Genomic DNA, 144,179 nt, shown 5'->3' with positions numbered 1-144,179 from the left:
CAGCAGGACAGCTTCGGAACAGAGCTAGTAGGCTCCGAGGGCAATGTCGACTTTTCCCCACCCCGCGCAGCGTGTGCAATGAGGAGCTGCGGGGGTGGGCTGTGAGCGAAAAGTGGAGCTGAACGCCGCTGGCGCTGACACAAATATGCCCCCACCTGCCAGAATAATGAAACGCCTATAAGCGGCCAGCACTGCTGAAATCAACTATAACTGTGCCCAAGGACACTGGCTGCCACGCACAGACCCTCCTGCCTCCCAGGAACAATGACACTCCTGCAAGCGGCCATGCCCTCCTGCCCCCAAAGGTAAACGAATACAGGAACCGGACTCACCAGGAAGATAGCTTGAAGTCCTGTTCCCAGCAGCTCCAGCCCCCTGTGCACTGAGAGAAAGACAGTAGAGTGCACGTCAGGGGAAGACAAGAGACACAAGACAGGCTGCTACTAGAATCCAGCATCACTGCCACCCAGTGGCCAAAAGCAAGAGTGCACCTGCATCCATAAGGAAATAAGCATTGCACAACCCAAGAGAAATCAGCAGCAGCAAGGGGCAACAGACTGAATAGCGCCCCCAGGGAGAATCTACTTACAAGCAGCAAGTAAGTGCGCAACAGCGCAGGTGACACCCACACACACCAGCAAGGAGTCGGCGGCTGCCACTCCCAACGCGACGTGGGAAGAGGCGCGAACGCCCCACTTAACGTCCAAGCACTGACGTCTGGAGGAAACGACTGCCAAGCACTGGAAGAACATCCAGGGAAAAGACTGCCGCGATCAAAGGACGGAGAGAGCAGCGACGCCTTGTCGCCACAGGCGCTCACCGCAGCATCAACTACTCCCGCCAACGGTCCAAAGCATCAAGTACCTGACAGCCAAAGCAGCAAGTACCCAACGTCACGCAACAGGCATCCCAGAACCCTGAACAGTAAGTGCGCAAACAACGCGCCACGTGGCGATGCACAGCCACCGCAAGCAGAAAGAAGAGTGCATGCAGCGCCATCGCGCAGAAAAACTATCGCGGACGACCACACGACATAGCGCCTCCCAGGAGCCGATCCGCAGAATGATCGCCCATCAAGTGCCGACCCGCGACAGGTCCATGGCGCCTCCCAGGAGCCGATCCGCAGCAGGATCGCCCATCAAGTGCTGACCCACGACGGGTCCCCAAAACTGTTGTAGCGCAAAGTCCGACAGGACGACCGAAGGCAACCTGCCAGGCATCGGCAGAAGTGGACCGCCAAACGGTCCAGGACGTTCAACCATGAAAAGGTCTACGGACGTGGACCCACGAACGTCACCAACAAGCATCAAGAAAAGAAAGCATCAAGAAAAGAAAGTTCACGACACCAACTCTGGCTGCTGAGGAAGAAGGAGAAAGTGTCCCCGACGGGGACAAGACCAGGAGTACACATGCAGAATGCGCGCACTGCATGAAGGACCCAGGTCAGGAGAGAAGACACAAGATCGGTCCAAGTGATGTCGCGATGCAGGAGGAAGAAAAGGAGAGGTCCGAATGGCACGTCTGCCACCGCGAAAAGGAAGGAAGTATATCCATGTTGCCTGTTGCCACAGTTAAGAGTGGAAGGAGAAGTCAGTGCGAAGCAACGTCCCCACAGTGAACCAACCAAGGAAAGAGAGAGGAGTGCAGGAAGACCACTCACACTCCCGAAGAGAAGGAAGGCGACAAGTGCCAGGACAACGGTGCGAGGAACACGAGGCCGGAAGAACACCCGTGGCAAAGAAGACCAGCTGATAGACGATGTTTCCGCACACCCAAGATCTGCGGAGAGGAGCAAGCGAGACCGTTTGTGACATCCACCTTTGGGGTCACACGGACACTGGACAAATGCCAGCCGTGGTGACTCATGGGCAGAGGCCTCCGGGACGCAGTCCCCACGACGAGAGACGGTCCTCCGACGCCCATCCGAAAGGTCCGGGGAGGGCGAAGACATCGCAAGCAAAGACAGAAACCAACAGCTACCTCGGGACGAGGCCACGGAATCTGAGGTGAGGCACATCGTCTCCTCCATACCCCCACTGACGGCGGCGTAGGAACAACCTGATGTGGCACATCCAGCCCAGCGCAAATCCGAGAAAGAGGACATCAAGGATATCCCGTGGCAGGGGAACACCGATGAGAGGGGTCATCCTGGTGAGAGGGATGCCTTGCAACGGATCTGCCTTTTGCCAAGTAGGACACAGACTACAAGTGAAGCTAAGGCCGAGACCGGAAATCGTGCATCATTCCCCGGTGAACGACAAGAACTCTAACTGCACCCATCGCCAGGGAAGTTAGCAAAAGAAGGACTGTGAGGACAAATTCTGTCGCAGAGTCGTCAATAGACTGGTTCCATCGAGCACCCCCAAACCGGTGCCACTGTGAACTGACGTTCCCCGCAGCAGATTGAACATCATCTGTGATTCCAAGCAGCGGCGGATAAAAGGACTCAGCGGAAGTTGAACACTTTACTGCATCCTGATACCGTTTGTTTTCCCACAGGTTGATTTCTGTATGTGGGTTTTTGCGATAAAAAAATGGGAGGGATGTAGAGTCCTAGCATGAACACGGTCTAGTGTTCAGGAGTGATGTAACACACTTTACACCCACCCACCACAGACGTCATGGTGTCACATGACGCTGCCAATAAAAGGGGCCGAGCGCACGTGCTCGTGGCCATTCCCACTACCCCTAACTGGTGTCCGTGTGCACGTCATTGCTGCTGTCCACCATGCGGGCCTAGGGCCCTTCCCAATTCTACAGTGGGGACCTGGGTTCGAGTCTCGGTAACGACGCCAAAACCTCCTGTGATTCTGGGCAAATCACTTAATCTCCCCGTGCCTAAAAATGAATGTGTCTCCGTCCTCATGTAACGTAACTGGTGCAATGTAAAGCGCTCTGATACCAGATGCGGTTGGGGTCTAGTTCGCGCTATAAAAAACTCTGCAAAAAAAAAATATATATGTATGCAGATATGAGAAGACAATGGACCACCATCGATGTTGACTCATGTGGCATATGCGTGAAAAGGCATGAATGCATACACTTCATCTTGCCCTATTTGCCACTACTTCACACATTTTAAGAACACCAGGGTTCTATGTAGGAACAACACTTCAATAGTAATAGCAATTGGTGTAAACAACTTAAAACAATACTTTTGCTAATCAAGCAATATAAATACATTTATCAGAACATGGAGTTGCTGTGGATAGGGAATCAAATGTGACATGCAGAAGTGTTCAGGTGAAAAAACATGATACACGTGACTTAAAATTGCGATATTTGTATCACAAATAATTCGTTAGAATACAGCCCCTCGGCTTTATCATAAATTAATGCATAGAAATGTAAGTCTATATTGTATAGGGCAATTCGATCCTTTCCTCATAATAGGATCTTCATCATGGCAAGTTTAAATATGGACCTGAGTAGTTACTTTACATATAAAAAAATAACTATAACAAACAAACATAGACGAGGAACCAACACAGAGCACTAGGCATCAATATAAACAAACTGCAGGGAATACATGCATACATTATTTTGACAAATCTCCCAAGTCCCCGCAAAAGGTGGATGTTTTTGCTAATAAAGTTGCTTACCATTTTGTCAAAATACTGGCAAATGGAGTCACATTTGCAACCGGGAGTGAATGAGCCCATCTAATCCGTAGATAATTAGGAACAGAACAGTTATGAAGTAGTTCTAAAGAAAACATAATAGGAAAGCTGAAGTTCTTGGAAAGAGGTGCTGATAGGTATATAGTCAACTGGTGGCCGGTCCGAGGCAACCTCTATGAAAAGGAGGAGCCAATGAGTCACAAAATAAGGAAAGTACAGCAATCAGAGGAAAACTCTGGGGTTTATAGGGATCTGGGTTGAATGATGTTTTAAGAACAACAGGGGTCCCGATGCGAACAGAAATTCAACAGTAATGGGAATCAATCAATCAATCAATCAATCAATCACAGCATTTATAGAGCGCGCTACTCACCCGGGAGGGTCTCAAGGCGCTGGGGGAGGCGGTATGTTACTGCTCGAAAAGCAAGGTCTTGAGCTGCTTCCTGAAGGAGAGATAATTTACAACAAGGGGTGAGGATGGACAGAGTCTCTGAATTAAGCAGAGTACTCTCACCCAGTCAAGAGATCAGGGCTAGATCCAACACCGTTTTTTAGCTCATTGCACCATCCCAGTTTCAGAACCTGGCTGTATGCAAATTAGTCTGTCCCTGGCCCAGTGCATCATGGGAACAGGGCAGACCAGACTACAAAAGCCAATTCTTACACTGGGAAGGAAACAAGCTTCCGGGGACCGGTTTCTGCCATTTCAGGCGTCTTCGGCCCGGCTTGCTTGAATCCTGATGGTGCAATGAGCAAGGGACTCACATCTGAGTATACCCTTCCACGCTTAGGGTGGACAAAATAATTTACAACAAGGGGTGGTGATGGACAGAGTCTCTGAATTAAGCAGAGTACTCTCACCCAGTCAAGAGATCAGGGCTAGATCCAACACCGTTTTTTAGCTCATTGCACCATCCCAGTTTCAGAACCTGGCTGTATGCAAATTAGTCTGTCCCTGGCCCAGTGCATCATGGGAACAGGGCAGACCAGACTACAAAAGCCAATTCTTACACTGGGAAGGAAACAAGCTTCCGGGGACCGGTTTCTGCCATTTCAGGCGTCTTCGGCCCGGCTTGCTTGAATCCTGATGGTGCAATGAGCAAGGGACTCACATCTGAGTATACCCTTCCACGCTTAGGGTGGACAAAATAATTTACAACAAGGGGTGGTGATGGACAGAGTCTCTGAATTAAGCAGAGTACTCTCACCCAGTCAAGAGATCAGGGCTAGATCCAACACCGTTTTTTAGCTCATTGCACCATCCCAGTTTCAGAACCTGGCTGTATGCAAATTAGTCTGTCCCTGGCCCAGTGCATCATGGGAACAGGGCAGACCAGACTACAAAAGCCAATTCTTACACTGGGAAGGAAACAAGCTTCCGGGGACCGGTTTCTGCCATTTCAGGCGTCTTCGGCCCGGCTTGCTTGAATCCTGATGGTGCAATGAGCAAGGGACTCACATCTGAGTATACCCTTCCACGCTTAGGGTGGACAAAATAATTTACAACAAGGGGTGGTGATGGACAGAGTCTCTGAATTAAGCAGAGTACTCTCACCCAGTCAAGAGATCAGGGCTAGATCCAACACCGTTTTTTAGCTCATTGCACCATCCCAGTTTCAGAACCTGGCTGTATGCAAATTAGTCTGTCCCTGGCCCAGTGCATCATGGGAACAGGGCAGACCAGACTACAAAAGCCAATTCTTACACTGGGAAGGAAACAAGCTTCCGGGGACCGGTTTCTGCCATTTCAGGCGTCTTCGGCCCGGCTTGCTTGAATCCTGATGGTGCAATGAGCCAGGGACTCACATCTGAGTATACCCTTCCACGCTTAGGGTGGACAAAATAATTTACAACAAGGGGTGGTGATGGACAGAGTCTCTGAATTAAGCAGAGTACTCTCACCCAGTCAAGAGATCAGGGCTAGATCCAACACCGTTTTTTAGCTCATTGCACCATCCCAGTTTCAGAACCTGGCTGTATGCAAATTAGTCTGTCCCTGGCCCAGTGCATCATGGGAACAGGGCAGACCAGACTACAAAAGCCAATTCTTACACTGGGAAGGAAACAAGCTTCCGGGGACCGGTTTCTGCCATTTCAGGCGTCTTCGGCCCGGCTTGCTTGAATCCTGATGGTGCAATGAGCAAGGGACTCACATCTGAGTATACCCTTCCACGCTTAGGGTGGACAAAATAATTTACAACAAGGGGTGGTGATGGACAGAGTCTCTGAATTAAGCAGAGTACTCTCACCCAGTCAAGAGATCAGGGCTAGATCCAACACCGTTTTTTAGCTCATTGCACCATCCCAGTTTCAGAACCTGGCTGTATGCAAATTAGTCTGTCCCTGGCCCAGTGCATCATGGGAACAGGGCAGACCAGACTACAAAAGCCAATTCTTACACTGGGAAGGAAACAAGCTTCCGGGGACCGGTTTCTGCCATTTCAGGCGTCTTCGGCCCGGCTTGCTTGAATCCTGATGGTGCAATGAGCAAGGGACTCACATCTGAGTATACCCTTCCACGCTTAGGGTGGACAAAATAATTTACAACAAGGGATGGTGATGGACAGAGTCTCTGAATTAAGCAGAGTACTCTCACCCAGTCAAGAGATCAGGGCTAGATCCAACACCGTTTTTTAGCTCATTGCACCATCCCAGTTTCAGAACCTGGCTGTATGCAAATTAGTCTGTCCCTGGCCCAGTGCATCATGGGAACAGGGCAGACCAGACTACAAAAGCCAATTCTTACACTGGGAAGGAAACAAGCTTCCGGGGACCGGTTTCTGCCATTTCAGGCGTCTTCGGCCCGGCTTGCTTGAATCCTGATGGTGCAATGAGCAAGGGACTCACATCTGAGTATACCCTTCCACGCTTAGGGTGGACAAAATAATTTACAACAAGGGGTGGTGATGGACAGAGTCTCTGAATTAAGCAGAGTACTCTCACCCAGTCAAGAGATCAGGGCTAGATCCAACACCGTTTTTTAGCTCATTGCACCATCCCAGTTTCAGAACCTGGCTGTATGCAAATTAGTCTGTCCCTGGCCCAGTGCATCATGGGAACAGGGCAGACCAGACTACAAAAGCCAATTCTTACACTGGGAAGGAAACAAGCTTCCGGGGACCGGTTTCTGCCATTTCAGGCATCTTCGGCCCGGCTTGCTTGAATCCTGATGGTGCAATGAGCAAGGGACTCACATCTGAGTATACCCTTCCACGCTTAGGGTGGACAAAATAATTTACAACAAGGGGTGGTGATGGACAGAGTCTCTGAATTAAGCAGAGTACTCTCACCCAGTCAAGAGATCAGGGCTAGATCCAACACCGTTTTTTAGCTCATTGCACCATCCCAGTTTCAGAACCTGGCTGTATGCAAATTAGTCTGTCCCTGGCCCAGTGCATCATGGGAACAGGGCAGACCAGACTACAAAAGCCAATTCTTACACTGGGAAGGAAACAAGCTTCCGGGGACCGGTTTCTGCCATTTCAGGCGTCTTCGGCCCGGCTTGCTTGAATCCTGATGGTGCAATGAGCAAGGGACTCACATCTGAGTATACCCTTCCACGCTTAGGGTGGACAAAATAATTTACAACAAGGGGTGGTGATGGACAGAGTCTCTGAATTAAGCAGAGTACTCTCACCCAGTCAAGAGATCAGGGCTAGATCCAACACCGTTTTTTAGCTCATTGCACCATCCCAGTTTCAGAACCTGGCTGTATGCAAATTAGTCTGTCCCTGGCCCAGTGCATCATGGGAACAGGGCAGACCAGACTACAAAAGCCAATTCTTACACTGGGAAGGAAACAAGCTTCCGGGGACCGGTTTCTGCCATTTCAGGCGTCTTCGGCCCGGCTTGCTTGAATCCTGATGGTGCAATGAGCAAGGGACTCACATCTGAGTATACCCTTCCACGCTTAGGGTGGACAAAATAATTTACAACAAGGGGTGGTGATGGACAGAGTCTCTGAATTAAGCAGAGTACTCTCACCCAGTCAAGAGATCAGGGCTAGATCCAACACCGTTTTTTAGCTCATTGCACCATCCCAGTTTCAGAACCTGGCTGTATGCAAATTAGTCTGTCCCTGGCCCAGTGCATCATGGGAACAGGGCAGACCAGACTACAAAAGCCAATTCTTACACTGGGAAGGAAACAAGCTTCCGGGGACCGGTTTCTGCCATTTCAGGCGTCTTCGGCCCGGCTTGCTTGAATCCTGATGGTGCAATGAGCAAGGGACTCACATCTGAGTATACCCTTCCACGCTTAGGGTGGACAAAATAATTTACAACAAGGGGTGGTGATGGACAGAGTCTCTGAATTAAGCAGAGTACTCTCACCCAGTCAAGAGATCAGGGCTAGATCCAACACCGTTTTTTAGCTCATTGCACCATCCCAGTTTCAGAACCTGGCTGTATGCAAATTAGTCTGTCCCTGGCCCAGTGCATCATGGGAACAGGGCAGACCAGACTACAAAAGCCAATTCTTACACTGGGAAGGAAACAAGCTTCCGGGGACCGGTTTCTGCCATTTCAGGCGTCTTCGGCCCGGCTTGCTTGAATCCTGATGGTGCAATGAGCCAGGGACTCACATCTGAGTATACCCTTCCACGCTTAGGGTGGACAAAATAATTTACAACAAGGGGTGGTGATGGACAGAGTCTCTGAATTAAGCAGAGTACTCTCACCCAGTCAAGAGATCAGGGCTAGATCCAACACCGTTTTTTAGCTCATTGCACCATCCCAGTTTCAGAACCTGGCTGTATGCAAATTAGTCTGTCCCTGGCCCAGTGCATCATGGGAACAGGGCAGACCAGACTACAAAAGCCAATTCTTACACTGGGAAGGAAACAAGCTTCCGGGGACCGGTTTCTGCCATTTCAGGCGTCTTCGGCCCGGCTTGCTTGAATCCTGATGGTGCAATGAGCAAGGGACTCACATCTGAGTATACCCTTCCACGCTTAGGGTGGACAAAATAATTTACAACAAGGGGTGGTGATGGACAGAGTCTCTGAATTAAGCAGAGTACTCTCACCCAGTCAAGAGATCAGGGCTAGATCCAACACCGTTTTTTAGCTCATTGCACCATCCCAGTTTCAGAACCTGGCTGTATGCAAATTAGTCTGTCCCTGGCCCAGTGCATCATGGGAACAGGGCAGACCAGACTACAAAAGCCAATTCTTACACTGGGAAGGAAACAAGCTTCCGGGGACCGGTTTCTGCCATTTCAGGCGTCTTCGGCCCGGCTTGCTTGAATCCTGATGGTGCAATGAGCAAGGGACTCACATCTGAGTATACCCTTCCACGCTTAGGGTGGACAAAATAATTTACAACAAGGGGTGGTGATGGACAGAGTCTCTGAATTAAGCAGAGTACTCTCACCCAGTCAAGAGATCAGGGCTAGATCCAACACCGTTTTTTAGCTCATTGCACCATCCCAGTTTCAGAACCTGGCTGTATGCAAATTAGTCTGTCCCTGGCCCAGTGCATCATGGGAACAGGGCAGACCAGACTACAAAAGCCAATTCTTACACTGGGAAGGAAACAAGCTTCCGGGGACCGGTTTCTGCCATTTCAGGCGTCTTCGGCCCGGCTTGCTTGAATCCTGATGGTGCAATGAGCAAGGGACTCACATCTGAGTATACCCTTCCACGCTTAGGGTGGACAAAATAATTTACAACAAGGGGTGGTGATGGACAGAGTCTCTGAATTAAGCAGAGTACTCTCACCCAGTCAAGAGATCAGGGCTAGATCCAACACCGTTTTTTAGCTCATTGCACCATCCCAGTTTCAGAACCTGGCTGTATGCAAATTAGTCTGTCCCTGGCCCAGTGCATCATGGGAACAGGGCAGACCAGACTACAAAAGCCAATTCTTACACTGGGAATGAGCAAGGGACTCACATCTGAGTATACCCTTCCACGCTCATTGCACCATCAGGATTCAAGCAAGCCGGGCCGAAGACGGCTGAAATGCCAGAAACCGGTCCCCGGAAGCTTGTTTCCTTCCCAGTGTAAGAATTGGCTTTTGTAGTCTGGTCTGCCCTGTTCCCATGATGCACTGGGCCAGGGACAGACTAATTTGCATACAGCCGGGTTCTGAAACTGGGATGGTGCAATGAGCTAAAAAACGGTGTTGGATCTAGCCCTGATCTTTTGACTGGGTGAGAGTATTCTGCTTAATTCAGAGACTCTGTCCCTCACCACCCCTTGTTGTAAATATCCTGAAGGAGAGATGGTCCTGGGTTCGCCGAAGGTGGGTGGGGAGGGAGTTCCAGGTCTTGGCTGCCAGGTAGGAGAAGGATCTTCCTCCGGCGGTGGCTCTGTGGATGCGTGGTACGGTGGCGAGGGCGCGGCTGGTTGATCGTAGCTGGCGGGTGGGCGTGTAGAAGGTCATGCGGTCGTTGAGGTAATTGGGGCCCAGGTCGTGGAGAGCCTTGTGTGCGTGGGTGAGGAGTCTGAACGTGATTCTCTTGCTGACAGAGAGCCAGTGCAGGTCTTTCAGGTGTCCGGTGATGTGGTTGTGTCGGGGGAGGTCCAGGATGAGTCGTACGGAGGTGTTCTGGATGCGCTGGAGTCTTTTTTGAAGTTTGGCTGTGGTTCCGGCGTAGAGGGTGTTCCCATAGTCCAGTCGGCTGGTGACGAGTGCCTGGGTGACGGTCTTCCTGGTTTCAGTGGGGATCCATCTGAAGATCTTGCGGAGCATGCGCAGGGTGTTGAAGCACGAAGATGAGACGGCGTTGACTTGTCTGGTCATCGACAGGGAGGAGTCCAGGATGAAGCCCAGGTTGCGTGCGTGGTCCGTTGGCTTGGGAGCGGTGCCCAGGGCCGGGGGCCACCATGAGTCGTCCCAGGCAGAGGGTGATGATCCCAGGATGAGGACTTCCTTCTTGTCTGAGTTCAGTTTAAGGCGGATGTTCCTCATCCAGTCGGCGACGTCTTTCATCCCGTCGTGTAGGTTGGCTCTGGCGGTGGTGGAGTCGTTGGTGAGGGAGACGATCAGCTGGGTGTCGTCGGCGTAGGAGATGATGTTGAGGTTGTGTTGGCGTGCGATGGCTGCGAGGGGGCTCATGTAGACGTTGAAGAGGGTTGGACTGAGTGAAGATCCTTGTGGAACGCCGCAGATGACTTCGGTGGCCTCGGATCTGAACGGGGGGAGGCGGACTCTCTGGGTTCTTCCGGCGAGGAACGAGATGATCCATTCCAGTGCTTTCTCTCGGATTCCGATGTTGCTGAGGCGCTTCACTAGGGTGCAGTGGCAGCCGGTGTCGAACGCCGCAGAGAGGTCCAAGAGGATGAGGGCTGCTGTTTCCCCGTTGTCGGTTAGGGTTCTGATGTCGTCGGTGGCTGCGATTAGGGCGGTCTCGGTGCTGTGGTTGGCCTGAAACCCGGACTGCGAGGGGTCCATTCGTCTCGAGGAAGGCGGCAAGCTGTCTGTTGACGGTCTTCTCGATGTTCTAGAGGTCGGTGGGGTCCGCCGTTGGTTTCTTCAGGAGGGTGGTAAGCTCGGCGTGCTTCCAGCTCTCCGGGAAGGGGGCGGTGTGGAAGGAGGAGTTGATGATGTCCCGGAGATGGGGTGCGATGATGGCGTTGGCTTTGTTGAAGACGTGGTGTGGACAGGGGTCGGTTGGTGATCCGGAGTGGATGGAGTTCATCGTGCGGGTGGTGTCTTCGGTGTGGATCGGGGTCCAGTTGCAGAGGGTGCTGGTGGCGGGCGTTGGTTCGGCGGTAGGGTGCGTGGTCTGTGCGTCGAAGCTGTTATGTATGTCGGTGATCTTGCGGTGGAAGAACGTGGCGAGTGAATTGTAGAGGTCTTGCGAGGGGGTGATGTCGTTGTTTCCGGCGCTGGGGTTGGAGAACTCTTTGACGATGCTGAAAAGTTCCTTGCTGTCGCGGGCGTTATTGTCCAGTCGTTCTTTGAGTGCCGACTTCTTGGTGGCGCGGATCAGCTGGTGGTGTTTGCGGGTGGCGTGCTTGAGGGCGGTCCTGTTGTCTGTGGTCTGGTCGAGCCGCCAGGCTTTTCTCGAGAGTGCGGCAGTTCTTCTTGGATTCCTTGAGTTCATTGGTGAACCAAGGGGTTTTCTTGCTGCCGGGTCTGCTAGGAGGGTTTTTTAGTGGTGCGAGGTCATCGGCGCAGGCGGTCAGCCACTTGGCGAGGTTGCTGGCTGCTTCGTTTGGGTCGATTGTGTTGGTGGGTGTGTTCTGGCTGAGGGAGGCGGTGAGCTGCTCGGCGGTGAGCTTGCTCCAGCTCCGGCGGGGAACCTGTTGCGGGTGGTGGTGGGTCGCAGTCTTTCTGAAGCTGAAGTGGACGCAGCTGTGGTCGGTCCAGTGGAGTCCGGTGGCGTGGCTGAAGGAGATGTGCTTGCTGGAAGAAGACCGGGTCTTGCGCGTGGCCGGCGTAGTGGGTGGGAGTGTTCACCAGTTGCTTGAGTCCGAGGTTGGCGAGGTTGTCCAGCAGGGCGGTGGTGTTTCTGTCGTTGTTGTTCTCCAGGTGGAAGTTGAGGTCCCTTAGGAGGATGTAGTCGGCGGAGGACAGGGCGTGCGGGCTGATGAAGTCTGCGATGTCTTCGCTGAATAGTGTGCGGGGTCCCGGGGGTCTGTAGATGAGGGTGCCTCGGAGGGTGGTCTTGGGGTCAGTGTGTATCTGGAAGTGTAGGTGTTCAGCGGCGGTGAAGGTATCGTCGGAGTTAGTCGAGATGCGGATGGTGTTCTTGTGTACAATGGCGATGCCTCCTCCCGTCTGGTTGACGCGGTCCTTCCGGGTGATCTTGTATCCGTCCGGGATGGCTATGGCGATGTCGGGCGCTGAGGAGGCGTTCAACCAGGTTTCGGTGAGGAAGGCGACGTCCGGTGCTGTTGCGTCGAGCAGGTCCCAGAGTTCCAGGGCGTGCCTATGGACAGAGCGGGTGTTCAACAGGATGCACTTCAGGTGGTTGCTGCTGGTGCTCGACTTGGCAGGGGTGGTGCAGGTCCGGGGGCATGTGAATTGGCAGGCTTGGCAGGTGAAGGGTCCGTGGGTGCGTCTCGGGGTGGCTCAGGAGCAGGCAGGGTTCCGGCCGGCATTGAGTGCGGTGAGGGCGGCGGCGTCGTAGATCCGTCTGTCGTGTATTTCTATAGGTTCTGAATCAGTCCCCCTATTCCTGACCCTATTCTGGTTAAACTAACTATCAAGTTAACTAACAGTCAGCCCATGAGGCAAGAAATCCCCCATGATGCAGATACCGTTATCTGACGCAGTCACACTACGGCACAGGAACGTGTTATCTGATTAGGTCATAACGCTTGAGATCTAATTAGACAAGCGACATTCCTCCAGCCCCTGATAAGGCATACGACGTTCTCATAACAAATCAAACCTATGACAACCTGGATAATCCGTGCGGCCATTGTTTTGATTTCACAGAGAACTTTTGCAAAAGAATGTGCTAACGAGCAAGTCGTATGACATCTTTATTGACGTACCTATGTCCATCCTTACGTCAATCTCGGCACCTTTAAGGTATAAATATTGCCGACCTTGCCCTATGCAAACACACGCGTGGTGACAAGACGGAGCAGCCATACTTGCCGAAGCCGAGAGCAGAAGCAGACCCCGCTGGCAGCAGCCCCGCCTTCCTGACGCGCTGAGAGACGCGCTGCTATCTCAAGCCGAGAGACCCAGCACCGGCGCTTCCGGGTAGCCCTCGCAGGCAGCCTGGAATATCGAGAGCAGAGAAAGAGATACCATTCCTCATTCATCCTAACTTCCAGGTACAGAACTGAATAACCCCTCACAGAGAATTCTTTAGTTATTCACTTGGCAAAAACAAACTTAACTTAAACTGTAACTTTCTATTCCCGCCCACGCATTAGACTTAGGTCAGGTACACGGGGTAGGCGTATTTAGAAACACCAGTTGAGTACGTTTAGTCAAATGTATATGTGTATGTAAATATATTTTAATCATTTTAAACATCATATGGCTCAGAAACCATATCAATGTTTTTACAGTATTATTTTATACTATTGCTTCTAATGTATGCACTTTACTTAACTATAAGTATTGCAATAATATCGATCCATTTCTCTTGTACGAGAAAAGAGACTGATCAATAAATAACATCTTTTATTGAACACGCCCGTCTCTTCCTTTTCTCTACATTCTGATGAGACTAAGAATGCACGTACTGACTGAGTAAAATAATTGCCTTGTGCTCACACGACTCTCGAGATTGACTCTTGATTAGGGGAGAGCAAAGTTGTCATGTTCTATGGTTGTCAGAAACTAAATCCCTTCTTGTCTAATCAGGGGAGTTAATCCCTTCCTTGAACATTCGAGAAAGTTTCTAGCGAACTCTGAGCTTAGCTGGCAAACCCAAAAATTAAGTCTAGTATCGACAGTAGTAGACCTAGTTAACGTCTGGCCTAGGCCTTTACTGCTGTAGGTACTATTCCAATGCGCAGAGCCTATTGGGAAAATAGGAGCTACACTACATGGCGCCCAACGCGTTTGGAAAGGGCGATAAAACTAACGTAAGACATTTAGAGTAACTCAGTCGTGCTTTCTCACTCAGACCCCTTTTCCCGAATACTCCAAAGACGTCTGGAGTGGGTGAAAGGTTATATCCTCCAAAACCTCGCAGGAGGGAACTCCTATGTATGGTTCTTGGTCTAGTCAACATTGAAGGATAAAAACAGTTCCATAATATTGTGCATCTAATCTTTGTTCCATAAAGAAACCTGATCTGCAAACAAACATAATACCATCCTGTCGGTAAAATGGGAGACAGTGATGAAGAAAGAGAGGCAGTTAGATTAGCAGCTGAAATAGTAGCAGCTGATACTGCAGCACTAGATGCAGACGGGGATATAATACTCATCCCGGTCGCCAAAAGGAAATCTATAACCTTAAAACTTATAGAAAATGGACTGACACCTAGAGGTGGCACAGTCATATTCGTAATTGAGGCACACGAATATCGGCAGACAGAGGTATACTATACATGGATACATTTTCCAGCAGCAAATGCTGTAACAAAGTACTTCCACTATTACAAAATAGAGGTACCACCTGACATTTACACTCCTTTCGAGGAGGTGGAAGTACCACTCAAATTCCAAGAGCATTTGCTCTTATTTGATGGCGCCCTAATACATAACAATCACATTACAAGGCTCGGTCCTTTAGGTAGACCAGGAGCAACGTGGCCGGTCTTAGCCGGATACACACCACATCCAGACATCGAAAGAATGCCTGCAGCAGAGCTATTAATACAGCTAAAACAACTACTAAAAATTCATAGACAATTAGTTCAGTATGTAATGCGGACTTCAACAATTCAGCCAGCGATTAAACTTCCACAGCTGACCCCTCACCAGGGGAACACAAATAAAATTACACCACAGAACATCCAATCCTGCCTAGGTAAAGTTCCAGTTAAACGGGAACAGATACCATTCTGGTTGGCACAGAAAATTACCCAAATAGAGGCGGTGTTTCCTGACACCAGCCCGCTGGAAAAACACAGGATTCTGACTAAATGTCTCCCAATGGGAATCGCACCACACATTGAGGACTGTGACACTTGGGGTACAGTCTTTGCTTCCATCTACACAAAAACGCACGGTGTTCCATCCATTTCGGTAATACCAGATGTGCTAAAACAAATTCAAGATGAATACGGTCCAGAACCTGCTTTAACTCTTGGTATGAAATTACTAAAAGACTTCAAGCAGGTCTCGGCTATATTATTAGCCAACATAAAAGGTGAAGCAGCAAACGTGGCGATCCGCCAGAGGTTAAAAGAGACAGATATAGCAGACCAACCAGCTGAAATTGCCAGAATCATAGAAAAATCCTATGAAGAACTAGGCAGAGATAGTCTAGGTGGAATACCAGTAAAACCGCAACTGACTACAAGTCCAGAAAAAATATTTTTTAATAATAATAATTCACCAAAAAAGAACTGGGATGGAAATAAACAATCCAATCCTAAAGAAAAGAAATTCCAGTCCAGAGGAAGGTCTCCTAGGCGAAGAGAGAAATCTCCAAACCAAAGACAGAGGTCACCACAGAGTGACCCCTCTGGGAATAGATATAACCTTAGAAATAGGGATAATATTAAAAAACCTGATAGATATCAAGACATTGATACACGTCCCTCTCAATCTTTTCAGAATTCCTCGCAGAAATCGGAAAGAAGAGGACGATCAGAAGAGCACGCCAAGTCCAAAGACAAGGAACCTGCTCAACTAAAAAAGAAATTACAATTTCCAAAAAAGAAGGTAGCCAGTATCAAGGTAGTTAACAATGCCGAGAATACTGAGGACACAACTGAAAAACGGAGAGTGGGCTCAGACAATGCTAGACAGCGCAGCAGAGGTGAGCATAGCTCGCAAAGTCCTCATGAATCATCTGGAGACAGTGGACACGAATGAATACCTTCAAGTGGAAACTGAAGATACCAGAGTTAGCAAGCCCCACAAGATATACGAGATAACATTACGTATAGAGGGAGATAAAACTAGGAAAATAAGGGGACTATTTTGGGATAACCTCTCCAAAGGCTATGACATCCTTCTAGCTGAAAAAGACTGGCCACCAGAGTTTGTCAGGGAGTGCCCTCATGGCGAAGAAGTAATTATGCCTGCCTTCTCGAATCAAATCCAGATTCATAAAAAATACACACTTGCTAGAAAGTGGGCAGTGGCCTTAGCACCTGCTTTATATAAAAATCACGTAGGATGGGATGAGGATTCTCCTCCTCACAAAATCCAGTTAAAATCACAACCTACTGCACAAAGGCAGTACCCAATTAAGAAGCTAAAAAACAAGTAAATGAAATACTAGATCAGCTAGAATACCAGGGGGTGATTGAAACTTGCACCTCACAAATGAACAATCCTTTGTTTCCGGTCTCCAAACCAGACAATTCATACCGTCTAGTTTTGGATTACCGACACCTTAACACATGTTGCAAAACTTTTGCAGTGCAAAACTCACACAGTGCTGCACTAATGAATAACATAGTGCGCAAAAAATACAAAACAACCTTGGACATCTCCAATGGATTCTTTTGTCAAAATATAGCACCAGAGAGCAGATATTTAACTGCATTCTCAGTAAATGGCACTCAAAAACAATTCTGTCGGTTAGCCCAGGGGTACAAGAACAGCCCAGGGGTATTCTCAGCGAGAGTAACAGAATTACTACAACTATATGATGATGAAGCATTATCTTATGTTGATGACATTTACTTAACAGATGATGACTTGGAGACTCACTTGAAAAGGGTGAACACCATAATACTTGGTTTCGCTGCAGAGGGTTACAAATTCAACTTCAAAAAATCCAGAATTGCCCATCTAACAGTTCTATACGAAGGATATGAATTATCAAGTATAGCCTGGTTGACAATTTTTTGAGAACTAGAAGAATTGAAAAATCTAAAATATGAAAAGACGTATCCTCTGCCAATCGACATTCTGCCTCTACGACATTACGCCTGTGTAATCTATACAGACGGACATGCTCAACCCTCCGTTTGGGGAGAACAAGCATACAACCCCACATGTGAGATTACAAAAGAAGTGTGACGCGGAGGTAAATTAAAACCTCTATTAACAAAATCACACTCAGTAGAAACTAATTCAGAAAAACAAACTGAAATAATCGCATTGAAAATGGCGCTAGATAATGCGGATCGCGAATTCCCGACACTTATAGTGTCAGATTCATATTACTGCGTCAAATCATATAACAGCGATTTGCAGACATGGATTCAGAACGGTTACAAAGATGACACAGATGCACCAATAAAGCAGAGACTGCTCTGGGAACAAGTAGCTCTTTTGAAAAAAGAACTACCAAAGACTCACGTGACACACTCACTGAGTCATCAACGTGATGGCGTTCACGTTGTAGGGAATTCATTGGCTGAAACAGCCGCAGCGGCAGCCACTAAATCGGCTCCCGTAGATCGAAAAAAGCGTACATTAAAATACATTGACGGTGAAACATTGCTGGCGGTGAAAACGTCATCAAAAGGCGACTGCTCAGCGTTACCGATCAACTATCCACTCAATTACACATACATAATCGATGCAAACTCCGTCCCTTTTGCTCGAATCCCTGGAGTGGGGGATAGAGTGATTCCAAACATGGACAGGAGAAACTTGTTAATCGCAGACGCACACATGGGCGAGGGTCTCAGACACCTTAAATTAAAAGATTCTCTGGAAGAATTACAATCAAGGTACTGGTGGCCAGGCATGAGCCTGCACTACACCATGTTTGTAAAAAACTGCCCAAACTGCAACAGAGATCGCAGTGGGGAGAGAAGCAGTTTAATACCTCGTCGTATCAAGGCAGATAATATTACCAGCAAAAAGAATGGCTTGCGATTAACATATACAGGCTAGTTTCCACTTATAATGTAGATCACCAGCACTCGGCTGACGTCCGGACTATTATACAAGATTTGCGAGTCTAAATGGCATATACGCTAAGAGCATGCTACGTTCGACCATTTCTTTCACTCAGGCAATCCAGCCTGGGGGGGAAACATGGCCAAATGAGCACAGCCCAGCGGGAATCTTCTCACTTCCTTCCTGAGGGTATGGGATGGTGTAAAGAAAAAACCAAGGCAGAAAGCAATCTATAATAGAAAGGATATTAGGTTCGGGAGCTGGGTGGGTCAAACATCTAATAAGTGTCCAACGTAGTCTAAATAACTTGCCAAGAAATTCTCTGAAGGGATTCAGTCCGTACGAATTATTATTCGGAACTAGGATGTTGATCTCTGACCTTGATAGTCAGACTTCAGTGGTAATAGAAAAAACCTTTGATGTCAAAGACCGTTTGGCTATTTTGCAGGACTTAAACAAAACAAGAAAAGACCTGAGCAACATACAGTTGAAACAACAGCCAACGACCACTGAAGAATCACCACCTGTCCCAGCAAGACCTGTCTGGATTCCAAAAGTCAGGGATCTAGTCAGGGAGAAGATCGCGGTAAAGAAGGAATTTGGGCCTTCTTACAGAAAAGCAGTTCCTGTCTTGTCTGTCAACGGGACAAGATCAGTTGTACTACCGCCACTTGCTGGAAAAAAGGAGAACCGAGTTGTATCCATCGACCTGGTAAAACCACAACATGTGGCCGATAACAAACGGTAGGCCAAGTGGACTCCCAATAAGTAGCAGAACACCAAGGTTTGCTACCAGTACAGAGGTCCTAACAAAGAGGCTCATCACATTCGAAACGCCTACAGAAGAACAACAAGGACTATGCAACAATGCAATAGAACTAAGACCTCTGAAAACCCAAATAAAAACATTTAGCAGAGACACACCAATCTATACTGAAGTACCAAGTGACAATGCAAAAAACAAAAATCCTGAACCAATTGGAACAATTGACAGAACTGCATCTGGTTACTTCATCAACTTCGATGATTCCTCTGAAGGCTTCAGTGAACCAAAGACACAGCCATCATCAAAATCCTTTAAAGACAAAGCTAAGGAACTTTTGAAACAACTGAAAGAAACATATCTGGTTTCTCCATGGATTGAATTTTGGGTGGGTTTTGGTGCATTTATCCTCATACTTTGGCTCATCATGGTATTTACTTTGGGACGCTTCATTGAGGGAAAATATGCTAAAATGGACACAGCAAGTCAGAACATCAACTTGGTCCTCAAACCACACACATCTTCACACGTCGAGAAAAGAGAACTTTCTTCAGCCAACTTCACAGCAATTCCAATACCTGGTGGGGTAGCCTGGGACAACACTGACTATGAAATTTATGGTCCGGTCGAGATCCTGAAATATCCACACCAAATCAAGATCTCCTTGAGTGACTTTGCAAAACCAAACTCATTTGCTGATGATTGGGACTTTGAAAGTATTAACAATATGATGTGGGACTTAGTAATGTCTGCTAAATTTACAAAACATGATTATTTGCAAGGTTCTACAAATTATGATAGTATGTATTGCTATAACCAATATGGTAACCATTTTTTGCATAAATCTGCACAACCTAGAAATGTTTTAAATTATAATCAATGGGAACATTGTGCAACACCTCCAAAAGGGAGTTCAAGAACCGTTTATGACAAATATTCATATTTTTCAGGTTTTAACATAACTAATGCTGAAACATTTTATTACAAATTGTCAAACAAGACAGGGATGAAAACCATGATAACCAACACAAAATTGATATATTCAGATTCATTCTTTGAAAAAATGAATACTTTTGGATTTGATTATTGGGACAAAAATGTTGATTTGAAAAGTGTTTGGGGTACAAAAGAATGGCAAGTACAGGGTTTAGAAGCTTTGTTTAGAGCCTGCATAATCCCAGAACAAATGATATTTTTAAATGACACTGTTCAACAAACCACCTGTCTTGGCTTAGCCAAAATCAAAGATTTAAATAACCCGTCTATTCCAAAGCCAACAATGTTTAGCAACAGCTCTGATACAGATGAAGAAATAGACGTAAACCATATACTTAACCAAAACAGAACACATCCTGATTGGAAACAATGGTTGATCTGGCCCACAGATACAAATAACTGTCAAAAAAGATTCCTGAATAAAACACAGGGTTTTAAAATGACCAGGCCAGACCCAAGATATCCCCAAAGACATCACCCAGGGATAATAACAACCTACAGTGTGGGCAAATTATGCCTTCAATGGCTACAGTCTTCCACACTGCCTGAAATTAAGCAACACCTAACTTTACTTACTGATGGTGCTGACTTGCGTGATTTCATACTGGGACCACGCAAACAGCGTCAAAAGCGTTTCATAGCAGCCTCTGTATATGCAGCATACAATGAGGCCTGAAGGTTACTCAAATTGAAACAGCAGAAAGAATACGGGAAATTGACCGTATTAATTTGGAAAAATCACTTTCTGTGGTGGATAATGGGTTAATGACTCTGTCCTCCAGAATTTTTTCATTGGGCAGCATTGTGTCTTCAGCAATCGATATATTATCGCAAGACTTACTGTTATTACAACATGGTCAGTCACAATTGCGTTCCATTGTACAGCTTGGCTGGACGTTACAAAATCTGCGTTCAGGCTATGTGCCTTGGCGTTTAATCAACACAACGTCACTATTCCAAATCTTTAACCTTACTGATAGACAAATCGGTATGGCGCAAAAGGGTGCTGATTATACAATCTTGAGCATTGAAAAACTAGAAAGATTACCGTTGACAATGTCAGAACGACCTGTCAGTGAATGGATAATCCACGGAATCATAAATATTCCAATCTCAACCTTCAGGTTTCAATACTGCCAAAAATATATACAGGCTGGCATGTACGAGAAATTGGGAAAGGGGTACCTTAAAACAACTTGGAACCTGCCCTATTCACATGCATGTGTCAGTAATAAAGGACAGAAAGTGTTTCTTAGTGGCAACAATTGTGCTATGTCACTAAGCGGCACGCTTCTGTGTAACGGAATTAGTTTGCATGGAGCCTGTGAAGAGAATTCATACAACCTTTCATGTCACCAGCAAGGCGCACCTGCAACTGAAATAGAACCATTCTTTCAAAGACTCTATAATGGGAGTTACATTCTTATTGTAGACCGCAGATGTTGCAGTCTTATGCCCGGGACTCCTTATCTAGTAACTACAACGGCGAAGGTCAAGTGCTGTGGACGTTCTTTATTCCCCAGCTCCTTTCCAGACAGGGAGGCAAGGGCATGGCCCGGTTTGAAAATTACTTCTATTCGAATAGACACTTTAAGCAGAATGAAAACAGTGCTTCTACAGACGCCTACAAGGCTCACGTCATCAAAAGAAACATATGATCTACAAGTCGCAAGGACGACTGCAGAGATACATACATTATTATCAACTAATTCCCCCGTACATTTCGCGGAAATCCTAAGCGAAATCTTAAATATTTCTGATACCACTGGGGTCTCAAAGGTATTTAAGACAGTATTTTCGATGGCATTAACACCATTCAAAGCCATACTGGGTATTTTTCCAGATTTTGTCCATTCGATTTTTGGCGGACTTCCCCTGATCCTAGGACTAATTGCGGGAATCCTATTCCTAGTCCTTATTTTTCGTTATGGCAACCCATGTCACAGATCAAACTCTCGCGACAATGGAAGATACGATCCTAGCCATTGGATACCGGGACCGGATATCAAAAATCCTGGGACTCTCCCGGCTTAGAGACCTAAACATGACTTGGTTTCTATCATTTCGACCAATGTGGCAAAGGTGTGTTTTACCTGTACTAAGGTGTCTGCTATGCGGAGAAGAATGCGTGTTAGACACCTGTCTGACGCTACAATCGGATGCGCCGGTGGATGCAGATACACTGTTGGTTCCTACCAAGGTTCACGCTTTGTGCTGCCCTCAAAGGCTGCCAATCCTGATGACGGCATTCCTGGAATCTTCACCACTACGATTGAAGAGTAGTGAAGTTCAAGATGAAAGCAACATCGAACAGGTACGACCTTCTGTCAGCAATGCAAATCAGAATGTCAATGGAGACAATCATGCGCATGAATGCATGGTTACCCCTATTTCCGACTTAGTGGAACTTTCCCATGAAGCTGTTGACAGTTTTTTCGAAAGCCTGAATGATATGATGTTCTCTCCGGAACAGAAATAGAGACTTTTGAGTAAACTCGCACACGGCGTTCCCTGAATTCGGCCTTCAACTTTAAAAATAAAGTCACATGAACAATTACCATCCAGTTCACGGACAGCAATTTTTTCAGCATGCCCCTTAAAAAAAATTTCTACATATTTTTTCCCGGGACACTGATCTTCTGCTTAAAGTAAGAAACTATTCCTAGAGAACTAAGATTTCTATTTTTAGATACTTTATATAGACTTTAGCTGCCCGCTGGTAGGTTCACAAATATTTTATTATGTGATGAAATGGTCTCGGACTTCCTTTCTGTATAGCCATATTAAGAGCCATTTCATGTGTATTTCTCATATACCAAAAAGCAATAATGCATAACAATGCGTGTTTACTTTTGCATTTAATTCATAGCTTAAGTGCATACAATATATATGACTGCAATTTTTCAGTATATTTGAAAATTTCGAAATGCATTTATGTATTTTGGGGTGGTAAGGTATACACTATACTCTATAGTATGTTGTACTATGTTATACTATGCATAGATTAGTAGATATGACCATAGTTAGCGTGGAGTGGGTGTCGTGTATTTCTATAGGTTCTGAATCAGTCCCCCTATTCCTGACCCTATTCTGGTTAAACTAACTATCAAGTTAACTAACAGTCAGCCCATGAGGCAAGAAATCCCCCATGATGCAGATACCGTTATCTGACGCAGTCACACTACGGCACAGGAACGTGTTATCTGATTAGGTCATAACGCTTGAGATCTAATTAGACAAGCGACATTCCTCCAGCCCCTGATAAGGCATACGACGTTCTCATAACAAATCAAACCTATGACAACCTGGATAATCCGTGCGGCCATTGTTTTGATTTCACAGAGAACTTTTGCAAAAGAATGTGCTAACGAGCAAGTCGTATGACATCTTTATTGACGTACCTATGTCCATCCTTACGTCAATCTCGGCACCTTTAAGGTATAAATATTGCCGACCTTGCCCTATGCAAACACACGCGTGGTGACAAGACGGAGCAGCCATACTTGCCGAAGCCGAGAGCAGAAGCAGACCCCGCTGGCAGCAGCCCCGCCTTCCTGACGCGCTGAGAGACGCGCTGCTATCTCAAGCCGAGAGACCCAGCACCGGCGCTTCCGGGTAGCCCTCGCAGGCAGCCTGGAATATCGAGAGCAGAGAAAGAGATACCATTCCTCATTCATCCTAACTTCCAGGTACAGAACTGAATAACCCCTCACAGAGAATTCTTTAGTTATTCACTTGGCAAAAACAAACTTAACTTAAACTGTAACTTTCTATTCCCGCCCACGCATTAGACTTAGGTCAGGTACACGGGGTAGGCGTATTTAGAAACACCAGTTGAGTACGTTTAGTCAAATGTATATGTGTATGTAAATATATTTTAATCATTTTAAACATCATATGGCTCAGAAACCATATCAATGTTTTTACAGTATTATTTTATACTATTGCTTCTAATGTATGCACTTTACTTAACTATAAGTATTGCAATAATATCGATCCATTTCTCTTGTACGCGAAAAGAGACTGATCAATAAATAACATCTTTTATTGAACACGCCCGTCTCTTCCTTTTCTCTACATTCTGATGAGACTAAGAATGCACGTACTGACTGAGTAAAATAATTGCCTTGTGCTCACACGACTCTCGAGATTGACTCTTGATTAGGGGAGAGCAAAGTTGTCATGTTCTATGGTTGTCAGAAACTAAATCCCTTCTTGTCTAATCAGGGGAGTTAATCCCTTCCTTGAACATTCGAGAAAGTTTCTAGCGAACTCTGAGCTTAGCTGGCAAACCCAAAAATTAAGTCTAGTATCGACAGTAGTAGACCTAGTTAACGTCTGGCCTAGGCCTTTACTGCTGTAGGTACTATTCCAATGCGCAGAGCCTATTGGGAAAATAGGAGCTACACTACACGTCGAGTAGTCTTGCATCGGTGGGAGCCAGGGGTCCTGGCGCTGGGCGCGGTCCAGGCGCGGACGGGCACAGACGGGCTTACCTTTGGCGCACCTTCGGCGCTCCGTCGGTGCTCCCGCTGCGCGCGGCCGCTGCGCGGTTGCTCCGGGGTCGTCATAAGTAAGGAGCCGGGAGGGAGGAGTAGCTGAGTGGCGAGAGCGGGGAGGCGAATGGAATCACGGGGGGGCGGGCCGCAGGGAGGCAGCGGGGGGAAATCCAAGAAGCAGCAGGCAGCGGGAAAGTCCCAGGAGCAGCGGGCAGCGAGCGAAGGAATCTGCAGGCAGGAGGCAACAAGGCAGGCAGGAGCGGCAGCAGTGAGTGGGGCGACCAAGCCCTGTGGAGGGCTGAGCGGTCACACTCTGTGGTCCCCTACGGTCCCCTTAAGTAAGGAACTGGGAGGGAGGAGCAGCTGGGTGGCGGGAGCGGGCGGTGAATGGAATCACGGGGGGCGGGGCTGCAGGAAGGCAGCGGCGGGAAATCCAAGAAGCAGCGGGCAGCCGGAAAGTCCCAGGAGCAGCGGGCAGCGAGCGAAGGAATCTGCAGGCAGGAGGCGACAAGGCAGGCAGGAGCGGCAGCAGTGAGTGGGGCGACCAAGCCCTGTGGAGGGCTGAGCGGTCACACTCTGTGGTCCCCTTAAGTAAGGAGCCGGGAGGGAGAGGCAGCAGTGAGTGGGGCGACCAAGCCCTGTGGAGGGCTGAGCGGTCAATCAATGTTGAAAATTCTAAACAATGTTTTCAGTAATCAGACAATATGAATACATTTCTCAAAATATAGAGTTGCTGTGGTTATTGACGTGCAGATGTGCTCAGGCGAAAAAAGTGATACATGTGGCTTAAAGTGAATTTTTCTTTCTACAGGAACCCCATTTGTTCTTAAAATAACACTGCAGGGCCTCATATTACAGATAGGCCGCACCTTAGGCAGGTGCGCCATGTGTAAACATTGAAAGTGTGCTCCGTCTGGAAAAATGCACTACCCTCAGGGTAGCCACAAACTTGCGCTGGCCCACAGAGCAGTGCATTCAAGAGAAATAAGGAGCAGCTGTTTTAAAGCTGCACTGTGTTTCTCTGTACAGGTGGCAACCTGCCTGCACTTTTAAAAAGGGATTAGAGATCCCCTTGCAGGCAAGTGCAGTTAGTGACTGCACCCACCTGCAAAGGAATGTCTTGGAGTCCATGGGACCGTGTTGGTCCCTTCAGAGGGCCGCATTTAGAAAGCACACTGAAAGTGTGCCCACTTTTTTGGGGCACACCATCAGTGAACTTTTGTCTCAGCGCCCATAACGTTAATATGGCCCACAAAGCCCAATGCAAATGAAGGAACACCCTCGTATGATAGTATTGGCGCTGTATGTGCTCCAGCACTATCTGTAATACCAAAGTGCCTCTGGGGGCACAGAACCGGGCTTAAACGCACTTTGTGCACCCATGGCACTATTGTAAAATGGCTCTAGGTCTCTATAAAACCCAGGGTTATCCTTGTTTTTTTTAAACACTGCTGCACAAAATGGGCAAAAAAAGTACTGGCACAGCCAATCGGCCTCCAGGTAAGACCTATTGGCTTTGCCAGTTCTTTTGTGCCTCTACCCACCTCTACCCAGCCCAACTATTCTTTATTTAGCCACAGCAGTTTGTGATTCAAATTCACCTTCTAGTCGAACTTCCTAAAATGCCAAAAATACTTGGGACATATAGCTTTGTGCATAAAGTCAATTAGCCTGCAATATTGTTAGTGTCAGATGAATCTTTGCTAAAGAAGTCTAATCTGTTTGTAGCTCAATATGTACATTAATTTTGTGATTTTGTTTTAGGACAGATGGGCCACCTCACACACAATCACCCAACTAGTTCCGTACACCTTCGATAGCAAATAGGGCAAACCTATTGGCTTTACAATTCCTTGTTTTAAATTGAAACACTTTAATTGAAGTCGTATGAATACCTGTAAGGTATGCTAGAACTAGAAGTCAGCGCTTATCTGCTTCATGGGAAAATGGCACTTTGGATCAAAGGCACTTAAAATTGAAAGAAGGACATGGATTAGGCAACCAGTCAAGCAAGCCCATCTCACAGGCACTCTCTTACTTGCCCAGAGATAGTCCTACTACTTAATTATCCAAGAGTTCATAATATCCTATGGGGCTGTTGGGTGTCATACATCAAATATTTCAAAAACATAGGGGCCCATTAGCATGTCGGGCAGATCGCCACCGCCGGCATGGCGGAGGCCATCCGCCCGACATTTGTGCCCACCCGAATGCCAATTCCCCCCGCCATATTACTGTGGCAGCGGGGACCCCGCGGATGGGCGGATTGCCTACCGGTAGACACCGCCATCCATATTAGTATGCATGTGGGAACAACGCCACCACGGAAAGGCATGCAGTCTTCAACATTGTGGGGGTGAGGGTTGCACATGGGGGGTACCTATGGTACCCCCCTGCTTTTCAATGTACAACGTGGCAGGCACCGTGCGGTGCCTGTCACGCTGTGCATTGAATGGAACAACTTGCTTTTGTGGCATTGTGGCGGCTGCAATGTTACAAATGTGGGATGCGCCCGCCAGTGTGGCGGGCACATCCTAATGAGATGCGCAGGACCGCTGCACTCTTAGCGGGCGGTCCCGTTTCTCGGGGGTACGTCTGCCCGCCATACTAATGAACCCCATAGTATCATAAAAAAGAAATGCTTAAAATGAAGTCTGAACCTCCACAGATCTCAGGTAACACAAGAAAATAATATTATACATTACTGCGTTGTAATGACCATTGGATTACAATACTGAAAATTTGATAAAAATCTATAATCCAAAAATGGCATATTAACGAAAAATGCAGAAAAGTCAATGGCTTTATTGGCTGTTCCGATTAGCCTCTAATCAGTGGTTTAATACCTTTGGAGTGCTTTAATTGAGGTGATGGGCATGTAAATAAGTCCTGTTACCAATTTTGACAGAGGGAGCACAGTTTTTCAATTTCATTCTGCCTAATCCATATTCCTCATTCATTCGCTAAAGGAAAGCTGCCAGATCAAGATTAGATTGAAATGTAAATATTTTTTCTCATTGGACCTCATATAGAACTAGGGGATGCCTGGGTGGGGTATATAGCACCTTTACTGAGGTGTTACATTGTTTTGCAGTTCAAAGCCTGCAGGATTTGTAACTGCAAAACTACTCTTTATAATATTTCATTCTCTTTTACGAGTTGAAAGTCTTCCTAACTTGTAAAAGGGCTTTTGGGAACTATTATCAATTGCAAGTTGGAGGGGCTTGAAAGCACCCCAACTTTTCAATGTTGTGCTTGCAAGTCATTTATCAGTTCTCAACCACTGATTTTCTGCTAGACGTTTGATAGTCATGTTTGCTGACACAAGCTCGGAACGGGGTGAGGGGGAGTCGGGTGGGGGTGGATTAAAAAAACAATTACAAAATGAACCTACCTTGTCCCCCACGCTGCTGCACGCCTCTCCCGGCGCAGCATGCCTCTCGTCTTCTTCTGGTAGTACCGGAAGCTCCCCGGTTTGCAGACTCTCCCAGCAAATCAATATGCTGCAAGAGCAGCGTCGTGATTGGTCTGAGCATCTAGTTTGGACGACAAGGCAGTGCTTGGGGAGGCTGGGATTGTTCTCCACAAGGCTGTGCAACACCGCCCAATGAAGAACATGCCAAACTGTCATGCGCCGTTAGAGGAGTTCAAACCGCTCCTCCTCTGCTCCGGTAACAAGGAGCCAGCCCCGCCTCGATTACCGCACAGAAAAAGGATATGCTAGTATAATCATGTTATTATAATTTTCTTTTTGTTATGCACTGCTGAAATATCAGTGGTGTGTGCTCCTCCACCTTAGAGGAGAAGCCGCCACTGATAGGAAGCAGTGATCAGGAGGATAGCACTGCCTGACCATATGTTTAAAAGCTTATGTCCCCCAAATGGGCACAAGCTGGTTTATAAAAATGTATCTTGTTTGGGAATGTGAATGCTAGGACCAACGTTTGCAGTCCCATACAGGCATTTTCTTTGAATTTAAACAAATCACAGGGGGTGCAAAACTGTGAATGGATAATGTGTAATGCGACCTATAAACACATATGTCGTTTCACAAAATGTATTCCTATTCATAAATCAGTTGAGGAGCATATTGTGCATCTCTGATGTGTGCATAGGAATAGTTCAGTTCAGTACTTTATTTTGGCAATATGCCATAAAAATTAAAATAAAAGAATCACATTAAACCATACATTCATTATGGATAAAATATTAAATAATAAAATAACAATTAAAGACCTCATTCAGTACCTAGTAAATTGTCAATTGCAAAATCAAAACACCCAGTTTCCCTCCATCGAGAAAAACAATAATTTGATGGTGAATACCACCCAAAACTTAAAATATTAAAATGCCAATATCAACCATTTACTGGCATGCCCTTTATTTAATCCTCCACATAGATATAAAAAAACTGCACTTTTCCTGCCCTTTGAATATGCCAGACGAACAAACAAAGCCTGCCCTTCTGTTTCCTTGTCTGACATACTAACCCATTTGGCATTAAAGGAGGTATGGGAAGGGCACATCAGGGGCCCTATTATTTATAGGGCACACTTTCCCTGTTTGCATAGGGCACAACTTTAAAACAGGTGCATCTGGTGCAAACAAGGAAAGTGCGCCTTATTACGAAGAATGAGCTGCCGCAAGGGCAGCTGCGAACTCGTGCTGCCCTGGGGAAGCACATTCAAGTGAAAAACTGAGCGGCTTTGAAGCAGCCACTCTGTGTTTCACTGTGCAGGCGGCAACCCACCTGCACTTTTTTTTTTTTAAAACATCTTTTTATTATAGCGAAGTCACAGAGAAGAAAGGCACAGAGCATAACGGTATTCGCACCAGCAATATACGATCAATAATAGTATGCAATACCAACGGCACTATACAGCCATATACGGCCCACATCCCGGAGGCTGGGCGGCGTCGGATCAGATCGTGGTCATAAGCAGGGGATATTGCGGTCATGCTCCAAGGATAGAAAACCCAGCAGTGGCTTCGCAATTATCGTTATTACACTTAATTATAATACCAAACAATTCAAGAACAACTAGTAACCCCTCGAATGGCATCGACAGTACTAATTCAGTAGTGTAGGACATTTGCGTGAGGGCCAGGTATGGTCCATTCAATTGACGACGGTATCCACCTATGGGAATCAGATCAATATACATACATACATATCAAGGTCTCGTAACGTGGCAACGTGGGACACCTACACCGTCTCACAGCCCTCCCCTCCAGCCCCCTCCCCTCCACATTCAGACTCCGAGGCATCAGAGGAAAACAACTCAGCACTCGTGGCATCAGAGTAATCCTCCGCCAACCCCTCCATACACAGCATCCTCCAGGTAAGTAAATCATCTTGCAACTTGGCGTCCCTGCGGGTGCGCTGCATATGAGTCTCCTCCGCCAAGGCCCACTCTCTCTCATCCCTCAACAACATAAGAATGTCAGGGGCCCTCTGACCCATCCAAGTGATAGCCACTCGTCTCCTCGCCAAGACTAGTAGGAGTTGCAGGAACTTATACGATAGTTTCTTTTTTTTAGGTCTGGGCACCAATGCAAGGAGGCATTGGAGTGGGTCCAGCAGAAGCCTGAGGTGCGTAGCCCGAACGACGTATCGCACCACCTGTTGCCAAACATCCTGAACAAGAGGACACTCCCATGCCAAATGCAGGAAGCCCGCCCTCCCCATTCCACATCTAGGACAGTTGTGACTTCTATCCGCTGATATGCGGTGGAGGGAGACCGGTGTCATGTATGTGCGATGGACGAAATTAAAGTGGATAAGTTTAAATCGAGCATTACAGGAGACCTTATGGGTCAACAGACCCGCCAGCACTTTTAAAGGGGATTGGAGATTCTCTTGCAGGCGGGTGCAGTGAGTGACTGCATCCGCATGAAAGGGGATATCTGGGGAGTCCTTAGGACCCCTTTCTACCCTCCAGAGGGCTGCTATCAGGAGACGCACTGACAGTGTGCCACCTTTTAGGTGGCGCAATGTTAGTGGGCCTCCTGACAGCATCTTTGCCCGCGTCTATAATATGTTGAGGGTGCAGATTTCCTCATTTGCATGGAGCCCGCCCCTATGCAAATCAGGGAATGCCCTTTTCAGAAAACACGGGCGCTGTATGTGTGCCAGCACTTTCCGTATTACAGCAGGGGCTGCACAGCCCATAGCGCCCTGGGGCACTTTGTGTAATACGGTCCCTGGACCTTAATTCCCTCAATGTATCAGATCAGGGTGGAAACTCTGCTCTGTACGACCCATGCTTATTTTTTAATTGACCTGCTAAAGTGCTACCCAAGTCATTTTGCCAAAATAATCTTTAGCTTTTTCAGTATTCAGGGGACTAAGCATGTAAAATCCCTCTGGTCTCCTTTAGGCTCTTGAAATATCAAATTAAACAGGAAACCAACAGTTGGAACAGGAATCTAAGGGTTTGGGCAAAAGTACTAAAACCCACCCTCAGAAAGCCTAAACCAAACATGTGGAGACAGGAAGCAGGGGTGGAGGTTTCAGTTCAACCACCCTTATTTCGGTCATTTTTCTCCTACCATCCTTTTATGCTTGAGTAATAAATAGGCTTCTGGTCATGGAACTTATTAAAATAATTTCTGTATTCAATTGAGCAGTCTTGGATAGATCACTTGTGAACAGCAACAGCAAGTATTTATACTGGTTCACATAATCTACAGCAACCTGTTTAGTCACAGGCTACATTTTCACTCCACTCTGTGATTAGAAAAAATGATAACATTGCTTTTGGCAGTTTTGATCCAAAGTTGATTGGTACTAGCATACTTTAAAAAGTGAACCTGCACAGGGTGGCAAGAGGCATAACTAAGCAGCATCCAACCCTTGATGAAAGTGTGACAGCAGGTGAATGCTCCCTCATGCACTCAAGTTTCAGTGATTAAAACAATACAACTTGATGATCAGTGTTTACACAGAAAGTGAAAAGTAAGGTCATTATATAACATTTTTTTTAATATATTTAAATTGCATGGTGAGACCTCGGACCCTGCTCGCAGGCAGGTCGCTCCCCACGCTGCTACACGGCTTGCCTGCATTGTGTTTGCCTAATCTTGTATTTTTCCCCTGTGCCTAACTTGCTTTCTTGCCCAGACTTGTTTTTATTCCTCTGTGCCTGTACTTGCTTTCTTGCCCAGACTTGTTTTTATTCCTCTGTGCCTGTACTTGTTTTCTTGCCTAGACTTGTTTTTATTCCTCTTTGCCTGTACTTGCTTTCCTGCCCAGACTTGTTTTTATTCCTCTGTGCCTGTACTTACTTTCTTGCCCAGACTTGTTTTCATTCCTCCCAACTGCTCCTCCATCCCACATTCCCTCATATGGATGCCACGCAGTGGACGTGCCGCTGGCGCGCCGAAGGTGTGCCTAAGGCAAGCCCATCTGCGCCCGTCCTCACCAGGACCACGCCCAGCACCAGTACCCCTAGACCCCACGAACTCCACCATGCCCGACACAGCTATGATGCCAGAACCCTCCACGCACTCAACACCGGACAATCACACACCTGTTTCCTGGCCGCCCTGAAGCGCACCCACGGAGCTTTCACCTCCTGGAACTGCAGCTTCACAAGCATCTGCCCCACCATGCTGCTGACCAGGAAAGAACCCAACCACCTCAGATGCATCCTTCTCAACACCCGCTCCCCCGCAAACACACCGTTGAACTCTGCGACCTACTCGACTCAACCTCCCCAAACGTCGCCTTCCTGACAGATAGCCGTCCCGTAAGGCTACAAGATCACCCTGCAGGGACCACGCCAACGGAGCATGAGGAGGAATCACCATCGTCCACAGGAACACTTTCCTGGTCTCGACCAACACCGACGACACCCTGAGCACCGCCAAACACCTGCACTTCCAGATCTACACCGACCCAACACCACCCTCAGTGGAACCCTCATCTACAGACCCCTCAGACCCTGACCACAGTTCAACGACTCCAAGCCGACTTCGTCAGCACACACGCCCTCACCTCCAAAGACTACATCCTGCTCGGGGACCTGAACTTCCACCTCGAGAACAACAACGACACCAACTCCACCACCCTGATCGACAACCTATCCAACCTCGGACTCAGACAACTCATCACAACACCCACCCACTCCGCCGTTCATATGCTTGACCGCATCTTCTCCGCATGCCCACACGTCTCCTTCAAACACACCACCGAACTCCACTGGACCGACCATCGCTGCATCCACTTCACCTTCAAAAAACCCACCACGCACCACTGCACCCAACAGATGCCTCGCCGTTGCTGGAGTAAAGTCACCGAAGACCAGCTAACCACCACCCTCGCCCAAAGCCCACCCGCCGACCCCACTGACCCCGACACCGCCGCCCGCAACCTCAGACATTCGATCAAGGACTGCGTCAACACCCTCGCCCGGTTCAAGAAACCCTCCAATAGTCACACCAACAAGAAAGCCAGATGGTTCACTGAAGACCTCTGGGCCTCCAAGCAAACCTGCGAAAACTGGAGAAGATCTGGCTCCGTGAACGAACACCGGACAGCCACGCAGCACACAAGAACGTCAACCGCAGACGCCATCACCTCATCAGATCTGTCAAAAGGGCCTCTTTTAAAGACCACCTAGACTACAACACACACAACAGCAACGAGCTCTTCAATATCGTGAAGGAATTCTCCAACCCCAGCTCCAACACCAACGACGTCCCACCCTCGCAAGACCTGTGCGACTCACTGGCCACCTTCTTCCACCGCAAGATCGCAGACATCCACAACAGCTTCAACTCCACGACCGCCCGACAGCCACTGAGACCTCCGCCCCCACGACCACCATCCACACCAACCGCCAGCTCTCCTGGAACAACATCAACGGAAAGTCATCAACACCTCCTTGAGAGAGCAACCTTCACGGAAAGCTGGAAGCACGCCGAGATCAATGCCTTACTCACGAAACCCAAGGCGGACCCAAGGCGGACCCCAAGAACTTCCGGCCCATCTCCCTGCTCCCGTTCCCGGCAAAGGTTATTGAGAAGACCATCAACGAACAACTGACCCGCTACCTCGAGGAGAACAACATCCTGGACCCTTCCCAGTCTCGGTTCCACAGCAGCTACAGCACCGAGACTGCCCTCATCGCCACCACCGATGACATCACACACTACGAACACACCTCCACAACACCGGGATCCAAGAGAAGGCCCTGGACTGGACCACCACCTTCCTCTCCGGCAGAACACAGAGCGTCCGCCTTCCCCCCTTCCGCTTCGAAGCCACTGAGATCATCTGCGGCGTACCCCAGGGCTCATCCCCCAACCCAACTCTGTTTAACATCTACATAGCACCGCTCACCCACGTCGCCCGTCGGCGTGACCTCAACATCATCTCATACGCCGATGACACTCAGCTGATCCTCTCCCTCACCAAGGACCCTCACACTGCCAAAAACAACCTTCACGAAGGAAGGAAGGCCATCGCTGAATAGATGAGGAACAGCTGACTGAAGCTGAATTCAGACAAGATGGAGGTCCTCATCCTCGGATCCACCCCTTTGGCCTGGGATGGCTCCTGGTGGTTGCCCGCACTGGGAACTGCCCCAACACCTACCGACCACGCACGCAACCTAGGGGGTCATCCTCGACTCCACCCTCTCCATGACTAAACAAATTAACGCCATCTCCTCCTCCTACTTCAACACCCTCCACATGCTCCGCAGGATCTACAAGTGGATGCCACTGAAACGAGAAGAATGGCCACCCAGGCCCTCGTCAGCAGCAGGTTGGACTATGGAAACGCCCTCTTCTCAAGAGCCTCAGTCAAACACATGAGACACTCCAACGCATCCAAAACGCCTCTGCACGCCTGATCCTTGACATCCCTTGCCGCAGCCACATCACACCACACCTGAAACCTGCAATGGCTCCCAGTCAACAAGAGGATAACCTTCAAGCACCTCACCCACGCACACAAGGCAGTCCACAACACCGGACCAACATACCTCAACAGACGACTCAGCTTCTACACCCCCAACCGCCAGCTCCGCTCCGCCGACCTCACCCTCTCAACAATCCCCCGCTTCCGAAGAGCGACCTCCAGCGGCAGATCGTTCTCCCACCTCACTGCCAAGACCTGGAACACCCTCCCCATCCGTCTATGGTAGACCCAAGACCTTCAGAAAACTCCTCAAGACCTGGCATTTCGAACAGAAGCAGCATTCCCCACCCCAGAGCCTTGAGACCCTCACAGGTGAGTAGTTCGATTTACAAATGATATGATTGATTGATTGATTGATTGATTGATTGATTGATTGATTGAGGGGATTTATGAGAATTGGATAACTAGTTCTGAGGAAGGACAGATGACCCTGTGGGCAATAAAATGGCCAAAACATGTCGAAATTAATAGCAGTAAGGAGAGAAAAAGGGGTCCTAATTACCCCCAGACCATTTCCATTTATTTCCATTTTGAATCTTATCCAGGAAACCCATGATAAAGACTTAGAAGGATGTCTGCCTTTGTGATAACATCTTAGGATATTTTGCAAAAGACTGTGGAAAGTAACATCATAACACAGTTAAAGTGTACAGACGGTCCACATTAAAACATAAAAAAACATTTAAGTTATGGTTAGTATCCAAATCCAAGACTCACACGATAACAATGCAAACCCTAGTTCACCCACCATATGCAATACATATGATCTCAACATATTTATACCAATAATAATATTTAAAAAATGTAATTAAAAACAAAACATCATTTATACAAAAAATTACAGTAGTCATTGTCTTCCTTGTCAAAATGGTAAGGGGTGTGGGATATGTAATGTCATCTGTAAAATGATTTATGTTAGACATGGCATTCTTGCTGTGGTTTACCCAAAGTTTTTGCCTTCAGAGCTTGTATTTTGGCTGGCTTTTAGAATTTGGGTACTTTACCACAGCTAAAGTGTCGTCTTGTACCAATGAGAAAAGTTTAGAAAACATTAGAAAAAGAAGATAAACAATTAACTTTGGCTAAACTGAGGATCAGAATCGCCCCCCCACCCCATTACATCACATCCTCTGGATAATTATGGACAATATACAAAGATTAAACAATTGACTTGCTTTCCCCTGTATGAGGGAATCGGGGAACTCTACTGTGGGTAGGTTAATACCTCTATAATCCGCCCATCATTGCCATAACCTTAGGTGTTCCTGTGGGCAACCCCGTGCCTGGAACACAGCCAATTCTATTTCCATGCACCAATCTAAGGCTTTTTTCCACTTCCCAAAAGGTGGTGAAGTGTTACTCTTCCAATGTTGGGAATTATCCAGTTTTGCAAGCGTTAGCCCGAGGAATAATAAGTGTTTTTTACACCTACTGCCACTTATTGCATTTGTGCTTGGAAGCAAAATTATGTTGGCATTGGATAGAATAATCCATAGGAGTATCCTACCAAGGCAGGCAATATTGGAATAAGGTGCCAGTTTCTTGATTGCGCCTCAGGCACATCGGCGAAGGTATAATGCCCATAGGCAGTGTCTAGTATAATAGGCTAGGTGAAGAAATTTAAACTGGATCAGATCAGTATCGGGACTCTATAGGGGCACCACAAGGACTCGCAAGTAATCTTCATCTCAAAGATCAGGTATGTCACTTTCCCAACTCTGCTGGAGTGCATCCAGCGTTGTATTGTTGTATGTGACAATGGTTTGGTATGCTTGTCTAATCTTATGTGCACCGATATCCCCCATTAACAGTTTCCCTTCTAGTTGATGGAATTCTGGGAGTTGCAGATATTTATAGAATTTGTTACGGTGGAACTCTTCCTGTAGTTGTTGGAAGGATTTGAGAACTGTTTGCTTCATTATATCTCCTAGTGTAGATATGCCGATGAGATCCCATTCACGGAACCCAGATAGTGTCCCCACCTGTCAAAGACAAGATCCCCACCAAAGCGCAGTCGTCTGCGTCAATCGCCCCCACATCCCATCTGCCAGACCACGCGTCTCCACAACTGAATCACTACTCTGGTGTCAGGGGGAAACCGGCCCAGGCAACTGTGGCTATATAGCAAGTCCAGGAACAACTGGTCCTCTTTCAACATTCTATCCACTGCAATGCAAGGTCTGTCTGAGGATTGTACCACCATTCATTAATGTTGAGGAGGTGGGAAGATGCGTAATAAGCAAAAATGTCAGTTTCCGCTATCCCGCCACAGTAGGAGGATTGAGTACATGTTCCCAGTGCGACAAGCATAGCCCCACTGCCCCACAAGAATTTATCAAGAAGTGTGTTTATTTGCGTAAACCACAATTGAGGGACACTCTATGGGTAATTCTGAAGCTTACATAAGATCCGCTGTAATTAGACCTCTTAAAGATGGCAGACATGCCGTAAAGGGACAAGGGAAGAGGGGACCAGGCCTGCACCCTGTCTCTGATATTGGGTATTAGATGATTTATGTTGTGTGCCCAGGACACCGCCTGATCAGTGGACACAAAAACACCCAAATATGTAAAACCATCTGATGCATGTGTCAACTGCGTCACCCACATGCCCCACCCCTCATTACCACAGACAGGAAAAATTATGGACTTGGATGGATATGTGCATATACCCGATGTTTCCCCAAACACTCTTAGGATCTGCAAGATCTGTGGGCCCGTAAACCCTGGGTCTGTAAGTAGAAACAAGACGATGTCTGCATACAGTGCGATCCTGTCTGACACTTCTTCAGACCGTTTAAAGCCCAGGACTAAGGGATCTCATCACACTCAGTTTGCCAATGGTTCTATAGCAAGTGCGAAAAGGAGAGGGGATAGGGGTCACCCCTGTCGCCTGCCCGTACTAATGGGAAAAGGGCCGACATGTCCCGGCAACTCGCACAGAAGCAGAGAGATCCGTGTATAAGAAGCGAGTGTAGGATATCAATCGCAGGCCGTGGTTTAGGGACTGTAAGAGGAGGAATAAGTACTACCTGTCCAGCGAGTCGAAGGCTTCATCGATATCCAGAGCAGGACTGCCGCAGGATGTCCCAGCCTCGGTACCTGAGCCAGGGCATTGTGTACTTGCCTGATGTTGTGGTCCATGGACTGTTATGACATGAAGCCAGATTGGTTTGTGTGGACTAGTTCCGCAATATGCAGAAGGAGATGGTTGGCAAGGATCTTACCTAAGAGTTTTCCCTCACATGTTTAATAACAAGATGTGACAGTAGGAAGATGGATCATCAGGGGGGGCGCCCTGGTTTAAAGAATGCTACAGTTGTGGCATGCCACCTATTGGGTGGAAGAATCCCAAGCTCAAGAGACCCCTGTAGTGCTCCAAGTAGATGAGGACCCGTGTGAGAGATACATCATCGAAAAAACTTGATAGGGAACCCATTAGGGCCTGGAGCCCGGCTAAGGCTTATGGCGTAGAGGGCGGTGTTGAACTCTTCTAGCTTGATGGGGCGTCCATTTAATCTTATATACTATCTGAGAGTTATTTCGGTGGTATGTCACGTAGGAGTTTTCAAATTGAATCTGGTACAGGTCGGTGTAGTATATGGCAAATGCATGGGCCAACACATGGGGATTAGTGCAGAGAGTGCCATATATTGGTATGAGGGCCTGTACTTGTATTGCTTGACACAGACAATGCAGTGTCCAGCTCGACTTGTCGACCCACTGATATATTCAATATTGCGTCGCCTGCGAGCTTCATTCGTGAGAAATTGGTGCATCTGAGAAAAATTGAGTTGCCAGGCCTGTTCCTCACCCCCAGCGAACATCCCATCCTCTAGAGCTTGTAGATGGGGCTCCAAATCCGAAATCTCTGAAAGGTGTCCCCACCTTTCCCATGCATGGTAACTGTTTTCGACACCACGTTTAGTGGGTTTGAGGGTCTCTCATAGCACTATAGTTGAGGGCTTGGAGTCTGTGTTTAATGCAAAGTACTCTGCGACAGCCTGCTGGAAGGCTGCAGTGTATTTGGGGTCCCTTAAATGCCATGATGACATTTGCCAGCGGAGTTGGGATAGCTAAGGTCCTATGTGTAGTGTAAGGTCATGGTGCTCTGAGAGGAGTTCGACTCCAGCCGAGGCAGAGTGTTCGGTCTGAGTGAGTTCATTTCATCCGTCCTTCTTTGGTGTCAAAGAATATAGTTTTGGACTTATATATGAGTCGCATCTGTGTGAGGAACAGCAGCATGTATTGGATGTTGAGGTCTCTCAATTTGCGCTTGGCTGCCACAAAGGATTGCCGTTGCTTTTGCAAGAGACATGTGTAGTATGGAAATATCATAACATTCTGCGAGTCCTGCATCAGTTTATCAGTATTGCCCCGAGCAAACTGTAAGACCGCATCTCTGTCTGCATAGTTCAGGAGCTTGGCGATGATCGGACAAGGCAGCGCTCCAGGGGGAGGCCTCCTAACCAGGGCTCTATGGGCACATTCTACAACAAAAGATGAAGAGAGGGACCCCTCTGGCATGAATGAGCGCAGATATGGCATTATGAATTTCGTCACGTAGGTCCCTTCACAATCCTCGGGGAAGCACAGCTCTCTGAGTCTTCAACTCTAGTAGCAAGTTCTTGAGTGATGAAAGTTAGGCGGTTTACTTTTTATTGTAAAGTTGTAACTGTGTCTTCCACGGTCGACACTCGAATCTCCACTTCTGTAATCCGGTTACTCCTTGGCACACTGCACCAATTTTCAAATGAACCAACAAAGACTTGAGTCCTGTCACTAACTGGCCTAGACCACTATAACATGAGTAACAAGAAAATGACCAGATAGGTTGTTCAACAATTATTTAACAATACCTAGACAATGAATTCTAAGTATGAATAATTTATTTCACATTAATTTTCAGTTTCAAAACTTTGTACATGAAAGCATTTCATCATGTCCTCCACAGAGACACAAATATAATACATTTACCACCAAAGTGCCAGTGAATCTTAAAGCAAAATAAATAATAAACACATAGGGTGACACTATAAGTATACAAAGCTCTGAGGGATGTAATACGTGAATTAATCTCAGCCATTGGTAATCACTTGAGGCGGCATCACAATCATTCATTGTTTTGCATACCATGTCACCTTAGTTGGGACCTAGCTAGATGCAAATCAGTCCTGACCCTGCTCCAGTAGAACCGGCCAGCCCAAACTGACAACCCATTTGGTGGCCCTCAAGACTCCCAGGAACCCTTTCATAGTTCCTTCATGTCAATTGACTCAAGTACCACTTTCAGAAGTCTAAGCTTACCATGCTCCTGGTCAGTGATGATGGAGTAGAGGTGGAAAGTGAGCCTCTCTCTGACCTCCTTTCTTCTAAGGAGCAGGATGGGTCAGAAGAGGGTGTCAGCCTCTCTCCTACAATGACCATAGACTAACAGATAGATGGCCACCAGATGGTGGGGCAGTGTGTCTCTTTGTTCTAACGTACCCCAGGACTCACTACATGGTGTATCCATGATATTGAAACTGGGGAAAGCACACCTGTGAAAAACAAAATATACAGGTTGTCTGACAAGTTGAGACTCAGCATTGAGGAGAAGGGATCCAAGATGCTGGCATTAGGGGTTATCGATAGGCCTGGGTGGAAAACTCCACACCCATCATGGAGTTTGTGGACTACAGGCAGCCCGCGCTTAACGGAGGAGTGTGGAGTTCCTGACTTCCATCTTCCTAAACGCGGAGCAGAGTTTTTTTCTGTTCATTGGCTTCAGATTTGTTTTGCCAATCATGAGCGAGCGGCACAATAAACTAGGGCCACTAGCGAGCTCATGCGATGCTTAACCCTCACTTGCACATATTCCAGAATTGACGGTGCCCAATGTAGCATGGATCATGATCGTGAATGCACCGCTCGAGTCGCTTTTGTACTTGAGAAGCCGCTGAGAGGCATTTTAGTGGATTTTCTTCTCCAGTTGTTTTTCTTGGCGAGAAGACTTTTTTTTAAACTCTTTTTTCCAACAGGAAGGAAGTGACGCAGAGATTCCAACTCCCACGGTGAACCTGTGAGTTCATTTCCCAATCGGCTAGATCCAGGAATGCTTGTTGGAAAAAACTCACCCTATAGACCCTGGGATACAAGCATTCCCTCCCTTTGGGTATACCAAAGCACCCGAGGTAATTTTGACATTGTCAATTCTCGAGATCCTCAATTTTCCCCTGCAGAAAGTCTCTTGTGTTTTTATTGATTTCATGACTGAGGTATTAACCTCTTCTGCTGCTACAACTCACTGTTGCAGGTCCAAGACCTCTTAGGAAAGTGAGGCAACTTTGGTAGTGACATCTGCTAATGCTTGCTACATCTCCCGGCTATCGGCTTTAGCTTGTGCATAGTATTCTTGGGACTCTATTCCTTGAGTGGTCAACACCTGCAATATTGTAGACAGAGATGGCTAATCTAGTTCAATAGATTTCAGGCTTCCTGCTTCTGACACCTCCAAAGTGTCAGATTGATCCGTTGGTAATAGTGGGTGGACAGGCGAGTCGAGAATCCCTTCCAGATTGTCCATTTGTTCCGAGCTAAAAATGTTATTGTCCCGGATAGAATGCCAACTTTTAATGACTACCTCCCACAGGAGAGTGCTCCGAGAGCCCTGCTTTGCAGGTGTTAGACAGCTAAGAAATCTTAGCTTTGACCTATCCTTTAGATGTCACTCTCTACATAAAGGGCTAGCATCACATCCGGCCTTAGAGTAAGTCAAGACAGAGTTTTAAAACCACTCCTCAGAGTCGACCGAGGGGGTTGTCCCTCCTTTAGCTCTAGATAACTTATTGCCCAGAGAGGTGCTGCCCGTAGTGGCATTGGGCCTCAAGACCTCCACCAGTTCTGTTGATTCCATTCTCTGCAGGATAGTTCCCCAGATAGTTTCAACTGAGACATCCGATACAGAGCTAGGAGCTACCGAAGCTACGGGGAGCGCCGTAGTTGAATCTAATTCTGGAGTAGCTGAGGCTTCCACACCCCACAAATTCAATGGCTCTGGGATGACCAAGGAGTCATCTTGCAGGTTAGAGTCTACATTATCAGATAGTATTGCTCTCCCATTGCCACAAACCACTTGCTGATATAAGGGTGAAAGAGAGGGGGAAACCGAGAGTCATAATTAATTTTGGACAAATCTCCATTACAGATTCAAGTTGTCCCAGATCATGTTGCAAAACATTAATGGTGCTGAGACTAACTGTGGCAGAACCCCCTGTAAGTCAAGCTCCCAGTTAGCCACTCCCGTAGCAGCAGGGGGTTTGGAAGTAGACTTAGTTCCCCAACCCTCCTGCACCACAGCCAGCAGGGTGTCTGCTATCTTGGAGACCGAAGAGGAGGTCTCCGAGCAGCAGGAGTGGAGCAAGCTGCTTGCTCTCCCAGAACGCAGCAGTGGCACGATCGGTTTCCCTAGTAGTGATCCTAGGGCAGCCTCAGATACTCGAACAGTCCAAGTCTGAAGGGGCAGAGCCGACTCCCTCGTTGACTTTGCAGAGCCTGCAGCCGCTGGGAACGCCTGTCTCAATACTGCTGCTTTGTCCATGCGGCCACATCTCTTCTGAGCTGCTGGACACTGTGGGGCCATGCCGGGACCAGCGAAAACCTGCTGTTACAGCAGAGCTATGCCAGCACATCCATGCCTCAGGTAAAATCACGAGCAGTCATTAGCTTTTCACCTCTTTAGCTATTCAGTTGCATTCCAATATGTTCGCATTTCCTTATGTTCTGTAATCCTCAAAGATAGTTTGGAGGTAGGTTTGGGGGGCGATGGCAGAGCTGAGAAAAGCTACAGGAGGCGCTCTCTTGGCGGAGTCAATTCGCCATCTTCCCTTCCCTATTGTCTTGGAAATCCTAGGAGACAATAGTGTCACACTATTTCCAACTTAATAATTGTGTCAGTCGATATTACTGACTAGATATTTTATCTGACTATCTCTGTGGCTAAGCAGCAATCAAACTAATTCTATTGTATTGACATGTATTTTTTATTAAATATCCAGCATGCAGCAGGCTTCCTGGGCCTCGCATAAGTCATGGGTGTCCGGGGCAGGACTGGTATAAATATATATATTCACTGAAAAAAGCATAGGTTTCAGACACATTATAGTAAGGAATTAGCATTTAAAAAACCTTAGAAATTCACTGAAAAAAACCATAGGTTTCACACATGTTATAGTTAGCTGGACATTTCACTCATACGAAACCATTGAAATTTCCCTCGTTGTAGTTAGTTCAGCTAACTATAACTCTTTCGCCCGCAATGCACTGCTGACGATGTCACATATTACATCACTCATGACATGGTCAGTGACATCACTCATGACATCACTCATGACATCTCAAATGTGATCATGTGCAGTGAGAATATATACATATTATTATTCTCACCGTCATGATCTCAAAGGAGTTTATGACACGTCACCACGAAGATCAAACTTTTTCACCTCCCGGAGAAAAGAAGTTCAGTAATAATTACCGCCCGAAAGTATTTCATCATGGATGTTCTGTTAAATACATACCTTTATTTTCCTTTTCTTTTTACTGTAACAATGGTATCAATTGTTATATTATAACAGATTGTCCTATTGCTACATAAGAGGAATGGGGGATTTTTCAGCGCCATCTGTAATATAACTTTAAAATATTAAAAAGTACTTGATCAGATATTTTTTTCAAGAACCATAGTTTACAAAACAGCACAACAAAAATATAGCTATCATGCATACTTTGTTACTTTAAATATTTAATAAACCCAACATTTCTGAATGTTATTTTCTAATTTCTATTCTTATTTGCGGTTCCTATTCACCTTCTCCCTAAAGAATATATAGGACCTGTACTTTATATTATAAGAGTACCATCCTATATATTCTTTAGTGAACTTGCTCACGCTTTACTCTTCCCCTACCCACTCCATCCCCACACCCTCTCCACTTCCCACTCTCCCTCCCTTCCACCTCATCCCCTTCCTTCTCCTATCTTTAAAACCTCATCTTCCCCTTTAATTCTATCTTTGTTTTTCTTTGCTCTCATTGCTCTCCTGAAGGCATTTCTACATCCCCTGTAAACTCGCTGCACATTGTCTAATTGTTTGTTATTTGCTATTATTATGTGTTACCTTCCCTGTAAAGCGCTCTGATACCCTCGGGTCCAGCAGCGCTATATAAAACCTTTGAAATAAATAAATAAATATGTGATTTATTAGCAGAACAGTCTGCAGCCTCTAAGCACTACGACAGCACGTTCCTGAATTGTACAGAATACAAATTTGAAAAATAATAATGCATGCATTTCTATGTAATATGAAATCATTTGTATTTAAGTGTTTTTTACTTGTTCTCTTGATCTGAGATGATGTAGTGCGGGAGTGTTTGTTGTAGCTCTTCTATTCTACTTTATCTAAAAGTAACTGATGCCCTCTTACATTATCAAGAATGTTGGGCAACACTATTACAAACTATGGCAGAAAAAAGGAGGGTATGGCCACGCTTAACTGATATTTTATGAAATTCCATTTTTAATTGTCACCCCTTTCATATATACAGCGACGGTTTCAGAAATAAGTTTATTAAATAATAAAAACTTAATAAAAACTGTTTCAAACCTAGACTGATTTTTTTTGCTGCGCAACCACACCTCCCCATCAGGAAAGTAAAACCACATTATGAGTAAATAGTACTCCTAAGAAGTATGTCACCTACAAACTTGATAAAAAACAAACAGCGCAAGACACTATAATTTTTCCGCCGTGATTTATACACCACATGGCAATTATATAAATGGCCCTTGAAACATATAAAAAAAATTGTTTCCCTCATACTTCCTCTCCACCACCTTATGGGCACTGTACAGAGTTAATAGTGTTCCTAACCTGCCCTCTACTACTTTCTTTCCCCATACTCCTTTGGAAAATGCATCACAATATCACTGACAACAGTGAACCGTTCCCACCCAATAAAGAGCAAACTTGTGCTCGGAACACTTTAGCCAATAAAATGTCCATGTTGCTCCACACAGGAGGAAGGAATGACTGCCAAAACTTATACTTTTAATACTTCACAGCCAATGAACATTAAGCTTCGTAAAGTCCCGCTTGGAGCACGTTACCCTAATACTCCCCGAACAGGAAGGAATCGCTTACAAAACTTTACCACTGACTGACTGATGAAAAAAATAAATAAATCTCCAGCACAGTAACTATTTCAATTAGCAACATATTGTGGTGAACTTCGAACCTCTGTACTCACGCAAGTGATCCATGAACTGTTACAAAAAAACGTTATATTTACACTGGATCCTCTACAAGACAGAAATGATAGTAAAATACCACATTGTTATGTTATGTTATGTTATTGGTTCATTTTTATAGCGCACGGCTACTCAAAAAGAGTGTCCCGGCGCTTTTATTGGAGAAGGCGAAGAAGCTGTAACATAATAACATAACACCAAAAGAAAGACTAAAAGAGCAGTAAGCCAAAAATTCAAGTAAGAACGGCTACTGAGTAAAAAGCCACGTTTTAAGGCCTTTCCTAAAAACCAGCAAACTAGTGGCTCCCCGCAGGGCCAGCGGCAAAGAGTTCCATAGCCGAGATGCCAGCAGTCCAAAAGAGCGCCCCCCAAGGCGCGCTTTCTTTACCCGAGGGACAACAGCAAGGTGCAGGGATTCTGACCTCAGAGATCTGGTCGGATGATAAAAGACCAGTCTCTTTTGAAGGTACTTAGCTCCCCCCTTGTGGAGAGCTTTAAAGACCAAGGTCAGAGCCTTAAAGGCGATCCTCTTGCGGATGGGCAACCAATGTAAAGTTACCAGCAGGCCTGAGGCACTAGCGCGCCTACTAAGGCCGAAAATTGCCCTAGCCGCGGCATTCTGCACCACTTGAAGGCGCTGCAGCAGGTACTCTGGAAGGCCCAGGTAGAGAACGTTGGAATAATCCAACCTGGACCCAATCAGAGCCTGGACTGTCAGCGTCCTATGTTCCACGGATAACAGGGGAAGAAACCTCCGCAGCATCCTAAGGATGCCAAAGCACATGCCCGACACCCCCAGGACCTGGGATTTCAAAGTTAACCTGTTATCCAGCTTCACCCCTAGATTCTTTGCAACCTGAGAGGAACAGGATGGAGGGAACATATCCCGAGGCCACCAAGTCTGCCAAACGGGTTCGGTGTCACACCCGAAGAACAGTACTTCGGACTTATCGGAATTGCACTTGAGGCTGTTTAGATGGAACCAATGAAAAACAGCCCCAAGGCAATCCCGAATACTCTCCCCATCAAAGTCACCTCCTCTCGTACACGAGAAGAGGAGCTGGGTGTCATCCGCATAGGATACGATCTGGGCACCATGCGACTCCACCAGTGCCGCCAACGGGGTCATAATGATGTTAAAGAGGGTCGGGCTCAGAACCGAGCCCTGAGGGACCCCGACTCCCAGAGGCGGCATCACGGCGGAATCAGGCGGGGCCCAGATCGTCTGCCGGCGGCCGGCAAGAAAGGAAGAAAACCAGTCGAACACCGTCCCCTGTATGCCTATCTCGCGAAGTCTTGCGAGAAGACCATCATGGGGAACGGTGTCGAAAGCCGCCGACAGGTCTAACATCACCAGCATGACTTTGCCCCCAGAGTCCAGAACCCCTTTAATGGTTTCCGAAACCTCCAGGAGCGCAGTCTCCGTGCTAAGATGGGGACGAAATCCCGATTGGGTGGCGTGCAAGATCTCATTAGATTCCAAAAAGTTGGAAAGCACGCCTTGAACGTGCTTTTCCAGAATCTTGGTGAGAGCCGGCAGCAGGGAGATGGGCCTGTAGTTAACTGGGGCCTTCGGGTCTAGGCCAGATTTTTTAAGCAAGGGTATCACCATCGCCTGTTTCCAGGTTTGCGGGACCACACCTAGCCTCAATGAAAGATTCAGAAGCGGATTAGCCAACGGGTTGATCACCTCCGCGACTTTCGCTAGAAATTTAGCCGGGCATGGGTCCAGGGGAGAACCCGATTTTAATTTGCCCATTAAAGCCAGGGAGTCCGAGGCAGAGATTGGAGGGAACACACTCAGCGTCACCCTAGGCCCAGCCTGTGGCAATATGTTGATGTCACGTTCAATTTGGCCCACAGACATTGGTACCAGGAATGACTCCTGGATGCGTTGGATCTTGCTCGTAAAGAAATCAGCAAGATCCGCAGCCCAGGTACCAGATGGTTTTTGGTCCGAGGTGTTCGACCAAGGTGAGGTAAATTCTCTCACGATGGAGAATATCTCCTTGCAAGAATTGGAAGCAGCATCAATTCTCCTGGCTAAATACGCTTTTTTTTCCAGGCGAATGTCCCGGTGATAAGCCTTGACCACCGTTTTATAGGTCAACTTGGCAACAGTGTCATATTGTGCCCGCCAGGCTCTTTCGGCTACCTTGCACTGCTGCCGCGTAGCCGACAGTGCAGCGGTAAACCAAGGCGCGGAGACCCGTTTCGGTGTCGGGCGAGATGTTACTTCCGGGGCAAGATCGTTTAACCTATCCAGAAACCAGTCCTGCATGGCCTGCAAGTCCCTGCCTAAATCGCCTGAAAAGAGGCAGGGATGGGCCACAACTGCTTGCGCCAGCATCTCTGGGGTTACTCGATGGAATGCCCTGTGGACACGACCCTGTTGATGTACCGGGGTAGGCACTGACTTACCTATGCCCTTGATCACAAATTTGGCAAGGAAGTGGTCGGACCAAAGGACCGGAGTAACCTCTATACCCTCAAGAGGGACAGACGAGAAAACTTGGTCAAGGGTATGCCCCTTCTCATGCGTAGACTCCCGAAGGTAAGGGATAAGTCCCAAAGGGGTTAGCGCCTCAGAAAGTTTGGTGGCAGCCGGATCGGATGGATCATCCAACCGAAAATTAAAATCGCCAGCCACGATAAGATGTTCAGCTTTCAGGGCCAGCTCAATCAGCACCAAATCCAGATCTTCAAAGAAGGTGCCGGGTGCACCAGGTGGCCTGTATACAAGCAGTCCCTTAAAGGATTGATGGGGCGATAGAGTGATAGAGAAGGCTAGGGTCTCAGAGCCTCGGATGTCGATCGCTGGCAGGATCGCACATGGCGTTCCTTTCCGGACCACTAACGCCACTCCACCTCCCCTTCCCTTGGCTCTATCCCTTCTGAAGATATTATAATCAGAAGGGATTGCCATGGCGACATCAGGGTTAGAAGAGTCAGTCCACCATGTCTCAGTAAGCATGAGGCATAGTGGCTTCTCTGTGTCTAAAAGCTCATAAATATCCTGCGCATGTTTGCATGCTGACCTGGTGTTTAATAGCATGCACCCGAAGCCCCTCCTAAAGGTGTCATTGCTCGACCGTAAGGTGAGCGAGCGGGTCGGGTACCAGCCACAACCCGGGCAACGGGATTTCCCATGATATCGACCGGGAAAAACAGTGCGGCAACCAGATACCTGAGGATAGAACAAACGGAGTTCGCCAGAGGAATAGCGCAAAACGGGGGTCCCAGGGGGACACATCCCTGATGATAGAGTCCCACCCGCCGCTCCGCCCGCCTCCGGGACGCTGACGGGCGCAGACGGGCAGGACTCTGGCGAGACTCAGGCGTAGCGAAGGCGCGACCGCTACGCTAGACCGCTACGTCAAAAGCGAGCATTAAGTAGGCGGTCGGCGGACCAAGCGCTAGCGCGCTAACCCCCAGGAAGCAGGAAGGAACCAGCCTTCCCAAGATGGCGTCGTCGTGACGAGATGGTCACGTGACCTACAAGAGACCCGGGAGCCCGGACCCGCTAAGTAGCGGTGTTTGAATTATTTTTATAGTGCTGTGAGGGCCAGGGTGGGTCGCAGCAATGACGCAAATAAAATCAAGACCAAAGGAGAAATCAACAGAAAAGTAAACAGGTAATTATTTTAAAACAGCGAGCGCGAACCACAACGCAGCGCAGTAAATCGCTCTAAGCACACACGCGGTGGTCACCTTCTCCAGGCAGACCCCGCAGTAAAGCTCACCTTAAGTAGGCGGTCGGCGGACCAAGCGCTAGCGCGCTAACCCCCAGGAAGCAGGAAGGAACCAGCCTTCCCAAGATGGCGTCGTCGTGACGAGATGGTCACGTGACCTACAAGAGACCCGGGAGCCCGGACCCGCTAAGTAGCGGTGTTTGAATTATTTTTATAGTGCTGTGAGGGCCAGGGTGGGTCGCAGCAATGACGCAAATAAAATCAAGACCAAAGGAGAAATCAACAGAAAAGTAAACAGGTAATTATTTTAAAACAGCGAGCGCGAACCACAACGCAGCGCAGTAAATCGCTCTAAGCACACACGCGGTGGTCACCTTCTCCAGGCAGACCCCGCAGTAAAGCTCACCTTAAGTAGGCGGTCGGCGGACCAAGCGCTAGCGCGCTAACCCCCAGGAAGCAGGAAGGAACCAGCCTTCCCAAGATGGCGTCGTCGTGACGAGATGGTCACGTGACCTACAAGAGACCCGGGAGCCCGGACCCGCTAAGTAGCGGTGTTTGAATTATTTTTATAGTGCTGTGAGGGCCAGGGTGGGTCGCAGCAATGACGCAAATAAAATCAAGACCAAAGGAGAAATCAACAGAAAAGTAAACAGGTAATTATTTTAAAACAGCGAGCGCGAACCACAACGCAGCGCAGTAAATCGCTCTAAGCACACACGCGGTGGTCACCTTCTCCAGGCAGACCCCGCAGTAAAGCTCACCTTAAGTAGGCGGTCGGCGGACCAAGCGCTAGCGCGCTAACCCCCAGGAAGCAGGAAGGAACCAGCCTTCCCAAGATGGCGTCGTCGTGACGAGATGGTCACGTGACCTACAAGAGACCCGGGAGCCCGGACCCGCTAAGTAGCGGTGTTTGAATTATTTTTATAGTGCTGTGAGGGCCAGGGTGGGTCGCAGCAATGACGCAAATAAAATCAAGACCAAAGGAGAAATCAACAGAAAAGTAAACAGGTAATTATTTTAAAACAGCGAGCGCGAACCACAACGCAGCGCAGTAAATCGCTCTAAGCACACACGCGGTGGTCACCTTCTCCAGGCAGACCCCGCAGTAAAGCTCACCTTAAGTAGGCGGTCGGCGGACCAAGCGCTAGCGCGCTAACCCCCAGGAAGCAGGAAGGAACCAGCCTTCCCAAGATGGCGTCGTCGTGACGAGATGGTCACGTGACCTACAAGAGACCCGGGAGCCCGGACCCGCTAAGTAGCGGTGTTTGAATTATTTTTATAGTGCTGTGAGGGCCAGGGTGGGTCGCAGCAATGACGCAAATAAAATCAAGACCAAAGGAGAAATCAACAGAAAAGTAAACAGGTAATTATTTTAAAACAGCGAGCGCGAACCACAACGCAGCGCAGTAAATCGCTCTAAGCACACACGCGGTGGTCACCTTCTCTTTACAACCCCCCTTGCACAGTTTTTTAATAAAAAGAGGCCCTGGGGGAGGCCTGGGGGGGGGGAGGCGGTCCCCGGTCCCCTATGAGCCCCCCACATACTTATATTTAAAGACTCAGGGGTAGTGATCCCCGCGCAGGGGGGACCCTCTGGGCCCCCCATTATGAAAAAAAAATTGCCCCCGGGATTTGGCCTCCCTGGAGACTAATTAACAAGAAAGAGGGCTTCGCGTTTTTTTTTCTGTTGCGCCCAAAACGCGTACCCCACATTTTAAAAAAACATAAAAATTAAAAAATCCCGCGCGACGTCATGTACCGCGCACCGTACACATATGGTGCAAAAGATTCTAATTGTTCAAAAACATATATTTATGTATTTAATGTAGATATTAAGGGAAGACATTATCTGGGATAATCATGAAAATAGTTTTTAACAACTTTAAATAAGCGTATATTACTTTTAAAAGCAATTACCAAAATAGCTGCCGTACGTCGTTAGAGCAAAGATGGTTTGAAGAGTTATACATTTTATAAAACAATATAGTACTGCACGCTAAAGGAGAAAAGTCAGCAAAATTATTGACCCCTCTCCCAACATTTAAAAGCCCCTGGGGGAGGTGGTAAATTAATCAAGACTTAATACGTCAGTACACCCTACTGTGCTTACGCTACCAGGAAAACACAACAGTACAAGGCCCAGATTTCCATTGTAGTGATTTCTTAGTTGCAGGTCTAGTTGTCAGATCGACACACACACTCCCTCATGGCTGGTTTACACCCACACTACATCCATCCAGCACATTTGTCACTACACACGTGACCCTATGTATAAAAAAGACGCAGGGCACGTGTTGTACGCCATTTTAGAGTTGTTCCCAAAGTACCGAACAAGGGGCCCACTACTACATGCGTGGCCTCTTTGGACACTGAGTTAGTGGTGCCCGAAGCACTGAGCGCGTGAAGAACCTGCGATGATAATGATGGGAGCAGGACTATGTCGTTAGCCATAGAGATATCAAGAATCAGCACAATATATGAGACTTCTTTGCTGGAGATCGGGACTACATCATGCAGAAGGTGTCTTTTCCACGAAAAGGTGAGCAGTGAGACTTGGGTACGCATCGGAGGGAGGTAAAGGGTTGTAGCAAACAAGATACAAAAACGCGACTTAGCGTTTTAGACAAACGCACTCCTATATACTGTATTAATTTACATGTATAATTTTTTTTCCCAATAGCGGGAACGTTTTTATAATCGCTGAAATGTCCGGAATATTCCCAATACAAACAGTTCATAGAAATGTGAGAAGGAACGTGTATAAAAGCGCGATGTTATCTAACTCCAAATTAATATAGTAACTATTACCAATCATAACATCTTTCTTTTAATATCTTTTATATGTTTGGCTTCACGATGCATTATGTAACAATATTTTAGACTGTGGTTGCACCTCTGGCTTCAGGCACCCCCCCCTCCTGTCGTGTGTGTCTCTCCCACGTTTTAATGTCCTTTTTTTTTTCTTTCTTACTCTCTCACATCGTTTCTCTGTCTTTTTTAAAGTTTTGGACGCTGCTATCTCTAGTCTGCTATATACAACGTTATCTGAGATGAAGTGGTGAACTCTCTTGATTACTGTGAAGGCTTCTTCAACACATAGAGCACCCTCTTTCAATCACGCAAATGGCAGTAAGGGGAGCACAGAATTTTGTTTCCGAAACAACAACAAATTATTTGTGAAAGGAGAGAGTGGGTAGTGTGCAGCAGCTTCACTGTGTAGAAATGTATAATTACCTCCGAGCAGTGACAACAGATAGGTTACAACAGTCTGAGAAACAGATCTACAAGCTTATTGTGCCACTTCTGTGTCACTTTTAACATGGGAAAAGTGGCGCAAGGAGCTTGCAAATCTGCATCTCACTTTTCAAGAAAAAATCTCAACTCTAGACTCTGCGAGACAGTTTTAATGTTGTTTTCTCTCTCTCACTCTCTGTGACATCATTTCTCTTTCTCTTTTAAAGTTATAGACACTGCTGTCTACTTTGACGTGTAGAAGCAGAGTTGAATTGAAGTTGTGAACTCCAGTGGTCGCAGTGTTTGGCCGCAGTCTTTCTAGAAGGTAAGCACAGCGGCCTGGATATACAATGCCTCCATTTCAATGCATTAGAAATAAGTCGGCGTATTTACAATCCTGTTGTGCCACTTTTGTCAGTAATGCAGTAGGCACTTCCATATAGACACCACTTGAACGCGGGACTCTAACAGAAGTGAAATGTACTAGGCACACTGCACACGTAAAATCGTAGTGTTACCTTCACTTGTCATGCTTCACCTTATTTAGTCACATCTACATAACTTTAAACTCTTTTTTTTCTTTTTTGTTTTGCAGATTACCTACCCAACGTCTTTTGGAGTCCACATCAAAATTTGTTTAGAATACTGTTTTATTAAAGTTATTTTTCTAGTTGTGTATTACTTTATCTTTAAGTTAAGTTTACAGTTATTGTTGTTTTAATAAAAGTTAATAAAAAAAACTATATACTTGTTTATTTTGGGGGGGAGGGGACGGTCCACAACAAAAATAATATTTATAATTTGAAATACTATAGTAAGATGTTTGACAGTAGGGTTGAAAAGTACTGGCTGTACAATATGTTATATTTTCTCTGGATGGACTACAACATAGAAAGGAAATCAAAGTAAAACAATGTGTACCACATTTACAAACCTCTTGCGACATTTTCGCATGCAAACCTACCCTCCGACAAAATTAACTCTGTGGGCCTCAATGGCACCCCTCAAACCATGAAAATGACCACCCCCCGGAGATTTCTATATAGTGTGAGAGAGGCTGCGTGGCCCACCGCCTGATGCCCTGGAGTCCGCCACACCCAGACCCGGTTCCTGCAGTGTCCTGGGGAAAACAGTTGTTACAACATGGTCATAACCACGTGTGATCGTCACCACAAATTAATTAGCCCGCATATGGCTTTACCACGCATGCCTTTACCATGCATGCTTTTACAACTAGTATACATTTACCACGCATGTTAAAGGCCTAAGCATGATAATGGCTTTGTGGTGATGGACACCAGTTGTAATGACTGTGGCTTAGGTGCTTTAAATTAGTTTTTAGGTATGCGTGTGACCAAGTCTAATAACATCAGAGGCCAAGGACAAACACTGTGGTCTCTGAGGCAGGAAATCTCATCGATCACAGAGAAGATAGCCGGAGGGTAAAATTAAAGTAACAGGTATAATAAAAATAACGGAGGAAAACCACTAAAATGGTGGTCACGGAGTATGTAATCAACGCTTGGCGCCTCGGCAAAACGTTTCAAATAAATATAGATAGAATATGATAATTAATATATTACAAAAGTATAGCAGCGGATTGCACACACGGCCCGGGAAAAGAAAGCGGCAAATTTAATACCTGAAATGAGGACAGCTTTGCTTGGCGAACTTGAAGAAAAAGAAAGAAACATGGGCTTTGAAACGAGGCTGCGCATGTGTAGAGAGTACAACTGGTGCACAAAAAAACCGGGAAAGTTTTACATACTATCATAGAAATATAGGCACCCTGAGACACTACAGGAGCTGGCCCTGCGAGGTGGGTGGTCCCGAGGGCACATCAAGGGCTCCAGAAGGGGGGATGCGTGACCCCCTCCCAACATTAAAAGCCCCAGAGGGTGCAGGTCCCCGGGGCTGGAAGGTCATTTGACCTATTACTGCCCCAGGAAGGTGGCGGTATTCTGGACGTTTACGGTGGAAGAGGGAGGAAGCTGAAAACATTATTTAAAAAAAATATATTTTAAAAAAATCCCTGAGGGCGTGCCAGTCCCCGGGGCTGTGGGGAAGGGGGGCCGTGCGCCCCCCGCATACTTCAAAATAAAACCCCAGGGTTGGCCCCCAGGCTAATTAAGAATAAAACAGACTACTAGTTTTGTTTTACTTTTCCACCGCATACGCGTACGATACACGTACCCCGTGATCTCTTTTGTTTAAAAAAAGTTATAATTGGGGGCCTAAAGATCCATGTTGGACCCCCTGAGGAGGCATAGAGGGTCAGGATGTTTCTACCCTGCCCCCTTTCCTTATTTTTCAACTTTGATTTACTGTTTTCTTGTGACTCGGTTCTACCAAGGCACAAGATGGCTGCCAACACTTCCTGGTTTGGAGTGTTGACAGACAGTTGACATCCAATCAACATGCAGCTCGTGCTCGTAATTGTACTAATTTCCGTACACGTACAGTACTTCGTCTATAGATATCACTATGATTTTTGATTTTCTCAGGAACTACTGAACGGATTTACACCATTCAACAATAAGCACAATCTGCGAACAGAATTCTACCTCTGCCAAATTTGGTGTAATTCCGTTTAGCCGTTCGGGCTGCAGCCCTGGCTAAAGGTCCCTATGGAAAATTGCATGGGGAAAACACATTTTGGGACCACCTTTTTTCTCGGCCCCCACTTGACGAATCACCCCCAAACTTTCAGGGAAAGAGCGGAGCCGAGCAGGCTTTTTTTTTTTGAGAATTTCACGAAGATTCGTCCACCAGCGCCAAAGTTATTCCAAATAGAATGTTGTGGATTTCCTATGGAAAGTAGGTCCTAACTATAACTACCTACTGGCGACCGTTTATAGCGGCTGGTCCGGCCGCAAGAATGCCCCGCCGCCTCATGTGGCGGACCATGAGTGCTGGGACTTCTGAGCGCCGTATTGGACAGAGGGAGCCTCATCTGCTTGGAGACTTTCAGCGGAAGTTGGGCTGATGTCGCGCTCTCACCTGATGGGATTGTTATTTTAGGGAAGCAGGAACCGCATCCACTTGGTTAATGAACACGGAGTCCTTTCTTGTCAATATATGGAACTACTACTACCAGCATGCCGAGCGCCAATTGGGGCGGGACTCATTACTCTAATAAAAACCAGTTGTTCTTACACATGCAGTTTCCTGCTTCTTTGCCAGTGATCAAGAGCTACGATAGAGCTCGAAACGCGTATGGCTACATGGGACTGCGAGTGGCCTGCTGCTTACGCTGACGCTTGCGGATTGGTGTGCACAACCCCCCTCTGTGTGTGGTGTTCTCTTTTGGGCAACCTGTGACTTTTGTTTATAGCGGCTGGTCCGGCCGCGAGAATGCCCTTCCGCCTCATGTGGCGGACCATGAGTGCTGGGACTTCTGAGCGCCGTATTGGACAGAGGGGGCCTCATCCGCTTGGAGACTTGCAGCGGAAGCGGGGCTGATGTCGCGCTCTCACCTGATGGGATTAGTATTTTAGGGAAGCAGGAACCGCATCCACTTGGTTAATGAACACAGAGTCCTTTCTTGGCAATATATGGAACTACTACTACCAGCATGCCGAGCGCCAATTGGGGCGGGACTCATTACTCTAATAAAAACCAGTTGTTCTTACACATGCAGTTTCCTGCTTCTTTGCCAGTGATCAAGAGCTACGATAGAGCTCGAAACGCGTATGGCTACATGGGACTGCAAGTGGCCTGCTGCTTACGCTGACGCTTGCGGATTGGTGTGCACAACCCCCCTCTGTGTGTGGTGTTCTCTTTTGGGCAACCTGTGACTTTTGTTTATAGCGGCTGGTCCGGCCGCGAGAATGCCCCGCCGCCTCATGTGGCGGACCATGAGTGCTGGGACTTCTGAGCGCCGTATTGGACAGAGGGAGCCTCATCCGCTTGGAGACTTGCAGCGGAAGCGGGGCTGATGTCGCGCTCTCACCTGATGGGATTGTTATTTTAGGGAAGCAGGAACCGCATCCACTTGGTTAATGAACACGGAGTCCTTTCTTGGCAATATATGGATTTACTACTACCAGCATGCCGAGCGCCAATTGGGGCGGGACTCATTACTCTAATAAAAACCAGTTGTTCTTACACATGCAGTTTCCTGCTTCTTTGCCAGTGATCAAGAGCTACGATAAAGCTCGAAACGCGTATGGCTACATGGGACTGCAAGTGGCCTGCTGCTTACGCTGATGCTTGCGGATTGGTGTGCACAACACCCCTCTGTGTGTGGTGTTCTCTTTTGGGCAACCTGTGACTTTTGTTTATAGCGGCTGGTCCGGCCGCGAGAATGCCCCGCCGCCTCATGTGGCGGACCATGAGTGCTGGGACTTCTGAGCGCCGTATTGGACAGAGGGAGCCTCATCCGCTTGGAGACTTGCAGCGGAAGCGGGGCTGATGTCGCGCTCTCACCTGATGGGATTGTTATTTTAGGGAAGCAGGAACCGCATCTACTTGGTTAATGAACACGGAGTCCTTTCTTGGCAATATATGGAACTACTACTACCAGCATGCCGAGCGCCAATTGGGGCGGGACTCATTACTCTAATAAAAACCAGTTGTTCTTACACATGCAGTTTCCTGCTTCTTTGCCAGTGATCAAGAGCTACAATAGAGCTCGAAACACGTATGGCTACATGGGACTGCGAGTGGCCTGCTGCTTACGCTGACGCTTGCGGATTGGTGTGCACAACCCCCCTCTGTGTGTGGTGTTCTCTTTTGGGCAACCTGTGACTTTTGTTTATAGCGGCTGGTCCGGCCGCGAGAATGCCCCGCCACCTCATGTGGCGGACCATGAGTGCTGGGACTTCTGAGCGCCGTATTGGACAGAGCGAGCCTCATCCGCTTGGAGACTTGCAGCGGAAGCGGGGCTGATGTCGCGCTCTCACCTGATGGGATTGTTATTTTAGGGAAGCAGGAACCGCATCCACTTGGTTAATGAACACGGAGTCCTTTCTTGGCAATATATGGAACTACTACTACCAGCATGCCGAGCGCCAATTGGGGCGGGACTCATTACTCTAATAAAAACCAGTTGTTCTTACACATGCAGTTTCCTGCTTCTTTGCCAGTGATCAAGAGCTACAATAGAGCTCGAAACACGTATGGCTACATGGGACTGCGAGTGGCCTGCTGCTTACGCTGACGCTTGCGGATTGGTGTGCACAACCCCCCTCTGTGTGTGGTGTTCTCTTTTGGGCAACCTGTGACTTTTGTTTATAGCGGCTGGTCCGGCCGCGAGAATGCCCCGCCGCCTCATGTGGCGGACCATGAGTGCTGGGACTTCTGAGCGCCGTATTGGACAGAGGGAGCCTCATCCGCTTGGAGACTTGCAGCGGAAGCGGGGCTGATGTCGCGCTCTCACCTGATGGGATTGTTATTTTAGGGAAGCAGGAACCGCATCCACTTGGTTAATGAACACGGAGTCCTTTCTTGGCAATATATGGAACTACTACTACCAGCATGCCGAGCGCCAATTGGGGCGGGACTCATTACTCTAATAAAAACCAGTTGTTCTTACACATGCAGTTTCCTGCTTCTTTGCCAGTGATCAAGAGCTACGATAGAGCTCGAAACGCGTATGGCTACATGGGACTGCAAGTGGCCTGCTGCTTACGTTGACGCTTGTGGATTGGTGTGCACAACCCCCCTCTGTGTGTGGTGTTCTCTTTTGGGCAACCTGTGACTTTTGTTTATAGCGGCTGGTCCGGCCGCGAGAATGCCCCGCCGCCTCATGTGGCGGACCATGAGTGCTGGGACTTCTGAGCGCCGTATTGGACAGAGGGAGCCTCATCCGCTTGGAGACTTGCAGCGGAAGCGGGGCTGATGTCGCGCTCTCACTTGATGGGATTGTTATTTTAGGGAAGCAGGAACTGCATCCACTTGGTTAATGAACACGGAGTCCTTTCTTGGCAATATATGGAACTACTACTACCAGCATGCCGAGCGCCAATTGGGGCGGGACTCATTACTCTAATAAAAAACAGTTGTTCTTACACGTGCAGTTTCCTGCTTCTTTGCCAGTGATCAAGAGCTACGATAAAGCTTGAAACGCTTATGGCTACATGGGACTGCAAGTGGCCTGCTGCTTACGCTGACGCTTGCGGATTGGTGTGCACAACCCCCCTCTGTGTGTGGTGTTCTCTTTTGGGCAACCTGTGACTTTTGTTTATAGCGGCTGGTCCGGCCGCGAGAATGCCCCGCCGCCTCATGTGGCGGACCATGAGTGCTGGGACGTCTGAGCGCCGTATTGGACAGAGGGAGCCTCATCCGCTTGGAGACTTGCAGCGGAAGCGGGGCTGATGTCGCGCTCTCACCTGATGGGATTGTTATTTTAGGGAAGCAGGAACCGCATCCACTTGGTTAATGAACACGGAGTCCTTTCTTGGCAATATATGGAACTACTACTACCAGCATGCCGAGCGCCAATTGGGGCGGGACTCATTACTCTAATAAAAAACAGTTGTTCTTACACATGCAGTTTCCTGCTTCTTTGCCAGTGATCAAGAGCTACGATAGAGCTCGAAACGCGTATGGCTACATGGGACTGCAAGTGGCCTGCTGCTTACGCTGACGCTTGCGGATTGGTGTGCACAACCCCCCTCTGTGTGTGGTGTTCTCTTTTGGGCAACCTGTGACTTTTGTTTATAGCGGCTGGTCCGGCCGCGAGAATGCCCTGCCGCCTCATGTGGCGGACCATGAGTGCTGGGACTTCTGAGCGCCGTATTGGACAGAGGGAGCCTCATCCGCTTGGAGACTTGCAGCGGAAGCGGGGCTGATGTCGCGCTCTCACCTGATGGGATTATAATTTTAGGGAAGCAGGAACCACATCCACTTGGTTAATGAACACGGAGTCCTTTCTTGGCAATATATGGAACTACTACTACCAGCATGCCGAGCGCCAATTGGGGCGGGACTCATTACTCTAATAAAAACCAGTTGTTCTTACACATGCAGTTTCCTGCTTCTTTGCCAGTGATCAAGAGCTACGATAGAGCTCGAAACGCGTATGGCTACATGGGACTGCAAGTGGCCTGCTGCTTACGCTGACGCTTGCGGATTGGTGTGCACAACCCCCCTCTGTGTGTGGTGTTCTCTTTTGGGCAACCTGTGACTTTTGTTTATAGCGACTGGTCCGGCCGCGAGAATGCCCCGCCGCCTCATGTGGCGGACCATGAGTGCTGGGACTTCTGAGCGCCGTATTGGACAGAGGGAGCCTCATCCGCTTGGAGACTTGCAGCGGAAGCGGGGCTGATGACGCGCCCTCACTTGATGGGATTGTTATTTTAGGGAAGCAGGAACCGCATCCACTTGGTTAATGAACACGGAGTCCTTTCTTGGCAATATATGGAACTACTACTACCAGCATGCCGAGCGCCAATTGGGGCGGGACTCATTACTCTAATAAAAAACAGTTGTTCTTACACGTGCAGTTTCCTGCTTCTTTGCCAGTGATCAAGAGCTACGATAAAGCTTGAAACGTGTATGGCTACATGGGACTGCAAGTGACCTGCTGCTTACGCTGACGCTTGCGGATTGGTGTGCACAACCCCCCTCTGTGTGTGGTGTTCTCTTTTGGGCAACCTGTGACTTTTGTTTATAGCGGCTGGTCCGGCCGCGAGAATGCCCCGCCGCCTCATGTGGCGGACCATGAGTGCTGGGACTTCTGAGCGCCGTATTGGACAGAGGGAGCCTCATCCGCTTGGAGACTTGCAGCGGAAGCGGGGATGATGTCGCGCTCTCACCTGATGGGATTGTTATTTTAGGGAAGCAGGAACCGCATCCACTTGGTTAATGAACACGGAGTCCTTTCTTGGCAATATATGGAACTACTACTACCAGCATGCCGAGCGCCAATTGGGGCTAGACTCATTACTCTAATAAAAACCAGTTGTTCTTACACATGCAGTTTCCTGCTTCTTTGCCAGTGATCAAGAGCTACGATAGAGCTCGAAACGCGTATGGCTACATGGGACTGCGAGTGGCCTGCTGCTTACGCTGACGCTTGCGGATTGGTGTGCACAACCCCCCTCTGTGTGTGGTGTTCTCTTTTGGGCAACCTGTGACTTTTGTTTATAGCGGCTGGTCCAGCCGCGAGAATGCCCCGCCGCCTCATGTGGCGGACCATGAGTGCTGGGACTTCTGAGCGCTGTATTGGACGGAGGGAGCCTCATCCGCTTGGAGACTTGCAGCGGAAGCGGGGCTGATGTCGCGCTCTCACCTGATGGGATTGTTATTTTAGGGAAGCAGGAACCGCATCCACTTGGTTAATGAACACGGAGTCCTTTCTTGGCAATATATGGAACTACTACTACCAGCATGCCGAGCGCCAATTGGGGCGTGACTCATTACTCTAATAAAAACCAGTTGTTCTTACACATGCAGTTTCCTGCTTCTTTGCCAGTGATCAAGAGCTACGATAGAGCTCGAAACGCGTATGGCTACATGGGACTGCGAGTGGCCTGCTGCTTACGCTGACGCTTGCGGATTGGTGTGCACAGCCCCCCTCTGTGTGTGGTGTTCTCTTTTGGGCAACCTGTGACTTTTGTTTATAGCGGCTGGTCCGGCCGCGAGAATGCCCCGCCGCCTCATGTGGCGGACCATGAGTGCTGGGACTTCTGAGCGCCGTATTGGACAGAGGGAGCCTCATCCGCTTGGAGACTTGCAGCGGAAGCGGGGCTGATGTCGCGCTCTCACCTGATGGGATTGTTATTTTAGGGAAGCAGGAACCGCATCCACTTGGTTAATGAACACGGAGTCCTTTCTTGGCAATATATGGAACTACTACTACCAGCATGCCGAGCGCCAATTGGGGCGTGACTCATTACTCTAATAAAAACCAGTTGTTCTTAAACATGCAGTGTCCTGCTTCTTTGCCAGTGATCAAGAGCTACGATAGAGCTCGAAACGCGTATGGCTACATGGGACTGCGAGTGGCCTGCTGCTTACGCTGACGCTTGCGGATTGGTGTGCACAACCCCCCTCTGTGTGTGGTGTTCTCTTTTGGGCAACCTGTAACTTTTGTTTATAGCGGCTGGTCCGGCCGCGAGAATGCCCCGCCGCCTCATGTGGCGGACCATGAGTGCTGGGACTTCTGAGCACCGTATTGGACAGAGGGAGCCTCATCCGCTTGGAGACTTGCAGCGGAAGCGGGGCTGATGTCGCGCTCTCACCTGATGGGATTGTTATTTTAGGGAAGCAGGAACCGCATCCACTTGGTTAATGAACACGGAGTCCTTTCTTGGCAATATATGGAACTACTACTACCAGCGTGCCGAGCGCCAATTGGGGCGGGACTCATTACTCTAATAAAAACCAGTTGTTCTTACACATGCAGTTTCCTGCTTCTTTGCCAGTGATCAAGAGCTACGATAGAGCTCGAAACGCGTATGGCTACATGGGACTGCAAGTGGCCTGCTGCTTACGCTGACGCTTGCGGATTGGTGTGCACAACCCCCCTCTGTGTGTGGTGTTCTCTTTTGGGCAACCTGTGACTTTTGTTTATAGCGGCTGGTCCGGCCGCGAGAATGCCCCGCCGCCTCATGTGGCGGACCATGAGTGCTGGGACTTGTGAGCGCCGTATTGGACAGAGGGAGCCTCATCCGCTTGGAGACTTGCAGCGGAAGCGGGGCTGATGTCGCGCTCTCACTTGATGGGATTGTTATTTTAGGGAAGCAGGAACCGCATCCACTTGGTTAATGAACACGGAGTCCTTTCTTGGCAATATATGGAACTACTACTACCAGCATGCCGAGCGCCAATTGGGGCAGGACTCATTACTCTAATAAAAAACAGTTGTTCTTACACGTGCAGTTTCCTGCTTCTTTGCCAGTGATCAAGAGCTACGATAAAGCTTGAAACGCGTATGGCTACATGGGACCGCAAGTGGCCTGCTGCTTACGCTGACGCTTGCGGCTTGGTGTGCACAACCCCCCTCTGTGTGTGGTGTTCTCTTTTGGGCAACCTGTGACTTTTGTTTATAGCGGCTGGTCCGGCCGCGAGAATGCCCCGCCGCCTCATGTGGCGGACCATGAGTGCTGGGACTTCTGAGTGCTGTATTGGACAGAGGGAGCCTCATCCGCTTGGAGACTTGCAGTGGAAGCGGGGCTGATGTCGCGCTCTCACCTGATGGGATTGGTTTTTTAGGGAAGCAGGAACCGCATCCACTTGGTTAATGAACACGGAGTCCTTTCGTGGCAATATATGGAACTACTACTACCAGCATGCCGAGCGCCAATTGGGGCGGGACTCATTACTCTAATAAAAACCAGTTGTTCTTACACATGCAGTTTCCTGCTTCTTTGCCAGTGATCAAGAGCTACGATAGAGCTCGAAACGCGTATGGCTACATGGGACTGCAAGTGTCCTGCTGCTTACGCTGACGCTTGCGGATTGGTGTGCACAACCCCCCTCTGTGTGTGGTGTTCTCTTTTGGGCAACCTGTGACTTTTGTTTATAGCGGCTGGTCTGGCCGCGGGAATGCCCCACCACCTCATGTGGCGGACCATGAGTGCTGGGACTTCTGAGCGCCGTATTGGACAGAGGGAGCCTCATCCGCTTGGAGACTTGCAGCGGAAGCGGGGCTGATGCAGCGCTCTCACTTGATGGGATTGTTATTTTAGGGAAGCAGGAACCGCATCCACTTGGTTAATGAACACGGAGTCCTTTCTTGGCAATATATGGAACTACTACTACCAGCATGCGGAGCGCCAATTGGGGCGGGACTCATTACTCTAATAAAAACCAGTTGTTCTTACACATGCAGTTTCCTGCTTCTTTGCCAGTGATCAAGAGCTACGATAGAGCTCGAAACGCGTATGGCTACATGGGACTGCGAGTGGCCTGCTGCTTACGCTGACGCTTGCGGATTGGTGTGCACAACCCCCCTCTGTGTGTGGTGTTCTCTTTTGGGCAACCTGTGACTTTTGTTTATAGCGGCTGGTCCAGCCGCGAGAATGCCCCGCCGCCTCATGTGGCGGACCATGAGTGCTGGGACTTCTGAGCGCCGTATTGGACGGAGGGAGCCTCATCCGCTTGGAGACTTGCAGCGGAAGCGGGGCTGATGTCGCGCTCTCACCTGATGGGATTGTTATTTTAGGGAAGCAGGAACCGCATCCACTTGGTTAATGAACACGGAGTCCTTTCTTGGCAATATATGGAACTACTACTACCAGCATGCCGAGCGCCAATTGGGGCGGGACTCATTACTCTAATAAAAACCAGTTGTTCTTACACATGCAGTTTCCTGCTTCTTTGCCAGTGATCAAGAGCTACGATAGAGCTCGAAACGCGTATGGCTACATGGGACTGCGAGTGGCCTGCTGCTTACGCTGACGCTTGCGGATTGGTGTGCACAGCCCCCCTCTGTGTGTGGTGTTCTCTTTTGGGCAACCTGTGACTTTTGTTTATAGCGGCTGGTCCGGCCGCGAGAATGCCCCGCCGCCTCATGTGGCGGACCATGAGTGCTGGGACTTCTGAGCGCCGTATTGGACAGAGGGAGCCTCATCCGCTTGGAGACTTGCAGCGGAAGCGGGGCTGATGTCGCGCTCTCACCTGATGGGATTGTTATTTTAGGGAAGCAGGAACCGCATCCACTTGGTTAATGAACACGGAGTCCTTTCTTGGCAATATATGGAACTACTACTACCAGCATGCCGAGCGCCAATTGGGGCGTGACTCATTACTCTAATAAATACCAGTTGTTCTTAAACATGCAGTTTCCTGCTTCTTTGCCAGTGATCAAGAGCTACGATAGAGCTCGAAACGCGTATGGCTACATGGGACTGCGAGTGGCCTGCTGCTTACGCTGACGCTTGCGGATTGGTGTGCACAACCCCCCTCTGTGTGTGGTGTTCTCTTTTGGGCAACCTGTAACTTTTGTTTATAGCGGCTGGTCCGGCCGCGAGAATGCCCCGCCACCTCATGTGGCGGACCATGAGTGCTGGGACTTCTGAGCGCCGTATTGGACAGAGGGAGCCTCATCCGCTTGGAGACTTGCAGCGGAAGCGGGGCTGATGTCGCGCTCTCACCTGATGGGATTGTTATTTTAGGGAAGCAGGAACCGCATCCACTTGGTTAATGAACACGGAGTCCTTTCTTGGCAATATATGGAACTACTACTACCAGCGTGCCGAGCGCCAATTGGGGCGGGACTCATTACTCTAATAAAAACCAGTTGTTCTTACACATGCAGTTTCCTGCTTCTTTGCCAGTGATCAAGAGCTACGATAGAGCTCGAAACGCGTATGGCTACATGGGACTGCAAGTGGCCTGCTGCTTACGCTGACGCTTGCGGATTGGTGTGCACAACCCCCCTCTGTGTGTGGTGTTCTCTTTTGGGCAACCTGTGACTTTTGTTTATAGCGGCTGGTCCGGCCGCGAGAATGCCCCGCCGCCTCATGTGGCGGACCATGAGTGCTGGGACTTGTGAGCGCCGTATTGGACAGAGGGAGCCTCATCCGCTTGGAGACTTGCAGCGGAAGCGGGGCTGATGTCGCGCTCTCACTTGATGGGATTGTTATTTTAGGGAAGCAGGAACCGCATCCACTTGGTTAATGAACACGGAGTCCTTTCTTGGCAATATATGGAACTACTACTACCAGCATGCCGAGCGCCAATTGGGGCAGGACTCATTACTCTAATAAAAAACAGTTGTTCTTACACGTGCAGTTTCCTGCTTCTTTGCCAGTGATCAAGAGCTACGATAAAGCTTGAAACGCGTATGGCTACATGGGACCGCAAGTGGCCTGCTGCTTACGCTGACGCTTGCGGCTTGGTGTGCACAACCCCCCTCTGTGTGTGGTGTTCTCTTTTGGGCAACCTGTGACTTTTGTTTATAGCGGCTGGTCCGGCCGCGAGAATGCCCCGCCGCCTCATGTGGCGGACCATGAGTGCTGGGACTTCTGAGCGCTGTATTGGACAGAGGGAGCCTCATCCGCTTGGAGACTTGCAGTGGAAGCGGGGCTGATGTCGCGCTCTCACCTGATGGGATTGGTTTTTTAGGGAAGCAGGAACCGCATCACCTTGGTTAATGAACACGGAGTCCTTTCTTGGCAATATATGGAACTACTACTACCAGCATGCCGAGCGCCAATTGGGGCGGGACTCATTACTCTAATAAAAAACAGTTGTTCTTATACGTGCAGTTTCCTGCTTCTTTGCCAGTGATCAAGAGCTACGATAAAGCTTGAAACGCGTATGGCTGCATGGGACTGCAAGTGGCCTGCTGCTTACGCTGACGCTTGCGGATTGGTGTGCACAACCCCCCTCTGTGTGTGGTGTTCTCTTTTGGGCAACCTGTGACTTTTGTTTATAGCGGCTGGTCCGGCCGCGAGAATGCCCCGCCGCCTCATGTGGCGGACCATGAGTGCTGGGACTTGTGAGCGCCGTATTGGACAGAGGGAGCCTCATCCGCTTGGAGACTTGCAGCGGAAGCGGGGCTGATGTCGCGCTCTCACTTGATGGGATTGTTATTTTAGGGAAGCAGGAACCGCATCCACTTGGTTAATGAACACGGAGTCCTTTCTTGGCAATATATGGAACTACTACTACCAGCATGCCGAGCGCCAATTGGGGCGGGACTCATTACTCTAATAAAAACCAGTTGTTCTTACACATGCAGTTTCCTGCTTCTTTGCCAGTGATCAAGAGCTACGATAGAGCTCGAAACGCGTATGGCTACATGGGACTGCAAGTGTCCTGCTGCTTACGCTGACGCTTGCGGATTGGTGTGCACAACCCCCCTCTGTGTGTGGTGTTCTCTTTTGGGCAACCTGTGACTTTTGTTTATAGCGGCTGGTCCGGCCGCGGGAATGCCCCACCACCTCATGTGGCGGACCATGAGTGCTGGGACTTCTGAGCGCCGTATTGGACAGAGGGAGCCTCATCCGCTTGGAGACTTGCAGCGGAAGCGGGGCTGATGTCGCGCTCTCACTTGATGGGATTGTTATTTTAGGGAAGCAGGAACCGCATCACCTTGGTTAATGAACACTGAGTCCTTTCTTGGCAATATATGGAACTACTACTACCAGCATGCCGAGCGCCAATTGGGGCGGGACTCATTACTCTAATAAAAAACAGTTGTTCTTATACGTGCAGTTTCCTGCTTCTTTGCCAGTGATCAAGAGCTACGATAAAGCTTGAAACGCGTATGGCTGCATGGGACTGCAAGTGGCCTGCTGCTTACGCTGACGCTTGCGGATTGGTGTGCACAACCCCCCTCTGTGTGTGGTGTTCTCTTTTGGGCAACCTGTGACTTTTGTTTATAGCGGCTGGTCCGGCTGCGAGAATGCCCCGCCGCCTCATGTGGCGGACCATGAGTGCTGGGACTTCTGAGCGCCGTATTGGACAGAGGGAGCCTCATCCGCTTGGAGACTTGCAGCGGAAGCGGGGCTGATGTCGCGCTCTCACCTGATGGGATTGTTATTTTAGGGAAGCAGGAACCGCATCCACTTGGTTAATGAACACGGAGTCCTTTCTTGGCAATATATGGAACTACTACTACCAGCATGCCGAGCGCCAATTGGGGCGGGACTCATTACTCTAATAAAAACCAGTTGTTCTTACACATGCAGTTTCCTGCTTCTTTGCCAGTGATCAAGAGCTACGATAGAGCTCAAAACGCGTATGGCTACATGGGACTGCGAGTGGCCTGCTGCTTACGCTGACGCTTGCAGATTGGTGTGCACAACCCCCCTCTGTGTGTGGTGTTCTCTTTTGGGCAACCTGTGACTTTTGTTTATAGCGGCTGGTCCGGCCGCGAGAATGCCCCTCCGCCTCATGTGGCGGACCATGAGTGCTGGGACTTCTGAGCGCCGTATTGGACAGAGGGAGCCTCGTCCGCTTGGAGACTTGCAGCGAAAGCGGGGCTGATGTCGCGCTCTCACCTGATGGGATTGTTATTTTAGGGAAGCAGGAACCGCATCCACTTGGTTAATGAACACGGAGTCCTTTCTTGGCAATATATGGAACTACTACTACCAGCATGCCGAGCGCCAATTGGGGCGGGACTCATTACTCTAATAAAAACCAGTTGTTCTTACACATGCAGTTTCCTGCTTCTTTGCCCGTGATCAAGAGCTACGATAGAGCTCGAAACGCGTATGGCTACATGGGACTGCGAGTGGCCTGCCGCTTACGCTGAGGCTTGCGGATTGGTGTGCACAACCCCCCTCTGTGTGTGGTGTTCTCTTTTGGGCAACCTGTGACTTTTGTTTATAGCGGCTGGTCCGGCCGCGAGAATGCCCCGCCGCCTCATGTGGCGGACCATGAGTGCTGGGACTTCTGAGCGCCGTATTGGACAGAGGGAGCCTCATCCGCTTGGAGACTTGCAGCGGAAGCGGGGCTGATGTCGCGCTCTCACCTGATGGGATTGTTATTTTAGGGAAGCAAGAACCGCATCCACTTGGTTAATGAACACGGAGTCCTTTCTTGGCAATATATGGAACTACTACTACCAGCATGCCGAGCGCCAATTGGGGCGGGACTCATTACTCTAATAAAAACCAGTTGTTCTTACACATGCAGTTTCCTGCTTCTTTGCCAGTGATCAAGAGCTACGATAGAGCTCGAAACGCGTATGGCTACATGGGACTGCGAGTGGCCTGCTGCTTACGCTGACGCTTGCGGATTGGTGTGCACAACCCCCCTCTATGTGTGGTGTTCTCTTTTGGGCAACCTGTGACTTTTGTTTATAGTGGCTGGTCCGGCCGCGAGAATGCCCCGCCGCCTCATGTGGCGGACCATGAGTGCTGGGACTTCTGAGCGCCGTATTGAACAGAGGGAGCCTCATCCGCTTGGAGACTTGCAGCGGAAGCGGGGCTGATGTCGCGCTCTCACCTGATGGGATTGTTATTTTAGGGAAGCAGGAACCGCATCCACTTGGTTAATGAACACGGAGTCCTTTCTTGGCAATATATGGAACTACTACTACCAGCATGCCGAGCGCCAATTGGGGCGGGACTCATTACTCTAATAAAAACCAGTTGTTCTTACACATGCAGTTTCCTGCTTCTTTGCCAGTGATCAAGAGCTACGATAGAGCTCGAAACGCGTATGGCTACATGGGACTGCAAGTGTCCTGCTGCTTACGCTGACGCTTGCGGATTGGTGTGCACAACCCCCCTCTGTGTGTGGTGTTCTCTTTTGGGCAACCTGTGACTTTTGTTTATAGCGGCTGGTCCGGCCGCGGGAATGCCCCACCACCTCATGTGGCGGACCATGAGTGCTGGGACTTCTGAGCGCCGTATTGGACAGAGGGAGCCTCATCCGCTTGGAGACTTGCAGCGGAAGCGGGGCTGATGTCGCGCTCTCACTTGATGGGATTGTTATTTTAGGGAAGCAGGAACCGCATCACCTTGGTTAATGAACACGGAGTCCTTTCTTGGCAATATATGGAACTACTACTACCAGCATGCCGAGCGCCAATTGGGGCGGGACTCATTACTCTAATAAAAAACAGTTGTTCTTATACGTGCAGTTTCCTGCTTCTTTGCCAGTGATCAAGAGCTACGATAAAGCTTGAAACGCGTATGGCTGCATGGGACTGCAAGTGGCCTGCTGCTTACGCTGACGCTTGCGGATTGGTGTGCACAACCCCCCTCTGTGTGTGGTGTTCTCTTTTGGGCAACCTGTGACTTTTGTTTATAGCGGCTGGTCCGGCTGCGAGAATGCCCCGCCGCCTCATGTGGCGGACCATGAGTGCTGGGACTTCTGAGCGCCGTATTGGACAGAGGGAGCCTCATCCGCTTGGAGACTTGCAGCGGAAGCGGGGCTGATGTCGCGCTCTCACCTGATGGGATTGTTATTTTAGGGAAGCAGGAACCGCATCCACTTGGTTAATGAACACGGAGTCCTTTCTTGGCAATATATGGAACTACTACTACCAGCATGCCGAGCGCCAATTGGGGCGGGACTCATTACTCTAATAAAAACCAGTTGTTCTTACACATGCAGTTTCCTGCTTCTTTGCCAGTGATCAAGAGCTACGATAGAGCTCAAAACGCGTATGGCTACATGGGACTGCGAGTGGCCTGCTGCTTACGCTGACGCTTGCAGATTGGTGTGCACAACCCCCCTCTGTGTGTGGTGTTCTCTTTTGGGCAACCTGTGACTTTTGTTTATAGCGGCTGGTCCGGCCGCGAGAATGCCCCGCCGCCTCATGTGGCGGACCATGAGTGCTGGGACTTCTGAGCGCCGTATTGGACAGAGGGAGCCTCGTCCGCTTGGAGACTTGCAGCGAAAGCGGGGCTGATGTCGCGCTCTCACCTGATGGGATTGTTATTTTAGGGAAGCAGGAACCGCATCCACTTGGTTAATGAACACGGAGTCCTTTCTTGGCAATATATGGAACTACTACTACCAGCATGCCGAGCGCCAATTGGGGCGGGACTCATTACTCTAATAAAAACCAGTTGTTCTTACACATGCAGTTTCCTGCTTCTTTGCCCGTGATCAAGAGCTACGATAGAGCTCGAAACGCGTATGGCTACATGGGACTGCGAGTGGCCTGCCGCTTACGCTGAGGCTTGCGGATTGGTGTGCACAACCCCCCTCTGTGTGTGGTGTTCTCTTTTGGGCAACCTGTGACTTTTGTTTATAGCGGCTGGTCCGGCCGCGAGAATGCCCCGCCGCCTCATGTGGCGGACCATGAGTGCTGGGACTTCTGAGCGCCGTATTGGACAGAGGGAGCCTCATCCGCTTGGAGACTTGCAGCGGAAGCGGGGCTGATGTCGCGCTCTCACCTGATGGGATTGTTATTTTAGGGAAGCAAGAACCGCATCCACTTGGTTAATGAACACGGAGTCCTTTCTTGGCAATATATGGAACTACTACTACCAGCATGCCGAGCGCCAATTGGGGCGGGACTCATTACTCTAATAAAAACCAGTTGTTCTTACACATGCAGTTTCCTGCTTCTTTGCCAGTGATCAAGAGCTACGATAGAGCTCGAAACGCGTATGGCTACATGGGACTGCGAGTGGCCTGCTGCTTACGCTGACGCTTGCGGATTGGTGTGCACAACCCCCCTCTATGTGTGGTGTTCTCTTTTGGGCAACCTGTGACTTTTGTTTATAGTGGCTGGTCCGGCCGCGAGAATGCCCCGCCGCCTCATGTGGCGGACCATGAGTGCTGGGACTTCTGAGCGCCGTATTGAACAGAGGGAGCCTCATCCGCTTGGAGACTTGCAGCGGAAGCGGGGCTGATGTCGCGCTCTCACCTGATGGGATTGTTATTTTAGGGAAGCAGGAACCGCATCCACTTGGTTAATGAACACGGAGTCCTTTCTTGGCAATATATGGAACTACTACTACCAGCATGCCGAGCGCCAATTGGGGCGGGACTCATTACTCTAATAAAAACCAGTTGTTCTTACACATGCAGTTTCCTGCTTCTTTGCCAGTGATCAAGAGCTACGATAGAGCTCAACACGCGTATGGCTACATGGGACTGCGAGTGGCCCGCTGCTTACGCTGACGCTTGCGGATTGGTGTGCACAACCCCCCTCTGTGTGTGGTGTTCTCTTTTGGGCAACCTGTGACTTTTGTTTATAGCGGCTGGTCCGGCCGCGAGAATGCCCCGCCGCCTCATGTGGCGGACCATGAGTGCTGGGACTTCTGAGCGCCGTATTGGACAGAGGGAGCCTCATCCGCTTGGAGACTTGCAGCGGAAGCGGGGCTGATGTCGCACTCTCACCTGATGGGATTGTTATTTTAGGGAAGCAGGAACCGCATCCACTTGGTTAATGAACACGGAGTCCTTTCTTGGCAATATATGGAACTACTACTACCAGCATGCCGAGCGCCAATTGGGGCGGGACTCATTACTCTAATAAAAAACAGTTGTTCTTACACATGCAGTTTCCTGCTTCTTTGCCAGTGATCAAGAGCTACGATAGAGCTCGAAACGCGTATGGCTACATGGGACTGCAAGTGGCCTGCTGCTTACGCTGACGCTTGCGGATTGGTGTGCACAACCCCCCTCTGTGTGTGGTGTTCTCTTTTGGGCAACCTGTGACTTTTGTTTATAGCGGCTGGTCCGGCCGCGAGAATGCCCCGCCGCCTCATGTGGCGGATCATGAGTGCTGGGACTTCTGAGCGCCGTATTGGACAGAGGGAGCCTCATCCGCTTGGAGACTTGCAGCGGAAGCGGGGCTGATGTCGCGCTCTCACCTGATGGGATTGTTATTTTAGGGAAGCAGGAACCGCATCCACTTGGTTAATGAACACGGAGTCCTTTCTTGGCAATATATGGAACTACTACTACCAGCATGCCGAGCGCCAATTGGGGCGGGACTCATTACTCTAATAAAAACCAGTTGTTCTTACACATGCAGTTTCCTGCTTCTTTGCCCGTGATCAAGAGCTACGATAGAGCTCGAAACGCGTATGGCTACATGGGACTGCGAGTGGCCTGCCGCTTACGCTGAGGCTTGCGGATTGGTGTGCACAACCCCCCTCTGTGTGTGGTGTTCTCTTTTGGGCAACCTGTGACTTTTGTTTATAGCGGCTGGTCCGGCCGCGAGAATGCCCCGCCGCCTCATGTGGCGGACCATGAGTGCTGGGACTTGTGAGCGCCGTATTGGACAGAGGGAGCCTCATCCGCTTGGAGACTTGCAGCGGAAGCGGGGCTGATGTCGCGCTCTCACTTGATGGGATTGTTATTTTAGGGAAGCAGGAACCGCATCCACTTGGTTAATGAACACGGAGTCCTTTCTTGGCAATATATGGAACTACTACTACCAGCATGCCGAGCGCCAATTGGGGCGGGACTCATTACTCTAATAAAAACCAGTTGTTCTTACACATGCAGTTTCCTGCTTCTTTGCCAGTGATCAAGAGCTACGATAGAGCTCGAAACGCGTATGGCTACATGGGACTGCAAGTGTCCTGCTGCTTACGCTGACGCTTGCGGATTGGTGTGCACAACCCCCCTCTGTGTGTGGTGTTCTCTTTTGGGCAACCTGTGACTTTTGTTTATAGCGGCTGGTCCGGCCGCGGGAATGCCCCACCACCTCATGTGGCGGACCATGAGTGCTGGGACTTCTGAGCGCCGTATTGGACAGAGGGAGCCTCATCCGCTTGGAGACTTGCAGCGGAAGCGGGGCTGATGTCGCGCTCTCACTTGATGGGATTGTTATTTTAGGGAAGCAGGAACCGCATCACCTTGGTTAATGAACACTGAGTCCTTTCTTGGCAATATATGGAACTACTACTACCAGCATGCCGAGCGCCAATTGGGGCGGGACTCATTACTCTAATAAAAAACAGTTGTTCTTATACGTGCAGTTTCCTGCTTCTTTGCCAGTGATCAAGAGCTACGATAAAGCTTGAAACGCGTATGGCTGCATGGGACTGCAAGTGGCCTGCTGCTTACGCTGACGCTTGCGGATTGGTGTGCACAACCCCCCTCTGTGTGTGGTGTTCTCTTTTGGGCAACCTGTGACTTTTGTTTATAGCGGCTGGTCCGGCTGCGAGAATGCCCCGCCGCCTCATGTGGCGGACCATGAGTGCTGGGACTTCTGAGCGCCGTATTGGACAGAGGGAGCCTCATCCGCTTGGAGACTTGCAGCGGAAGCGGGGCTGATGTCGCGCTCTCACCTGATGGGATTGTTATTTTAGGGAAGCAGGAACCGCATCCACTTGGTTAATGAACACGGAGTCCTTTCTTGGCAATATATGGAACTACTACTACCAGCATGCCGAGCGCCAATTGGGGCGGGACTCATTACTCTAATAAAAACCAGTTGTTCTTACACATGCAGTTTCCTGCTTCTTTGCCAGTGATCAAGAGCTACGATAGAGCTCAAAACGCGTATGGCTACATGGGACTGCGAGTGGCCTGCTGCTTACGCTGACGCTTGCAGATTGGTGTGCACAACCCCCCTCTGTGTGTGGTGTTCTCTTTTGGGCAACCTGTGACTTTTGTTTATAGCGGCTGGTCCGGCCGCGAGAATGCCCCTCCGCCTCATGTGGCGGACCATGAGTGCTGGGACTTCTGAGCGCCGTATTGGACAGAGGGAGCCTCGTCCGCTTGGAGACTTGCAGCGAAAGCGGGGCTGATGTCGCGCTCTCACCTGATGGGATTGTTATTTTAGGGAAGCAGGAACCGCATCCACTTGGTTAATGAACACGGAGTCCTTTCTTGGCAATATATGGAACTACTACTACCAGCATGCCGAGCGCCAATTGGGGCGGGACTCATTACTCTAATAAAAACCAGTTGTTCTTACACATGCAGTTTCCTGCTTCTTTGCCCGTGATCAAGAGCTACGATAGAGCTCGAAACGCGTATGGCTACATGGGACTGCGAGTGGCCTGCCGCTTACGCTGAGGCTTGCGGATTGGTGTGCACAACCCCCCTCTGTGTGTGGTGTTCTCTTTTGGGCAACCTGTGACTTTTGTTTATAGCGGCTGGTCCGGCCGCGAGAATGCCCCGCCGCCTCATGTGGCGGACCATGAGTGCTGGGACTTCTGAGCGCCGTATTGGACAGAGGGAGCCTCATCCGCTTGGAGACTTGCAGCGGAAGCGGGGCTGATGTCGCGCTCTCACCTGATGGGATTGTTATTTTAGGGAAGCAAGAACCGCATCCACTTGGTTAATGAACACGGAGTCCTTTCTTGGCAATATATGGAACTACTACTACCAGCATGCCGAGCGCCAATTGGGGCGGGACTCATTACTCTAATAAAAACCAGTTGTTCTTACACATGCAGTTTCCTGCTTCTTTGCCAGTGATCAAGAGCTACGATAGAGCTCGAAACGCGTATGGCTACATGGGACTGCGAGTGGCCTGCTGCTTACGCTGACGCTTGCGGATTGGTGTGCACAACCCCCCTCTATGTGTGGTGTTCTCTTTTGGGCAACCTGTGACTTTTGTTTATAGTGGCTGGTCCGGCCGCGAGAATGCCCCGCCGCCTCATGTGGCGGACCATGAGTGCTGGGACTTCTGAGCGCCGTATTGAACAGAGGGAGCCTCATCCGCTTGGAGACTTGCAGCGGAAGCGGGGCTGATGTCGCGCTCTCACCTGATGGGATTGTTATTTTAGGGAAGCAGGAACCGCATCCACTTGGTTAATGAACACGGAGTCCTTTCTTGGCAATATATGGAACTACTACTACCAGCATGCCGAGCGCCAATTGGGGCGGGACTCATTACTCTAATAAAAACCAGTTGTTCTTACACATGCAGTTTCCTGCTTCTTTGCCAGTGATCAAGAGCTACGATAGAGCTCGAAACGCGTATGGCTACATGGGACTGCAAGTGTCCTGCTGCTTACGCTGACGCTTGCGGATTGGTGTGCACAACCCCCCTCTGTGTGTGGTGTTCTCTTTTGGGCAACCTGTGACTTTTGTTTATAGCGGCTGGTCCGGCCGCGGGAATGCCCCACCACCTCATGTGGCGGACCATGAGTGCTGGGACTTCTGAGCGCCGTATTGGACAGAGGGAGCCTCATCCGCTTGGAGACTTGCAGCGGAAGCGGGGCTGATGTCGCGCTCTCACTTGATGGGATTGTTATTTTAGGGAAGCAGGAACCGCATCACCTTGGTTAATGAACACGGAGTCCTTTCTTGGCAATATATGGAACTACTACTACCAGCATGCCGAGCGCCAATTGGGGCGGGACTCATTACTCTAATAAAAAACAGTTGTTCTTATACGTGCAGTTTCCTGCTTCTTTGCCAGTGATCAAGAGCTACGATAAAGCTTGAAACGCGTATGGCTGCATGGGACTGCAAGTGGCCTGCTGCTTACGCTGACGCTTGCGGATTGGTGTGCACAACCCCCCTCTGTGTGTGGTGTTCTCTTTTGGGCAACCTGTGACTTTTGTTTATAGCGGCTGGTCCGGCTGCGAGAATGCCCCGCCGCCTCATGTGGCGGACCATGAGTGCTGGGACTTCTGAGCGCCGTATTGGACAGAGGGAGCCTCATCCGCTTGGAGACTTGCAGCGGAAGCGGGGCTGATGTCGCGCTCTCACCTGATGGGATTGTTATTTTAGGGAAGCAGGAACCGCATCCACTTGGTTAATGAACACGGAGTCCTTTCTTGGCAATATATGGAACTACTACTACCAGCATGCCGAGCGCCAATTGGGGCGGGACTCATTACTCTAATAAAAACCAGTTGTTCTTACACATGCAGTTTCCTGCTTCTTTGCCAGTGATCAAGAGCTACGATAGAGCTCAAAACGCGTATGGCTACATGGGACTGCGAGTGGCCTGCTGCTTACGCTGACGCTTGCAGATTGGTGTGCACAACCCCCCTCTGTGTGTGGTGTTCTCTTTTGGGCAACCTGTGACTTTTGTTTATAGCGGCTGGTCCGGCCGCGAGAATGCCCCGCCGCCTCATGTGGCGGACCATGAGTGCTGGGACTTCTGAGCGCCGTATTGGACAGAGGGAGCCTCGTCCGCTTGGAGACTTGCAGCGAAAGCGGGGCTGATGTCGCGCTCTCACCTGATGGGATTGTTATTTTAGGGAAGCAGGAACCGCATCCACTTGGTTAATGAACACGGAGTCCTTTCTTGGCAATATATGGAACTACTACTACCAGCATGCCGAGCGCCAATTGGGGCGGGACTCATTACTCTAATAAAAACCAGTTGTTCTTACACATGCAGTTTCCTGCTTCTTTGCCCGTGATCAAGAGCTACGATAGAGCTCGAAACGCGTATGGCTACATGGGACTGCGAGTGGCCTGCCGCTTACGCTGAGGCTTGCGGATTGGTGTGCACAACCCCCCTCTGTGTGTGGTGTTCTCTTTTGGGCAACCTGTGACTTTTGTTTATAGCGGCTGGTCCGGCCGCGAGAATGCCCCGCCGCCTCATGTGGCGGACCATGAGTGCTGGGACTTCTGAGCGCCGTATTGGACAGAGGGAGCCTCATCCGCTTGGAGACTTGCAGCGGAAGCGGGGCTGATGTCGCGCTCTCACCTGATGGGATTGTTATTTTAGGGAAGCAAGAACCGCATCCACTTGGTTAATGAACACGGAGTCCTTTCTTGGCAATATATGGAACTACTACTACCAGCATGCCGAGCGCCAATTGGGGCGGGACTCATTACTCTAATAAAAACCAGTTGTTCTTACACATGCAGTTTCCTGCTTCTTTGCCAGTGATCAAGAGCTACGATAGAGCTCGAAACGCGTATGGCTACATGGGACTGCGAGTGGCCTGCTGCTTACGCTGACGCTTGCGGATTGGTGTGCACAACCCCCCTCTATGTGTGGTGTTCTCTTTTGGGCAACCTGTGACTTTTGTTTATAGTGGCTGGTCCGGCCGCGAGAATGCCCCGCCGCCTCATGTGGCGGACCATGAGTGCTGGGACTTCTGAGCGCCGTATTGAACAGAGGGAGCCTCATCCGCTTGGAGACTTGCAGCGGAAGCGGGGCTGATGTCGCGCTCTCACCTGATGGGATTGTTATTTTAGGGAAGCAGGAACCGCATCCACTTGGTTAATGAACACGGAGTCCTTTCTTGGCAATATATGGAACTACTACTACCAGCATGCCGAGCGCCAATTGGGGCGGGACTCATTACTCTAATAAAAACCAGTTGTTCTTACACATGCAGTTTCCTGCTTCTTTGCCAGTGATCAAGAGCTACGATAGAGCTCAACACGCGTATGGCTACATGGGACTGCGAGTGGCCCGCTGCTTACGCTGACGCTTGCGGATTGGTGTGCACAACCCCCCTCTGTGTGTGGTGTTCTCTTTTGGGCAACCTGTGACTTTTGTTTATAGCGGCTGGTCCGGCCGCGAGAATGCCCCGCCGCCTCATGTGGCGGACCATGAGTGCTGGGACTTCTGAGCGCCGTATTGGACAGAGGGAGCCTCATCCGCTTGGAGACTTGCAGCGGAAGCGGGGCTGATGTCGCACTCTCACCTGATGGGATTGTTATTTTAGGGAAGCAGGAACCGCATCCACTTGGTTAATGAACACGGAGTCCTTTCTTGGCAATATATGGAACTACTACTACCAGCATGCCGAGCGCCAATTGGGGCGGGACTCATTACTCTAATAAAAAACAGTTGTTCTTACACATGCAGTTTCCTGCTTCTTTGCCAGTGATCAAGAGCTACGATAGAGCTCGAAACGCGTATGGCTACATGGGACTGCAAGTGGCCTGCTGCTTACGCTGACGCTTGCGGATTGGTGTGCACAACCCCCCTCTGTGTGTGGTGTTCTCTTTTGGGCAACCTGTGACTTTTGTTTATAGCGGCTGGTCCGGCCGCGAGAATGCCCCGCCGCCTCATGTGGCGGATCATGAGTGCTGGGACTTCTGAGCGCCGTATTGGACAGAGGGAGCCTCATCCGCTTGGAGACTTGCAGCGGAAGCGGGGCTGATGTCGCGCTCTCACCTGATGGGATTGTTATTTTAGGGAAGCAGGAACCGCATCCACTTGGTTAATGAACACGGAGTCCTTTCTTGGCAATATATGGAACTACTACTACCAGCATGCCGAGCGCCAATTGGGGCGGGACTCATTACTCTAATAAAAACCAGTTGTTCTTACACATGCAGTTTCCTGCTTCTTTGCCAGTGATCAAGAGCTACGATAGAGCTCGAAACGCGTATGGCTACATGGGACTGCGAGTGGCCTGCTGCTTACGCTGACGCTTGCGGATTGGTGTGCACAACCCCCCTCTGTGTGTGGTGTTCTCTTTTGGGCAACCTGTGACTTTTGTTTATAGCGGCTGGTCCGGCCGCTAGAATGCCCCGCCGCCTCATGTGGCGGACCATGAGTGCTGGGACTTCTGAGCGCCGTATTGGACAGAGGGAGCCTCATCCGCTTGGAGACTTGCAGCGGAAGCGGGGCTGATGTCGCGCTCTCACCTGATGGGATTGTTATGTTAGGGAAGCAGGAACCGCATCCACTTGGTTAATGAACACGGAGTCCTTTCTTGGCAATATATGGAACTACTACTACCAGCATGCCGAGCGCCAATTGGGGCGGGACTCATTACTCTAATAAAAACCAGTTGTTCTTACACATGCAGTTTCCTGCTTCTTTGCCAGTGATCAAGAGCTACGATAGAGCTCGAAACGCGTATGGCTACATGGGACTGCAAGTGGCCTGCTGCTTACGCTGACGCTTGCGGATTGGTGTGCACAACCCCCCTCTGTGTGTGGTGTTCTCTTTTGGGCAACCTGTGACTTTTGTTTATAGCGGCTGGTCCGGCCGCGAGAATGCCCCGCCGCCTCATGTGGCGGACCATGAGTGCTGGGACTTCTGAGCGCCGTATTGGACAGAGGGAGCCTCATCCGCTTGGAGACTTGCAGCGGAAGCGGGGCTGATGTCGCGCTCTCACTTGATGGGATTGTTATTTTAGGGAAGCAGGAACCGCATCCACTTGGTTAATGAACACGGAGTCCTTTCTTGGCAGTATATGGAACTACTACTACCAGCATGCCGAGCGCCAATTGGGGGGGGACTCATTACCGTAATAAAAAACAGTTGTTCTTACACGTGCAGTTTCCTGCTTCTTTGCCAGTGATCAAGAGCTACGATAAAGCTTGAAACGCGTATGGCTACATGGGACTGCAAGTGGCCTGCTGCTGACGCTTGCGGATTGGTGTGCACAACCCCCCTCTGTGTGTGGTGTTCTCTTTTGGGCAACCTGTGACTTTTGTTTATAGCGGCTGGTCCGGCCGCGAGAATGCCCCGCCGCCTCATGTGGCGGACCATGAGTGCTGGGACTTCTGAGCGCCGTATTGGACAGAGGGAGCCTCATCCGCTTGGAGACTTGCAGCGGAAGCGGGGCTGATGTTGCGCTCTCACCTGATGGGATTGTTATTTTAGGGAAGCAGGAACCGCATCCACTTGGTTAATGAACACAGAGTCCTTTCTTGGCAATATATGGAACTACTACTACCAGCATGCCGAGCGCCAATTGGGGCTAGACTCATTACTCTAATAAAAACCAGTTGTTCTTACACATGCAGTTTCCTGCTTCTTTGCCAGTGATCAAGAGCTACGATAGAGCTCGAAACGCGTATGGCTACATGGGACTGCGACTGGCCTGCTGCTTACGCTGACGCTTGCGGATTGGTGTGCACAACCCCCCTCTGTGAGTGGTGTTCTCTTTTGGGCAACCTGTGACTTTTGTTTATAGCGGCTGGTCCGGCCGCGAGAATGCCCCGCCTTATGTGGCGGACCATGAGTGCTGGGACTTCTGAGCGCCGTATTGGACAGAGGGAGCCTCATCCGCTTGGAGACTTGCAGCGGAAGCGGGGCTAATGTCGCGCTCTCACCTGATGGGATTGTTATTTTAGGGAAGCAGGAACCGCATCCACTTGGTTAATGAACACGGAGTCCTTTCTTGGCAATATATGGAACTACTACTACCAGCATGCCGAGCGCCAATTGGGGCGGGACTCATTACTCTAATAAAAACCAGTTGTTCTTACACATGCAGTTTCCTGCTTCTTTGCCAGTGATCAAGAGCTACGATAGAGCTCGAAACGCGTATGGCTACATGGGACTGCAAGTGGCCTGCTGCTTACGCTGACGCTTGCGGATTGGTGTGCACAACCCCCCTCTGTGTGTGGTGTTCTCTTTTGGGCAACCTGTGACTTTTGTTTATAGCGGCTGGTCCGGCCGCGAGAATGCCCCGCCGCCTCATGTGGCTGACCATGAGTGCTGGGACTTCTGAGCGCCGTATTGGACAGAGGGAGCCTCATCCGCTTGGAGACTTGCAGCGGAAGCGGGGCTGATGTCGCGCTCTCACTTGATGGGATTGTTATTTTAGGGAAGCAGAAACCGCATCTACTTGGTTAATGAACACGGAGTCCTTTCTTGGCAATATATGGAACTACTACTACCAGCATGCCGAGCGCCAATTGGGGCGGGACTCATTACTCTAATAAAAAACAGTTGTTCTTACACGTGCAGTTTCCTGCTTCTTTGCCAGTGATCAAGAGCTACGATAGAGCTCGAAACGCGTATGGCTACATGGGACTGCAAGTGGCCTGCTGCTGACGCTTGCGGATTGGTGTGCACAACCCCCCTCTGTGTGTGGTGTTCTCTTTTGGGCAACCTGTGACTTTTGTTTATAGCGGCTGGTCCGGCCGCGAGAATGCCCCGCCGCCTCATGTGGCGGACCATGAGTGCTGGGACTTCTGAGCGCCGTATTGGACAGAGGGAGCCTCATCCGCTTGGAGACTTGCAGCGGAAGCGGGGCTGATGTTGCGCTCTCACCTGATGGGATTGTTATTTTAGGGAAGCAGGAACCGCATCCACTTGGTTAATGAACACAGAGTCCTTTCTTGGCAATATATGGAACTACTACTACCAGCATGCCGAGCGCCAATTGGGGCTAGACTCATTACTCTAATAAAAACCAGTTGTTCTTACACATGCAGTTTCCTGCTTCTTTGCCAGTGATCAAGAGCTACGATAGAGCTCGAAACGCGTATGGCTACATGGGACTGCGACTGGCCTGCTGCTTACGCTGACGCTTGCGGATTGGTGTGCACAACCCCCCTCTGTGAGTGGTGTTCTCTTTTGGGCAACCTGTGACTTTTGTTTATAGCGGCTGGTCCGGCCGCGAGAATGCCCCGCCTTATGTGGCGGACCATGAGTGCTGGGACTTCTGAGCGCCGTATTGGACAGAGGGAGCCTCATCCGCTTGGAGACTTGCAGCGGAAGCGGGGCTAATGTCGCGCTCTCACCTGATGGGATTGTTATTTTAGGGAAGCAGGAACCGCATCCACTTGGTTAATGAACACGGAGTCCTTTCTTGGCAATATATGGAACTACTACTACCAGCATGCCGAGCGCCAATTGGGGCGGGACTCATTACTCTAATAAAAACCAGTTGTTCTTACACATGCAGTTTCCTGCTTCTTTGCCAGTGATCAAGAGCTACGATAGAGCTCGAAACGCGTATGGCTACATGGGACTGCAAGTGGCCTGCTGCTTACGCTGACGCTTGCGGATTGGTGTGCACAACCCCCCTCTGTGTGTGGTGTTCTCTTTTGGGCAACCTGTGACTTTTGTTTATAGCGGCTGGTCCGGCCGCGAGAATGCCCCGCCGCCTCATGTGGCTGACCATGAGTGCTGGGACTTCTGAGCGCCGTATTGGACAGAGGGAGCCTCATCCGCTTGGAGACTTGCAGCGGAAGCGGGGCTGATGTCGCGCTCTCACTTGATGGGATTGTTATTTTAGGGAAGCAGGAACCGCATCTACTTGGTTAATGAACACGGAGTCCTTTCTTGGCAATATATGGAACTACTACTACCAGCATGCCGAGCGCCAATTGGGGCGGGACTCATTACTCTAATAAAAAACAGTTGTTCTTACACGTGCAGTTTCCTGCTTCTTTGCCAGTGATCAAGAGCTACGATAAAGCTTGAAACGCGTATGGCTACATGGGACTGCAAGTGGCCTGCTGCTTACGCTGACGCTTGCGGATTGGTGTGCACAACCCCCCTCTGTGTGTGGTGTTCTCTTTTGGGCAACCTGTGACTTTTGTTTATAGCAGCTGGTCCGGCCGCGAGAATGCCCCGCCGCCTCATGTGGCGGACCATGAGTGCTGGGACTTCTGAGCGCCGTATTGGACAGAGGGAGCCTCATCCGCTTGGAGACTTGCAGCGGAAGCGGGGCTGATGTTGCGCTCTCACCTGATGGGATTGTTATTTTAGGAAAGCAGGAACCGCATCCACTTGGTTAATGAACACGGAGTCCTTTCTTGGCAATATATGGAACTACTACTACCAGCATGCTGAGCGCCAATTGGGGCTAGACTCATTACTCTAATAAAAACCAGTTGTTCTTACACATGCAGTTTCCTGCTTCTTTGCCAGTGATCAAGAGCTACGATAGAGCTCGAAACGCGTATGGCTACATGGGACTGCGAGTGGCCTGCTGCTTACGCTGACGCTTGCGGATTGGTGTGCACAACCCCCCTCTGTGTGTGGTGTTCTCTTTTGGGCAACCTGTGACTTTTGTTTATAGCGGCTGGTCCGGCCGCGAGAATGCCCCGCCGCCTCATGTGGCGGACCATGAGTGCTGGGACTTCTGAGCGCCGTATTGGACAGATGGAGCCTCATCCGCTTGGAGACTTGCAGCGGAAGCGGGGCTGATGTCGCGCTCTCACCTGATGGGATTGTTATTTTAGGGAAGCAGGAACCGCATCCACTTGGTTAATGAACACGGAGTCCTTTCTTGGCAATATATGGAACTACTACTACCAGCATGCCGAGCGCCAATTGGGGCGTGACTCATTACTCTAATAAAAACCAGTTGTTCTTACACATGCAGTTTCCTGCTTCTTTGCCAGTGATCAAGAGCTACGATAGAGCTCGAAACGCGTATGGCTACATGGGACTGCGAGTGGCCTGCTGCTTACGCTGACGCTTGCGGATTGGTGTGCACAGCCCCCCTCTGTGTGTGGTGTTCTCTTTTGGGCAACCTGTGACTTTTGTTTATAGCGGCTGGTCCGGCCGCGAGAATGCCCCGCCGCCTCATGTGGCGGACCATGAGTGCTGGGACTTCTGAGCGCCGTATTGGACAGAGGGAGCCTCATCCGCTTGGAGACTTGCAGCGGAAGCGGGGCTGATGTCGCGCTCTCACCTGATGGGATTGTTATTTTAGGGAAGCAGGAACCGCATCCACTTGGTTAATGAACACGGAGTCCTTTCTTGGCAATATATGGAACTACTACTACCAGCATGCCGAGCGCCAATTGGGGCGGGACTCATTACTCTAATAAAAACCAGTTGTTCTTACACATGCAGTTTCCTGCTTCTTTGCCAGTGATCAAGAGCTACGATAGAGCTCGAAACGCGTATGGCTACATGGGACTGCGAGTGGCCTGCTGCTTACGCTGACGCTTGCGGATTGGTGTGCACAACCTCCCTCTGTGTGTGGTGTTCTCTTTTGGGCAACCTGTGACTTTTGTTTATAGCGGCTGGTCCGGCCGCTAGAATGCCCCGCCGCCTCATGTGGCGGACCATGAGTGCTGGGACTTCTGAGCGCCGTATTGGACAGAGGGAGCCTCATCCGCTTGGAGACTTGCAGCGGAAGCGGGGCTGATGTCGCGCTCTCACCTGATGGGATTGTTATGTTAGGGAAGCAGGAACCGCATCCACTTGGTTAATGAACACGGAGTCCTTTCTTGGCAATATATGGAACTACTACTACCAGCATGCCGAGCGCCAATTGGGGCGGGACTCATTACTCTAATAAAAACCAGTTGTTCTTACACATGCAGTTTCCTACTTCTTTGCCAGTGATCAAGAGCTACGATAGAGCTCGAAACGCGTATGGCTACATGGGACTGCAAGTGGCCTGCTGCTTACGCTGACGCTTGCGGATTGGTGTGCACAACCCCCCTCTGTGTGTGGTGTTCTCTTTTGGGCAACCTGTGACTTTTGTTTATAGCGGCTGGTCCGGCCGCGAGAATGCCCCGCCGCCTCATGTGGCGGACCATGAGTGCTGGGACTTCTGAGCGCCGTATTGGACAGAGGGAGCCTCATCCGCTTGGAGACTTGCAGCGGAAGCGGGGCTGATGTCGCGCTCTCACTTGATGGGATTGTTATTTTAGGGAAGCAGGAACCGCATCCACTTGGTTAATGAACACGGAGTCCTTTCTTGGCAGTATATGGAACTACTACTACCAGCATGCCGAGCGCCAATTGGGGCGGGACTCATTACCGTAATAAAAAACAGTTGTTCTTACACGTGCAGTTTCCTGCTTCTTTGCCAGTGATCAAGAGCTACGATAAAGCTTGAAACGCGTATGGCTACATGGGACTGCAAGTGGCCTGCTGCTGACGCTTGCGGATTGGTGTGCACAACCCCCCTCTGTGTGTGGTGTTCTCTTTTGGGCAACCTGTGACTTTTGTTTATAGCGGCTGGTCCGGCCGCGAGAATGCCCCGCCGCCTCATGTGGCGGACCATGAGTGCTGGGACTTCTGAGCGCCGTATTGGACAGAGGGAGCCTCATCCGCTTGGAGACTTGCAGCGGAAGCGGGGCTGATGTTGCGCTCTCACCTGATGGGATTGTTATTTTAGGGAAGCAGGAACCGCATCCACTTGGTTAATGAACACGGAGTCCTTTCTTGGCAATATATGGAACTACTACTACCAGCATGCCGAGCGCCAATTGGGGCGGGACTCATTACTCTAATAAAAACCAGTTGTTCTTACACATGCAGTTTCCTGCTTCTTTGCCAGTGATCAAGAGCTACGATAGAGCTCGAAACGCGTATGGCTACATGGGACTGCAAGTGGCCTGCTGCTTACGCTGACGCTTGCGGATTGGTGTGCACAACCCCCCTCTGTGTGTGGTGTTCTCTTTTGGGCAACCTGTGACTTTTGTTTATAGCGGCTGGTCCGGCCGCGAGAATGCCCCGCCGCCTCATGTGGCGGACCATGAGTGCTGGGACTTCTGAGCGCCGTATTGGACAGAGGGAGCCTCATCCGCTTGGAGACTTGCAGCGGAAGCGGGGCTGATGTCGCGCTCTCACTTGATGGGATTGTTATTTTAGGGAAGCAGGAACCGCATCTACTTGGTTAATGAACACGGAGTCCTTTCTTGGCAATATATGGAACTACTACTACCAGCATGCCGAGCGCCAATTGGGGCGGGACTCATTACTCTAATAAAAAACAGTTGTTCTTACACGTGCAGTTTCCTGCTTCTTTGCCAGTGATCAAGAGCTACGATAAAGCTTGAAACGCGTATGGCTACATGGGACTGCAAGTGGCCTGCTGCTTACGCTGACGCTTGCGGATTGGTTTGCACAACCCCCCTCTGTGTGTGGTGTTCTCTTTTGGGCAACCTGTGACTTTTGTTTATAGCAGCTGGTCCGGCCGCGAGAATGCCCCGCCGCCTCATGTGGCGGACCATGAGTGCTGGGACTTCTGAGCGCCGTATTGGACAGAGGGAGCCTCATCCGCTTGGAGACTTGCAGCGGAAGCGGGGCTGATGTTGCGCTCTCACCTGATGGGATTGTTATTTTAGGAAAGCAGGAACCGCATCCACTTGGTTAATGAACACGGAGTCCTTTCTTGGCAATATATGGAACTACTACTACCAGCATGCTGAGCGCCAATTGGGGCTAGACTCATTACTCTAATAAAAACCAGTTGTTCTTACACATGCAGTTTCCTGCTTCTTTGCCAGTGATCAAGAGCTACGATAGAGCTCGAAACGCGTATGGCTACATGGGACTGCGAGTGGCCTGCTGCTTACGCTGACGCTTGCGGATTGGTGTGCACAACCCCCCTCTGTGTGTGGTGTTCTCTTTTGGGCAACCTGTGACTTTTGTTTATAGCGGCTGGTCCGGCCGCGAGAATGCCCCGCCGCCTCATGTGGCGGACCATGAGTGCTGGGACTTCTGAGCGCCGTATTGGACAGATGGAGCCTCATCCGCTTGGAGACTTGCAGCGGAAGCGGGGCTGATGTCGCGCTCTCACCTGATGGGATTGTTATTTTAGGGAAGCAGGAACCGCATCCACTTGGTTAATGAACACGGAGTCCTTTCTTGGCAATATATGGAACTACTACTACCAGCATGCCGAGCGCCAATTGGGGCGGGACTCATTACTCTAATAAAAACCAGTTGTTCTTACACATGCAGTTTCCTGCTTCTTTGCCAGTGATCAAGAGCTACGATAGAGCTCGAAACGCGTATGGCTACATGGGACTGCAAGTGGCCTGCTGCTTACGCTGACGCTTGCGGATTGGTGTGCACAACCCCCCTCTGTGTGTGGTGTTCTCTTTTGGGCAACCTGTGACTTTTGTTTATAGCGGCTGGTCCGGCCGCGAGAATGCCCCGCCGCCTCATGTGGCTGACCATGAGTGCTGGGACTTCTGAGCGCCGTATTGGACAGAGGGAGCCTCATCCGCTTGGAGACTTGCAGCGGAAGCGGGGCTGATGTCGCGCTCTCACTTGATGGGATTGTTATTTTAGGGAAGCAGGAACCGCATCTACTTGGTTAATGAACACGGAGTCCTTTCTTGGCAATATATGGAACTACTACTACCAGCATGCCGAGCGCCAATTGGGGCGGGACTCATTACTCTAATAAAAAACAGTTGTTCTTACACGTGCAGTTTCCTGCTTCTTTGCCAGTGATCAAGAGCTACGATAAAGCTTGAAACGCGTATGGCTACATGGGACTGCAAGTGGCCTGCTGCTTACGCTGACGCTTGCGGATTGGTGTGCACAACCCCCCTCTGTGTGTGGTGTTCTCTTTTGGGCAACCTGTGACTTTTGTTTATAGCAGCTGGTCCGGCCGCGAGAATGCCCCGCCGCCTCATGTGGCGGACCATGAGTGCTGGGACTTCTGAGCGCCGTATTGGACAGAGGGAGCCTCATCCGCTTGGAGACTTGCAGCGGAAGCGGGGCTGATGTTGCGCTCTCACCTGATGGGATTGTTATTTTAGGAAAGCAGGAACCGCATCCACTTGGTTAATGAACACGGAGTCCTTTCTTGGCAATATATGGAACTACTACTACCAGCATGCTGAGCGCCAATTGGGGCTAGACTCATTACTCTAATAAAAACCAGTTGTTCTTACACATGCAGTTTCCTGCTTCTTTGCCAGTGATCAAGAGCTACGATAGAGCTCGAAACGCGTATGGCTACATGGGACTGCGAGTGGCCTGCTGCTTACGCTGACGCTTGCGGATTGGTGTGCACAACCCCCCTCTGTGTGTGGTGTTCTCTTTTGGGCAACCTGTGACTTTTGTTTATAGCGGCTGGTCCGGCCGCGAGAATGCCCCGCCGCCTCATGTGGCGGACCATGAGTGCTGGGACTTCTGAGCGCCGTATTGGACAGATGGAGCCTCATCCGCTTGGAGACTTGCAGCGGAAGCGGGGCTGATGTCGCGCTCTCACCTGATGGGATTGTTATTTTAGGGAAGCAGGAACCGCATCCACTTGGTTAATGAACACGGAGTCCTTTCTTGGCAATATATGGAACTACTACTACCAGCATGCCGAGCGCCAATTGGGGCGTGACTCATTACTCTAATAAAAACCAGTTGTTCTTACACATGCAGTTTCCTGCTTCTTTGCCAGTGATCAAGAGCTACGATAGAGCTCGAAACGCGTATGGCTACATGGGACTGCGAGTGGCCTGCTGCTTACGCTGACGCTTGCGGATTGGTGTGCACAGCCCCCCTCTGTGTGTGGTGTTCTCTTTTGGGCAACCTGTGACTTTTGTTTATAGCGGCTGGTCCGGCCGCGAGAATGCCCCGCCGCCTCATGTGGCGGACCATGAGTGCTGGGACTTCTGAGCGCCGTATTGGACAGAGGGAGCCTCATCCGCTTGGAGACTTGCAGCGGAAGCGGGGCTGATGTCGCGCTCTCACCTGATGGGATTGTTATTTTAGGGAAGCAGGAACCGCATCCACTTGGTTAATGAACACGGAGTCCTTTCTTGGCAATATATGGAACTACTACTACCAGCATGCCGAGCGCCAATTGGGGCGGGACTCATTACTCTAATAAAAACCAGTTGTTCTTACACATGCAGTTTCCTGCTTCTTTGCCAGTGATCAAGAGCTACGATAGAGCTCGAAACGCGTATGGCTACATGGGACTGCGAGTGGCCTGCTGCTTACGCTGACGCTTGCGGATTGGTGTGCACAACCTCCCTCTGTGTGTGGTGTTCTCTTTTGGGCAACCTGTGACTTTTGTTTATAGCGGCTGGTCCGGCCGCTAGAATGCCCCGCCGCCTCATGTGGCGGACCATGAGTGCTGGGACTTCTGAGCGCCGTATTGGACAGAGGGAGCCTCATCCGCTTGGAGACTTGCAGCGGAAGCGGGGCTGATGTCGCGCTCTCACCTGATGGGATTGTTATGTTAGGGAAGCAGGAACCGCATCCACTTGGTTAATGAACACGGAGTCCTTTCTTGGCAATATATGGAACTACTACTACCAGCATGCCGAGCGCCAATTGGGGCGGGACTCATTACTCTAATAAAAACCAGTTGTTCTTACACATGCAGTTTCCTACTTCTTTGCCAGTGATCAAGAGCTACGATAGAGCTCGAAACGCGTATGGCTACATGGGACTGCAAGTGGCCTGCTGCTTACGCTGACGCTTGCGGATTGGTGTGCACAACCCCCCTCTGTGTGTGGTGTTCTCTTTTGGGCAACCTGTGACTTTTGTTTATAGCGGCTGGTCCGGCCGCGAGAATGCCCCGCCGCCTCATGTGGCGGACCATGAGTGCTGGGACTTCTGAGCGCCGTATTGGACAGAGGGAGCCTCATCCGCTTGGAGACTTGCAGCGGAAGCGGGGCTGATGTCGCGCTCTCACTTGATGGGATTGTTATTTTAGGGAAGCAGGAACCGCATCCACTTGGTTAATGAACACGGAGTCCTTTCTTGGCAGTATATGGAACTACTACTACCAGCATGCCGAGCGCCAATTGGGGCGGGACTCATTACCGTAATAAAAAACAGTTGTTCTTACACGTGCAGTTTCCTGCTTCTTTGCCAGTGATCAAGAGCTACGATAAAGCTTGAAACGCGTATGGCTACATGGGACTGCAAGTGGCCTGCTGCTGACGCTTGCGGATTGGTGTGCACAACCCCCCTCTGTGTGTGGTGTTCTCTTTTGGGCAACCTGTGACTTTTGTTTATAGCGGCTGGTCCGGCCGCGAGAATGCCCCGCCGCCTCATGTGGCGGACCATGAGTGCTGGGACTTCTGAGCGCCGTATTGGACAGAGGGAGCCTCATCCGCTTGGAGACTTGCAGCGGAAGCGGGGCTGATGTTGCGCTCTCACCTGATGGGATTGTTATTTTAGGGAAGCAGGAACCGCATCCACTTGGTTAATGAACACGGAGTCCTTTCTTGGCAATATATGGAACTACTACTACCAGCATGCCGAGCGCCAATTGGGGCGGGACTCATTACTCTAATAAAAACCAGTTGTTCTTACACATGCAGTTTCCTGCTTCTTTGCCAGTGATCAAGAGCTACGATAGAGCTCGAAACGCGTATGGCTACATGGGACTGCAAGTGGCCTGCTGCTTACGCTGACGCTTGCGGATTGGTGTGCACAACCCCCCTCTGTGTGTGGTGTTCTCTTTTGGGCAACCTGTGACTTTTGTTTATAGCGGCTGGTCCGGCCGCGAGAATGCCCCGCCGCCTCATGTGGCGGACCATGAGTGCTGGGACTTCTGAGCGCCGTATTGGACAGAGGGAGCCTCATCCGCTTGGAGACTTGCAGCGGAAGCGGGGCTGATGTCGCGCTCTCACTTGATGGGATTGTTATTTTAGGGAAGCAGGAACCGCATCTACTTGGTTAATGAACACGGAGTCCTTTCTTGGCAATATATGGAACTACTACTACCAGCATGCCGAGCGCCAATTGGGGCGGGACTCATTACTCTAATAAAAAACAGTTGTTCTTACACGTGCAGTTTCCTGCTTCTTTGCCAGTGATCAAGAGCTACGATAAAGCTTGAAACGCGTATGGCTACATGGGACTGCAAGTGGCCTGCTGCTTACGCTGACGCTTGCGGATTGGTTTGCACAACCCCCCTCTGTGTGTGGTGTTCTCTTTTGGGCAACCTGTGACTTTTGTTTATAGCAGCTGGTCCGGCCGCGAGAATGCCCCGCCGCCTCATGTGGCGGACCATGAGTGCTGGGACTTCTGAGCGCCGTATTGGACAGAGGGAGCCTCATCCGCTTGGAGACTTGCAGCGGAAGCGGGGCTGATGTTGCGCTCTCACCTGATGGGATTGTTATTTTAGGAAAGCAGGAACCGCATCCACTTGGTTAATGAACACGGAGTCCTTTCTTGGCAATATATGGAACTACTACTACCAGCATGCTGAGCGCCAATTGGGGCTAGACTCATTACTCTAATAAAAACCAGTTGTTCTTACACATGCAGTTTCCTGCTTCTTTGCCAGTGATCAAGAGCTACGATAGAGCTCGAAACGCGTATGGCTACATGGGACTGCGAGTGGCCTGCTGCTTACGCTGACGCTTGCGGATTGGTGTGCACAACCCCCCTCTGTGTGTGGTGTTCTCTTTTGGGCAACCTGTGACTTTTGTTTATAGCGGCTGGTCCGGCCGCGAGAATGCCCCGCCGCCTCATGTGGCGGACCATGAGTGCTGGGACTTCTGAGCGCCGTATTGGACAGATGGAGCCTCATCCGCTTGGAGACTTGCAGCGGAAGCGGGGCTGATGTCGCGCTCTCACCTGATGGGATTGTTATTTTAGGGAAGCAGGAACCGCATCCACTTGGTTAATGAACACGGAGTCCTTTCTTGGCAATATATGGAACTACTACTACCAGCATGCCGAGCGCCAATTGGGGCGGGACTCATTACTCTAATAAAAACCAGTTGTTCTTACACATGCAGTTTCCTGCTTCTTTGCCAGTGATCAAGAGCTACGATAGAGCTCGAAACGCGTATGGCTACATGGGACTGCGAGTGGCCTGCTGCTTACGCTGACGCTTGCGGATTGGTGTGCACAGCCCCCCTCTGTGTGTGGTGTTCTCTTTTGGGCAACCTGTGACTTTTGTTTATAGCGGCTGGTCCGGCCGCGAGAATGCCCCGCCGCCTCATGTGGCGGACCATGAGTGCTGGGACTTCTGAGCGCCGTATTGGACAGAGGGAGCCTCATCCGCTTGGAGACTTGCAGCGGAAGCTGGGCTGATGTCGCGCTCTCACCTGATGGGATTGTTATTTTAGGGAAGCAGGAACCGCATCCACTTGGTTAATGAACACGGAGTCCTTTCTTGGCAATATATGGAACTACTACTACCAGCATGCCGAGCGCCAATTGGGGCGGGACTCATTACTCTAATAAAAACCAGTTGTTCTTAAACATGCAGTTTCCTGCTTCTTTGCCAGTGATCAGGAGCTACGATAGAGCTCGAAACGCGTATGGCTACATGGGACTGCGAGTGGCCTTCTGCTTACGCTGACGCTTGCGGATTGGTGTGCACAACCCCCCTCTGTGTGTGGTGTTCTCTTTTGGGCAACCTGTAACTTTTGTTTATAGCGGCTGGTCCGGCCGCGAGAATGCCCCGCCGCCTCATGTGGCGGACCATGAGTGCTGGGACTTCTGAGCGCCGTATTGGACAGAGGGAGCCTCATCCGCTTGGAGACTTGCAGCGGAAGCGGGGCTGATGTCGCGCTCTCACCTGATGGGATTGTTATTTTAGGGAAGCAGGAACCGCATCCACTTGGTTAATGAACACGGAGTCCTTTCTTGGCAATATATGGAAATACTACTACCAGCATGCCGAGCGCCAATTGGGGTGGGACTCATTACTCTAATAAAAACCAGTTGTTCTTACACATGCAGTTTCCTGCTTCTTTGCCAGTGATCAAGAGCTACGATAGAGCTCGAAACGCGTATGGCTACATGGGACTGCAAGTGGCCTGCTGCTTACGCTGACGCTTGCGGATTGGTGTGCACAACCCCCCTCTGTGTGTGGTGTTCTCTTTTGGGCAACCTGTGACTTTTGTTTATAGCGGCTGGTCCGGCCGCGAGAATGCCCCGCCGCCTCATGTGGCGGACCATGAGTGCTGGGACTTCTGAGCGCTGTATTGGACAGAGGGAGCCTCATCCGCTTGGAGACTTGCAGCGGAAGCGGGGCTGATGTCGCGCTCTCACCTGATGGGATTGGTTTTTTAGGGAAGCAGGAACCGCATCCACTTGGTTAATGAACACTTAGTCCTTTCGTGGCAATATATGGAACTACTACTACCAGCATGCCGAGCGCCAATTGGGGCGGGACTCATTACTCTAATAAAAACCAGTTGTTCTTACACATGCAGTTTCCTGCTTCTTTGCCAGTGATCAAGAGCTACGATAGAGCTCGAAACGCGTATGGCTACATGGGACTGCAAGTGTCCTGCTGCTTACGCTGACGCTTGCGGATTGGTGTGCACAACCCCCCTCTGTGTGTGGTGTTCTCTTTTGGGCAACCTGTGACTTTTGTTTATAGCGGCTGGTCCGGCCGCGGGAATGCTCCACCGCCTCATGTGGCGGACCATGAGTGCTGGGACTTCTGAGCGCCGTATTGGACAGAGGGAGCCTCATCCGCTTGGAGACTTGCAGCGGAAGCGGGGCTGATGTCGCGCTCTCACTTGATGGGATTGTTATTTTAGGGAAGCAGGAACCGCATCCACTTGTTTAATGAACACTGAGTCCTTTCTTGGCAATATATGGAACTACTACTACCAGCATGCCGAGCGCCAATTGGGGCGGGACTCATTACTCTAATAAAAAACAGTTGTTCTTACACGTGCAGTTTCCTGCTTCTTTGCCAGTGATCAAGAGCTACGATAAAGCTTGAAGCGCGTATGGCTGCATGGGACTGCAAGTGGCCTGCTGCTTACGCTGACGCTTGCGGATTGGTGTGCACAACCCCCCTCTGTGTGTGGTGTTCTCTTTTGGGCAACCTGTGACTTTTGTTTATAGCGGCTGGTCCGGCTAAGAGAATGCCCCGCCGCCTCATGTGGCGGACCATGAGTGCTGGGACTTCTGAACGCCGTATTGGACAGAGGGAGCCTCATCCGCTTGGAGACTTGCAGCGGAAGCGGGGCTGATGTCGTGCTCTCACCTGATGGGATTGTTATTTTAGGGAAGCAGGAACCGCATCCACTTGGTTAATGAACACGGAGTCCTTTCTTGGCAATATATGGAACTACTACTACCAGCATGCCGAGCGCCAATTGGGGCGGGACTCATTACTCTAATAAAAACCAGTTGTTCTTACACATGCAGTTTCCTGCTTCTTTGCCAGTGATCAAGAGCTACGATAGAGCTCGAAAAGCGTATGGCTACATGGGACTGCGAGTGGCCTGCTGCTTACGCTGACGCTTGCGGATTGGTGTGCACAACCCCCCTCTGTGTGTGGTGTTCTCTTTTGGGCAACCTGTGACTTTTGTTTATAGCGGCTGGTCCGGCCGCGAGAATGCCCCGCCGCCTCATGTGGCGGACCATGAGTGCTGGGACTACTGAGCGCCGTATTGGACAGAGGGAGCCTCATCCGCTTGGAGACTTGCAGTGAAAGCGGGGCTGATGTCGCGCTCTCACCTGATGGGATTGTTATTTTAGGGAAGCAGGAACCGCATCCACTTGGTTAATGAACACGGAGTCCTTTCTTGGCAATATATGGAACTACTACTACCAGCATGCCGAGCGCCAATTGGGGCGGGACTCATTACTCTAATAAAAACCAGTTGTTCTTACACATGCAGTTTCCTGCTTCTTTGCCAGTGATCAAGAGCTACGATAGAGCTCGAAACGCGTATGGCTACATGGGACTGCGTGTGGCCTGCTGCTTACGCTGACGCTTGCGGATTGGTGTGCACAACCCCCCTCTGTGTGTAGTGTTCTCTTTTGGGCAACCTGTGACTTTTGTTTATAGCGGCTGGTCCGGCCGCGAGAATGCCCCACCGCCTCATGTGGCGGACCATGAGTGCTGGGACTTCTGAGCGCCGTATTGGACAGAGGGAGCCTCATCCGCTTGGAGACTTGCAGCGGAAGCGGGGCTGATGTCGCGCTCTCACCTGATGGGATTGTTATTTTAGGGAAGCAGGAACCGCATCCACTTGGTTAATGAACACGGAGTTCTTTCTTGGCAATATATGGAACTACTACTACCAGCATGCCGAGCGCCAATTGGGGCGGGACTCATTACTCTAATAAAAACCAGTTGTTCTTACACATGCAGTTTCCTGCTTCTTTGCCAGTGATCAAGAGCTACGATAGAGCTCGAAACGCGTATGGCTACATGGGACTGCGAGTGGCCTGCTGCTTACGCTGACGCTTGCGGATTGGTGTGCACAACCCCCCTCTGTGTGTGGTGTTCTCTTTTGGGCAACCTGTGACTTTTGTTTATAGCGGCTGGTCCGGCTGCGAGAATGCCCCGCCGCCTCATGTGGCGGACCATGAGTGCTGGGACTTCTGAGCGCCGTATTGGACAGAGGGAGCCTCATCCGCTTGGAGACTTGCAGCGGAAGCGGGGCTGATGTCGTGCTCTCACCTGATGGGATTGTTATTTTAGGGAAGCAGGAACCGCATCCACTTGGTTAATGAACACGGAGTCCTTTCTTGGCAATATATGGAACTACTACTACCAGCATGCCGAGGGCCAATTGGGGCGGGACTCATTACTCTAATAAAAACCAGTTGTTCTTACACATGCAGTTTCCTGCTTCTTTGCCAGTGATCAAGAGCTACGATAGAGCTCGAAACGCGTATGGCTACATGGGACTGCGAGTGGCCTGCTGCTTACGCTGACGCTTGCAGATTGGTGTGCACAACCCCCCTCTGTGTGTGGTGTACTCTTTTGGGCAACCTGTGACTTTTGTTTATAGCGGCTGGTCCGGCCGCGAGAATGCCCCGCCGCCTCATGTGGCGGACCATGAGTGCTGGGACTTCTGAGCGCCGTATTGGACAGAGGGAGCCTCATCCGCTTGGAGACTTGCAGCGAAAGCGGGGCTGATGTCGCGCTCTCACCTGATGGGATTGTTATTTTAGGGAAGCAGGAACCGCATCCACTTGGTTAATGAACACGGAGTCCTTTCTTGGCAATATATGGAACTACTACTACCAGCATGCCGAGCGCCAATTGGGGCGGGACTCATTACTCTAATAAAAAACAGTTGTTCTTACACATGCAGTTTCCTGCTTCTTTGCCAGTGATCAAGAGCTACGATAGAGCTCGAAACGCGTATGGCTACATGGGACTGCGTGTGGCCTGCTGCTTATGCTGACGCTTGCGGATTGGTGTGCACAACCCCCCTCTGTGTGTAGTGTTCTCTTTTGGGCAACCTGTGACTTTTGTTTATAGCGGCTGGTCCGGCCGCGAGAATGCCCCGCCGCCTCATGTGGCGGACCATGAGTGCTGGGACTTCTGAGCGCCGTATTGGACAGAGGGAGCCTCATCCGCTTGGAGACTTGCAGCGGAAGCGGGGCTGATGTCGCGCTCTCACCTGATGGGATTGTTATTTTAGGGAAGCAGGAACCGCATCCACTTGGTTAATGAACACGGAGTTCTTTCTTGGCAATATATGGAACTACTACTACCAGCATGCCGAGCGCCAATTGGGGCGGGACTCATTACTCTAATAAAAACCAGTTGTTCTTACACATGCAGTTTCCTGCTTCTTTGCCAGTGATCAAGAGCTACGATAGAGCTCGAAACGCGTATGGCTACATGGGACTGCGAGTGGCCTGCTGCTTACGCTGACGCTTGCGGATTGGTGTGCACAACCCCCCTCTGTGTGTGGTGTTCTCTTTTGGGCAACCTGTGACTTTTGTTTATAGCGGCTGGTCCGGCCGCGAGAATGCCCCGCCGCCTCATGTGGCGGACCATGAGTGCTGGGACTTCTGAGCGCCGTATTGGACAGAGGGAGCCTCATCCGCTTGGAGACTTGCAGCGGAAGCGGGGCTGATGTCGCGCTCTCACCTGATGGGATTGTTATTTTAGGGAAGCAAGAACCGCATCCACTTGGTTAATGAACACGGAGTCCTTTCTTGGCAATATATGGAACTACTACTACCAGCATGCCGAGCGCCAATTGGGGCAGGACTCATTACTCTAATAAAAACCAGTTGTTCTTACACATGCAGTTTCCTGCTTCTTTGCCAGTGATCAAGAGCTACGATAGAGCTTGAAACGCGTATGGCTACATGGGACTGCGAGTGGCCTGCTGCTTACGCTGACGCTTGCGGATTGGTGTGCACAACCCCCCTCTGTGTGTGGTGTTCTCTTTTGGGCAACCTGTGACTTTTGTTTATAGTGGCTGGTCCGGCCGCGAGAATGCCCCGCCGCCTCATGTGGCGGACCATGAGTGCTGGGACTTCTGAGCGCCGTATTGGACAGAGGGAGCCTCATCCGCTTGGAGACTTGCAGCGGAAGCGGGGCTGATGTCGCGCTCTCACCTGATGGGATTGTTATTTTAGGGAAGCAGGAACCGCATCCACTTGGTTAATGAACACGGAGTCCTTTCTTGGCAATATATGGAACTACTACTACCAGCATGCCGAGGGCCAATTGGGGCGGGACTCATTACTCTAATAAAAACCAGTTGTTCTTACACATGCAGTTTCCTGCTTCTTTGCCAGTGATCAAGAGCTACGATAGAGCTCGAAACGCGTATGGCTACATGGGACTGCGAGTGGCCTGCTGCTTACGCTGACGCTTGCAGATTGGTGTGCACAACTCCCCTCTGTGTGTGGTGTACTCTTTTGGGCAACCTGTGACTTTTATATATATATATATATATAGATATATATACATATATCAAACAAAGTTTGCCCTTCATTAAAAGCGCATTCACAAGGCAGTTTAACTCAGCAGAGTTTTTTATTTCCTGCAATCAGCATTCAGCATTGAAGATTGATTTCCTTCGCCTTACGCGTTTCAAGAGTCATCGCTGTTAATCACAGGCATTATGCATAGTTCTGGCAACACGTCAGGACTTCACTCTCAACTGCATGCTAATTAAATAATTGCCCTCCGGTGGGCCTCTCCAGTGTGTCATTCTCCCAAAGCATGCTGGAGTTTGGAGTCCATTCTAAAACATTTTACCCTCCAGTGGGTTGTGTGCCAAAACCATTGCAATGTTTAGTTATTTTAAAAGCCCTCCAGTGGGCATCTCGATGAAAAATGCGGTTTGCATATTTGTGATTCTGTCGTACCATAGTGAAGCTCTGAAGAGTTCAAAACCTCCGGTCCCACATGATTCTCCGGTGGTGGTGCTGGCTTTAACGGCAGGGCTGCTATTAAACATCATACAAAGTTTTGCCCTTCATTAAAAGCGCACTCTCAAGGTTGTAATCCTGTGGTCCCGTAGTGAGGCTTTGAAGGGATCAAAACCTCTGGTCCCACATGATTCTCTGGTGGTGGTGCTGGCTTTCACGGCTCTGCTGCCGTTAAACATCAAACAAAGTTTGCCCTTCAATAAAAGCGCACTCACAAGGCAGTTTAACTCAGCAGAGTTTTTTATTTCCGGCAAACAGCATTCAGCATTGAAGATAGATTTCCTTCGCCTTATGCGTTTCAAGTGTCATCGCTCTTGATCACAGGCATTTATGCATAGTTCTGGTAACACGTCAGGACTTCACTCTCTTCTGCATACCCTCTGGTGGGCCTCTCCAGTGTGTCATTCTCCCAAGCCATGCTGGAGTTTGTAGTCCATTATAAAAAATGTTACCCTCCAGTGGGCTGTGTGCCAAAACCATTGCAATGTTTAGTTATTTTAATACCCACAGTGCTCGTGAAAGTGCAGTCTCTATGGTCCTCCCATGTCACATGATGTGAATAGACATGGAAGACATACTTCTAAAGCGCTATGCTCTATCTTTGTTTGACAATATTATTGTGTGCACAGATATACATTGTTAGTATATAATTAAGTTTGGTACACAAACTGGTACAATACATTGATAATCAACATGTTGATATTTGTTGAAAACCCATATATACTGCATGTGCAAAAGAGCAGAAGTCCCCCAGTAGCCATTTTTTTGATGTTTCTGAATAAACTCATAACGTTCAGTGCCAGATATAGTAAAATCGTGTTCAAGAACCAGTGGACATGTGCAAATTTGGGAAAGTGTAAACAATTGAATAGCATCCTATTATTCTAGGTATATGAAGCTATGATGTGCAATGCGCTATATATAAAGTGCTGTATCTATGTGCAAAAAGTGCAAAGGTTATTTATCCATCACCAATGGGTTTTTATGTTTCAAATTTAAAAATTTTAAAAGAACGGGAAGGGTATATTTCAGCTGGCGAAAGATAGACTTGTAGTTTTGGTGCATGCAGGTATAATATATAAGCTTTACAGAAAGTAATGGAGATCCTCTGTGTTGTTCAGGCCCCTTGGATGTTTACTATATAGTTCTAGGATCATCTTGGATTCAAGTTGTCTCAAAGATCGTTGATGATTGCCCTCTCTTTGGGACATGGGGATTGCTGCGATTACAAAGTAGCTGAGACATCTGAGATCATTACTATGCACTGCTTTGAAGTGCCTAGCTGCTGGGTATGCCGTATCGTTGACAACTACGTAGATGTTGCAACCTCTTTAATGATGGTTTCTAGGCTTTTTCTCACTATTTGCATCCTCATTGCGATGCCTTTTCTGAAAGTGATTGTAGGGCAGTTAGGTAAATCTAGTGCCAAGACTGCATCCGTAAGGATGATTGACCAATTGCGTTTTATAATGGCTCTAATTTGACGCTCTTGTTGAGTGTAAGTAAGGATGAGTCTGGGTGTATTTTTTTCGTCTTCTTGTGTTTGTTCAGCTTTGGTTTTAGAAGGTTTTAATAGGGAATCTCTAGGTCTATTATTGACTTTTGCTACTGCTTGATTGAGGGTGGATGTTTTATTCCCTCTATTTTTGAAGTGCTTCCCTGGTAAATTTTTCTTGCTCTTCTCTAGTACTACATATTCTTTTGATTCTTAAAAAAGCTCTCCGTATTGGATGCTTTGTACCAGATGTTGTGGGTGTGCACTTGAAGCATGAAACGTTGAGTTTCCCGCATTTGATTTTCTGTGAAGAGTGGTGTGTATGTTTCCTTCATGTATGTAGACCTTAACATCTAAGAAAACTACTTCTTGTTCACTGATGTAAGAGGTGAACTTTAAGTTTGCTGAATTGTCATTGATATCTTGTACAAATAAGTCGGCACTTTCTTTGCTGCCCTGCCGTACCACTAAAACATCATTGATGTAACGGAACCAATGTTTGAACTGTCCAGCATATTTATTGAGATGTGTTGGCTTTAGGATCTGCTCCTCCCACCAACCTACCATCAAACAGGCATAGCTGGGGGAGAAGCACAATCCCATTGCCACACCCCTCAATTGTTTGTACATTTATAACCCAAACTTAAAATAGTTGTTCTTTAGACACCAGCTGATGCATTTGATTAATGTTTTATTATGTTCAACTGGTCTGGTCCGCTAAAAGTGTTCTATCGCTTTGAGTCCCATGTTGTGGTCAATGCAGGTGTATAGTGAATCTATATCTAGAGTAATAAATTGCATGTTTGTACCCCAATTGATGTCTTTGATTTTGGTAAGAAAATCACAGATGTCTTTGACATACGACGGGAGAGTTTTTACTGAATCTTGCAAGAAGTAGTCAACATATATGTGTTCTCCCATGATATTAATCGCAGAGATGATGGGGCATCCAGGAACAGGGCTCACATTTTTGTGCATCTTGGGTACAAAGTATATAGATGGAATTACTGGATGTTCTACCCAAAGGAATTTGATGTCTTCAAATGATATGGTTCCATCACGTGTAAATTTGTGCAGTTGTTTGACCAACATTTCTTTGGCTTTGATATATTCACTCATGGTTTGTTTATAGCAAATCTGGTCTGCCAATTGTCGCTGTGCTTGTTTGATATAATCTTGTTGGGGCCAGAGCACAATGTTGCCTCCTTTGTCCTATTGTTTTATTACTACATCATGATTTTTGATCAGTTTTTCTGTCAGTTGAGTATATTTAATTTCTTTGTTGTTTTTTTGTTGTTTGTTGCGATTGGCTCGATAGTACAGTTGTTTTATTTACTCTGTAATCCTTTCATGGAAGATATCGATTGAATCTTTTAGCATTTGCGGTACAAATATGGATTTCTTTTTGAAGGGGTTACTCCCTGCTCCCTTTAGTAAGATGTCCGCTTGTAGAAGCTGTTGTTGCGTAGAGAGATTTATATTGTCTGTTTCTCCACTTGACTCCAGCATAATGGACTGTGCTGCGAGATAGATAGGGACATCTGAGGCTTGTAGCCCACTTTTTTGTTGTGTAATTTGTTCAACTCGATTTCTTTCCAATCCATGTTTTATAGTAAAAAACTTTATTAGTTTAAGTGTCCGAATAAAACTAAAGATATCGATACAGGCCTGAGCATAATTAAAATCGTTGGGTGGACAAAATGAAAGGCCTAACAGAAGTATTTGTTTTTCTCTATCTGTTAGTTCCATTGTGGAAAGGTTTATGATGGTTTTGTCATTTTTTATATCAGTTTTCATTTGTGCCAGTATCTTCTTTTTGGCTTGGAATTTACTTTTTTGGCGTCTGTCTCGTCTTTTTGCATTTCTTTGTTTGCGGGAGGCTGTGTTTGCTTCCGCGGCCTCAAGGTGTTCTGCCGGTCCTCCACAGAAAAATCAATTTTTTCTCCCAAGTCAAGTCCTCTTGTTTCCATCATCTCGTCATTTATGCCTCTACAGCTGGAATCAAAGCTAGTTTTGCTGATTACAGAGCTGTCATCAGTTACCAGATCAGTAGAGGGTCCTGCCAATTGTTGTTGGCTTAAATTTTTGGCGGTGATTGCGGGGTTGAATTTAAGCTTTTTGGCAGATGCAAACTTCTGTGCAAATGTGTATATCTGTCCTTGTTCATGATCCGCGCGGTCCGAGCGAATTTGAAAACCTTGCATTGTTTGATTTTTGCCTTTTTTTTTGTCAACTGATCTTGTATATCTTTTCTCATTTTCGTAATAAAATCATCCGGCTCAAGTTTTCCCAGGGCTTCATTGATATTGTATATATGCCATTCCTGCCCCGGACACCCAGGACTATATATATATATATATTCACAAAAAAAACCATAGGTTTCAGACACGTTATAGTAAGGAATTAGCATTTCAAAAACCTTAGAAATTCACTGAAAAAACCATAGGTTTCACACGTTATAGTTAGCTAGACATTTCACTCATGCAAAACCATTGAAATTCCCCCGTTATAGTTAGTTCAGCTAACTATAACTCACGCGCCCGCAATGCACTGCTGATGACGTCACATATTACATCACTCATGACATGGTCAGTGACATCACTCATGACATCACTGATGACATCTCAAATGACATCACTCATGACATCTCAAATGACATCTAAGGAATTTCTAAGGTTTTTTAAATGCTAATTTTTAACTATAACGTGTGTGAAACCTATGTTTTTTTCAGTGAATTTCTAAGGTTTTTTAAATGCTAATTCCTAACTATAACGTGTGTGAAACCTATGTTTTTTTCAGTCAATTTCTAAGGTTTTTTAAATGCTAATTTTTAACTATAACGTGGCTGAAACCTATGCTTTTTCAGTGAATTTCAAAGGTTTTGTAAATGATAATTTTTAAATGTATTAATTGGTATATATTTTTATACTGATTTACCACATTATTTTAAATTATTTATTTTTTGATATTTTATTTTTTAAATTACATTACATATTTTTTATATTATTTGAAAAATATATTTTTTTTTAAATATTGAAATTGTAATATTTTTTTTATTTAATAATTTTTTTAATTTATATATATTTTATATATCAGGCAATGATATCCTATTGAAGGAAATTCAAGTTACTGGTAAGTACAGTTAAATTTACTTTTCAGGAATAGTAGTGAGCTGAAAGGTGCAGCACTGAGGTCTCTCCTGATAACAGGTGAGTAAATCGGAAATCGTAGTTCGGCTGATTTTAGAGGAAGTTTTTTTAAGTTCCAAAACTTCACACTGAGAAGTATTTCCAAGTGAAACCAGTCAATGTTAGCCTATGGAAGGATATTCAAGTTACTGTAAGTATGGTTAGAATTACTTTTCAGGATCAGTAGTTCGGCAGAATTTACAGGAATATTTTGCTCAATACTGAAGGAAGGGGGCGGGGCCTGAGGTAACATGTGTGCAAACACAGCCTATGGTGCATTTTAGATTGGGGAATTAATTCCTCTTCAACCCTGAGGTCCCCTGTGAGCCAACTAGCCCACCAGGTACCTCCAGTATGCGCCAGGCAGCTGTGTTGCAGAGAGGTGTTCAAAGGGCACGCCCCTTTTTTACAACACTCTGCAACACAGCTCCGTGGTGCTTACTGGAGATACCTGTTGAACTAGTTGCCTCCCAGGGGACCTCTGGATTGAACAAGAATTAATTCTCTAACTTAAACCGCGCCTCAGGGCATGTTTGCACTCACATCAACTCAAGCCCCGCTCCCTACCTTTACCACTGTGCAAACGCGCCCTGTAGAGTGTTCTAAGTTGGGGGATTAAGTTCCCTTGCATACTGGGGGTCCCTGGGGGCCAACTAGCCCACCAGGAACCTCTAGTATGCACCAGGAGGCTGCGTTGCAGAGAGCTGTAATGAGGCTACGCCCCTTTTTACACCTCTCTGCAACGCAGCCCCCTGGCGCGTTTGCAGAGAGGGAACTAATTCCCCTTGCATACTGGGGGTCCCTGGGGGCCAATTAGCCCACCAGGAACCTCCAGTATGCGCCAGAGAGGTGTAAAATAATTACTTTGCCCCGGGAGTGGCAGTCCCTGGGACAGTGTGGGGGGGATCGAGGCCCCCACACTTCTATTTCACTATGCCCCGTGGATTTGGTCCCCCGGGTTGTAATTTGAAAAAAGCAGACTGTTTTGTACCCCGCAATTAATTTTTTTTTTTTTTTAAATGTTGGCCTTGGGGTTCCTTTTGGGACCCCCTGAGCATACCTAGGGGGTTAGGGTGTTTCTACCCTGCCCCCTTTTTGAGTTCTACAAGTTTGTTTTTTCCTTTCTTGTTCCTCGGTCTACTGAGCACAAGATGGCTGCCAACACTTCCTGGTTTGGAGTGTTCACAGCCAATGAGCATGCAGCTCGTGCTCGGAAAGGTACGAGTACCATACGAGTACCGTACGCGTACCCCGTGATTTTTGTCAAAAAAGAAAAAAAAATTGGGAATATGGGGGTCCTTGTGGGACACCCTGAGCAGGCCTAGGGGGTCAGGGTGTTTCTACCCTGCCCCCTTTTTACGTTCTACACGTTTGTTTTTCTGCTTTCTTGTACCTCAGTCTACCGAGGTACAAAATGGCTGCCAACACTTTCTGGTTTGGGGTGTTGACAGACAGTTGACAGCCAATGAGCATGCAGCTCGTGCTTGGAAAGGTACGCGGACTTACGAGCACCGTACGCGTACTGTACTGAGTACAGTACAGAGTACGGTAAGCATCTATAGATATACTTATGATTTTACTTATGATTTCCTCAGGAACTACCGAACGGATTTACACCATTTAACTAAAAGGGTCATCTGCGTACCGAACTCTACCTCTCTGCCAAATTTGGTGTAATTCCGTTCAGCCGTTCGGGCTGTAGCCCTGGCTAAAGGTCCTATGGAAAATTGCATGGGGAAAACATGTTTTGGACTCCCCTTTTTTCTCGGCCCCCGCTGCACAAATCACCCCCAAACTTTCAGGGAAGGAGCGGAGCAGGCCATTTTCTTGGAGAAATTCATGAAGATTCGTCCACCGGTGGCAAAGTTATTCCAAATAGAATGTTGCAGATTTGCTATGGAAACTAGGTTTTAACTATAACTACCTACTGGTGACCGCCAGTAGGTAATATACGCCAAAGTTATTCAACATAGAATAAAAAAAAATCCTAATTATATATACCTACTGGCGACTGCCAGTAGGTAATATATATATATACATATATATATATATATATATATTCACTGAAAAAACCATAGGTTATAGACCATATATAGTTAGGAATTAGCATTTAAAAAACCTTATTTTACTCACACAAAACCATTGAAATTCCATATATAGTTAGTTGCACTAACTATATATCGCGCACCCGCAATCCACTGCTGATCATGTCACATATTACATCATTCATGACATGGTCAGTGACATCACTGATGACATCACTGATGACATCTCAAATGACATCACTGATGACATCACTGATGACATCTCAAATGACATCTCAAATGACATCACTGATGACATCATCCAGTGACTGTGTGTTTCTGTAAAGTTTAAATATGTTTGATATATTGAAGAATGAGTGGATGTATAAGTGTCTGGATGAAGGATTTAGTAGGTGCGTGACTGACTGTATGAGTGAGTGAATAAATGTGTCGTACTAAATGCATGGGTTAGTGACTAAACTGTCTGAATGTGTGCATCAGTATGTCTGTTGTGATGTAAACGGCTACATGTGTTGTTCATTAGCTATAGGAGAGGCTATATGTGTTATTGATGGGTTGCCCAAGTATTTGTATGGGTGATTGAGTTTGTGTGGGGGTGGCTGGAAGGTGTGTGACTCTATGCATAGATGTGTGAGCAGTTTATTCACTAGGTGTATGAGTTCAAGAGTGCATGTGGAAACAGCTACATAGGCAGTTGACTGTGTGCATGAGTGAATGGATATCTCAATGCTACATGTCATAGTAAGTACATATGTAAAACACAGTACATGTGAGAGTTGGCATATATAAATAACTGTGCATGAGAGCCACTGAATGAGTGAGTGGTTGTATCGATCATTGTGAACTTGTATCAGGGATTGTATAAGAGAGTAAATATGTGTTAGTATATGTTTCAATAAGTAAGGTGTGTTTAACTGTATAGTTGAAGAAATGGAGGTGAGATTGTTTCTTTGCATGACTGACTGGGTGTGTGAGTAACTCCATGGATGAGTGGCAGTGTGTGAGTGTCTGTATACACTGAGTGTATCTAAGGTTATATTAGAGTCTGAAGAGGTTTATCGTATTAGCACAAGAATGATGTCATTTGAGATGTCATCAGTGATGTCACTGACCATGTCATGAATGATGTAATATGTGACATGATCAGCAGTGGATTGCGGGTGCGCGATATATAGTTAGTGCAACTAACTATATATGGAATTTCAATGGTTTTGTGTGAGTAAAATAAGGTTTTTTAAATGCTAATTCCTAACTATATATGGTCTATAACCTATGGTTTTTTCAGTGAATTTTCAAGGTTTTGTAAATGCTAATTCCTAACTATATATGGTCTATAACCTATGGTTTTTTCAGTGAATTTCAATGGTTTTTTAATAGCAAATATCATAAGCTGTCGAATGTCAAGTACGTGGTAAGTGAAAAAATTTTCGCGTTTATGCACACTGATCTGCTTTGAATGGTGCCCCCCCCCTCATTTCTATTAGGAGTACTCTCTCTTTGCAGATAGTGAAAGGTAGTTAACGCAGGCCTTTGCCCCCGTTGTAATCCGTCGTGCCTGCTTCTCTCTCCATTTGATTGATTGTTATCCAAGTATTTACTGTTTTAGAATTAGTTCTCTTTGGTTCATTCTCTATTTACAAACAAACACAGAGTCGCAATACTCTGTTTAGTCTTTGCAGATAATGAAAAATCGTGTAAAAAAAAAAGAAAAGGAATCGAGCAAAATCAGTAGGCCACTAATGGGATCTCTTTTTGACCTCGCTAAAATAGAAACATTAGGAACAACCCCTCATGACAAATACAAAACTAGTGAGATGAACTGAACTCAACACAATGATGGCTGCAAAACAGCTCGGCTCCGCCACCCACCCCGCCCAAAATAACGATAAAGAACGGCTGCCATGATTGGTTGCGGAATGACCACGACGGAGCTACAAAATGGTGCTGCTCTCATGCTAACCCCAGCTTCAGTCTGAAACATCCAGAAACACTGTAGACTACCAATTCGATCAGTTCCGGTAGCGCCCCAATGTAACCCGGTAGAGAAGAACTAGCCCTCCCCTCTTTGATGATGGTTCTTGTTGCCTGTCCCTTCTGTTGTCATTTAACAGAACTATTTAGCCTGCTGAAAGGGGTTGTGTTCCGACCGCTGGTTGGTGGAGACATTTTGACTATATTCTGTTCCTGCGTTGTCGCGTAATGCGTCATATGACGCGCCGCGTTAGCGCATCCGGAAGTCATCCGGGGCGCGCAGCGCGTAACGTAAGCATAACAAGTCATGTGACTTGTTAATAAAACTTTTCATTGGTTCATTTTACTTTTCTTATTGTAATGATGAAAGGCTTGGTCATATGACCTAAAAATTACGCTTTTCATTACTTCCGAACATTATTTTTTCTTAAATATATGTTATAATGTTCCGGGCTAATGTACTTTCCCGGAAATTTTACAACTGTCCTGCAAGTAAAATATATTCTTTTTTCGAGAAAAAGAGCGTTTCTTCGTCCCATGACGGAGCCGTTGAGCAAAAGAGGGTCGACCTGCTGTCTTAGTCGCCGATACGCCTGAATATGAGATTCTTATCGATCACTTTATGTTGCAGGAATAGAAAACACAACAGCCCTTGACCATTTATCTTTACTGCGTTCCTTCGTATTATACCTTTTACCCTTCATGTAATTGGTCTGCTTTATTTCACTTGCCTTTTAATGATTCTAAAACAGTCACTATTATTAAAAACTTTACCAATGTATATACTACTACCATGTTTTCTTTTAAAAACCTTTATTGTGAAAATTTCATTATACAAATACGAGCCTATAACCACGTGGGCCTGCCACGGAGCAAACTGTAATCGTATATGATGAATAGACATTTACACTGTAGAGGAACGTAACGGGCGGGCCATTAGGTTGCAAGAACTAAGGTGTCTAACAGTTACGGAATCGGTGGACGTACATTTTATAATTAAAATACGACAGGGCCAGTTACAATAAAATTATCTAGATATACATTTGCGGGCAAGTACCATGGGTGACGTTAATTCGAACTTTCAACAGTACAGTAATCAATAACACATCAGAACTTAATATCAATAGGGATGTCGAAATATTCAATCAATTCTCGTCCCCGCCCGCCATGTGCCAGGATATAGTCAAAATGTCTCTACCAACCATCGACTATGATGATGTTCATATGCTGTATTTATTAGAGTAACACTCATCTGTCCACATGAAATTAATTTGCCACAATCTAAACATGTCATTTTAATCTTTCCAAAGTTCTTCTAAATATTTGGGACCGTTTCCCTTGCCTCTGAAGCTCTCAGTGCCACTTCTTTGATGAATGTACTAGCAGGTCAGGGGTTCTCCTCCAAATCTCTCTTTTATGCAGCACTATAATTAATTGGTGCCACCTCTCCATATGACGATGCATGTTATAGTTACCACAACTATATTTTTTTTCGGTTCCTCTGGAGAGTTCATCGTGGCAGATGAAGCGTGTAACATACCGGGCATTTACCTTTTTTTGCATGTACAGGAAAGGAAAAAAAAATCGAGCGTCCGAGTTCTAAGGTGTCCCAGGGCCATTTTAGTGGACCAGGCCCAAATCCAAAGAACAGGCCGCCATTTTGAGAGTCCTCTTGCAGCCGCCTGTCGCTGTAGCATCAAGAGCAGCCAAAACTCAGCTGAATGGCAACTGAAACGGTAAAGGGGCGCCCCACTACAGCAGACGAGCCTCCACCTAGGAAGACCCATTCACGCCGGCTCCCCCCCCTTCGGGCACCCCACGCCGTTATTCGGAGCAGTATTGTAGGATGGCCACACCAGTGCGGCAACTTGCTAGACATCACCTCGGTGGTAACCGAATCTCAACGCCTTGTGGTGTCTTCTATTCAGAAAACATTGTTATGCTGCCTTCGACCTATTCTCCGCAAGTGCGCACACAACTCAACTGCATAGCTTGCTAGACACCACCTCGGTGCCATCCGGATCTTGGAATGTCAGCACCTTTTGGTGTCTTCTCTTCAGAAAATATTGTTGCGCTGCCTTTGGCCCCATTCGCACATCAGTCCGCTACTGACGCCATCTCACAGGCTAATGGGGCGCCCCACGCCGACTTTCAGCATTGTAGAATGACCACACCAGTACAGCAACTTGCTAGACATCACCTCGGTGCCATCCGGATCTCGGCGCCCCACTGCAGATGAAGTGCCTCTCAACTATGAAACCACCACGGTGACATCCGGATCTTGGCGCGTTGTGCTGCCTTCGGCCTATTCGCACATCGGTCCGCTACTGACGCCATCTCACAGGCTAATGGGGCGACCCACGCCGAGTTTCAGCATTGTAGGATGACCACACCAGTACAGCAACTTGCTAGACATCACCTCGGTGCCATCCGAATCTTGGCATCTCAACGCCTAGTGGTATCTTCCATACAAAAAATATTGTTACGCTGCCTTTGGCCCCATTCGCACATCAGTCCGCAACTTAGACATCACCTCGGTGCCATCCGGATCTTGGCATCTCAGCGCCTTGTGGTGTCTTCTACTCCGTAAATATTGTAGAAAATATTGTTGCGCTGCCTTTGGCCCCATTCGCACATCAGTCCGCTACTGACACCATCTCACAGGCCAACAGGGCGCCCCACGCCGACTTTTACCATTGTAGGATGGCCACACCAGTGCCACAACTTGCTAGACACCACCTCGGTGCCATCCGGATCTTGGCATCTCAGCGCCTTGTGGTGTCAGTCAGAAAATATTGTTGCGCTGCCTTTGGCCCCATTCGCACATCGGTCCGCTACTGACGCCATCTCACAGGCCAACGGGGCGCCCCACGCCGACTTTCAACATTGTAGGATGGCCACACCAGTGCGGCAACTTACTAGACACCACCTCGGTGCCATCCGGATCTTGGCGCGTTGTGCTGCCTTCGGCCTATTCGCACATCGGTCCGCTACTGACGCAAACTCACAGGCCAACGGGGCGCCCCACGCCGACTTTCAGCATTGTAGGATGGCCACACCAGTGCTGCAACTTGCTGGACACCACCTCGGTGCCATCCGGATCTTGACGCGTTGTATTGCCTTCGGCCTATTCGCACATCGGTCCGCTACTGACGCCGCCTGACGTGCCAACGTATTTTCTCCGCATTTTATACCCTATGCCGCATAACAGGTCATGTGACTTGTTTATAAAACTTTTCATTGGTTCATTTTACTTTTGGTTTCCTAATGATGGAAGGCTTGATCATATGACCTAAAAACAACACTTTTCATTGGATGAAAACTTTTTTTTTTCCCCAAACGATGAAAGCCCCACCTTGTTTCTGGATGTTTCAGACTAAACTGGCGTCAGCATGAGAGCACCACCATCTCGTAGCTCCGTCGTGGTCATTCCGCGAGCAATCATGGCAGCCGCTCCCCACCAGAAGCCTGCAGGAGTCGGGCCCCCAAAACTTTTGATGAATTCTCAAGGCGGAGGGGACGCTTTCGAGAATGGGGTCCAAGACCTAGCAGACAAGCGTCCGATTTCCAAGGTGTCCCAGGGCCATTTCAGTGCACCAGGCCCAAAAAGGAAAGAGCCTGCCGCCATTTTGAGAGTCCTGTGACAGCCGCCTATCGCTGCACCGCAAGAGTGGGCGCAACTCAGCTGAATTGCGGCTTTTGACACAGTGGACCAAAAACGGACGGAATGGCAACTGAAACGGTAAAGGGGCGCCCCACTACAACAGATGAGACTCCACCTGGAGAGGCCCGTTCACGCCGCCTCCCCCGGGGCGCCCCACGCCGTTATTCGGAGCAGCATTGTAGGATACCAAAACCAGTGCGGCAACTTACTGGACATCACCTTGGTGCCATCGTTCTGCTGCCTTGGAACTATTCGCACAACAGTTTGCTACTGATGACCCACCCCCCGCGACGCCCCACGCCGTTATTTGCTGGGTGGCAACTTACTAGACATCACTTTCGTGTCATCTAGATTTCGGCACGTTCTGCTGCCTTGGAACTATTCGCACAACAGTTTGCTACTGATGACCCACCCCCCGCGACGCCCCACGCCGGAAATCTGGACGTTGTGCTGCGTTGGGACTATTCGCACAGCCGACCGCTACTTCGTTGTTTTTCCCTAAAAATGTTTATATGTTATTACTATTTTTGTTTTCTTGTATATATTTATAAATTATTAAAGTTTAATAATCTTACTACTTTGTCGGAGTGCTATATATTTTTAATGTGACACATAATTGTAAAAACTTTGATGTACAAAGAGTCATCCCTGGAATCTTCCGCTTCACGCTCGGTCCCCTCCCCAATCACAATACAGGATGGTTTTCAGATAATAGCAACGCTTCTGCTGTGACGGATCTCATCGAGTGTGGACCTTGATCTACTATAACTCCTTTGAAGAGGGGTGATTCTTTACAGCTGTGGCCATAAACTACATCTGCAGGGCTAGCTGATAGCCTAGGACCGGCCTGGACAATCAGACACAGAGGAAAAGGAGTGTCAGAGGGTGCGGTATTGAATAGGGCGAAAGGGAGGTGTCGGGCGGGCACAGGGTGTGATTCTCAGGGAAGAGCAGCGCAGATGGGGGGAGGTTTATTACCCATGCATAACACAGACAGCGGGGGTGACCACTGCCTGGGTGAGATGCTTGCGAGGGTGGGGAGCCATGCTAAGGATCGACAGCGTGCACAGAGTGGGTCTGGTCAAGGCATCTAAAATGGCTGCCGTGCACGACAAAAGTGTGGCATTTGAAAAAAGACAAGATGGCGCAGACAATGTTTTTCAACACTTCCTGATTTCCTTCGAATCGAACGTTAACAGACGTTGGGGCATATTACCAAAGTTAAACGATATTTATCCCTAACGATGCATTGCAAAGATTTTTTTACCGTCAGAAATTATCGCAGATAAACCTTGCTATTATCAAGGTTTATCGCAAATACGATAAAAAACGACCGCAATGCATTAATATCGCTGAAAACTCCGCGATATTCATGCATTACCGAGCTAATGCTCTTAGCCATGTTATCCACCTCCCATTGGATAACATGGCTAAGAACTGCTCAGGGCAGCTGTTACTTTTTGGAGATATTCGCGCTTATCTCGAATATTTCCAAAAGTTGATAATAGGAGATAGCGATGTTAGCGACTGTTTCCAGTCGCTAACATCTTGGCATGCCCACTTTGCATGTCATTAGTGATAAACATCACTCACATGCAAAGTGGGGCCCAAGATGGTCGCTATCTCCTACTAGCCGTCGCTAACTGGTGTTAGCAACAGCTAGGTAATACAGATATAATTTTATCTCCGCGAAGCGGAGCGCTGTTACAGATATATATCTTGTTTTTGAACGTTAATTTCTCAAAATGCACTGAAGCACATATATTGAGACCTAGCAAAGGCACATCGGGCTACCAGTCCCTAATATTTTACCAAGTTTCGTGCAAATCCATTCAGCCGTTCGATTATTATTATTATTATTTTTTTTTGCCCCGCGGGGCCCTTTTAAAACCTCCACATCAAACTTAGGAGGTCAGCGAGGATCTACTATGCCCCCTTATGGTCATTTGCCCCTTCGCTTTGGCCTCCTCTTGTCTCTCGATCCTACCGAGAGACAAGATGGCGGCCGCTACGTACTGTTTGGAATGTTTACAGACACCGGAGAGCCAATCAGCTTCGCTTCGCAAAGCTCCGTAACGCGAAAAGTACGCGAAGCGGTGCGCTGTTACAGATATATATCTTTTTTTGAACGTTAATTTCTCAAAATCCACTGAAGCACATATATTGAGACCTAGCAAAGGCACATCGGGCTACCAGTCCCTACAATTTTGCCAAGTTTCGTGCAAATCCATTCAGCCGTTCGATTATTATTATTATTTTTTTTTTTGCCCCGCGGGGCACTTTTAAAACCTCCACATCAAACCTACGGGGTCAGCGAGGATCTACTATTCCCCCTTATGGTCATTTGCCCCTTCGCTTTGGCCTCCTCTTGTCTCTCGATCCTACCGAGAGACAAGATGGCGGCCGCTACGGACTGTTTGGAATGTTGACAGACGCCGGAGAACCAATCAGCTTCGCTTCACAAAGCTCCGTTGCGCGAAAAGTACGCGTCCTGGAGCGCTGCCCGGTCCGCTGTTACAGATATATATCTTTTTTTAAACGTTAATTTCTCAAAATCCACTGTAGCACATATATTGAGACCTACAAAAGGCACATCGGGCTACCAGTGCCTACAATTTTGCCAAGTTTCATGCAAATCCATTCAGCCGTTCGGGCTAAAAGTGAGGCCAACCGCCCTATGGAAAACTCAATGTTAAAAACACGTTTTGGGACCCCCCTTTTTTCTCAGCCCCCCCTTGACGGACACCCCCCAAATTTTCAAGGGCTGCTCAGAAACAAAATGTGCCATTTTCCTGAAAATTTCAGCCAATTCCGTCCACAAACGCCAAAGTTATTAGACATAGAATTTTCAAAAAACCCATAGAGAAAAAATCCTAACTATATATACCTACTGGCGACCGCCAGTAGGTATATATAGTTAGGATTTTTTCTCTATGGGATTTTTGAAAATTCTATGTCTAATAACTTTGGCGTTTGTGGACGGAATTGGCTGAAATTTTCAGGAAAATTGAACATTTTGTTTCTGAGCAGCCCTTGAAAATTTGGGGGGGGTTCGTCCAGTGGGGGCCGAGAAAAAAGGGGGGTCCCAAAACGTGTTTTTAACATTGAGTTTTCCATAGGGCGGTTGGCCTCACTTTTAGCCCGAACGGCTGAATGGATTTGCACGAAACTTGGCAAAATTGTAGGGACTGGTAGCCCGATGTGCCTTTTGTAGGTCTCAATATATGTGCTCCAGTGGATTTTGAGAAATTAACGTTTAAAAAAAGATATATATCTGTAACAGCGGACCGGGCAGCGCACTGGTTCGCGGACTTTTCGCGCGACGGAGCTTTGTGAAGCGAAGCTGATTGGTTCTCCGGCGTCTGTCAACATTCCAAACAGTCCGTAGCGGCCGCCATCTTGTCTCTCGGTAGGATCGAGAGACAAGAGGAGGTCAAAACAAAGGGGGAAATAACTATAAGGGGGCATAGTAGATCCTCGCTGACCCCCTAGGTTTGATGTGGAGGTTTTAAAAGGGCCCCGCGGGGCAAAAAAAAATAATAATAATAATAATTGAACGGCTGAATGGATTTGCACGAAACTTGGCAAAATATTAGGGACTGGTAGCCCGATGTGCCTTTGCTAGGTCTCAATATATGTGCTCCAGTGGATTTTGAGAAATTAACGTTCAAAAAAAGATATATATCTGTAACAGCGCTCCGCTTCGCGTAACGGAGGTTTGCGAAGCTGATTGGTCATTCTGACACTGGGCTATAGTTGGGCTACATCTGGCTGATATTTGGGCTACATTTGTTTTTTTGTGTGTCTGGCGGCCATCTTTGGGCTACATTGGGCTACATTGGGCTTCATTGGGCTACATTCGGCTAATTAGCAAATAGCTCATCGCAAACTAGGAATGGTAAAGAATCGCTATTTATTCCTTAAAGTTCGCTATTTAGGAAATGCAAATAACTTTGATGATACATATGGCGGTTCATCTCTAACAAGATAAGAAGCATAGGGATACATTTATGATGACTGGCGCATCACCAGGGATGTGTTAGTCATTTTGTGCCGCTGTTCCGTCACCTATGGTGTGCTGCATTTACAATGCGGCGCATCATGGGGCAAAAACAGCACAGATGCGTGATGTATCTGTGCCGTAAAGGTGGCGCATTGCTGGAGTTGTATCGCAAGTGTGATGAAGCTCCAGCAAGGGTCGGGGGTGCCCCTGTCGCAGGGTTTCTGTTCTCACACAGAACTGTGGACAGAGGATTGGAACCTCGGCGAATGCATTGCTGGAGTTGTATCGCAAGTGTGATGAAGCTCCAGCAAGGGTCGGGGGTGCCCCTGTCGCAGGGTTTCTGTTCTCACACAGAACTGTGGACAGAGGATTGGAACCTCGGCGAATTAGGGTGTCCCAAAACTCACGTTAGTAATCAAAAACTCCTTAGCAAGCTAGGTACAGTGTCACATTGGATATAACAAACTCTCAATGTTTAGACAATCCAGAATATGAACTTATAGTACCTCAGGATACGTGGAACTCATGAACAGTCGGTCGTTATAGATTTCTTAGAAACCAGAAAATGGAGTTAAGAAGAACAGATGTGTATTTGAAATGTTTATTTAGTAATGCCGTCTTCTCAGGCGTAGTACCTTAGATAATAAAAGTACACATATTATCAGTAGCAAAATTACCAGCATAGTTACTAGTACATAAAAAGTGAATGGTGATAGTATGTTAACATGCTGTAAATGAATAAGAGTTAGCAACACTTATAAGCAGCCGCGGGCCGTGGAGGGAGTTACGGTGAGGCAGGGAGGCGGGGAGGGGGAGAAGCAGGGTGGAGAATACAAGTACACATATTATCAGTAGCAAAATTACCAGCATAGTTACTAGTACATAAAAAGCGAATGGTGACAGTATGTTAACATGCTGTAAATGAATAAGAGTTAGCAACACTTATAAGCAGCCGCGGGCCGTGGAGGGAGTTACGGTGGGGCAGGGAGGCGGGGAGGGGGAGGGGCAAGGTAGAGAGGGCTCCACCCTGCTTCTCCCCCTCCCCGCCTCCCTGCCTCACCGTAACTCCCTCCACGGCCCGCGGCTGCTTATATCTCACCCTCCCTAATACACATATTATATTATTTGCTAAGAAGGTCTCTTTGTGTTGGTTTAGGGCGTGCCCATACTTTAGTGTCTTAGATTTGAAGGAATCACATCAGCATACACCAGCTCTCTCTTCATGTGAACCGCATCAACTGTTGTGTATGTGTGTTCGGCAAAGCAATATAAAACCCGCCTCATGCCCAGAATTGGCAGAAGTTGCACTTATGTTATGAGTATGAAGTCGTGGAGATCAGACCTCATAACAATTCTGTATCGTGTTGTTCTTGAAACTTTAGCACTCGCTGTACAGATATAGTTTAACAAGTAAAGCAGATAGTAGACCAATAACATATTATTCTCATGTAAACCACGATGAACTACTAGGTGGAAAGCTAAAGCAACAACTAAGTGTCGTGTGCAGAAGTTGCAAAAAAGGAAAAATGGCGTTTAAACCGGTAATGAGCCCATGCTAACTTAACACGGTGTAAAGATATCCAGGACCTAGATGACACCTCCTCATGATCCGGAAACGAACTGAATAAGATAATAGAAGTGCCATCTCATGAGAGCAGATTGCAAGTTTATATGTGGACGGTCCGCAAGGTAAAGCATTAAAAACTAGGAAAATTTAATGCTAAAGAAAAATAAAACAGCCAAGTACTTTATCGAGTCTTAAGCCAATAGGCAAGGTAAATAATAAAAACTTGACAAATAAGTTAATGAATTGTCAATGAAATGCTAGTACTCAGCATATCAAACATGAAAAAGGTCTATGACATAACTGTGTATGCAAAATAAGCTGCAACAGCCTCCAATAGGAAGTTACCGTCTTCATCCGAAAACAGTTCAGCCATCCAATTTAAAAGCGGAAAAGAACATACGTGCTCTCCCAGCACCGGATCCTCTATCACCATCAGAGGACAGCTCGGTGGGTTTTCAAGAAAGCTCTGTTCCAAGAAAGACTGTGCTGCCGCCAGTAAATTCCAGGGACCAAGTAGTCCATGCATCAATGCCACAGCCATAATCCTTTCGCCAGGACAAACCAACTCGTGAGTAATGATAGGAGTCATCAGCTGATTAAAGTCGACGTCAGGAGAAACCGGTCCGCAGAGACACAAATCAATGGCCCAATCGAAATCACAGGTCAGGCAGTGAAATACAGGCTGGATACAGGTGAAGTAGGAGAACCGAAAAGATAATCCATATGCCGTGCTTAATATCGCCAACGGCATTGTGCCATAATATTCTAGCATGCGATTGCGGAACAGTGTCAGCAGCTGCAGGGTCGGAGGTTGCATAGGAGGGACATCCATATTTAAAAATGTAAAAAAGCACAAGAGCGTCCGCTGGTAATGCAAGTAAAAATGCCAATCTACGAACCAGAGTGCAGAAAATACAATGAAAGGAAGCAGGGATGACTCCAAAGATTTTCTCAAATGAAGTCACGAGACCACTGGTAACAACTTTAAAAAAGTGTGCCAGGGACTTTGTGGAGGATGCGTTAAAGATAGTCGGAAACATGTTGCTGAAATTGAAAGGCAAATCTTAATTGAAAAGGGTGTGCACCTCTGTATGGGTGTTCGCTATGTGAAGTACGAAAGTTTCACGGGCCGAACTCAAGGCCACCTCTCTCTGAGACAAAAGAGCTCCTATTCTTGCCATGCCGTTGAAACGTGTCCCAAGGTTGGTATTTGTGGCCAGATTGAAAACTCCCTATGTTCATGTGTGGGAGGAAATAGAACATTTCTGCAGCAAATAACCCGTTCACTTACTGTTACGATAAAAGGAATACTTTTAATTAACTCAGAACAATCTTCATTATTGAGCATCAAATAACTACCATTTTCCAACAACTTGAACGTGGGGATGATAGCAGGAACTGGCGTGCCTTGCAACACGCAAGCCATATTTGGTCGGTGTTTGTTGCATGAACCGTGTAACTGTATGTGCCTACACATTAGTGAATGATCTGGCGTCTCAGTGCATTCCTCTCCATTCAGATAAACTTCTTGATCATCTTTGAAACATCTGTATGTGTATGGAAGCGACCAGACCTCATGAAGAAAAGCACTACCTAAAGGTTCATAACGACCTATTGGTATATATTTCATACAATTTGAAAACTTATATAAAGCAAAAGGCAGCGTTATTAAACCGTGGATAAGGCATGTTGCCAAAAAACCCGCAATCCTCTGCTGATGATGTCACTGAGCATGTCATGAATGATGTAATATGTGACATCATCAGCAGTGGATTACGGGTAATGGTATCTCTAGTTTACTCCCTTATAGCTGTGTTTCTTTTAACATAAGTGTCTGTTTCCTTCCCTTATACTTACTGTTTTTGGTTCGCTTCCGGTTCGCGTACCAGCGAGCGAACTAGGAAGCGAACTAAGAGAAATAGAGGTTGGCACAATTCCAAATATTGTACCAATTTTTTATTAACGGGGAGGTAGTTTTTCTGAACATTTTTTTACTGTTTTTGAATTTTTCGGAACAGTTTTATATTTTTTTGGGTTTTTCTTGGAGGGGGCAATGAAAACGATTCATTGTAAAGGGCTCAACAGGAGCAACAAAACAAAAAAAAGAAGTATTTATTATTTTGGGCGTTTCGGACAAACTTGCATATGATAGTCAATAGCTCTGTTGATCAGAGTGATGCTTTTTTCTCCGTAGGAAATGAATCCATCGCAAAATGCGCAGATGTGTTTTACATCACCAAATCTCATTTGTATATTTGGCACCATCTCCCTGCCCTCTGGTCCCGTTACTTCCGGTACAACAGATCTTCTGGCCATAATAGGGAGATTATCTAGGTCGTTCCGAAACTGTGCAGCACTGTAGTTGTTAGGATGCCACCTAGTCATATGGCGATGCATTGTGTAGTTTCCGAAACTGTATTTTTTGTCGGTCCCTCTGGACAGTCTATCTTGACATATAAGGCAAGTTACGTATCTTGCATTTACTTTTTTCTGACCTTTGGGAATTTAAAAAAATTGCCAAATGAAGTTTTCTTTCCGGTGAGACGTCCTGGGCTGCTCAGGCAAAAACTGCCTCTCTTCGTGCTCGTCCTCCTGTTCCTCTTCTTCTTCTTCTTGTTGAATTAGAACTTGAGCAGGTGGTCCACTCTTCCTTGGATGTGGTGGAGGTGGTGGGGAAGCACCAGCTGAAGCTACTAAAGAAGCCATTGCTCAGTGATCACAAAGGGTCTTTCTCTCACAATGATGAAAGTCAGAGTGAGGAAAGAAGGAGGGATTTTCATCATTTGGGAAAAACAAGAGTTCTCAACCAATCAAAAGTGTTCATTTTAGATTATATGACCTAGTCTTACATCATTAGGAAACCAAAAGTGAAATGAACCAATGAAAAGTGTTATTACCAAGTCACATGACTTGCTGTGTTTACGTTAAGCGCTTTGCAGGGCCTCCCGGTTTGCTTCCAGAAACCTGCGCTTTGCGACTCGCTTCGCGTACCAGTTCGCTAACGTAGCACGTCATATGACGTATCACGCGACAACGTGAAACGTCATGCGGACGGGAGGCGTCACGATGTTGTTTTCTAACGCGGCACTTGCGGTAAAGAAACGTTTACCGGCTCGCGGTCTATTTCGCGGCATCAAGGTCAGCTAACGGGAAGCTTCCCGATTCGCGAAGCGGGAACGAAGAAAAAAAAATATTTAAAAAAAAAATTATTCATAAACATATAAAATATATTTTGGGATTTAAAGAAGAATACATTTTACAGCTACAGATAATAGCTGTTAAAAAACCAATGAAATTCACAGAAAAAACCATAGGTTATAGACCATATATAGTTAGGAATTAGCATTTACAAAACCTTGAAAATTCACTGAAAAAACCATAGGTTATAGACCATATATAGTTAGGAATTAGCATTTAGAAAACCTTATTTTACTCACACAAAACCATTGAAATTCCATATATAGTTAGTTGCACTAACTATATATCGCGCACCCGCAATCCACTGCTGATGATGTCACATATTACATCATTCATGACATGGTCAGTGACATCACTGATGACATCACTGATGACATCTCAAATGACATCACTGATGACATCACTGATGACGTCTCATTTGGCATCATTCTTGTGCTAATACGATAAACTTCTTCAGACTCTAATATAACCTTAGATACACTCAGTGTATACAGACACTCACACACTGCCACTCATCCATGGAGTTACTCACACACCCAGTCAGTCATGCAAAGAAACAATCTCACCTCCATTTCTTCAACTATACAGTTATACACACCTTACTTATTGAAACATATACTAACACATATTTACTCTCTTATACAATCCCTGATACAAGTTCACAATGATCGATACAACCACTCACTCAGTGGCTCTCATGCACAGTTATTTATATATGCCAACTCTCACATGTACTGTGTTTTACATATGTACTTACTATGACATGTAGCATTGAGATATCCATTCACTCATCAATACACTCATGCACACAGTCAACTGCCCATGTAGCTGTTTCCACATGCACTCTTGAACTCATACACCTAGTGAATAAACTGCTCACACATCTATGCACAGAGTCACACACCTTCCAGCCACCCCCACACAAACTCAATCTCCCATAGAAATACTTGGGCAACCAATTAATAACACATATAGCCTCTCGTATAGCTAATGATCAACACATGCAGCAGTTTACATCACAACAGACATAATGATGCACAAATTAAGACAGTTTAGTCACTAACCCGTGCATTCAGTAAGACGCATTTAATCACTCACTCATACAGTCAATCACGCACCTACTAAAACCTTCATTCAGACACTTATACATCCACTCATTCTTCAATATGTAAAACATATTTAAACTTTACAGAAACACATAATCACTGGATGTTGTCATCAGTGATGTCATCAGTGATGTCACTGACCATGTCATGAATGATGTAATATGTGACATCATCAGCAGTGGATTGCGGGTGCGCGATATATAGTTAGTGCAACTAACTATATATGGAATTTCAATGGTTTTGTGTGAGTAAAATAAGGTTTTCTAAATGCTAATTCCTAACTATATATGGTCTCTAACCTATGGTTTTTTCAGTGAATATATATATATATATTCACTGAAAAAACCATAGGTTAGAGACCATATATAGTTAGCTGGACATTTTATTGACATAAAACCAATGAAATTCCATATATAGTTAGTTGCACTAACTATATATCGCGCACCCGCAATACACTGCTGATGATGTCACATATTACATCATTCATGACATGGTCAGTGACATCACTGATGACATCACTGATGACATCTCAAATGACATCACTGATGACATCACTGATGACATCTCAAATGACATCACTGATGACATCATCTAGTGTCTGTGTGTTTTTGTAAAGTTTAAATATGTTTTACATATTGAAGAATGAGTGGATGTATGGAAGACTGAGTGTGTGTGTGGCTGGCTGGGAGGTGTGTGACTCTGTGCATATCAATGTGTACTTGTATCAGTGATTGTATAAGAGAGTAAGTATGTGTTAGTAAATGTGTGAAAAGTATGGTGTTCTGTGTTTAACTGTATAGATGAGGAAATCGAAGTGTGATTGATTCTTCACAGGACTGACTAGGTGTATGAGTGCATATGATAGTGTTGTAATAATGAGTGACTGTATGTATGAGTGATTGTATGGGTGAATGAGTGAATGTGTGTGTAGACGTAGGAATCAGTGAGTGCGTATGTAGTAACTGGTATTGGTGTGTCATGATGTCATCAGTGATGTCATTTGAGATGTCATCAGTGATGTCAATTGAGATGTCATCAGTGATGTCATCAGTGATGTCACTGAAGTATGGTGTTCTGTGTTTAACTGTATAGATGAGGAAATGGAAGTGTGATTGATTCTTTACAGGACTGACTAGGTGTGTGAGTAACTCCATGGATGAGTGGCAGTGTGTGAGTGTCTGCATAGGTGTATGAGTGCATATGATAGTGTTGTAATAATGATTGACTGTATGTATGGGTGATTGTATGGGTGAATGAGTGAATGTGTGTGTAGACGTAGGAATCAGTGAGTGCGTATGTAGTAACTGGTATTGGTGTGTCATGATGTCATCAGTGATGTCATTTGAGATGTCATCAGTGATGTCATCAGTGATGTCATTTGAGATGTCATCAGTGATGTCATCAGTGATGTCACTGACCATGTCATGAATGATGTAATATGTGACATCATCAGCAGTGGATTGCGGGTGCGCGATATATAGTTAGTGCAACTAACTATATATGGAATTTCATTGGTTTTATGTCAATAAAATGTCCAGCTAACTATATATGGTCTCTAACCTATGGTTTTTTCAGTGAATTTTCAAGGTTTTGTAAATGCAAATTCCTAACTATATATGGTCTATAACCTATGGTTTTTTTCAGTGAATTTCATTGGTTTTTTAAAAGCTAATATCTATAGCTGTAAAATATATTCTTTATTACGTGACGTATCACGTAGCCACGTAAGACGCCTCATGACGCGTCGCATAACCGTGACGTATCGGCTCTGCAGTGCAAACAAAACCCGTAACGTAAGCGTGCCGGAGCACGCTTACAGATATATATATTTTTTTTAACCTTAATTAGACAAAATCCACACGTGCACATATCTTGAGGCCTTGCAAAGGCACATCAAACAAACAGTCCCTACAATTTTGCCAAGGTTGCTGGAAATCTATTCCCTTAATTTTTTTTTTACTGTTTCTCTTGGTTTTCCCCTTGTTACGCTTACCGGGACGCTACCCGGTACGCGAACCGGACGCTCCAAAAACACAAGATGGCGGACTCCCGTTACGCTGCCGGTTAGCTGCCCGGTTCGCGTACCGGGAAGCGCCTCTACCGCGAAAAATCGCGGGGGACTTTAATATCCCCCTCATCAATCCTAGGGGGTCAGGAGGGGTTTACCTTGCCCCCTTTCCTTCATTTCCCCCTTCTTTTTTCACCACATCTTGTCTCTCGAACCTACCGAGAGACAAGATGGCGGCCGCTCCGGACTGTTTACAATGTTGACAGCTACGCTGCCGGTTAGCTGCCCGGTTAGCTGCCCGGTGAGCTGCCCGGTGAGCTGCCCGGTTCGCGTACCGGGACGCGCCTCTACGGCGAAAAATCGCGGGGGACTTTAATATCCCCCTCATCAATCCTAGGGGGTCAGGAGGGGTTTACCTTGCCCCCTTTCCTTCATTTCCCCCTTCGTTTTTCACCACATCTTGTCTCTCGATCGTACCGAGAGACAAGATGGCGGCCGCTCCGGACTGTTTAGATTGTTGACAGACACCGGAGAGCCAATCAGCTTCGCTTCGCGAAGTTCCGTTACGCGTCAGGTACGCGAACCGGGGCGCTAACCGGAGCGCTGTCACAGATATATATATTTTTTTAAATGTTAATTTCTCAAAATCCACTGGAGCACATATATTGAGACATAGCAAAGGCACGTCGGGCAAACCATATCTACAATTTTGCCAAGTTTCATGTAAATCTATTCAGCCGTTCGAGCTAAAAGTGAGTCCAACCGCCCTATGGAAAAATGAATGGGAAAAACGCGTTTTGGGACCCCCCTTTTTTCTCAACCCACCCTTGACGAAACCCCCCCAAATTTTCAGGGGCTGCTCAGAAACAAAATGTGCCATTTTCCTGAAAATTTCAGCCAATTCCGTCCTCAAACGCCAAAGTTATTAGACATAGAATTTTCAGAAATCCCATAGAGAAAAAATCCTAACTATATATACCCACTGGCTATCGCCAGTAGGTAATATACATATATAAGCATATATAATCTGCATATCTATATAAATATAAATGCATGCATACATATACATATATGCATACATATGCATGTTATTTACATGAAAGTTTTAAAAACACTAATAAAAGCAAAGCTAAAAAGCCACCTCATTACAAACAGAATGGCTTTAACTTAAACGAGGGTGAGATCTATTGCATTTTCAATGCTTGTTTACTTTGGTTCTATCAAGAAGGCATTCAGATGTGTCACACATTTGCCATAAATTCTGAATGTTAGCACTCTAGTTGCTCATTAGATCACTGTAGTAAAGCTAGTGCTCACCAGGGAAGTCTGCTGCTAATCATGGTTTGCAGCCATTTTCCCGCATTTTTTATCTCGCAGACTTTCAGTCCGCATACCATTATCCCGCAAGGTCATTGACCTCGCATACCATTATCCCGCATTTTTTCAAAACGCATTTGCATTTATCGCGCATGCCTTTACAAAGAATTACGTTTTAAAGGCATGTATGGTAAATGCATTTGCGTTGTGAAAACCACGATGACGAGAGAGGTAAGTGGGTTTGTGTTAATTGTTTCGTGGGTTAGTGATTGTGTAGTGTAGTGTAGTGTTGTGTAGTGTAGTGTTGTGTTAGTGTAGTGTAGAGTTGTGGTGGTTGTTTAGTGTAGGGTCATGCTGGGGGTAGTGTTTTAGGGTTTAGGGTTGTGTTGTAGTGTTTGCGTAGTGTAGGGTCATGCTGGGGGTAGTGTTTTAGGGTTTAGGGTAGTGTTGTAGTGTTTGCGTAGTGTAGGGTCATGCTGGGGGTAGTGTTTTAGGGTTTAGGGTTGTGTTGTAGTGTTTGCGTAGTGTAGGGTCATGCTGGGGCTAGTGTTTTAGGGTTTAGGGTAGTGTTGTAGTGTTTGCGTAGTGTAGGGTCATGCTGGGCGTAGTGTTTTAGGGTTTAGGATAGTGTTGTAGTGTTTGCGTAGTGTAGGGTCATGCTGGGGGTAGTGTTTTAGGGTTTTGGGTAGTGTTGTAGTGTTTGCGTAGTGTAGGGTCATGCTGGGGTGTAGTATTTTAGGGTTTTGGGTAGTGTTGTAGTGTTTGCGTAGTGTAGGGTCATGCTGGGGTGTAGTGTTTTAGGGTTTTGGGTAGTGTTGTAGTGTTTGCGTAGTGTAGGGTCATGCTGGGGTGTAGTGTTTTAGGGTTTTGGGTAGTGTTGTAGTGTTTGCGTAGTGTAGGGTCATGCTGGGGGTAGTGTTTTAGGGTTTTGGGTAGTGTTGTAGTGTTTGCGTAGTGTAGGGTCATGCTGGGGGTAGTGTTTTAGGGTTTTGGGTAGTGTTGTAGTGTTTGCGTAGTGTAGGGTCATGCTGGGGGGTAGTGTTTTAGGGTTTTGGGTAGTGTTGTAGTGTTTGCGTAGTGTAGGGTCATGCTGGGGGTAGTGTTTAAGGGTTTAGGGTAGTGTTGTAGTGTTTGCGTAGTGTAGGGTCATGCTGGGGGTAGTGTTTTAGGGTTTAGGGTAGTGTTGTAGTGTTTGCGTAGTGTAGGGTCATGCTGGGGGTAGTGTTTTAGGGTTTAGGGTAGTGTTGTAGTGTTTGCGTAGTGTAGGGTCATGCTGGGGGTAGTGTTTTAGGGTTTAGGGTAGTGTTGTAGTGTTTGCGTAGTGTAGGGTCATGCTGGGGTGTAGTGTTTTAGGGTTTTGGGTAGTGTTGTAGTGTTTGCGTAGTGTAGGGTCATGCTGGGGGTAGTGTTTTAGGGTTTAGGGTAGTGTTGTAGTGTTTGCGTAGTGTAGGGTCATGCTGGGGTGTAGTGTTTTAGGGTTTTTGGGTAGTGTTGTAGTGTTTGCGTAGTGTAGGGTCATGCTGGGGGTAGTGTTTTAGGGTTTAGGTAGTGTTGTAGTGTTTGCGTAGTGTAGGGTCATGCTGGGGGTAGTGTTTTAGGGTTTAGGGTTGTGTTGTAGTGTTTGCGTAGTGTAGGGTCATGCTGGGGGTAGTGTTTTAGGGTTTAGGGTTGTGTTGTAGTGTTTGTGTAGTGTAGGGTCATGCTGGGGGTAGTGTTTTAGGGTTTAGGGTAGTGTTGTAGTGTTTGCGTAGTGTAGGGTCATGCTGGGGTGTAGTGTTTTAGGGTTTTGGGTAGTGTTGTAGTGTTTGCGTAGTGTAGGGTCATGCTGGGGGTAGTGTTTTAGGGTTTAGGGTAGTGTTGTAGTGTTTGTGTAGTGTAGGGTCATGCTGGGGGTAGTGTTTTAGGGTTTAGGGTAATGTTGTAGTGTTTGTGTAGTGTAGGGTCATGCTGGGGGTAGTGTTTTAGGGTTTAGGGTAGTTTAGTTGTTTAGTGTATGCTAAAGGCATATTCGTTCTAAAAGTTTTCGTTATTTTAATTTGCGGCCTAATAGTACATGCGGGATTTTTTTTGCGGACTGATGGTATGCGGGATTTCGTCATATATTCGCTAATCATACTTTCTATGGCAAAATGAACCCCCTCATTTTGTTCCTTTTTAAATTAAATGTTTTAAGAGTTACCACTTTATTCCAATCAAGATGGCTTCAGGTGTGCCATACCTTTGTAATAAGTAGGACTGTTAGCACTCTAGTTGTTCTTTAGAACACTCTGGGACATTCTGTCATTGGGCAATAGTTGGGCTACATCTGGCTGATATTTGGGCTACATTTGTTTTTTTTGTCTCTGGTGGCCATCTTTGGGCTACATTGGGCTACATTGGGCTACATTTGGGCTCCAACATATATATAGCCCAATGTAGCCCAATATATATTTTTCAAAGTTAATTTTCGTAAAAACCACTGGAGCCTATATCTTGAGACATAGCAAAGGCACATCGGGCTACCAGTCCCTACAATTTTGCCAAGTTTGGTGTAAATCCATTCAGCCGTTCAGGCTAAAAGTGAGGCCAACCACCCTATGGAAAATTGCATGGGAAAAACACGTTTTGGGACCCCCTTTTTTCTCGGCCCCCCCTTGACAAAACCCCCCCAAATTTTCAGGGGCTGCTCAGAAACAAAATGTTCCATTTTCCTGAAAATTTCAGCCAATTCTGTCCTCAAACGCCAACGTTATTCGACATAGAATTTTCAAAAATCCCATAGGAAAAAAATCCTAACTATATATACCTACTGGCTATCGCCAGTAGGTAATATATATATATATATATATATATATATATTACCTACTGGCGGTCGCCAGTAGGTATATATAGTTAGGATTTTTTCTCTATGGGATTTTTGAAAATTCTATGTCTAATAACTTTGGCGTTTGTGGACGGAATTGGCTGAAATTTTCAGGAAAATGGCACATTTTGTTTCTGAGCAGCCCTTAAAAATTTGGGGGGGGTTCGTCAAGGGGGGGCCGAGAAAAAAGGGGGGTCCCAAAACGTGTTTTTAACATTGAGTTTTCCATAGGGCGGTTGGCCTCACTTTTAGCCCGAACGGCTGAATGGATTTGCACGAAACTTGGCAAAATTGTAGGGACTGGTAGCCCGATGTGCCTTTGCTAGGTCTCAATATATGTGCTTCAGTGGATTTTGAGAAATTAACGTTCAAAAAAAGATATATATCTGTAACAGCGGACCGGGCAGCGCTCCGGTTCGCGGACTTTACGCGTTACGGAGCTTTGTGAAGCGAAGCTGATTGGTTCTCCGGCGTCTGTAAACATTCCAAACAGTCCGTAGCGGCCGCCATCTTGTCTCTCGGTAGGATCGAGAGACAAGCGGAGGCCAAAGCGAAGGGGCAAATGACCATAAGGGGGCATAGTAGATCCTCCCTGACCCTCTAGGTTTGATGTGGAGGTTTTAAAAGGGCCCCGCGGGGCAAAAAAAAAAAAAATAATAATAATCGAACGGCTGAATGGATTTGCACGAAACTTGGCAAAATTGTAGGGACTGGTAGCCCGATGTGCCTTTGCTAGGTCTCAATATATGTGCTCCAGTGGATTTTGAGAAATTAATGTTCAAAAAAAGATATATATCTGTAACAGCGCTCCGCTTCGCGTACTTTTCGCGTTACGGAGCTTTGCGAAGCTGATTGGTTCTTTGGCGTCTGTAAACATTCCAAACAGTCCGTAGCGGCCGCCATCTTGTCTCCCGGTAGGATTGAGAGACAAGAGGAGGCCAAAGCGAAGGGGCAAATGACCATAAGGGGGCATAGTAGATCCTCCCTGGCCCCCTAGGTTTGATGTGGAGGCTTTAAAAGGGTCTCGCAGGGCAAAAAAAAAAAAATATTGTTTTTTTAGTTTTTTTGCGTGGAGTGCGCCTGGTTCGCGAACCGGGAAGCGTTCTGGGGAGCGTACTTTCTTGAAAATTAGTGAAAAAAGTTAGAGTAAAATAGTAATTGTGAGTGATCAGATGTAGGGTAGCTCTGAGAAGAGCTTTTGGGTTTATGGTACATTTAGGTACTTATAAGTAGGTACCAATGCACAGTCTTAAATTCAGAGTGAAAATTCTGTTGCCCTCATCTGAGAAGTGAACTCCATCTCCTCTGTAGATATCTTGCATGTAGTAACGCAAGTTATTGTTGTACAGGGAGCCCATTCCATGGTCTCTCATGTAAGCTGAAACAGATTTGTTTACATGCTTCCTCGATTTCTCAATTTGTGGACAAAATTGGTTCGACCACCTCCATTTCTGTCTTTGGCATATATTTGAATATACCAAGGCAGTCTGAGGAAAAAGTGCCATCAATTGCTCAAAGGTGTCCTTTAAAAGCATTTCCAGACCTACCCCAGTCAAAGTGCCCAAATCATTACCTCCACAGTGCACAATTAACAGGTCAGGTTTTGGCAAATGCATAAAGGTTTTCACCAATGGTATCAATTGGTGACATTTTAATCCTCTGTGGCCAAACCACTTAATTTCCACATCTTGTAAATTGAGGTTAGGTAAATTCCTGTTTTCAGCGTACCTCTGAGCCCAATAGATGTAACTATGTCCAACAATCCAGACAGAAAACATGGCGAGAGAAGGTTCTCCTGCAGTCAGATGAAGTGTGGCAATGAAATGGCAGTTGAAAAAATTAGAGTGTAAAATTAAAAAAACTGAGGAGTTTCTGTGTTAATGAAGCAGTAAGAGTGATTGGTGGATTTTGATTGCTGAAAACAGAAAGTTAGGGTGCATGGATGAGTTCGTTGAAAGATGTATTTTGAGTGGCGAAGAAAAAATCATTAAATGAAAGTATGCACTGGATATGCAGGTGCACTGAGAGTTCAGAGTTCAATTGCAACATTGTTGTGTGAACTTGGAAACACCAGAGGTCTTGCAAGAGGTGGTTGCTATGCAGAAAAAGCAGAGAGGGGGCAGAGGGGGGAAGGGTTTTGATTTGAAAAAAAGTGAGGGAAGAGTTTTGATTGGGTGACATGAGAGATATGTGTGAAGAATTACAGCATTTCTGTGCTTTTGATAGCTGCAGACTCTGGAGTGCATACCTTTTGCTCTGCTGAAGACAAATTGGTGTGTTTCTGAGACTGTTTTGAAACTCAAAGTATTTGCTAAGGTGAGAAAAGATTTCTTTAATTTAGATAGAAAATAGTGTGCTTTAAGGAGAAAATTATGAAGAAAGTTGTGTTTTTCAAATGTTGGTTTGTCTCAAGTGTTTTACAAATAGATGTTGTTTCTTTGAGAAATTGTAATTGGAGAAAATGTGAAGTATTAGTACTGACAGGGTTTTTATGTGCATGGGAGCTGTGGAGTGTTTTCAAATTATGACTTGTAAATCGTTTTTGAGGAAAAGCAATAGTTTTAATATTTATGATAAGGACATAATGGTGTATGCTTCTTTATAAGGTAATTGAGAGTCTCTGATGTTATTTTTCCCATTTCAATGTAAGAAGTTTCTCTGTGGAGCAAATTGCTTGTAAATATGCTCCCACCTGTGCATGGCAAATTTAGATTTTGAATGTTTGCGTTACATAGGCATGTTAAAGGTGACCGAAACATGCTGCAAAGGCAATCAAAAAACGCATTCATGTGTCTTAAGGACATTTTAAGTCATTTCCCCATGTGGAGTGTTTTTAAATTATGACTTGAAAATCGTTTTTGGGGAAAATGAAGGCTTTTAAAATTTATGACAAGGACATAATGGTGTATGCTTCTTTATAAGGCATTTCAGTGTCTCTGATGTTATTTTTCCAATATTAAATTAAAAGACCTTTCCCCGTGGAGCAAATTCCTTGTAAATATACTCCCACCTGTGCATGGTAAATTTAGATTTTGACTGTTTGAGTTACATATCCATGTTAAAAGTGACCCAAAAAAGTTGCAAAGGCTTTAAAAAAACACTTTCATGTGTCTTGAGGACATTTTAAGTCATTTCCCCGTGGGCAGTGTTTTCAAATTATGAGTTGAAAATTGTTTTTGAGGTAAAGGAATGTTTTCAAAATGTATGTGCGCCATATGCCCCCAAATTTCTTTTTCAGGGGTGCAGCAGGGTGTTCTTGAGACACCCCTGCACCCTCGGAAAAATTCGTAATTTGCGATGAGGTAATTGCTAATCGCAAATTGCACCTTCATTCCTATGGGCCTCCTGCTCCATGGAAATGAATGGGTAATTTGTAATTAGCAAATAGCTCATCGCAAACTAGGAATGGTAAAGAATCGCTATTTATTCCTTAAATTTCGCTATTTAGGAAATGCAAAAAACTTTGATGATACATATGGCGGTTCATCTCTAAAAAGATAAGAAGCATAGGGATAGATTTATGATGACTGGCGCATCACCAGGGATGTGAAAGTCATCCTGTGCCGCTGTTCCGCCACCTATGGTGTGCTGCATTTACAATGCGGCGCATCATGGGGCAAAAACAGCACAGATGCGTGACGTATCTGTGCCGTAAAGGTGGCGCATTGCTGGAGTTGTATCGCAAGTGTGATGAAGCTCCAGCAAGGCTCAGGGGTGCCCCTGTTGCAGGGTTTCTGTTCTCACACAGAACTGTGCACAGAGGATTGGAACCTCGGCGAATTAGGGTGCCCCAAAACTCACCTTAGTACTCAAAAACCCCTTAGCAAGCCAGGTACAGTGTCACATTGGATATAACAAACTCTCAATGTTTAGACAATCCAGAATATGAACTTATAGTACCTCAGGATACGTGGAACTCATGAACACTCGGTCGTTATATATTTATTAGAAACCAGAACATGGAGTTAAGAAGAACACATGTGTATTTGAAATGTTTATTTACTAATGCCGTCTTCTCAGGCGTAGTATCTTAGATAATACAAGTACACATATTATCAGTAGCAAAATTACCAGCATAGTTACTAGTACATAAAAAGCGAATGGTGACAGTATGTTAACATGCTGTAAATGAATAAGAGTTAGCAACACTTATAAGCAGCCGCGGGCCGTGGAGGGAGTTACGGAGGGGCAGGGAGGCGGGGAGGGGAAGGGGCAGGGTGGAGAGGGCTAAAAAACGGCACCTGGATAATTACAGGTAAGTAAACAATTTGATTAATAAAACGACATTCGTAGCGCGCACTGCATCGCATTTTGCGATGCAGTGCGCGCTACGAAATTCGTTTTATTATTTAAATTGTTTACTTAGCTGTAATTATCCAGGTGTCGTTTTTTAGCCCTCTCCACCCTGCCCCTCCCCCTCCCCGCCTCCCTGCCCCACCGTAACTCCCTCCACGGCCCGCGGCTGCTTATATCTCACCCTCCCTAATACACATATTATATTATTTGCTAAGAAGGTCTCTTTGTGTTGGTTTAGGGCGTGCCCATACTTTAGTGTCTTAGATTTGAAGGAATCACATCAGCACACACCAGCTCTCTCTTCATGTGAACCGCATCAAGTGTTGTGTATGTGTGTTCGGCAAAGCAATATAAAACCCGCCTCATGCCCAGAATTGGCAGAAGCTGCACTTATGTTATGAGTATGAAGTCGTGGAGATCAGACCTCATAACAATTCTGTATCGTGTTGTTCTTGAAACTTCAGCACTCGCTGTACAGATATAGTTTAACAAGCAAAGCAGATAGTAGAGCAATAACATATTATTCTCATGTAAACCACGATGAACTACTAGGTTGAAAGCTAAAGCAACAACTAAGTGTCGTGTGCAGAAGTTGCAAAAAAGGAAAAATGGCGTTTAAACCGGTAATGAGCCCATGCTAACTTAACACGGTGTAAAGATATCCAGGATCTAGATGACACCTCCCCATGATCCGGAAACGAACTGAATAAGATAATAGAAGTGCCATCTCATGAGAGCAGATTGCAACTTTATATGTGGACGGTCCGCAAGGTAAAACATTAAAAACTAGGAAAATTTAATGCTAAAGAAAAATAAAACAGCCAACTACTTTATCGAGGCTTAAGCCAATAGGCAAGCTAAATATTAAAAACTTGACAAATAAGTCAATGAATTGTCAATGAAATGCTAGTACTCAGCATATCAAACATGAAAAAGGTCTATGACATAACTGTGTATGCAAAATAAGCTGCAACAGCCTCCAATAGGAAGTCACCGTCTTCATCCGAAAAGAGTTCAGCCATCCAATTTAAAAGCGGAAAAGAACATACATGCTCTCCCAGCACCGGATCCTCTATCACCATCAGAGGACAGCTCGGTGGGTTTTCAAGAAAGCTCTGTTCCAAGAAAGACTGTGTTGCCGCCAGTAAATTCCAGGGACCAATTAGCCCATGCATCAATGCCACAGCCATAATCCTTTCGCCAGGACAAACCAACTCGTGAGTAATGATAGGACTCATCAGCTGATTAAAGTCGACGTCAGGAGAAACCGGTCCGCAGAGACACAAATCAATGGCCCAATCGAAATCACAGGTCAGGCAGTGAAATACAGGCTGGACACAGGTGAAGTAGGAGAATCGAAAAGATAATCCATATGCCGTGCTTAATATCGCCAACGGCATTGTGCCATAATATTCAAGCATGCGATTGCGGAACAGCGTCAGCAGCTGCAGGGCGGGAGCTTGCACAGGAGGGACATCCATATTTAAAAATGTAAAAAAGCACAAGAGCGTCCGCTGCTAATGCAAGTAAAAATGGGAATCCACCAAGCACAGTGGAAAAAATAGAATGAAAGAAAGCAGGGATGACTCCAAAGATTTTCTCAAATGAATTCACGAGACCACTGGTAACAACTTTAAAAAAGTGCGCCAGGCCCTTTGTGGAGGACGCGTTAAAGATAGTCCGAACCATATTGCTGAAATGGAAAGGCGAATCAGTATTTAAAAGGGTCTGCACCTCTGTACGGGTGTTCGCTATGTGAAGCACGAAAGTTTCACGGGCCGAACTCAAGGCCACCTCTCTCTGAGACAAAAGAGCGCTTATTCTTGCCATGCCGTTGAAATCTGCTCCCAAGGTTGGTATTTGTGGCCAGATTGAAAACTCCCTATGTTCATGTGTGGGAGGAAATAGAACATTTCTGCAGCAATAACCCGTTCACTTACTGTTACGATAAAAGGAATACTTTTAATTAACCCAGAACAATCTTCATAATTGAGCATCAAATAACTACCATTTTCCAACAACTGAACGTAGGGGTGATAGCAGGAACTGGCGTGCCTTGCAACACGCAAGCCATATTTGGTCGGTCTTTGTTGCATGAACCGTGTAACTGTATGTGCGTACACATTAGTGAATGATCTGGCGTCTCAGTGCATTCCTCTTCATTCAGATAAACTTCTTGATCATCTTTGAAACATCTGTATGTGTATGGAAGCGACCAGACCTCATGAAGAAAACCACTACCTAAAGGTTCATAACGACCTATTGGTATATATTTCATACAATTTGAAAACTTATATAAAGCAAAAGGCAGCGTTATTAAACCGTGGATAAGGCACGTTGCCAAAGCAGCCAACCTTTTGGATTTATACTGGAAATGATAAAGGAAGAATTACGGAGTAGGGCCTGTAAATCACTAATGGACAACCGAGTAAAATTACTCCAACCATCATATTCCTCTAACTCCGGGATAGTAGGGGTGTTTAATTTTTTAGAAGTAGCCAATCCAAAGCATTTGGTCTGGGAAATTGTTTCATTCACAAACAACATATGATTTGGGATGAGACATGCACGGTGCAAAGCCTCAGTGCCTTGTACCTGCCAGGTTCGTGAACCCCAAACTGATGTAGATCCTGGATATCTTTACACTGTGTTAAGTTAGCATGAGCTCATTACTGGTTTAAACGCCATTTTTCCTTTTTTGCAACTTCTGCACACGACACTTAGTTGTTGCTTTAGCTTTCAGCCTACCTGCGTCAAGATCTATGCCTGCTTCAAGCAGGCGCAGGGTTTTGATGCAGCTTTGTCCTATCTGATTGTAAATGCGGCACACCGTGGGTGGCAGAGCAGCGGTGCACGTTAACTGGTGCATCCCTGGGGATGTGCTAGTTAATATAAATCTGCCCCTTTACATTTAATTATGTGCAGGGGACACAGAGTCGGTGAGGTTTATCCAAGGTTAAGAAGAGATGAGTCCTGTTCAGTGAAAAATTGGAGATAGGCTTCACCTCCTCACAGCCGCGGGCCGTGGAGGGAGTTACGGTGGGGCAGGGAGGCGGGGAGGGGGAGGGGCAGGGTGGAGGGACCTAAAAACTGGCATATGGATAATTGCAGGTAAGTACACAATTTAATTATTCAAACGAAATTCGTAGCGCGCACAGCATCGCATTTTGTGATGCAGTGCGCGCTACGAAATTCGTTTGAATAATTAAATTGTGTACTTACCTGCAATTATTCATATGCCAGTTTTTAGGTCCCTCCACCCTGCCCCTCCCCCTTCCCGCCTCCCTGCTCCACCGTAACTCCCTCCACGGCCCGCGGCTGCCTCCTCAGCATCGTTGGACATGGTTAAATAATAGCTGCAAAATGTTACTCTTGTTAAACAATTTTACTATTATAATCTCTGAGATTTGTCTCTTACTCTGCAACATCTCATTGTTGTTATCTTTCTTTAAAGATAAAGACAACATCAACATGAGCGACAATCAGCAATCAATTGATTTCGACCTAATCATTGAACTCGTAATTGAAACATCAGTGGATGTTGATCCCTTGGATGATTTCAATCCTGAGGATGAAGAAGAACGTGATGAGGATGCAGATTTGTCAGAATTGTATGACATAGGATGGGATGCTGACGTGCTTGAGCCTATGGAACTATAAACATTTATTTTATAAATTTATAATAAATAAAAAGTAAAAATGTAAACCGTTTAATTTAAAAATAAAGACACCTTCAAAAACAGGTTATGTGTAGTGTCTTCAATAAAATATTAAAATATGGTCATAAAATTAGATCAGATTCATATATAAAACAGCACAGGTAAAATGAATATAAATTCCATTTCTTTTCTGCTATTTCTGTATTCTAAATTTGCCATGTACAAAAAAATCTTCTATGTAAAAATGTTAAGTAGTGTGTTAAGTTTTTGATGACTGTTATTAATTTACTGTTGGGTAATAGTGGTTAATAACATTTTTTATTATATTTTACCACAGATTCAACTGCAGATCATTTCAAGATTTCAGCATGCCAACCAAAGAAAGAGTGAGAAAGGCTGCAAAACGTCAAAGACAGCAGGTGAATGAAAAAAAGCAGCAGTCCTCTAACAAAAAGATTTGTCAAGTCACCAAGAAAGCACCGGGTAAGAGTACAAAAACATTCATAAGAAATATCTGTAGTAAAAAAAATATTACTACAGAAAATGTTTCAGTCCAGAAAAGGAGAAGCAATTCAAACGGTAAGGAAAGGCCAATGAAAAATGTTACTGCTAGAGTAAGAGATAACTCTATGCATGAAAGTAGAAGGAAACAACAGTTTAGGGACATTCGTAAACGAATGTTCCGCAACAGGATAATTGGCAATTTGTTAAAAAATATTAAGAAAGGTCAACAGAAAGTGGTTTTTTATAAGAGAAAAAAAATAGTTGAGAAAGTTATTGATCAGGCATTTGAAATTAAACGTAAGTTATTTATTTTGACAATCAATAGAATTAGGAAGCTAAACAAGGCAATTTATGATTTCAAAAGAAATAGTAGATGGAAGAGAATAGTTAATCGTAGTAATTTTTGTGAAGTTTTTTCTGGAGAATGGATGCATAGTTCAAGCTCTGAGGCATTTTTTAATGAGGAGAGTTATTTCCAGGATAATGATTTGGTGCATGCAGTTGACACCAGTGGTCGAGCTTATGAAGTGAAAGATGGTTGTCCAGTTGAAAAAGAAAAACTTGTGACAACAGAGATAGAAGAGGTGTTAGGTAATGAGGTTTTAGGGAGACGTCCTAAGGGTCCTGTGTACACCTGGAAGTGTAGTAGTATTTGCAGTGTACGACAGGATTCCATCAATTTGCTTTGTGATTTTATACGGTCATTTAATAAGAAAAGTTTGAAGCAGAAAATGAAGTTGTTGCAAGAATTAGATCCTTGCAGAGTGAGAGAAGTGATAGGTTTGCATGGTCATTCACTGGCTTGTCTTTCCAGGAGAGTATGCCAGAGTGTTTTTCATCATTTCAGGATGCTAGCAGTGCATCATAATAAAGTGAGGAAATTAGTTAGAATGTTGTATTATGCTAAGAGTCCAGCAATTATGCTTAAACAATTATGCGCTGCTCTTTTGCATGGTTCTGAAATAGATGTGAAGAATATATGTGAAGAAATTGAGTTTTGTTACTTTGGAAGTAAAGAGGAGAATGTTGAAATTGACCAAGAAGAAGAGAGTAATGTGGAAGATAGTGTACAGGTTTCCAGTACAGATAATTTCCAGAGGGAAATTGCGACGTTTCAGGTGAAATCAAGTGAGAGGCCAAATTTCACTTGTGTGTGTTGTCGACGCACTTATTATAAGAATCAGACTAAGTTAGTGGATTTATATGGAAAAAGTGAAAGGGAAAATAATAGTGAATGGAAGGATTTTACAACATACTTGATGGTAGAAAATTGTTTTGATTTGGGATTGGATCAACGTGTGTGTACTTATTGTTGTAACAAATTAAATCAAAACCAGATGCCTGCTAGAGCAGTTCATAATAATCTGGAATTGGTTGAGATTCCTTCTGAATTGAAGGATTTAAATACTTATGAATCTATTTTGATTCAAAGTATCCATCCCTTTCAGGCTATTGTAAGAATGGAGCCAAAGACAGGGAAATTGCCTCCATCAGATTTACAGAGAGGATTAAAGGGAAGAGTTGTTTATTTGCCTCTATATTTGAAGAAAAACATTAACACAATTGGAGTAGAAAAAGTGGAAGAGGAACCTCTTGTTATCTTAGTTAATGGGGTTCCGACAAAGAATAAGAAAATATGGCAAGATTTAGTAGATGTTAGGAAAGTCAAAAGGGCAACATTGTATTTGAAAAAATATAATAAATACTATAAAAATGTATATGTTGCAGAAGAGGAAGTAAGTGAGGAAGAGGATAGCGATTTGTGTGCTGGTCAAATTGAGAAAGTAGAACCCTGTACTAGTGAAGAAATATATGAACATTATAGTGTTCATCCTTTGCATTCCAAGGAAGTCATGGGGAATGCTATTGAGTTGTTTCAAATGAAACAAGCGAAAGGGAGTCCCATTAGTGTTTGGGAGGAAAGTTTGGAAGCTCGGTGTTTCCCACAGCTTTTTCCAACAGGTCAGGGAGGAAGATATGATGAGCGACCTCATCAAATTCCTGCTTCTGAATACCGGACTTTGCGATTGTATGCAGGAGATCCTAGGTTTCGACAATGCATTCCTTATTTGTTTCATCTCCTGTTTGAAAGCGATCTGTCTGGACTGTCATATGCAGTGAACCACATCTTGAAAAGTGGTATACACATGCAAAACATCTCGGCAAGTGACTTTATGGATAAAGTCAATGTCCAAGACAGTATTTTGGATTCTCTCCTGATTAATCTCATGGCGTGTCAGCGTGGTACTAATGAGTACTGGTACCGTCGTCATGGTGATTTAAAATGTATGCTGAGGAACTTAGGAACTCCCACATGGTTCCTCACTCTGAGCTGTGCTGAGTATGGCTGGGAAGACTTACTTGAATTTCTACGAGAGGCAAATGCTAACGTAGAAAACATCGAATTCAAGACACCCGGAGAACTGTGCTCTTTGGATCCAGTCAATGTATGTAGGTACTTCAATCATAGATTTGAAGGTATGATGTCTTTCATCATGAATAAGAAGAATCCACCTCTTGGAGAGGTGTTGGATTTCTTCTGGAGGAAGGAGTACCAAGCAAGAGGTGCTCCTCATATACATATGTTGCTGTGGATCAAGGATGCACCTAAATTTGGAACGGATGCAGAAGACTCAGTGATGAGTTTCAAAGAACAGTATTCTACGTGTGCTGTTCCAAACGCAAAGGAGAAAAAAAGCCTAAGAGAAAAAGTTCTACGTTTCCAAAGCCATCGATGTGGAAAGTACTGTCGTCGTAAATTCCGGAACAAAGACAAGTTCTACACCAAATGTCGTTTCGGCTTTCCACGACCGGTGATTTCTAAAGGAAGAGTGAACAGTTTGATGTCTTCGCTGCGACATAATGTGATGAAGAAATCACCTAAAAACACATACAATTTGAAGAGGAACGAAGAGTCTAAGTACATCAACGACTACAACCCGGTGATTTTGTCCATGTGGAATGCTAACATGGATATACAGTTTGTGGCTGATAACTGTATGGCTGTGGCTCGGTATGTGACATCTTACATCACCAAAAAAGAGAAGACAGAATTGAAGGATATGTGGGAGGACATTTCCCATGAAAAGAGCCTCAGCAAGAAGTTGTACAGTTTCAGTCTGAAGATGTTGTCGCATCGAGAAATCGGAGCTTACGAATGTTCTGACCGGTTGTCTTCAGCAAGTCTCTATGCCAAGTCCAGGAGTATCGTTTGGGCGAGTGTTGGTCTTGCTGCAACGCGTAATCGAGTTCTCAAACCTGTGCGGGAAATTGAGTATTTGGCGGAAAAGGAGCCAAACAGTACCGACATTTTGAAGACCAACATGTTGGATACATATTATCCAAATCGAAGCAGTCACCTCGAGAATGTTTGTCTGTATGAGGTTCTGCAAAATTACATATTCAAGAGGAACATCAAAGAAGATACTGAGCAAGGAGTGTATGCTGTAATAGGAAGTGAGGGATGTCTGGTCAAGCAAAGAAAATGCCACTTGATAAACCATCGAAAATTGAGTGGCGAATCTCCTGAAAAAAAGGAGTTTTTCTATTTAGCACTTTTGCAACTTTTTAAGCCTTGGCGTGCAGAAGAGGAACTGCTTGGAGATTTCCTTTGTTACGAAGACTCTTTCAATGCTGCCAAGGAGACCATAGAATGTCCTGCTTTTCCCAAATATGTTTAAAATGTTGAATGTGGAAATTGAGCAGGAAGCAACGATTGCAGCCGAGATTGCCAGAGACAGTTCTCAGGACAGTCAGAGTTCTGCTTCATTGAGTCAGGATCCACTAGGAGGACCTGTTATCGAAAATGAAGCTGCCACTGCTATGAATGAATTGGAAAGAGCCATGGCACATGCTCAGGAGGATGCGGTTAACTTAGAAGAGTTGGAAAGACAACTCAACGTTGAGCAGAGGAAAATATATGATGAACTTACCATGCAAATTGATCATGGATTAAGTCATGACAAGAAAGAGTGCTCATGTACGTCGTTGAAGCCTGTCCGACTGTACGTGAGTGGAGAAGCGGGAACTGGAAAAAGTTTCCTTATTAAAGCAATTTCATGTTATTTGCAGGAAAGGACAGAGTCATCACTGTCTTGTGTTGTCACCGCTCCAACTGGACTGGCAGCACATAACATTAAAGGGATTACTTTACATCGTTTACTGATGCTGCCAGTGGAGCATGACAACAAATTAGAATATCACAAGCTATCTGGAGATGCTTCTTTTGAAGTTTCAAGAGTCTTGAGGAAAATGAAACTTCTTATCATTGAAGAAGTAAGCATGGTTTCCAATGTCATGCTTGCCTTTGTGCATTTGAGAATGCAAGAAGTTCTCAAAACAGAGTATGATGTGTTATTTGGTGGCAAACACATCATTGTTTTCGGAGATCTTCTGCAGCTGACACCAGTGAAAGGGCAACCTGTGTTCAAAATGCTCACGCATGAAGATACCAGGAAGTGCTTAGGGAGCATTGGCAACATCAATATATGGTTAAACTTCAATTATGCTGAACTGCATGAAAATATGCGTCAGGCAAAGGATGAAGTTTACAAGACTATTCTACAAGATGTTAGAATTGGAAAAGTGACCGAGCATGGGAAAGAATCTTTACATGCACGATTACTGACAAATTTATATCCAGACCAAGATGTTGTGCCTGAGAATATTTTTCAGAAAATTACTGAGAAAAAATCTGGAATATGTTTGATGCCAACTCTTGCAGAATGTGCCAAATTCAACAACAAAATGTTGTATTTAGAAAAGCAAGAGATTGTGAAACTGGAAGCTATTGACAGAGTAGAGCATATGGGATCAACAATTATTTTGTCTGAGAATCTGAAAACAAAATTGGATTCATTAGAGAAGAGTATATCTAAAACTGCAGGTTTTGAAAAGACTCTGAATGTGTGCTTGAACTGCCGTATAATTTTAAGAAGTAATTTACATGTTGAAAGAGGTCTGGTAAATGGATCAATGGGTAATGTTGTTGATTTTGTGAAATACAGAAATAGAGATGGAATTGAATTTTTAAAAATTAAATTTGATGGCATTGAGGAAGTACAGCTAATTGGTCGTTGTTCTGCTAGATTTTTGCTTGTAAAAGACTTATATGTTCGTCGTAAGCAGTTTCCTGTTTGCTTGGCATATGCGGTGACAATCCATAAATCGCAAGGTTTAAGTGTAGACTGTGCATTGGTGAATATTGGCAGTTCTGTGTTCAAGGAGGGTATGGCATATGTGGCATTGTCACGAGTTAGAACTTTATCGGGATTGTACTTGATTGAGTGTGATGTCACAAACATTTGTGCGGATCTAGATTGTGTTAAGGAATACAATAGGTTAAGAAGAGAGTATGCGCCAGATTTGCCTCAGTATCCTTTGTTTGAGAAACGTGTGGTAGGCTGGAAACGAAGAAATGTGACCAATACTGGGGAGGTTGTAGCAAAAAGACGAAAAGTCGATGAACCTGAAATTATAAGCAGAAACAAAAAGGATTCTGTTGAAGATGTTGTTGGTTTTCAATTTGAAAACAGTTCTGGTGTCAACTGCTATGCTAATGTAGTGGTTAATGTTTTCTTTTCTCTAGAAAATGTAAAAGAAGAGATTGTGGTCAATTTTGATCAAAGATTTTGCAGTTTGTTAAATTCTGTGTTAGAGAAATGTAGCACTGATAGAACAAACATAGAAAGTGTGTCTGAAATTCGAAATCTGTTAGACAGATGTTCAGGCCAAACACAATTCTCTCAAAATAGTCAGCAAGATTGTCAGGAGTTTTTAATGTATATGCTTGATGTATTGCATGATGAAGGTGTAGATGTAGATCACCTGTTTGGGCTTTCTTATCAATGGCAGCAATGCGAGAACTGTAGGGTATCAAGTACTACTAGTGTAGACTCAGAAAGATTTATATATTTAACTTTGCCAGACAGTAAATCAGTCTCTTTTAATAAGCTAGTAAAAGCAGCTGATCACAACATGGAGGGTAGCCAATGTAAATCTGAAATGATGTCCACATTATTTATACGAACATATGGCCAGTATGTCATTTTAATGTTCCAACGATGTAGGCCTGATGGAACAAAATTGACAACTTTAATTAAAAATTTTGTGGCTTCACAGTTGTCAATATCAGGAAGGACTTTTGTAACTGTAGCAATTATATATCATGATGGTCCTTCAATAACATCAGGACATTACACAGCTTATTTAAAGTGTAGAAATGGCTGGTCATTCTGCAATGATTCTGTTTTAATTTAAAAAAAAAAATTGCCGTATGACCTTAAAAACTCTTACCTGGTGTTTTTAAAACCAAAATTTTAGGGAAAGAATCTCGGGATGTGCTCTGAGGAATTTCAAGAAGTTCTAATGGCTCCTACACGATTTGGCCTTGAGGATAAGTGTAGTACAGAGACATAACTTCTTACCATAACACTGGACGTCATGGAGAAATACGTGCACTTTGAATGAGTTCAGAAAAACTGTTTCTTTTTATAAGCTAATTGAAGCAGCCAATCAAAACATGGAGTAGAGGGAATGTAAGTCTGCAATGCTGTCTACTGTTTTACATTGCTTTGTGATTAAAAGTGATGTAGAGAATTAAATAATTGTACTAGTCATAAAGGTAGTGTAAGTCTGCTTCATAGTAAGCAGTATCAGTGTGATAGGAAATGTAGAACATGATTGAGCAAAAAGGGGAAGATATTACTAGTCCAGGATTGTGAAAATGATCTTCAACATTTTAATTGTGAAAGTTGCGGAAATACAACATGACGGGATTGGCTTAAAAGAATTCTAAGAGTTATAAATGGCTCAGACACGATTTGGCCTTGTGGAAACGTGTGGTAGAGAGCGAGAAGTCATTTATTGTATGTAACATGTTTTTGAAAACGATGGAGGTTTTCTTTCAGAAAGTGGCGTGTTGAAAGTAATAACAGCACAACAGAGTGTAAGCTGTTCATAGGACATCCTTCGCCGTCATGGAAAGTAAGTTAACTTTAAGGAGTTCTGAATTCTGATTTGTTATGTTGTATGGGTTTTTTAAACACAATCATTTTGATTGTGTTTTTTTTTCCCCGCTGTTATATGATGAATACCTTCAAGTCACTGTTTTAGTGAAATTTGATACATTCTGAGAACAGCAAAAATAAACCATTTAACATGTATAATTAATTCTATTCTGTTTGCATTTATGATGTACATGTAGAACTGTGTAGGAGGCATGGAGAAGGTGAGGCTTCTGTAAGTGTCAAAGTTGTTGCATACAGTGCTCATATTCTACGTAGTCTTTTATATTTCATTACTTTCACTATTTCTGACTGATCTAAATTTTTTTTATTAAAAAGAACAGTAAGTATAAGGGAAGGAGACAGACAGTTATGTTAAAAGAAAGACAGCTATAGGGAGTAAACTAGGGATACTGTTACCCGCAATCCTCTGCTGATGATGTCACTGACCATGTCATGAATGATGTAATATGTGACATCATCAGCAGTGGATTACGGGTAATAGTATCTCTAGTTTACTCCCCTATAGCTGTCTTTCTTTTAACATAACTGTCTGTTTCCTTCCCTTATACTTACTGTTCTTTTTTTTTTTAAAATTTTTTGGGGTTCGCTCCCGGTTCGCGTACCGGCGAGCGAACTGGGAAGCGAACTAAGAGAAATAGAGGTTGGCACAGTTCCAAATATTGTACCAATTTTTTTATAACGGGGAGGTAGTTCTGAAAAGAACTTTTTTTTTAATTGTTTTTGTTGTTTTATATTTTTTTTATTATTTTTCTGAACATTTTTTTACTTTTTTTGAATTTTTCTGAACGGTTTTATATTTTTTTGGGGTTTTTTTCGGGGGGGAACGAAAACGATTCATTGTAAAGGGCTCAACAGGAGCAACAAAAAAAAAAAAGAATTTATTATTTGGGGCGTTTCGTACAAACTTGCATATGATTGTCAATAGCTCTGTTGATCAGAGTGATGCTACTTTCTCTGTAGCAAATGAATCCACTGCAATGTACGCAGACTTGTTTTACTTCACCAAATCTCATTTGTATATTTGGCACCATCTCCCTGCCCTCTGGTCCCGTTACTTCCGGTACAACAGATCTTCTGGCCATAATAGGGAGATTATCTAGGTCGTTACGAAACTGTGCAGCACTGTAGTTGTTAGGATGCCACCTAGTCATATGGCGATGCATTGTGTAGTTTCCGAAACTGTATTTTTTCTCGGTCCCTCTGGACAGTCTATCTTGACATATAAGGCAAGTTACGTATCTTGCATTTACTTTTTTCTGACCTTTGGGAATTTTAAAAAATTGCCAAATGAAGTTTTCTTTCCGGTGAGACGTCCTGGGCTCCTCAGGCAAAAACTGCCTCTCTTCGTGCTCTTCCTCCTGTTCCTCTTCTTCCTCTTCTTGCTGAATTATAACTTCAGCAGGTGGTCCACTCTTCCTTGGATGTGGTGGAGGTGGTGGGGAAGCACCAGCTGAAGCTACTAAAGAAGCCATTGCTCACTGGTAACAAAGGGTCTTTCTCTCACAATGATGAAAGTCAGAGTGAGGAAAGAAGGAGGGATTTTCATCATTTGGGAAAAACAATAGTTCTCAACCAATGAAAAGTGTTCATTTTAGATTATATGACCTAGTCTTACATCATTAGGAAACCAAAAGTGAAATGAACCAATGAAAAGTGTTATTACCAAGTCACATGACCTGCTGTGTTTACGTTACGCGCTTTGCGCCGCCTCCCGGTTTGCTTCCAGGAACCTGCGCTTTGCGCCTCGGTTCGCGTACCAGTTCGCTAACGTAGCACGTCATATGACGTATCACGCGACAACGCGAAACGTCATGCGGACGGGAGGCGTCACGATGTTGTTTTCTAACGCGGCAGTTGCGGTAAAGGAACGTTTACCGGCTCGCGGTCTATTTCGCGGCATCAAGGTCAGCTAACGGGAAGCTTCCCGATTCGCGAAGCGGGAGCGAAGAAAAAAAAATATAAAAAAAAAACATTATTAATAAACATATCAAATATATTTTTGGATTTAAAGAAGAATACATTTTACAGCTACAGATATTAGCTGTTAAAAAACCAATGAAATTCACTGAAAAAACCATAGGTTATAGACCATATATAGTTAGGAATTAGCATTTAGAAAACCTTATTTTACTCACACAAAACCATTGAAATTCCATATATAGTTTGTTGCACTAACTATATATCGCGCACCCGCAATCCACTGCTGATGATGTCACATATTACATCATTCATGACATGGTCAGTGACATCACTGATGACATCACTGATGACATCTCAAATGACATCACTGATTACATCACTGATGACATCACTGATGACATCAAGACACACCAATACCAGTTACTACATACGCACTCACTGATTCCTACGTTGACACACACATTCACTCATTCACCCATACAATCACTCATACATACAGTCACTCATTATTACAACACTATCATATGCACTCATACACCTATGCAGACACTCACACACTGCCACTCATCCATGGAGTTACTCACACACCTTGTCAGTCCTGTAAAGAATCAATCACACTTCCATTTCCTCATCTATACAGTTAAACACAGAACACCATACTTCAGTGACATCACTGATGACATCACTGATGACATCTCAAATGACATCACTGATGACATCTCAAATACCATCACTGATGACATCATGACACACCAATACCAGTTACTACATACGCACTCACTGATTCCTACGTCTACACACACATTCACTCATTCACCCATACAATCACTCATACATACAGTCACTCATTATTACAACACTATCATATGCACTCATACACCTAGTCAGTCCTGTGAAGAATCAATCACACTTCGATTTCCTCATCTATAGTTAAACACAGAACACCATACTTTTCACACATATACTAACACATACTTACTCTCTTATACAATCACTGATACAAGTACACATTGATATGCACAGAGTCACACACCTCCCAGCCAGCCACACACACACTCAGTCTTCCATACATCCACTCATTCTTCAATATGTAAAACGTATTTAAACTTTACAAAAACACACAGACACTAGATGATGTCATCAGTGATGTCATTTGAGATGTCATCAGTGATGTCATCAGTGATGTCACTGACCATGTCATGAATGATGTAATATGTGACATCATCAGCAGTGGATTGCGGGTGCGCGATATATAGTTAGTGCAACTAACTATATATGGAATTTCAATGGTTTTGTGTGAGTAAAATAAGGTTTTCTAAATGCTAATTCCTAACTAAGGACATTGTTCATGACACTGACGAAGGGAGTCTCTCCCGAAACGCGTTTGTCCGAATAAAAAGTTTGGCGTTCCAAGCCTTATTGATCCCGTGAGTGCTGCGTGTCTTTTTGGGCTGAATCAAGGAGACACAGTGGGGAGCTTTTATATTGGCGCGGAACACCGCCGCCCTGCAGCACCCGCCTTTTGAGAGTGACTCGCGACCGGTGGAACACTGGAGCGGTATATATATATATATATATATATATATATATATATATATATATATATTACCTAGGTAGTTATAGTTAGAACCTAGTTACCATAGGAAAATGGCAACATTCTAGTCCCAATAACTTTGGAGCCGATTGACGAATCTTCGCAACATTTTCAAAACTAATTTTTTGTTGAGATCAGCTCCTATGTTGAAAGGTTGGGGGTGATTGGTCAAGGGGGGGCAAGAAAAAAGGGGGGTCCCAAAACGCGTTCTTTCAATGTTCATTTCCATAGGAGATTTTAGACAAGGCTAAAGGTCGAACAGGTGAACGGAATTACCCCAAATTTGTCAGGGAGAAGGGTCTTGGTCTAGAAAGCATGCTTTTGTTTATTTGGTGTAAATCCGTTCAGTAGTTTTTGCGAAATATTAAAATTTACAGATATCAATATTTGGGAATTCTGCCATCTGATTGGTGTTACGAGCACAAGCTTGCTACTTATTAGCTGCAAGTGGTTGTAACTAGGATGTGTTGGGAGACATTTTGTGATTCAGTTGTGCGAGTAAGGGGGAAGAAGTTGGAAAAAGGCGGGTAGGACTACTGTATGCTTTGTGGGGTGTTTATGGTGTGCTATAGAGGGGGTGCGAAGCAAAGTATTCACTCTTACTGCTGTGAAAGTACCGGGCTATGGAAATTACGT

The sequence above is a fragment of the Lissotriton helveticus genome, chromosome 1_2 (assembly GCF_964261635.1).
Source record: "Lissotriton helveticus chromosome 1_2, aLisHel1.1, whole genome shotgun sequence".
NCBI lineage: Eukaryota > Metazoa > Chordata > Amphibia > Caudata > Salamandridae > Lissotriton > Lissotriton helveticus.
This window is presented reverse-complemented; position numbering follows the sequence as displayed.